Source organism: Ctenopharyngodon idella, chromosome 24 (genome assembly GCF_019924925.1).
Source record: "Ctenopharyngodon idella isolate HZGC_01 chromosome 24, HZGC01, whole genome shotgun sequence".
NCBI lineage: Eukaryota > Metazoa > Chordata > Actinopteri > Cypriniformes > Xenocyprididae > Ctenopharyngodon > Ctenopharyngodon idella.
The window spans coordinates 24142844-24246520 of NC_067243.1; the positions used below are offsets into that span (position 1 = coordinate 24142844).

Sequence of the window (103677 nt, forward strand, 5' to 3'; positions counted from 1 at the left end):
AACCTTTGATATTTTTCTCAGCTGTGTTACAACTGTGATCAGTTTGGATTTTTGTACTAAGAATTTTGATGTACACCTTACCCGCGAGGTCTGTTAACATAGCAAAGTTAACAGTTAGCATAGCAACTGCATGCCTGTAGGTGTCTGTATAAGTAAGTGTAACATTGGCCAGCGCAAGATAAGCTTACAGTTTTTCTCAATCGATTTGACACATTTTTCCAAATGAATGTAGTTGCTCTCAAAACAATTAACACAGCAAACTAAACACACTCTTATGTTGGCAAAACAGTTCAGTATTCACTGCATAATGAAGCACTGCAGTTTTTTCTATTAATGCATTTATCAAAAATAAATACTAACAACAAAACTACAAGTGTGTTCTCTGTTGATTTGATAACAAATTCAGCTGTAGATACACAAATACATAAATTAAAATGTTTTTCTTCTTTAATTGTGTTGACAATGACAAGTTTAGTTGTATAACAATGAGTTTTAGCAAAAAAAAAAAAAAAAATTAAATGAGTAAATGAGTAAATAAATAAATAAATGTACTGTAATCATTGAATCAATGAACTTTATAGATGCCTCTCATTTACATCTGGCCAAAGAATTTGGCAAATCAACATCTCAGCACACATTTCACGAGTCATGCATCATGGGAAAAAAAGCAGTGAATGTTGGATCCCTCCTTGTGCCTCAACTTCTCAACAAGCCTCTTCCATCACTTGAAGAAGACTTATTTGGTTGCAAGGGTTGTGATCATATGCTTTCCATCTCCAAGAGAAGAATATGCTGGAAGGAACATCATCCTGAAATGTGGGTGATGCTCAAACCACTCTTGTACTGGTGCTGAATGGTGAAAGTGGACATTGTCCCAGTTTCGCTCAGTTTGCTCCTGATCACCCTGTGGAAAGTTGATTTAATTGAGGGAGTTTAAACAATTTAGAAGCCTTTCTGTGTTTTGCGGCCCCAAGACAGCGTTGTGTGCCACACCATTAGTGGATTGGAGCACTTGTCGTCCAGGGACATTGACTGTGGCACAATATTTATATTTGGCTGAACTATCTGTCCAGCTTCTCTTAAGGAAAATTTTTATTCAAAAGCCAAAAGACTTTATTAATAGATAATTTGCCATAACCATACTCAAACTAAACATTAACAAGAACTGACAATGAGAACAGAAACACAGGCATATAAATACTAAGAGCAAACAAAGATGATTGGCTAAACACAGGTGTTACAAAGAGGGAACTGATGAGTAACCATATAGTGACAAACTAGAACTTAATGAGTAACCAAGGAGACAAACAAGTGGTGGGAAACTGAGAGCAAAGGAGACAGTAAAACTGATGATTGCAAACTAAAAGTCCAAAACACAATAGAACTGTGACATCTGTTGGTTTAATAACAAATTCAGCTGTAGATACACAAATACATGAATGAAAACATGGTTTTTTAAGTTCTTTAATCGTGTTCTTCAAAGTTCTTTAATGACGAGTTTAGTTGTATAACAATGAGCCCAAAATAATTAAAAAAGTAAATAAATACATAAATGTACTGCAATCATTGAATCAATGAACTTTATAGATCTTGCCTCTCATTTACATCTGGTCAAAGAATTTCATCAACATCACAGCATATTTTCACGGAAGTGTTGCAATCATATAATTTCCATCTCCAAGAGGAGAATGCAGGAAGGAACACCATCCTGAAATATGGATGATGCAACATATGCACTCTTGCAGGGTCTCGAGTTGTGAAACTGGACATTGTCCCACACAACTACACAATTTCGCTCAATTTGCTCCTGATCACCCTGCGGAAAGTGGATTTCATCAAGGGAGTTTTAAAAATTGAGAAGCCTTTCTGTGTTGTGCGGCCCCAAGACAGCATTGTGTGGCACACCACCGGTGGATTGCAGAACTTGTTGTCCAGGGACACTGACTGTGGCACAATGCTTATATTGGGCTGAAGTCTCTCTCCAGCTTCTCTCAAGGAAAGACCATAATTTATGACATGTCAATTAGAGTGGCTCTGATTTAATTGAAACCCCGTCTGTACCCTATCCTTCTACCTCTCCTCCCTCCTCTTATACCTTGCTCTCCCCTTTAATTCCATGTCATGAAGGGGGTGGATTGTGAAATCCACTGCCACTTCAATATATATCTTTTGAGTAATTTATAATCAAGTTAATAATCAATATTTATCCTTCTAAATATTAAATGATTTGAATGACTTCTTCAGCGTATGTTTAAGCATTTATTTTACTTTTCCATCTTGAATCACTAGAGTGTCTGTACATTTTACTGTGAGTGAGAACATGTTATCAGTATATTTTTAGAAAATATCCTGTTCAGCCAACTTCAACCTTGAAGAAGCTATGTATCTGTGTATGTGCGCTAGTATTTTTGTTACAGATCCTGTATTGAAGAGGTGGACAAACTGGCGCCCAGAAACACTTGGAATGGTGCCTAAACCAGGGTCCTGGTGTCATCCAGATAATCGATGGAGATGTGCTTCTGCCTATCAGTCCATGTGTGGACATTTTCTAAGTTTATCTATTTCTTAACTAATCAGAATCATTCAACCTGAAGTAATTACGTTGTTAGTGGACTCTGTTAGAGTATAACTGATGCTGTATTGAATGTGTACGCAGGGCAGCCTATCCGTGTTGGGCCTTGTGAGTGTTGAAGCTGACTTCTGGAGATAAAACTGCAAACTTCAGTAAAATTTTCTTCAATTTATTTTTTAACTCTGACGCCGGGTCTTCATTCATCATATCTGGCCCTTGGGTCTTTAAAATCCCCTGTAAAATTCCCTACACCACTAATACCTGTAACGACTCAGAAGTGTGTTGATCCATTTGCAGATTATTCAACAACAAGGGCAGTACAGGAATCATAAACCAGGTAACAGGCAGAGGGTCGAGGCAGGCGGCAGACAGGATAAACAGGGACAGGCAGAAGGGTCGAGGCAGGCAGCGACAGGGATAAACAATGGCAGATGGTAAAGAGACAGGCAGCAAGAATCACAGTCCAGAATAACAGTCCAATCGATAACAGGCAAACACACAGGAAAAAACGCTCAGAAATGATAACCGTGGCTGATCAAGACTTCACAAAGCGCTGCATGTGTGTGCTTTATAGTGCATGGTAAATGGGAAGATGGCCGTCAGGTGCATGTGCGATCAGTCCCAGGTACGTGGGTGTGTGGGAAATGTAGTCCAAAAGGAAACTAGTACTCGGGAGAGGGCTCCCTCTGGCGGCCTGGGAGATCTGGTGCAGGAGCTTGAATCGTGACAATACCATTGCCTTCCACTCTACCCATCTCTCTTCCCTCTTCTCCTCTTTCTACATCCTCAATTCTTCTAGCTCCATCTCCTCTTCCTATATCTATTCATTTCCCCTCATTTCTTTCTACCTCTTCCACTGTTCCTCTCTATCTCAGTATTACCCTTCCTCTCTCACTCTTACACCTCTTCCTTTTCCCATTCTTCTTTTTTTTGTTGTTTTTCTTTTCCCCTTTTATGGTTTTTGTAATTGAGATAAATGTGTAAACAATTAAGAAATTTGCATTTTTTCCTGATATATTAAAGTTTTGGTTGGCTGTATAAACTACTGTGAAAACATTTGAGAATTTTGTGCAGTGTTTCGAGAAAATGATGCAGGTGATTTGTATTTCCTTCATGATTTGGAATGGGCCAACGTACCTTGGGCTTAACTTTTTGCAGGGGAGCTTGAGACGTAAGTCTCGGGTAGATAACCATACCCACTTGCCAGGACGATACTCAGGACCTGGACGACGATGACGGTCAGCTTGTTCTCTCAGATGGTGCACGGCACGCTGAAGATGGGTATAGGCTCTGTTCCATGTGGCCTTGCTCCGATTCATCCAGTCGTTGACAGCAGGTACATTAGTGGGTTCCCCGGACCAGGGGTTGGAGGTTGGAACCCCAGAATACACTGGAACGGGGTCAGTCCGGTTGCTGGCTTCCGGATCGAGTTCTGAGCATACTCAGCCCACAGTAGGTATCGGGAGCAGTCATTTTGGTGGCGGTTGCAGTGTGAGCGGAGGAAACGGATGAGTTATTGGTTCAGGCGTTCAATCTGGCCGTTGGACTGCGGATGATAGCCGGAGGTGAGGCTGACATTTATGTTAAGTGCTTGACAGAAGTCTGACCAAAGACGTGAAGTAAACTGTGGACCACGGTCGGATACTATATCCTCTGGCAGTCCGTAGATACGGAAGACCCAGTTGCAGAGGAGTTCAGCTGTTTGCATGGCTGTGGGTAATTTGGGCAGAGGAATGAGACGGCAGGCCTTGGAGAAGCGGTCAATGACGGTGAGTATGGTGGTATAGTTGCTGGATGCAGGTAGGTCGGTCACGAAGTCGATGGCAATATGGGAGCAGGGGCGTTGAGGTAGTGGTAAGGGTTGCAGGAGACCAGCAGGTAGTTGATGTGATGGTTTATTCATGTTGCAGGTCGGACATTGCTTAACAAACTGGGTCGAGTCCTTGTTTAATGTGGGCCACAAAACCGATTCTGAAGGAGATGGATGGTAGCTGTTATGCCTGGATGACCGGATGAAGGTAGGTTGTGTACCATCTCCAGTAAACGACCACGGAAGTTCTCGGGGACAAAGACTTTGTCAGGTAGGCAATCGGTCGGGATTTCGTTCTGAGCGTTGGCCTGTTCCAGCTCGGTCATGATATCCCACTGTATGGGTGCAATTACAAGAGAAGCGGGTAAGACAGTTTCAGGGTTTTTTGGTGCGAGCTCACCTTCGTACTGACGGGAGAGAGCATCAGCTTTAACGTTCTTGGAGCCCGGTCGGTAGGTGACAGTGAAGTGGAAGCGGAAGAAGAACAATGACCAATGGGCCTGCAGGGGATTAAGTCTCTTTGTTGTCCGAAGGTATTCGAGGTTCTTGTGATCCGTTAACACCATAAAGGGATGTGTGGCCCCCTCCAACCAATGACGCCATTCCTCGAATGCTGCTTTCATGGCCAGTAATTCTCGGTCTCCGATGTCATAGTTCCGCTCTGCTGCTGTGAGTTTTCTGGAATGGAAAGCACATGGGTAAAGTTTAGGTGGATTACCTTACCTTTGAGAGAGTACTGCACCAAGACCTGTACTGGATGCGTCCACCTCATCTATGAAAGGGAGAGAAGGATCGGGATGATGTAAGATGGGGGCTGTGGTAAAACGGTTCTTGAGTTGGAAGGCCTGGATGGCGGAATGGGTCCAGTTGAGGGAGTTATGTCCTCTCTTCACCATGCTCATGAGAGGGCAGGCTATGGTGCTGAAGTTGCGGATGAAGCGCCGGTAAAAGTTTGAGAAACCCAGGAAGCGCTGCAGCTCTCTGAGGGTAGTGGGTTGTGGCCAATTGAGGATGGCGGACACTTTCTTCTCATCCATGGCTACTCCGTCAGAACTAATTATGTAACCCAGGAATGAGGTAGATGTCTGATGAAATTCACATTTCTCAGCTTTGGCATATAATTGATACTGAATCAATCGTTTGAGGACCATTCTGACCTGTTGTACATGTTCCTCCATGGAGTCCCAGTAGATCAGGATGTTGTCGATGTAGACGATCACGAATCGGTTGAGCATGTCTCTGAAGACGTCATTGATAAATGCCTGGAAGACAGAAGGACTATTGACCAGCCCGAAGGGCATAACGAGATATTCATAGTGTCCAGTGGCTGTTGAGAAGGCAGTTTTCCATTCATTCCCTTCTCTAATACGGATCAAATTATAGGCGGTGCGGAGATCTAACTTCTTGAAATACTTGGCGGAACGTAGCTGTTCTAGTGCTGCTGGGACTAGAGGTAACGGGTATCTGAACATTACAGTGATATTGTTGAGTCCTCGGTAATTGATGCAGGGACGGAGACCGCCATCCTTCTTGCCCACGAAGAAGAAGCCCGCTGAGGCAGGAGAGGTAGAGGGTTGGATGAAACCTTTAGCCAGCTCCTCTTCAATGTATTTCCTCATGGCCTCCGACTCAGGTTGTGACAGAGGAAATATACGACCTTTGGGTGGAGTGGTTCCTGGAACGAGATCAATGGCACGGTCATAAGTACGGCATAAGTACGGTGAGGAGGTAGCTGAGAGGCACACACCTTGCTGAAGGCTATGGTCAGGTCTCTGTATTCGATGGGTAGGTTGAGGTCTGAGGTGGGTTCAGTGGGATCAGCGGTCTGGATCGCTCTGACAGGTAAGGGAGATGAGTGTGACAGGCATTTGGTTTGACAGTGTTCGTTCCAGTGTGTGATTTGACCCTCTCTCCAGCAGATTTGGGGATTATGGGTGCGCAGCCAGGGCAGACCTAGGATGGAGGAAGTGGAAGTGGGAAGGATGTGAAATTGGATGGATTCAGTATGGAACAGTCCGGTTTGCATAGGGAGTTGTTGTGAGATGGCGTTAACACGTCCGGAGCCCAGCGGCCGGCCGTCTATTGCTTCCACTGTGAGAGAAGAGCACTCAATTAACGGAATGTGGTTTTGTTGAGCAAAACTTTGGGACATGAAGTTTCCCGCTGCCCCTGAATCCAATAAAGCAGAAGCGGTTAGGCGTTGATCATTAAACAGAAGTGTAATGGGTACAGACACGCACACGTCAGCTGTAATAAAGGTTAGCATCACTCACCGACCAGGGGTTTCAGGACGGGAACGCACAGGACAGTTGTTTCTCACATGACCGGGGTTTCCACAGTACAAACATAGACGGTGGGTTAGCCTGCAACTTCTCTCCTTAGACAAATTGTAGGAATTAATTTGCATGGGTTCTGAATACTCTGGGTCCACGGGGGGAGAGGAACGAACATTGCGTTTAAGACTGGACTTACGGGAACGCATGAGATTGTCAATTTGGATGGTAAGTTCAATGAATTGATCCAGGCTCCTGCCTTCATCACGGCAGGCGAGCTCCGTCTGTAATTCATGAGACAATCCTCTCCGAAAACACTTTAAGTGTGTCACTCACCCAATTGATTTGTGCTGCAAGCGTGCGGAAGGCCAGAGCGTATTCAGCCGCCGTTCTACGCCCCTGGGTAAGCTCCATTAAGCGATCACCAGCCCTTTTTCCATCACTGGGGTGATCGAAAACCTCTCTAAATCTCTGCAAAAAGTACTCAAACGAGGCAAAAGCTGTCCCATCATCTCTCCAAACAGCGGTAATCCACTCCAAAGCCCTCCCGGTGAACAATGAACAGATGAATGCGATCTTTCCTGCTTCAGTGGTGTACAATGCAGGTTGCTGACTAATGAAGAGGGAGCATTGGAGAATAAAGCCCTTACATTTAGTGGAATCGCCATCGAACCTTTCTGGGAGGGATAGGCGTGGATTCCCTGGCGACGGCGTTCCTGCCGCGTGGGTAATAGCAGCCGCGGCGGGTGTCGGAGGCGCCGCTGGAGCAAGTGAGTGGAGACCATGTAGCGCTTTCACCAGTTCCTCAGTGAGTGACGTGAGGCGATTGAGCTGATGTTGGTGTGCAGCGAGCTGACTGGCTTGTGCTAAAATGGTTGCACACAGGTGAGAGAAAGCTGCTGGATCTTGTGCCGGCGAAGTCTTCTGTAATGAGTCATCACTCGAGTTGGGATCCATAAGCAGGCTTTTATTAGAGAAATGCGTAGTACAACAGGCAGGGTCAAACATGGGCAAACAGGAATGGTGAGGGACAGGCAGAATCGTAGTCAGGGTACAGGCAAGGAATCAGGGCAGGCGGAAAACACTCACAGTTCAGGTAACAATAAACAGTCCAAAAGGCAGGCAGCAGAGAATCGTAATTGAGAGGCAAACAGGATCAGTAACAGGCAGGCAAATAACACAGGAAACCGCTCAGAAATGTACACCATGGCAATAAAAGACTTCGCAATGGTGATGGGGAAATGAGAGTCTTAAATAGTCCGGTAAATGAGCTTCAGCTGGGTGTGGTGATTAGTCCAAGGTACGGGGCTGCTGGGAAATGTAGTGCGTGAGTGTGAGTGCAAGTCAGTACTCGGGAGAGGGTTCCCTCCGATGGCCAGAGGAGGGAATTACGGAGTTCGTCTCCGTGACAATGAGATTGCTAAATGAGATTGATTGACATTAAAAAATGATTACATTTAAAATAAATAAATAAAAAATAATGAAAACATTTTTAAACCACTACAGTTATTTATGAATTAAAATCATTTGGGTCTCTGCAACTTAAAAAACACAGAGACAGTCAGAGTCAGAAGATGAAGGTGTCATGCTAGATGTTTGACCTCAGGAAGTTTTTCCTTGAGGGCAGGGCCATGCCCCGAGTGAGAGAGGAGAAATTCAGCTTGATCAGCTTCTTTTGGTTTATTGATCTGTGCCAGTACTTCTTAAACAGAGAAAAGCATTTCGTTTAGGGAATTTAGTTTGAAACAAAACCACATATACAGCAGTGGAGGTTCTGAGATGTATTATTGTGTGGTAATTGCGCTCTTTCCGTGCTCCCCCAGGTCCTTTCTAACATTTGCAGGTGGTCTACATTTCACTCCCAAAGTGCCAATGTTAGACAGCACAGTTGCAATAGTTGACATTCTTCTGATGTGTGGATGCCAATCCTGCTTGGAAAGCCACAGCCACTGACAGTGCCCACAAAACGAATTTTGTTTTCACTTGATTTAGATCATAGCAAACATTTTATAGGCAAAATGAAATGCAAAGAAGAGAATTTGTGTGTGTGTTTGTGTCTGCCCCTGGAAAAATGGGTCTTGGGAAGGAAACAACAAAAAGAGTCTCATGTGTCTCACCGGGAGGGTGGTTATCAGGTACTGTTGATTGCTGTTAAGGTACGAGGTAAGGGCAATTCATGCAAGTCATTGTATTGTGACAATACCAGAAATATCAGCATCTTAAAGGCTGAATAAGACATTGGTTCTCATTCACTATATATGTATAGCCTATATATATATATATATATATATATGCAAGTCATTGTATTGTATTGTGACAATACCAGAAATATCAGCATCTTAAAGGCTGAATAAGACATTGGTTCTCATTCACTATATATGTATAGCCTATATATATATATATATATATATATATATATATGCATGCATGCATGATTATGTGTATGTGTATGTTTAGACAGTTATGTGTATGTTTAGACATCATTTAGTTACAAAATGTTGTGCACTTTCATGTGAGTATTGGGTTCTGTGGTCACTGCTTGCAAATCAAAATCCCTTTAATGATGCTATTACAGCTAAATGCTTTTGAGTAGCACTGTTTGTTGAAAAACAATTATACAAAGGCATCTGTAAACTATTATAGAAAGTTTATTGATACAAATTTGAATGATTCTGAGAATGTAAAGTTGATGAAAAATGAAAATGATTCAACCCCCAAAAGTCAAATTTTGTGCAGAATCTTTATACAGTTTAGGACAGTTCTTTATAACCTCCAATAAAGGCCTATAAGTGCTTAGAAGCTTCTGTCACCCCTCTACTGCAATCTTGGCCCATTCCTTGCTTAAAAAAGCTTCCAGATCACTGAGAATCTTTGGTTTTCACATTACCACTGATTTCTTCAAATTCCACCAAATATTTTCAGTGAGATTTAAATCTGAAGACTGTACAGGCCACTCAAAAACATTCTACTACTGATCCCTGATCCAAGATTTGGAAGTATACTTTGGGATGGCTGTCCTGCAGAAAAGTCCATTGATCATCAAGCTTCAGTCTCTGCACTGAAGGCATCACCATCTTTGGCTTGATACTTCAAAGAATTCATGATGTCCTTGAAGATTTCTGCTTCCGGCAATAGCAAAGCACCCCCAAGACCGGACCACGTCCATGTTTGACCATGCAGATGATCTTCTGCTCATGAGCTTTGCCTTTTTTGCACCAGACATAATGCTGATCCATGGGTCCAAAAAAGTTTCGCAGAGAGCATCTTTATTTAGGCCAGTCCTTTGGGAATTAGCCGCTGGCTCTTATGTAGATAGTGTTTAAACATGAGGTATAATTCATTTTTGCTATATCAAGCAGGAAATCTTTGGTCTAAATCTATTACTTGTTTCAGAGCAAATCGATTTGGCTAAGGGCAAAGTTAAGTTTCATAACTTTATATGTTTATTTAACTGAAAACCTGTAACAGAGCGCTACCTTTGTACTTTTGACTGAACTTATGTTTGCTTGTGTTTATTTCCTATTGTAGGCTATTATACTTTTATAATTGCTAATATTGTTTATTTAAATATAATTTTATAAATATTATTTTGTAATTATTTATAAACATTATTCAATAAATAATATTTTATTTAAATAACATGCCGTTTGGTATGAAGAGAAAAGGTCCGTTAGTGACTGTCATTTCGACTTCAGTGAAAGTTACATAATTCCGCCATTAGATGGAAGCAAAGACTGCCTTTATGAGTGAGTCAGCAGCAAAGACTTTTATTTAGAAGATTTGGTAATCTTCTTGTACCACTGTCTTACCATTTGTGCTAAGAAATATTATCTTGACAGTTTTCTCCAAAGTGCTTCCATTGTTGTCAGCATGACAGTTTTTTTTTTTCAATTGCTAACAAGCATTGTTTAATACTGAAGCCACATTGCTGCATTACCAAGATGAATCTTGGCCAAACAGTTAATCCTACCTCCAAAATTCACTCAGACCAACAAAACACTTCATATATGTCTCAAAACAAGCTTGTTCCACCAACACTGGCGACAATTCTCATTTAGAAAACATACATGGCATTCATAACACACTGACCTAAAAAACACTAACAACAGGGAGCGTTACATAAATAATGAACTTTGATCTTTAAAATGTGAATGATTTTTCACATAAATCAGTATTTCATTATAGGATAAGAATAAGATATTTTCTTTTTACTGACTGTATTACTGCACAAAGAATGAGAAATGCAGCAATTTTGTTTTTTGCTATATCTTTACATTGCAAAAAAATAAAAAGTTGAAATAAAAAACAAAAACAAATTCCTGAAGCAATAATTACAAAAACAAACATACAAACAAACAAACAATGACATATGTGCCAGGAGTCTTTCTGTGTGGAGTTTGTATGTTCTCTCTGTGTTGGTGTTGGTTTCCTCTGGGTTTACCCCACAATCCAAACACATACAGGACAGGTGAATTGGAGACTGTAAGTTTCTGTCCAGGGTGTTTTCCTGCCTACAACCAGAGACACTGGGAAAGACTCCAGCCTCCCCACGACCCTACATAGGACAAGTGGTTTGGAAAATGTATGGAATAGATGGATGGATAAATGGATGGATGGATGGATGGATGGATGGATGAATGTACAGTACTGTGAGGGTTCTAGTTCTCTCTCTCTGCCACTCTTATTTCCCCACCAATGTGTCTTTCTTGATCCATGTTTCCAAACAAAATCATTATGAAGATTTACTAAAAGATGACTGAAAAAATGTACTACTGTAAGAGAGACTAAAAATAGGACACCTGGGTCGATTTTAAGATTTTATATTTCAATATAATTCCTGCAGAAATGCATCATTACATCATTAATTACATCACACATTATTCTGATATGAATGTGCTTTTATCAGTTTTGAAAGCTGTGTGTTAGCATTCGAAAAATGTGCTGCAAATATATAGTGTTTTGCAGATGGTGAAGTAGGAATGACAAAAGTGTTCATGGACTCATTGAATGCATTTTGTGTGAAAGCAATGAAAAATTATTCAGTTTGGTCCACATAGACTTCTGTTTTGCTGAATGTGTGAAGAGTTTTGAAAATGTGGCTTCAGTATTGAACAATGCTTGTTAGCAGTTGAAAAAAATAAGTCTAAGAATGATTTAGTGGGCTATATAACACTTAATTGTCAAGATATTACTTCTCTTTAAATGTTTTGGTTTACCTGTTGATCAAAAATTGCCTTAAACTTACACCAGAAAAAAAAAGTTTTATTTAGTAACTTTCAAGAGAGTGTACTCATTTTTGCAACACAGCATTTTTAACTCTTTGTTAAGAAAATCTTTTTTTCCTGAATAATTTTGAAATGCTTCTTTGGTAATTGATCAAGCAGACTTGCTGAAACAGTATATCTCTAAAGAACCCTAACATGTCTTCTAAGTAAGGAGTAATTGCTGAATTTGTTAAATTTCAGAGGGGGTGTACTCATTTATGCTGTGTGTGCACTGTATCAAACATGTATTATCACTTCACTTGTGGTGTTTTTTAAAATGTATATGCATTTGTAATAATTTATATTTAATTTGATTTCTTAACTTTGTTCATGGAAATAACATTGTGCCATGGTTTAGTGGAAGATTGTTAGAAAACAAACTCATAAACTAAAATAACATGAAATTTCAATGACAGCCACTAGATGGCTGCAGAGTATTACTCACTGGATCAATTGTTCTTTCCACATGGATATTTATCTCTTCACAAGTTTTCATTTAGATTTGTGTTAAGACATTATAAAATCATAACAATAAAAATGCATCTTTGTCAAAGTTTAGCAATTTTTTTGCACTGAAGAATCTTTTTTTTTTTTTTTTTTGCAATTAGTCACAATATTACAGTCAAACCTGAACATGGTGTTATATGTGGATATGTGTGTGTATGTATTTGTTCTCCATCATGGATGTGTTATGGTGTCACCTCTTCATTTCTGTGCTCTGCATTGTAGCCAACAAAAATATGTAACAGAGCATATTTTTTATAATCTCCCATTCAGTTCTATGGGTGACTTTTGGGGGTGGGATGTTTGTGCTTTGGGTGAGCATTCCCTAGTGTGAATGTGTCATAGTGTTATCACTATCAAATCAAGTTCAGTTTTGGTTGCATGCATTGTGGTGAAAATAACGTTGAAAATAACGTTTTGCCCATTACATTTTCCATTAAATTGACTGTCTCGGACATCTCGGACCTAGCAGTGCAGATTCATTTATAGATTTAAAAACATTGACATAAGCCAGGGGTGTGCAATCCTGCTTCTGGAGGGCCAATGTCCTGCAGCTTAGCTCCAGCCCATTCCAACACAGTTCACTTTCAGAAAAAATTTACAAAAGCTGTCACTGGAGTAGTGCCCTTTCAAAAGGTACATAAAAGAGCTATCCTTAACGATTAGTATTGTTATACCAAAATTGTATATATATTTGTACCTAAATGGTCAAAAAAATTCTGAGAGCGTAGCCTGGATATTTCTAGTAATCCTGAAGACCTTGTTTAGCTGGTTCAGATGTGTTTATAGGGCTGGAGCTATACTTTGCAGAACAGCTTTCTCTTGAGAGATGTGACAGTCCCCAGTTTATTTTGGACCACCTTGCTCCTCTGAATCACAACCTGTAAGTATGATTAATAATTGATGAGTATATTTTCTATCAAAACATGTAGTTTTGTATGTTATGTTGTGTACACCCAGTACAGCTGCAAGGTCTCCGGCTAACTTACGTTGTAGTTCTGCTAATCAGCTGTGGGTCCACTATTGTCTAAAAATATGTCGATTAATGTGTTATACCACAAACTAAGTTGACACTTACCACTGAGAAACATCCTGCTCCAGTCATGCTTGCAATTGAGTTTCTTGTTGATTGACTACTTCAGATGTTTCATCGACGGACACAGGCTCGAATTGATAAGGTAAATCGATGCCATCTTTTCTGTCCATACATTGAATTCAATCTCTTGAGAATGGATAAGCCTCCGGGTCTGTATTTCAGTTATGAAGTGTCTCCAACTAAGCAAGCCAGAGGTTGACAGTGGCAAGGAACCAAACTTCATCATGTAACAGAAATGGAGAAAAAAAAAACAGGCTTAGTCGGGGGCCAGTTCTCCTCTGGCAAATGAAGGATCACGGTGTGATTATGATTCAGGCTGCATCACAAGACAGAAGTCAGATTGTGGATCGGTAACATTCACATATTTCATCCAGTTCCTTCTGCTTGAAGATTGAATTCATTATGCTGGTATGGAGACAAAGCTAGCCATAGGGGTCCGTGCAGAGGACTTCTTGTGGTCTTTGCTGAAGATCTCTGCCAATGGCTGTCGTGTCAACATTTTAGTTTGTTCTATAGTCTCTGCTGACATTCAGGGCTGTGATGAGGTTGTGTCTAAGTGCAGGTCCACCATCTGATCTGGATACGGACTGGATATGACTGACTACAGTAACCTCGGGATAAGGATGAGACAGACTAATATTAGCGTAAATTACATTCTTCTTACAATGTAACAAGTACATCTGGTGTCACGGGAAGTGTTCACAGTTCCGGTTGACCTAATTTATGCAGCTTAACAATCCTTTGACGAATTTGAATTATAGAAATGTGATAATCTGTTGTGTATGCCAGGTTAAAGAGATGTGTTTTAGTCTGGATTTAAACTGACAGAGTGTGTCTGCTTCCCGAACAAGGCTAGTAAAACTGTTCCAGAGTTTGGTGCCCGCAGTCGATTCTGATATTTTAGGTATTATCAGCTGGCCAGAATTTTGAGAACTCAACAGACTATAATGTGCTACGACCTTGCTCAAATACTGGGGAGCTAAACCATTTAGTGCTTTTTTTAAAAAAAGTAATTAGCAAGATTTTAAAATGTATGCAATTTTTATAGGGAGCCAATGCAGTGTTGACAAAACCAGGCTAATATGGTCATATTTCCTGGTTCTAGTAAGAACTCTAGCTGCTGCATTTTGGAGAGCTGGAGTTAATTAAGTGTGCAGGGCAACCAACCAGTAGAGCATTAGACAACTGTGTTAGAAAGTATTCTAGGTTATTATTCGCAGAGGTTTTTGGTTCAATAATTAAAACCTGTTTTTTTCCATAATTAAGTAGTAGGAAATTACCAGTCACCCAATTTTTTAAAATCAACTATGCATTGTTAATTTTGTGAAATGGTATGTTTTGTCAGGTCGTGAAGAAATAGAGCGCCGAGTATCATCAGCGTAATGGTAATAACTAACGCCATGCTTCCTAATGATATCTCCCAAGGGTAGCATGTACAGAGTGAAAAGCAAAGGTCCTAGAAATGAGCCTTGCAGTACTCCATACTGAGCTTGTTATTTATATGACACCACTTCATTTACTGCTACAAACTGACAACGGTCAGATAAGTATGATTTGAACCATGCCAATGCAATTCCACTAAACAAACAAAATGCAGTACTAAGATACAGTAACACAACCTCGATCGAATGATAAGAGCAAATCATTTGTAGCTCCAATCAGAGCAGTCTTGGTACTATGATACGGTCTAAATCCTGACTGGAAATCCTCACAGATACCATTTCTTTCAAAGAAGGAACATAGTTGTGAGGATAATGCCTTTTCTATTATTTTTGACAGAAAAGGGAGATTTAATACTGGTCTGTAATTAAATAGTTCTCTAGGATCAAGTTGTGTTTTTTTTAATGAGAGGTTTAACAGCAGCCAGCATAAAAGTTTTTGGTGTGTATCCTAATGACAATGATGAATTAATAATATTAAGAAGAGGATCTATGACTTCTGGAAGCATCTATTTCAGTAGCTTAGTCAGTAGGGTATACCAGCAAGGTGTAACACACATGTTGTTGATTTTGATGATTTAATAAGTTTAGACAATTCTAGCTCTACTATTGCAACGAACGAATGTAATTGTTCCTCAGTGGGTCTACAGCGTGACGTCTGATGCGATACTGTAGTGAAGGTTACACAGTTATTTACCTTCTAAAAGTATCAATCCTGCAAGTAAAGAAATTCATAAAAGTCATTACTGCTGCGCTGTTTGGAAACGTCTGAAGTTGAAGCTTTATTTCTCGTAAATTTAGCCACTGTATCAAATAAATACCAAGGGTTGTGTTTGTTCTCTTTTAAGAGAGTTGAAAATCAAGCAGATCTAGCAGTTTTTAAGGCCTTTCTGTATGCAGTAACACTGTCCTTCCACGAAATGCGAAATAGCTCTAGTTTTGTTTTCCTCGAGCTGCACTACATTTTTTACAATCAAAACTCCTTGAATTCAGTCTTTTTTTGTGTATTCCAATTTCAAGTGACAAAACCGACAAGATCTTGTACCACTCAGATGAACACTCAATTTTTAAAAAATAAAAGAAAATGAATTTACGGTCAAAATGACCCGAGGAGAGGATAAAGGTGTGCTTTTAGTCTGAAACATATCAAGACATTACACATCTTAATTAAACAAAACTGTTTTATTGCATTCCTAATTTAAATCACACCAGTTAAGTCAAGAGAACAACATACAAATTTTAAGATGTTTTTAACAGTGTCTTTATAAAAATACACATTTTATCTTATGAAGAGACTGAACTGACACACATTATGAAATCGCTGGAGTTAATATGTTTTCCATACATTTTTAGCATGAGACATCAAAAAAACTCAACACAACTACATACCACTAACAAACTTCATTTTCATCTAGATTACTCATACCAAGTACACATCCGAAATGGAATTCTGAGCGGCGGTTAACGGGCCATAAGTCTGTGTCTGCTGCTCTGATCCACCAGTCTGTGATATTCTGCTAGTTTATCTTTCAGATTCTTGTACATCTGTAGACAGAGAAGCCAGAGAACATCAAGAAGCCATACATGCAAAATGTCATCATGCTTTGCTGAGTACTGTATGTAATTAAGAATTCACAAATTTTCAGATTTTCATGAAATTGCGTAGGCTCATCTGCAGTTAAATTTCTATTATCATTTCATGTTAGTTATAAAGACTATGTAATCACAAAACTCCAAGACTCCATTCATTTTGTCTTCCTGATGTAGTTAACTTATTTTAATGCAGGTATGGATTAGATTACAGTCTTTGTTAAACGGGTCAAGCACAGAATTAAATTAGTGCTTCTGTCGCTGTCCAAGTGTTTACCAAACAAGAACCATGCAGGACTTTGCCCTACACTCTTTAATAACTTTATATACAAAAATATTTGCATATATTAAAGTTTTGTGATAAACACACAGTTTCTATACCTATATTCAACAACTTTAAATCAATAGTTTTACATTTCTTCCATCATTTTTGAATCACTTACCAACCATCTCAATAGATAAAACAGAACAATACTACATAGAACATCAGTTTCTAAACTTAAACAAGAAACGAACATCTAAGGCATTATGATAAATTTAAGTGAACAATGTTTCACCTTTTCATTGATCTGACTTTCACTGAGGCTTCTTAAGAGCTGATCAATAGATGTATAAGGCAGCCACACCAGAGATGCTGTAGCTGAGAGCGGCCGCTGTCAGGAAATCAAAAGACAATAATATATACAAACTGTACCGTTTAGAACGTGAGCAGCATGCTTATCATTAGGAACAATTAACCATTTTAAAGTGCCCCTATTATGGATTTTTGAAAATTACCTTTCATGTAGTGTGTAACATAGCTCTAAGTGAATGAAGACATCCTGCAAAGTTTTAAATCAAAGTTTTAAAGTGCACTGTATATAAAGTTATTGTCTCTCAAGAGTCGACTGAGTCAATTAAACGAGTCGTTTGTAAAACGAATCCCAAGCGATTTCGTTGTGACATCACAACGAAACATTAGCATATTGCCCACCCACTTATTGTGCACGCAGATGGCAGGGAAAATTCATTTTTTCAAATTCAACATACAAAACAAACTGTTTTTTTCCTCTGCGTTTTTATTATTACAGTAGAGTGGAGGTCTATCTGTATTGTAATAGGATGTTAAGATGCTAACTAGTTGAAGTATTCTCTCTGTAAACAGTAAACACCCATTGTGATGTCAAACAATGATATAGCCATTTTTTGTTTATCTTAGGTTAGAGGTTTTCAGCTTTGCTTGGCATTCTGATACAGTTCCCACAGGTGCACCTACATAAAGTATAACAATGACTCTGCTATCACATCTTATAAATAATGCAAACTATGGTGACACTTACCATAGAGAAACGACCTACTCAAGTTGTGATTGCGAATCAGTTTCTGGTTAATCGACTACTTCAGACGTTTCATCGTCGGACTCGGGCTCGAATTGATACGGTAAAATCGATGCTATCTTTTTTGTCCATACATTGTATACAATGTCTTGCGAATTGATAGCAGTCATTCAGTTATGGCAATGGCCGCATGGTGCGTGCAGTAGACCAATCACAAAGGATTGGGCCATCTGACCAATCAGAGCAGTGTAGGCTCACGGAAAGGAGGGGTTTAGAGAGACTGATTCTTTGAACTGCTTCTAACGAATCGTTTACAAAACACTGAGAACTGAGGTGAAATTAAATGTATATTATGAGAAAACGAAAGTGTTTTTTGACCTTGCATGCATGTAAACCTGTTGTAGGAGACTCCAAAAACAATATTAGGAACCTTAAAAAAAGGCATAATAGGGGCACTTTAAATATGGTTATGTCCAACCTACTTGTACATACTGCTATTTGGAAAATTGTATTTTTACACTTTAAATACACCCACTAAGTGGAAATGCACTTTTACATCCATTATTTGCAATCTTGTAAAAAGATCCTTAATGTCCACTACAGAGACTATAATGTTTTTGGTGAATAATTTCACCTGTCCAAAATTAATTAATTCTCTATTGTTGCACAGTATGCAGGACTCCATACCTCTATACCAAAATACTGATGTCCCTTTCCAAGCAGAGCATCCACATACTCTAGCACAAGCTCAGCTGCAGACTCCAGGTGATCATAGTTCAGATAGAGACGCAGCAGAGCTGCAGCATCAACTTCCTGAAAGAGAACCACATGTTTAGTACATGTTATTCTAACAAAGAAGAGGGATAGTGTGGAAATCACATCTGTAAACTGCAAAAGGAAAAGCAATGCAGTCCTACGCATTTCCCTATTTTTTTTACTATGCAAACAAACAATAGAGTGAATCTCACAAAACGTTTCAAGACCATGTTATTTTAAGTCCAGTGATCTTAATATATTTTCCATATATCACCATTAACTAATGCGCGCATGGGTGGGTCAAAGAGGCGATGATGAAGTAGGCTTTGATCTATAGCACTTATGTATTCATCTCTATTACAATAGAAACCAAGAAGTCCAAAGCGAGTCCTTTTGGCAGCTTAGTTTCAATAAAAGTTTGTTTTTAGATTACCAAGCAAGTTTTAAGTAGTAAAGTTAAGTTTGAGTTATAACGTTTATAGTACAATGACCTCTTATTTCAAAAGATGAGGGGAAAACTTGATTTTTTGATTCATAACCCCTTTAACAGAAATAGACAAAGACATTAGCTGCGTTTCCATTACCCTTCAAATTGCGCAAATTGAAATTGTGAATTGAAAATATGCCCAATGGAAACGTCAATTTCGCAAAAATGTTTTTTACGCTTGCATGAGGTGGTTTTTCAGGCATTTTGAAAATTTCACAAAACTGCAATGGATTTTTTTCTTCTTCTCACATTTACAGGTCACCTGGCGTACATAAAAGCTGATCATTCTTTATAGATGGCGCAGTATGTTTGGACAGAAGATGAGACCGTTCTTTATTAAACTTATAAAAGACAAAAGAATTATGGGAATAATGGATTCTAAACAACAAAGGAATGCCACAATTTATCAAGACCTTGAAGCAGATATGAGGGAGAAACACCCAGAAACAGCTCATACGTGGCTGCTCCCAAGTATAAGGGGCTTTTCCTTGCCATTAATGCTTAGATAACATGCCTACGTCTCCGATTAAAAATAATGGCTAGTGCAGTGGCTGCGATATGCTTAAACCTACGAACATCCTTTGCCATGATTTTTGGAATGATTTATCACGAGAGGAAAAAATTATGTTTTAGTCACATAACATCAGTTAAAGGGTTAGTTTACCCAAAAATGAAAATTATGTCATTAATTACTCACCCTCATGTCATTCCACACCCGTAAGACCTTAGTTCATCTTCGGAACACATATTAAGATACTTTTGATAAAATCCGATGACTCAGTAAGGCCTGCATCGCCAGCAATAACACTCCCTTTTTCAATGCCCAGAAAGCTACTAAAAACATATTTAAAACAGTTCATGTGACTACCTTCATATTTAACTTTAATATTATAAAGTGACAAGAATACTTTTTGTGCACCAAAAATAACAAAATAGACTTTATTCAACAATATCTAGTGATGGGCGATTTCAAAACACTGCTTAATGAAGCTTTACGAATCATTTGTTTCAAATTAGTGGTTCGGAGCGTGTATCAAACTGCCAAACACTTATGACATAACGAAGCCTCGTTTACTGAAATCATGTGATTTTGGTGCTCTGAACCACTGATTCGAAACAAATGTTTCGTAAAGCTTCGAAGCTTCATGAAGCAGTGTTTTGAAATTGCCCATCACTAAATATTGTGGAATAAATTCTCGTCGCTTTATAATATTAAGATTGAACTACTGTAGTCACATGAACTGTTTTAAATATGTTTTTAGTAGCTTTCTGGGCATTGAAAAAGGGAGTGTTATTGCTGGCGATGCAGGCCTTACTGAGCAATCGGATTTTGTCAAAAATATCTTAATTTGTGTTCCGAAGATGAACAAAGGTCTTACAGGTGTGGAACGACATGAGGGTGAGTAATTAATGACAATTTTCATTTTTGGGTGAACTAACCCTTTAATGGAAACACCATCGTTTTGCAATAGTTTTTTTATTGACATTCAGTAAAATAATTTTGCACAAATCTGTAATGGAATACCGGCTATGGACAATTAATCAACGGTAATAGCCTTTTACTGTCTGTCGGATGTAATGCTGAAAAAACAACAACAACCACCTTGTAGGCATTGATCAGCCAATCAGGCACTGGCACCCCATGTGACAGCAACTTGTTGATGACACAGCGATGATATTGAGCATTCTGTGATGGATATTTTTCCAAATAATGAGCTAGAAGCCGCCAAGCTTCATCTGTTGCACTGTGTGGAGAGAAATTCAGTTTAGGAAGACAATCAATGCAGCAGAGTTCATCGTAATGATCGAGGTCAGAGAGTATTCTGACAAACCTGGACTCTTTAGTAGTAATGACAGTTGGCAGCTGATTGGCTGCAAGCCAGTTCCACACCTCTGTCTGGTCCTGATCACCTTTATATTGCAGTTTGATACACCTACACACAAAAATCTGCACTTTAGAAATCTGGAGAAAAAAAAAAAAAAAAAAAAAAAAAAAAGCCACTTGATTTTAAAATGGGCAGACACAGGATAGATCATTACTTACTTGAATGTCAGTCCCTCAAAGACAGGTGTAAGGGATAAGTTAAAGGTCTGACATAGTGTCAGGGACGTGTCAAAAAGTCCTGTTTGAACAAGCAGAGTGACCATCTCTAAAGAAGACGCACCTCCTGTAAGAGAAATAACACCAGGGTTAGGTAACCTTTTAAAATACAGTAGTTGCCACTCTTGAGGAAAAATGTTCAGTTTGTGTGTTCAAGATAAAAAAATAAAAATAAAAGCAGCAAGTATAGTCATACTATAGTGAAACAATCTGATGGCACATAAAAATAGAAAAAAGCACACTGTGAAAAATTCATAAATGAGGGCATATTCATAAGGGATCTCCATTTGAACAGTATTGATGGTAACCTTTAGCAGTATTGTCTGCTTTGGAAGAAATAATCTCTTATAGGTGAATATTACAACAGTACTCTTAAAATTAATTGGGAAAACTTGCCACCCATTCAAGTGTAAAAACATACCTAGTCAATGAGTCAAAAGTGTTTAATTGATTTGACAGGGTGCCAATAAATAAATCTATAAATAAAACAGCAGAAGCTCATGTTAACCAGTTTCACCTTGTAAGCAGAAATAAACAAAAAACAATGTTCAGTCTCTGAAGTGTCGTTGACAGTCACACAAAACTTTTGCCCTTTCTTGGCTAACTGAAAACATGAAAAGCAGCCAACAGCTGTGTGAAACACGTGATTTGCACTTTTAACCCCTTCTCAACCACCCCCAATTTTGGCAGGGGGGTGCATATATGACATACCCAAAATAAAATAACTGCTGCTCAGTCTGACTGTACACATCTTTAGAAAGCTGACACCTGAGAGTTTAATGTTCAAGAGTTACAGAGTGTTAACATGGAGATATCTAAGCTCAAACATAAAAACAAAAATAAAATAATATATTTTTTAAACATATAAAAATATATGTGGAAGGGATGAGGGCACCTAAAAACATAATGAAGCTAAAGTCATGCTTCAAGTATTATGTTTCATTAAAAGTCGGACGATCTCTAAAACTATGAAATTTAAGAACGATTTTCTAAGACCAAGTCATGTGTGTTTTTATAAAAGGCTAATAAAAAAAAATATATACTGCCCCCCGTAACCTCCTCTGATGTGACAAAGAAAAAAAAGTGCGACCAAATCATGTGCTGGTGCAACCGACTAAGAAAGTTGGCAGCACCAGTCCAACCAGTGGGAAAGTTAGTCTGGAGCCCTGCACAGTCATCCTCTGTTCTGAAAAAGCAATTGCAACTGAAATAGTCACAACATAGAGCCCGGATGTAGTTTGTGTTTATAGTTAGTTAATTGTTTCATAAAATGTGCCAGAAAAACGAAACTGTACAAATTACAGAATGTAAGTTCGACATCAATTCAATTACATAGCCTTTAATAAATATTTCTGAAATAACAATGTAGTAATATGCTGAAAAAGGGACGCACTTTCTCACAACACTAAAACAAACACCACATAAAGATCATGCGTGTAAAATGAAGACGGCATACATGTTAGATAGGAGTGTAAATCTTATAGGTGTAAACCACCATGCAATTACCTGCGATGGCTGCTGAGGAGGGGTCCTGCTGAGCCAACGTTAGACGACTCCGGGCAAGAATGTATTCTTTCTCCAAGTCTTTCAGCTCAAGAATGTCAATCTGTTGACTTACTGTGATCACATGACAAACAACTATAAAACATGCAGCTTTTAAAAAAATAAAATAGAACACTAGATTTTGCTGATAAACTATTAAAATAAAATGAACTGATTATCAGATTAATAGACCTATTTTTAGATCTCTCTTTATATTTAGTTCTCTCAAACCTCATTTCATAATGTGATCCGTAGAGAGTCAAATACACATAACATGGTAACAACTCTCCGTTTGGGCAGGACATGAAAGAAAGTTATAATAAATTGATAGTCTTTTGGACTGATTCATTAAAAGAAATGCAGCCAGCAAACAACACTATAACAAAAAGTATGAGGTTAAACACGTTTCTGTGTCGCTACTTTTAATGCTCTCTCAACCCTGACTGTGAACGCTGCAATTGTATAGTACAGCAACTACTAATAAATTAAACATACCACCTACTATTTTGATCATCAATGATTTTATCAAGTCTGCAATTAATGATTATTTTGATAACATTCTGAATAAAACGCTAAGTAGAGACATGCAGTAAATATGTTTAATAGACAATGGGGTGTTATAAACACATAACTGAGTTTTGAATGACCATTATGACCCCTATTATACATAATTTGATCATATTTAGGTTTTAAAGAGGGGAAAGCAAGAGCATAGTCCACATCATTTTAGAGGGTGGGAGGAATTACCTGGACTGGCAGCAAATTCGCCATCATAGTTCCTCTTTGGTGATGCACCTGGTCGTTCATACTAGCCAAGCCATAACACATTAAAACACATTATAATACAATACATTTTACAATATTATATTAAAGATGTATACACATACAGTACTGTGCAAAAGTCTAGTCACAATGATTCACAATGACTCACAATGTTTTTTTCCCCACACATTTTTAAGGTGGTTATTTTTATCTTTTACTTTACTGTGCCAGTAGAATGTGTCAATTTAGATTTCCTAAATCAAGGAACAGTACCAACTACTACTAAATGCTTGGAACATCTTAAAAACTGTGAACAAATTTATCTAGGAAAATTGGTCCCGTTTAAAGGCACAGGGTGGTTATTCAAATTACTAATTTGATTTAGGTAACTGAAGTTAATTGCTAAAAAGTATTCATGACATTCTTGTTATTATTATTATTATTTTTTAAACATCCTTAATTCAACATTTTTTTTTAAACACATGGCTAAAATTTTTGTTCTGTGTATACACGTTTTGGACACCTGGAACTACAATGATGGTTATTCTGACAGGACACCTTGCTTTGATATTTTGTATCCAATGCAATGAAAATCTGACATTTTTACGTGCGACTCAAGTGTCCAAAAACTACATGTGTACGCACACTATTTATTTTTACTCAAAACAAATAGAAAATAGTCTTACTGAGCTATTCTAAGCACTCCATCCAAAGAATTAGTTTCAGATGCTTACCGCTGCTCCAGATGAAGGCTGCACAATCCACGCATAGTCTGGATGAACGAGACGTAGGCAGTTGAGGGCAGCTAGGTAACAGTTCACCTGTTTCTGGAGACCATGTAGAGTTCGTACCTCACGGCCCAGGCGCATGCCGTACTCAAACATCACTGTACCGGCTTAAACACACAAACATTTTATTGTTAGCTTAATGTCCAATTTCTGGCTGAATCCTTGAAAAATCCATGTACCATCAGTTTTACCTTTCCTATAGTTGTGACGATTGATATGAAAAGCATACAGAAGCTCATAGTAGTTGTGTGTCATGAGGTCGACAGCTCTTGCGCGAGACTCAATAATGCTGACCACCTGAAGAACACAAAGCACAAAAAATACAATAGCTTGCTAAAAATACAAGTAATAATTAAAGTTGAAGTACGTAGTTTCTGCGACACTAGTGGCACCCAGAAGAATTACAACAATACAGCATATTTTGCAAACGTTTCTTTTGCGCTTCCCTCTGGCTCCACCTGCCACAGTAGCTACGCCCCATACTCTTGTTATAGGTTGAGGTGGAAAGAGATTGACAGATCCAAGCAGACCACTCTCAATGTTTAGATGGTGCCTGGGGGTTTACACTTTTGCAGGAGATAAATCCATGAATGGCATACTAATAGAATGATAAACTGGGTTAAGAAAACGTATTTTAACATTAACTTTAAAGATAGGGTTCAACAATAAGAAAGACCAGTGAGGGTGTTTATGGCCAGTTGACCTGGCCATATTCTATGATGAAATATCTGCATTTATTATGACTCGCAACTCAAACTAAAAGTTGATGTGAATTCTCTGGATTTAAATGTGTGTCACAAAGGTAAGGTTATCTGAGCTGGCTATAAATTTTCAAAACTTGAAAATGACGTGATGGTCTTGGAAGCAGAAAATTATAAATCACTCATTTTTTACACAGTATGCATTCGTTTTCCAGTAAAAGTGTGTGAATTTATATACGGTTCGTACAGATTTTGAGAGCGAAATTCAAACACTTTTAAGCAGTGGCAGCCAGTGCTTTTCAAGGGTGGGGAAGCTATTATTTATTAACTATAATAAACAAATTAACACACACACACACACACACATACATATATATATATATATACACACATATATATATAAAAACCTGAATTGAAAAGGAAACAAATTCACAGTCGTACAATAGAAGGTGCAACCTGAATGAACATTTCAGCTGTGCTGCCATTCTGGATATAGCAGTAGAACAGGAAGCAGGAAAAGTTCAACATTCATCTCATAGGAAAAAAAAGAAAAGAAAAAAAGAAACAGATGTGCAGTTTAACTGAAGTCATTTGTATGTTTAAATTTGATCATCTGAGGTCAGCAGAAAAGACTTTGGTAAATTAAGTGAGATTAAATCACTAAAGTATGTTTGTATCATTTAACCCATTTAATCATCGCAGGTTTGAATAAAATTGTGTTTGTATTTCCCTGTGCGTTTTTTATTGATTTTGAGGAATACTGACTCAATTTTTGTGGGAGTAAGACAAGTAAAGAGCATTTTTTTGCAAAATCAGCAGCTGTCTTGTCTAAATATTAGGGATGTGCACTTCGACTAGTTTGACAGTCGTTTAAACAGAAGCTTTGTAACAGACTAGTCTAAAGTAAGAAACCCCCTTAAGACTATATGATCCATTTAAAATGAATCAAACATTCAAACTTGCGTCAGCTATCACACCTACTTGCATGTGCTGAATATGATTACGCATGGCTCCAGTGGAATTATGCCAGTTTGACATGTCACAGCTTCCATAATTTTTTTTTTTTTTTTTTTTAAAAAGTGATTTAATGCAATGAGAATAAGATGTAAATGAATGTAAAAACTGTGGCTTAGGTTTATTTGGTCACATTTACATAAATTTATGCACATCAAAATACTCATGGGGGAAAAAAAAAGTTACATAAATATCAGAATTCAAAGTGTATAGTACGTGTACAGTGCAACAGCGAAGAACTTGTTTACACTGTAGACAAGTCAAGTTGCGATACCAAACAGGACCACATGGAGATGCCCTAAAACCCTAAACCAGCCACCTTGACCTGACTGCATACACCTACTAGAGGTCTGCTACTCGACCTGAGCCCAATGGGTCCCGACGAACTCGTGGATTTCGGGTCAGGTTTGGGTACATGTTTCATGAATATCTTCGGGTTTGTAAATAAGAAAAACTAATATGTGTATATATAAGGTTTGCGTGCAGTCTGATGTGTTGTGGCCGAAAGAGCACACGAGAGCGAGTGCAATAAGGCAAACAATTACTGAGGGAAAATTTATTGCAGTGCAAAATGATGCAGGGAAAGCTGAACTGCAATGAATTTTACCAAATAATGAGTAAAATATTCGTCAGCAGTCACTCATGTTTGCTGGATAACAGGTGAGCCAGGGAATAGCACAAAATCATAAACCTCTAAAATTACTACGAAATAATCTGTGTGAAGAAAACGAGTGTAAAATGAGCACAGTGCAAATCAAATAGCCGCGCTGCCATCTGTCTCAGAAATCATCGCTTTATCAAGAGTAGTCTACTATCAATAAAATACTGCATCATAAACATTTTCTACTATTTGATATTTATATTTAAATGTTTACGATACGATACATGAATAAGTGAAAACTCTATGAATGAAATGAGCACAGCATGTTTGTAAGTCAAGTATTCCTCTCACGTCTCAGAAATCAGCTATTAACTAAAACACTACATCATACACATTTTCTACTATTTGATATGTGTATTTAAATGTTTAAACTATATGAATGAAATGAGATAGCAAGTCAAATAGCCGCATTGCCGTCTCTGTGCATCTCTCTGAATAATACACATTTTCTAACACTTGATGTATCTAATCCTTGTACGATATGATCTTGTAGTTTCAACCAATAAATAGCTCGGAAGTTACGTGCAGTGTAGCCTATATCTTACAAAGCTGTCTTGGCTTATGGTGGCAAGAATAAAGGTAGGCTACATCTCTACAGCGACAGATTTCGGGTTCGGGTCAGGTTCAGTCTTAAACTTTTACAGTACCGGTCGGGTCAAACAATCTCGGGTACGGGCTTCAGTTTAAAGCCTGTGCAGACTTTTAATACCTACTACAGTGCACAGGTGATGGATCCATTCAGAGTTACTAAACACAACAACATACACGACAGATTAAAGGGATAGTTCACCCAAAAATGAAAATTTGATGTTTATCTGCTTACCCCCAGGGCATTCAAGATGTAGGTGACTTTGTTTCTTCAGTAGAACACAAATTATGATTTTTAACTCTAGCCGTTGGCGTCTGTCAGTCGTATAATACATGCCAATGGCAACACAATCTATAAGAGTCAAAAAAACATGCACAAACAAATCCAAATTAAACCCTGCGGTTCGTGACGACACAAAATGATCAGTTTGTGCGAGAAACCAAACAGTATTTATATAATTTTTTACCTCTAAAACACCACTATGTCCAACTGCATTGTGCATCCGGTTGGTGAGGTCTGAACGCGCTCTGACAATGGAAGTGATGTCTCGCACTCATTGAAGTATACACGCGAGACATCACTTCCGTCATCAGAACGTGTTCAGACCTCACTAACCGGATGCGCAACGCAGTTGGACATAGTGGTGTTTTAGAGGTTGTCTTGACTCTTATAGATTGTGTTGCCACTGACATGCATTATACGACTGACAGACGGCAACGGTTGGAGTTAAAAATCATCAATTGTGTTCTACTGAAGAAACAAAGTCACTTACATCTTGGATGCCCTGGGGGTAAGCAGATAAACATCAAATTTTCATTTTTGGGTGAACTATCCCTTTAAAAAAAAAAAAAAAAAATATCCTGGATGTGTGAGGAAACAATTTATATACTGAAATGTGTCTGTGCATAAATACAAGTGTGATCAGTGTGTCGAGAGTGCAGATACACGGTTTGCGCATCAAAACAAAAAACCCACGCATGCTTACTGTACGACTCCTGTACGTCACCACAATCACCTTTACCTTGATTACAAATCTCAACCATCAAAACTTTACTAGCAAGAAGCTGGTTTGCTTTATCCAGCCCAGAAACCTAGTTTGCGTATCATCTGGCCATACAGCAGTGGGATGTTTTGACGTTCTATTCAGAATGTATTTCACACAGCGCATGCGTTAATGTTGACAGCCCTATTTTTTTTTGTGAATTTTATTTCAATGTCTGTTTCAACAACTTGTCTGACAGGGCCAATGCAGTAATAAATAACTAGAAGGCACATGTATGAGTGAGTATTCTGACCTACCTCATCATGTAAATTAACAAATGAAAACTGGATAAGATCCCTGAGTTGAGCACGCTCGCACAGAACCACCACCAGCTGTCGGAGACAGTCCAGCTGCCTGCAGACACACACACAAACACAGAGCTCAAGTATTTTACATGGAACTGTGGATAAGAAAATGAGGTCATTGCATAGTACCTGCTAGGATCAGGGTTTTGTGTCAGGGCCTCGTATGCCTGACTGTTGTGTCCAAGATCCAGATGATGCTTGAATACACGAGTCCACAGAGCAGCCTACAATGCAGGTCAGTTTCTTATTAATATTAAACAGATAGAAATTCTCAAAATTATGTTAGAGATATATCACAATGTATGGGTAACTGACATCATTACAAATTTTAGGTTAAAATGGATAAATCTAAAAGGAAAATGTGTATTTTAAGTATTGTGACTGGTAAGTGCTTCTGTAAGTGCTTCCACTAGTTCATCTTCAAAGGCTCTATATACAGGTGCTGGTCATATAATTAGAATATCATCAAAAAGTTGATTTCACTAATTCCGTTCAAAAAGTGAAACTTGTATATTATATTCATTCATTACACACAGACTGATATATTTCAAATGTTTATTTCTTTTAATTTTGATGATTATAACTGACAACTAAGGAAAATCCCAAATTCAGTATCTCAGAAAATTAGATTATTACTTAAGACCAATACAAATCAGAAATTAGAAATCTTGGCCAACTGAAAAATATGAGCATCTACAGCACTCAATACTTAGTTGGGGCTCCTTTTGCCTGAATTACTGCAGCAATGTGGCGTGGCATGGAGTTGATCAGTCTGTGGCACTGCTCAGGTGTTATAGGAGCCCAGGTTGCTCTGATAGTGGCCTTCAGCTCTTCTGCATTGTTGGGTCTGGCATATCGCATCTTCCTCTTCACAATACCCCATAGATTTTCTATGGGGTTAAGGTCAGGCGAGTTTGCTGGCCAATTAAGAACAGGGATACCATGGTCCTTAAACCAGGTACTGGTAGCTTTAGCACTGTGTGCAGGTGCCAAGTCCTGTTGGAAAATGAAATCTGCATCTCCATAAAGTTGGTCAGCAGCAGGAAGCATGAAGTGCTCTAAAACTTCCTGGTATACGGCTGCGTTGACCTTGGACCTCAGAAAACAGAGTGGACCAACACCAGCAGATGACATGGCACCCCAAACCATCACTGACTGTGGAAACTTTACACTGGACCTCAAGCAACGTGGATTGTGTGCCTCTCCTCTCTTCCTCCAGACTCTGGGACCCTGATTTCCAAAGGAAATGCAAAATTTACTTTCATCAGAGAACATAACTTTGGACCACTCAGCAGCAGTCCAGTCCTTTTTGTCTTTAGCCCAGGCGAGACGTTTCTGACGCTGTCTGTTGTTCAAGAGTGGCTTGACACAAGGAATGCGACAGCTGAAACCCATGTCTTGCATACGTCTGTGCGTAGTGGTTCTTGAAGCACTGACTCCAGCTGCAGTCCACTCTTTGTGAATCTCCCCCACATTTTTGAATGGGTTTTGTTTCACAATCCTCTCCAGGGTGCGGTTATCCCTATTGCTTGTACACTTTTTTTCTACCACATCTTTTCCTTCCCTTCGCCTCTCTATTAATGTGCTTGGACACAGAGCTCTGTGAACAGCCAGCCTCTTTTGCAATGACCTTTTGTGTCTTGCCCTCCTTGTGCAAGGTGTCAGTGGTCGTCCCCATGATTGTGTAGCCTACAGAACTAGACAGAGACCATTTAAAGGCCTTTGCAGGTGTTTTGAGTTAATTAGCTGATTAGAGTGTGGCACCAGGTGTCTTCAATCTTGAACCTTTTCACAATATTCTAATTTTCTGAGATACTGAATTTGGGATTTTCCTTAGTTGTCAGTTATAATCATCAAAATTAAAAGAAATAAACATTTGAAATATATCAGTCTGTGTGTAATGAATGAATATACAAGTTTCACTTTTTGAATGGAATTAGTGAAATAAATCAACTTTTTGATGATATTCTAATTATATGACCAGCACCTGTATTGTGACAAAAGACTTTTGTTTAAATGTACAAATGTTCCTCGTTCTCTTTTGCATCTTATCGCACTTGAATGGTTTAAAAGCATTTGAATGAATGAGAGCATGATTATATTATATTTTATATATATATATATATAAAAAAAAACACTAGCCAAAGGATGCCAGGAAAAAAACAAAACAAATGCTGTGTTAAATATTTTTAAAGCATTAAACAGGAAAAAAAAGAAAAAAGTATTGCAAAAATTAATGTGCTCATTTTGATAGCCCCAATCTAATTTTAGGATTTTTGACCTACATTCTAAGGAGAAAAAGGTAGCTATGCATTTTAGGTTTAATCCAAACAATCCATCAGACAAAAAACAACAAATAAAAAATAAAAAAATAAGACAGGAATACACAATTTAATTTTACATCACTTAAATGAATTAATCGCTCTCAAAACACAATATTGTTACCTGGGTTCTCTCGTCATTGGCAGCTTCAGATATGGCCAGCGTTGCCAAATTAATCACAAGCTCAGGCAAACCAATATCCTCCAATAACCTTAAAACCTAAACAAGTAAACAATTACAATTACATCTCCATTCAGATGCTAAATAATTATTTTAACCTGGTCTATTCATCTAGCAGACACTTTCCTTGTTGTAATAAAGTAATCGTGGGGCAGTTGCAGCCGTCTCCTCATCCGAACCCGTAAGTTTCATTAAAAACTCTTCTTTATCCACCTCAGTGGCTGCTTCCTGGAAACACTGCAATGCCTAAAACCATTAAAAAAAAAAAAAAAAAAAAAAACATATCCAAACATGACAAACAACATCTGCAAATAGGCATCATTTCACAATACTTTTTTGCATCTAGAACAATTTTGTAGACTGTAAGGAGGAACTTCCATTACAACAGCTGCCATGTCTTGAGCATTGGAATGCCTCTATAAAAAAGGCCTTTGGCTCTTTAAAGTGTCATTTTTCCTCCCATTCATGTATTTATCTGTGAAGTGGACTGTTTCTGCCTTGTGTAGTGTCCAGAGTAAATTGCAGGAAAAAATAAGCAATTGTTTTAACAATTTCAGCTTCAGAAGCACAATTTATGCCATCATTGTTGTCTTCTTTCATTCTGGATTCAAAATGTTACTGAAACTTAATTTCAACAAAAAGTTTTGGTCTTTTCCCATTCCAGTTCACAGCAACAGTACTTGAATAAAAATAAACTTAAAGACTTAAATTCAAGCTACACATTTATTCAGTTTATACATTCCCTGGGAATCCAAACCATGAACACAGTGTTATCAAATCATGTTTGGTAGTGAAAGTGACTAGTGACTAGTCTTACAATTATTTAATCCAAATAAACAGATTTCCTTACAGAGGGATCCCAGAGGCTGAAAAAAGAAAACATACCATTGGTCATTCAGGAATTTTCTTACCTTTTGCCCCTCACCACTGGCCAGATAGCAATGACCCAAAACAAAACGGTAGGATCCCACATTCACCTGGCACCAGGACCCAACTAACCGAACATATTCCTGTAGAGAGGCAGGACACAACCACAGTGAAAGTGTTACATCTTTTTTTAAAAAGATAATAAAATGTTATTTTTTTGCAGAGCAACTGCATACCATATTCTGGATGTAGGCTAAACATCCAAATCAAGCTGTGTTCATCAATTTATTTTTCAGTGAATCAAGACTAAACAGCCCCATCTATACAGACACATTTGTTAAATTTAGTGGTACACTAAAATGTTAGTTACATGGGGGAAAAAAAAAAAAAAAAAAATTAATTCAAACTTCAACGATAGAGCACTACACTGTGTATTAGCTGCCAGTATCATATTTAATGCACCCTTAAAAAATGAAATGTCAAAACAATGCCAACAGGAACTGATAAAGAGTGCCCTATGTGAGGTTTGAATACAATGTTTGAATCATTTTACTTTACCAGTCAAACAAGTTCTGGTTGGTAAATTGGTAGAGCCATGGGTAGAGTGTGAAAGACAGACAGCAACAATTTTACGAAAAAAAAAAAAAAAAAAAAAAAAAAAAACTGCCTTACGTACAGCTTGGTACGTACAGGGCACAACACTAAAGATTTTTTCCTGGTGGCCCGGGTGGCCAGCGATTTCATATTTTTACTTGCCCTGCCAAAAATTTCACTAGCCCCGCCACAAAAAAATCTTGTATTTTAATAAGGTTGTTACAACATCAACATTTTAGGTACTAGTGAAATTTCGCAATTATCGGTTCCAATTATTACACCACAACAAAAACTACTAAACAGTCAGTAATGATACAAGTAGGGATGCACCGGGCCCGATACTACGATTGTGTAATCGTACTCATTAAAACCGAATATAAAAATTTTCAGCCAAAAATTTTCGAAAGACCAAATTTCGGTGCATCGCTAATTCATACTCCATTACAATAGGCAATTCACTGTTGTAATTTTATGAAGACCATATACAATCAGGGAAATCAGATAATATGTATTGACTCATACTGGTTTCTCACCTGCAGTTGTGCATATTGGCAGTTTCCCATCAGGCATTCAGGAAAGAGGAAACTGGGATTGCTGGGCCAGCTAGTGCAATGATGCAAGGCAAATACTGAACTCATGAACCAGCATCACCCAGATACTTTACCAAGAAGAACTGACTGAAGATATCAAAGGGTGCAAAAGTAACGTCAAAAGTGCTTAGGCACCAAGTCGATAATAAAATCAGAATCTGACAGGCGACTGCTTAATGCTCACATGCGGATGTGACCGTATGTGTGATCTGAAGGGAACTTGGGGCATGTGGTTGTGTGAGACTCTGTGCTTGTATGATGCAGTTTATTTAAACAGTCAGTTATGTCTTAAGGGAATGTAAACTGTCAGGACAAAACATCTGATCAAAATAGATCTGTGCAAGAAAAACTCACTCACTGCTCTTGTTAATAATCCCTTTTGTGTTTCTTTGCTCTTCTGTATTACTGACATTTTTAGTGATTGTTCTGAAGTATTTTCTGAATTATGTTTTGAAGTTGAATAAATTACTTGACATTTACAACAACTGTTTAAAATTAAATTATAAAGTAAATAATTAAAAATAATTAAAAATTAAGTATAAAATAATTAAACACTAAGTAGATGAAAAGTTTTGTACCTTTGGTATCAAAATTAGTATAGAGAATTTTTAAATTCCACTCTTATTGGTAAAGACTACTGAAATTTTGGTATCAACACTAGTGTCCAGCATACTACACATCAAGAGGATACAGAAACTGGCAGAGTAGTGTCAGGACACTGGAGATCATCTGTGGCCAGTGCAACATGGTCTGATTACCCTCCACATCCTGCTGGGAGAAGATCTGAGACATGATGGCTTTACGGGCCACATTCTGGTAGAACAACTCCACAACAGTTTGAGGATTCAACACTAAAGAGAGAAACAACAGCGAGGAACAGTCAGCATTCTCATCATCGGTCATAACTTGTGTTTTTATATTGTGGCGATTCATTTTACCTGATCTGTTGGAAGTAGAAGTCGTAGAATCGGACAGCTCCAGAACAGACAGATGCTGAAGATCAGCATTTCTAAAGAAAAACATAATTCATGAACTAATGCCATTAAAAAAAAAAAACAAAAAAAAAAAAAAAAAAAAACAGTACTAATTTCATAATCAAAGATGAACTAAAAGAAATTACCATCATTTGTATATATGCAAATAAAAATTAAATATTATTATAAAACATAAAAATATTATTATAAAACATATATACAGAGGCAGGTTGTCAAGATAGTATTGAATTAGAGGTCGACTGATTGATCGGCCGGCCGATTAATCAGGCAGATTTTTGGCATTTTTTAATTAATCGGCCGATTGTGCTGCAAATTAGACTGATTAAAAGGCAGGCGCATCTGCGAGCAGCTAAAAGTTGTTGTGGAACACGTGATGCTGCTTCTTGAGGCAAGCAGATTGCAATCTGCTGGCAATACTTCATTTTTCGTGTTCCGCTGGATCTCGCGCACAGTTAAGTGCGCAAGCCTTTGAAACTATACTCCTTTGGCCGTGAGGGCGGAAAGAAGCACACTATCTAGTGAACTGCTGTTTTCAAGCGCTCAAGTCACTCGTACATGCGCTGTTGTACACAGACCGTATGCGCGGTCTCAAATTGGGCTGCATGCGGACGGGGTGTGCGGACGTCCGCGGACCCTACTGATGATGAAAACCTGGTAACGAGCCCAGTGGCTAAATTATTATAGTAGCCTGCATTGTACAGACGTTATCACGTATAGACGTTAAGCTCCGACGTTATCAATTCTGTTTCTGTACCAGAGACTTTCTCTCCCTCTGAGGCTGTGTGAGACGGAGCAATGCACACTCTGCAGAGGTGCCTTGGTCACACACAACTTCAGCTAATGATGGCAGGGGAAAACAGACCATTTTCGAAAGTGTAATTACATTGTAGCCTACTAGAATTGATGCTGACCATGCTTATCATAAGTGCAACAAGTCGTTTGCATGTGAAAGTAGAAACGCATGCAATTCAGACTTCTGGCTAAAACGTGCACATTAACTTCCATCATTAAATGCGTCTGTGGGTCCGGCATAGCCTCCACGACATCATCGCTCGTGGCCAGTGCACTCTTTAAGCAGTTATGAGCAGCAGGCTGTGTAATATGAGTGAACTCTTATTTTTGTTATTACTTAGATTATGGCCTTTTGCCTCATAGCAGTGTCTGTCAACAAACAAACAAAAACAACATGCTTCAGAACAGTTTTGAGAAGGTGCTTAAAAAGTTGAGCCATGTATTATTACTATGAATTAGGCTACTACTAAGTTTATTGGTAACACTTTACAATAAGGTTTATTAGTTAACTACATTAGTTAACGAACTAATAATGAACTGCACTTATACAGCATTTATTAATCTTTGTTAATGTTAATTTCTACAGTGGCGCATTGCTGCCACATACATAATATTTTTTCCACTCAATTATGTCGTAATAACGAGGTGTCCTTAAAACGACATATTTTCTGTATCAATGGCAGTGCCCATAGAGTAATGAACACAATATTATGGTTTTATTGGCGTATATCCCCATTTGTAAATATGCAGTTTCTACAACCCCAAATCAGAAAAAGTTGGGACAGTATGGAAAACACAAATAAAAAAAGAAAGTAGTGATTTCTAAATTTACTTTGACTTGTATTTCATTGCAGACAATACAACAGCACATTATTTAATGTGTTCCTCATGATTTTTATTGTTTTTTTCTTCAAAAAAACAAAATTCCTATTTTGGTTCTTGCAACACATTTCAAAAAAAGTTGGAACAGTAAAGCATTTACCACTTTGTAATGTTGCCATTCCTTTTCACAACACTTAAGACGTTTAGGGACTGAAGACACCAAGTGATGAAGTGTCTCAGGTGTAATTTTGTCCCATTCTTGCTGCAAACAAGTCTTAAGGTGGGCAACAGTACGGGGTCTTCGTTGTCGCATTTTGCGCTTCAAAATGCGCCACACATTCTCTATTAGAGACAGGTCGGGACTGCAGGCAGGCCAGTCAAGTACCTGTATCCTCTTCCTCTGCAGCCAGGACTTTGTAATGTGTGCAGAATGTGGTTTTGCATTATCTTGTTGAAATATGCATGGACGTCCCTGGAAAAGATGTCTTCTTGAAGGCAGCATATTGTGCTCCAAAATCTCTATGTACTTTTCAGCATTAATGGTGCCATCACAGAAGTGCAAGTTACCTTTGCCAAGGGCACTGACACAACCCCATACCACGACAGACACTGGCTTTTGGACTCGTTGCTGGTAACAGTCTGGATGATCCTTTTCTTCTTTGGTCCGGAGCACACGGCGTCCATTTCTCCACAAAAATACCTGAAATACTGATTCATCTGACCACAGTACACGTTTCCACTGTGTGATGGTCCATCCCAGATGCCTCCGAGCCCAGAGAAGTCGACGGCGCTTCTGGACACTGTTAACATAGGGCTTCCTTTTGGCACAGTACAGTTTTAACTGGCATTTGTGGATGTAACTACATATCGTGGTACTTGACAAAGGTTTGCCAAAGTAGTCCTGAGCCCATGTGATGATATCGCTTATAGATGAATGACGATTCTTGATGCAGTGCCGCCTGAGGGATCGGAGATCACAGTTGTTCAGCTTAGGCTTGCGCCCTTGTCCTTTATGCACTGAAATTCCTCCACATTCCTTGAATCTTTTAATTATGTTATGCACTGCTGAAGGTGAAATAAGCAAATGTCTTCCTATCTTTCTTTGAGGAACATTGTTTTTAAACATTTCAATAATTTTCTCACGTATTTGTTGGCAAACTGGCGGTCCTTGGCCTATCTTTGCTCCTAAAGGACTAGACCTTTCTTGGATGCTGCTTTTGTACCAAATCATAATTACAGTCACCTGTTGACATCACCTGTTTCAAATCACATCATTATTTAACCAATTTACCTGATTACTAGCCCTAAATTGCTCCTGTCCCAACCTTTTTAGGAATGTGTTGCAGGTCTGAATGACAGGAAAGGATGTATATTTACAAATGAAATTAAGCTGACCAGACAAAACATGAAATATTTTGTGTTCACATTGTCTGCAATGAAATACAAGTCAAAGTAAATTTAGAAATCACTACTTTCTTTTTTTTATTTGTGTTTTCCATACTATCCCAACTTTTTCTGATTTGGGGTTGTAATAATAAAGCACAATTTTATCATTCCTTATTTTCTGGAAAATAAGTTGCACCTGATTATGTCGCGTCGGGTCAGACTTAAGTTTTTGAGAGGAAAAAACCCCCAGATAAATCCCGTTGGTGTATCAGTCGTATTTTATTATACATTCAAAAATAATGCAGCTAAAATGAAAATTTTACAAAAATTAGGCCATAAACCTGTATTTAAAGGCTTTTTCCACAACAAATCCTTAAAATGTAACAGTATTCAATACAAAACAAGAAAAATATAAGTATAAAATAAACAAATTATAGTGGCATTCATTAGCTACAAACAATATTTATAAACTAATTTATTTAAAGCGAAGCTGAAACTGAAACTTGGGGTCCTCTCTCATTCGGCACAAAACCAAATATTTCTATTTTCGCACTTTTATTTATTATGTTAACAATGCTTTGTACTTTACTCGTGTCCCAGTATCCACGTAAAACAGCATCCTTCACATGAGCAAAAACGTGTTTTGGATTAACAACACAAATGGTAGAGTGGTAGTCTCATACTTAAGTGCAATAGCCTAAAATTGCATTAATTTTACTGCACAAAAAAAAAAAAAAAAAAAAAAAGTTTAAAATATTACATGTTATGGAAAAAAAAAAATTATATATATATATATATATATTTTAAATCCCTCATTGGGGGCTGAGCACCCCCTAATATTGAAATCGTAATCGACCCTGTTCCAAACACGTTTTTGCGCATGTGAAGGATGCAGTTTTGGGACATGAAAGCATTGTTAGCAACATAATTATTTTAGCGTTCAAGTGCGAATAGAAACAATTAGATTCGTGCCGAATGAGAGAGGAGCCCAATGCCAGTTTCACTTTAAATAAATTTGTTAAGGCTTTTAAATAAATATTGTTTGTAATAAATGCCCCTATAATTTATGTTTATTTTATAGCTACTTATATTTTTCAGTCTTGTTTTGTTGTGGAAATAGCCTAAAATTCATGTTTACAGCTTAATCTTTGTAAATATTTCGTTTTTACCGGTATTTTAGCTACATTATTTCTGAATGAAATAATAAAATGCGACTGATAAACCAATGCGATTTATCTGGGGGGGTTTCTCTCAAAAACCCCAGTCGGGACATTCTAAAATGCTTAATGTGAAAAACGCTTAACGTGGCTTAATGTAGGCCTTATTAAGACAGTGATATTAACAGACCAAACTGAGTAAACATCATACAAATAAACCATATGTACAGAAAAGCAGTTGAGCCCAGAAATTGAACATAGCGCGTTTAATTGTAAGCGTTTTCCTCTCATAGAAAGCGCTTAACATGGCTTAACGTACCAAGACAGGGATATTAAAAGACCAAACTCCGTAAACATCATACCAATTAAACCATATTATGCAGAGCAAAGCAGATGAGCCCAGAATATGAACGCAATTCATTTAATTACACGTTAAGTGTTTTCCTCCCATATAAAACCGTTATAAAGAAAAAGCTTAACGTCGCTTAATGTAGCCTACTAAGTGATATTAAAAGATCAAATTCTGCACAAACCAATTTTTCTGTATAGCATGCTTTATTAGTATAGTGTTTACTATAGCCTACACGTTTTTCTAGACATCGTAATCTTTTGGTAATGTACAAATAAATGTGAATTGAATACTGAATTAATAAACTGATCTAGGCTATATAAATCTAAACTCTATTTTAGATCAGATAAAAGTATATTTCGTACACGTCACGTACAAAATGTCGTTTTAACGAGAAAAAGATGTAGTTTTAACGACATCTCGTTTTTACGAGAAAAGATGTCGTTTTAATGACATATCGTTAGTACGAGAAAAGATGTCGTTTTAACAACATATCTCGTAATTACGACATAATTGAGTGGAAAAAATATGTATGTGGCAGCAATGCGCCACCGTAATTTCAACATTTACTAATATATTATTCAAATCTTGTTAACATTAGTTAATGCACTGTGAACTAACATGAACAAACAATGAACAACTGTATTTTCATTAACATTAACAAAGATTAGTAAATACAGTAACAAATGTATTATTCATGGTTAGTTCATGCTAGTTAATACATTAACTACTGTTTAACTAATGAACCTTATTGTAAAGTGTTACCAGTTTATTTAAAGTCTAGATTCTTGATTACTTGTTTTGCGCATTTAATATTTAACATACACATTCTTTATTTAAAATTATACAAGTGCACTGATTAGAGAGGCTTGTGTTGTGCAATAAATGTTTAATTTAAGCAATTTTCTGTATCACATCTTATTAACTGTTGGATTTTATGAGATGAAAAGGGAAAAAAAAAGAAAATCGGCCAAACATATCGGCAAAAAATAGATAAATAATCGCCATCATATATCGGCCATCGGCTGCCCTGATTTCTAAATATTGGCATCGGCCAGAGAAAATACCATATCGGTCGACCACTAAATTGAATTCCTTGATTCACTGAACCTAACGTTCATCAGTAAAACAAAACAAGTATGTGAAAGCAGAGATATGAAATCTAAGTGGCTACAGTATGTTCAAATTAAAAACAAATAAGGCACCAGGTAAGACTTCCATTAGTGGTAAAAAGACAAAGAACTACTCCAGCAGCTTTTTGCTGATGATACACACATTTTACATTTTAATTTGTTACCATCGGGGAGACGATTCAGGGTCTTGGTGTTTAAGTTAAATCATTACAAAAATTCCTTTGTGCTAACTGCGGTTAAAATTTTAAATAGAGAATTTCAAGATTGTGATATGATGCTGCAAGTTTTCATATTTTGGAATGCTGTTATATTCTAATTTACAGTATGTTATGTAATGTGTTGTGTGGGATGGGAGCTGCGTACTGGCTGTGTCATGATGTCCAAGACAAATTTCCCAGGAGTGGGACAATAAAGTATATTCTATTCTATTCTCCCTTTAACTGGATTTTGAAAAAAGGTACAAGTACTCCTTTGTGGAGGAAGGAAATAAATATAGTAAAACCCAAAGAACAAAACGAAAAACGTATACTGCCAGAACTATAGGTAGGTTAAAAGTGATATAAACATGTTTATATATATTTATATCAGACTTAAGACCAAAATGGTTTTCACTGGTTTTCTTGCAATCACAGGAATTAATGCTGATTCAACCGATCCTTGTATTTACAGCAGCTAACATTTGTCTTACTTTTGCAGTTTTACAGCAAAAAAATAAATAAAATAAAATTGTCTGAGTGGAGGAAAAGAAATTTTAAAAGGCCCATCAGAGCGATGGGAGGGCAGTATTTAAAGTCTTAGTTTTCACTGCAAAAAATGATAAATGTTTCAGCAATTAGGTCATTGTGTGTAATTAGGCAGCCATATACACACATTTGCAATACTAACCATAGCTTAAATATTTGGATCTTTTTTTTAATGGATTGGGACATGTGGCGTGTGGACTCACAATATGTCCAGTGGTACAGATGAGGATAGCGTCAGGCTCATCTGCTTGAGCAGGTGATACGTGCAAAGCAGATTAGAGCATCGAGGAATCAAGTCTTGCTGCAGCTGCAGTAACTGATTACTGGCCCCAAGAAACACCTGCACACACAAACAATTGGCAAAGAGTACAGAGACTAAGGTTGTCAAAAGGTCTGAAAAACAAAATTAGAAACATCATTTTTTTTTCCCTGTTTGAGGAAAAGATTAGTGAACACCAGGGGCCCGTTCTTCGTACGTCGCTAACTCGGTTAGCTAGATTTGATTGATGACAATTTGGCATGATCATGGATTGTTCGGTTCTTTGACGCTCATCCTGAACTTGCTGCCATAAACAGGTCCATAAGCTTAAACCTGCTTGTGAGCAGGCTTATTTCATGTAAACAGGATTAGATTGCATCTTTTTAAGTAGAAATGATACTTAAAGTAGCAGTGGCTGGGACAGATTTTATTTCAAGAGTACTCTACTTATACAGGGACAATAATAAAAGTTGTTTGGCCAACATTAAACAAGGATTTGATCTGCTAAAGCAGCGGTATTCAAATGGCTCCGGCTTGGTTCCATCTAAACCGCGGGACGTAATTGCACACTTTTTATCGTTTCTAGCAGCGTGTCAAAACAAAGCGGCACATGTGCTCAGGGTCGTTTATGGTAATGATTCTTCGGCGCTACATCCTGTAATATTTTTATCTAGAGCCAACACGATTCATTCAAGCCCTTTCCACTCTGTGTACGTTGCTTCTCTCTCTTGCTAAAGACGTAAAGCGCCACATTAAGAGCTGCAGATGAAACCATGTTTGTGGCAAGTTAATGCGTGGCACCTTTAGACCTTGTTTTTTCCATACATTTAGCATTATTAGCATTAGCATTATTCAGCATATTAAAAGCATTTCATAATAAACTGTTATAATTTGGAAAATTATTTAGAGATGGAAAGGGAATACAAAAAAAAAACTTTGAAATTACTAGTTAACTTTGTTTTGTGCTCATGATCAGAGTTTTGAGTATTAGATTATGTACGCAGTTTGTTTTTAGTAGTTTATTACTTTGTGCAAAATATAAAAATGGTCCATACTTTTTTTTAAGAGGTAAACCCTGCACCCCCAGTATGTTTTCTCGGTCCCAAGGCATTCTATGTGTCATACATGTAGGTGTCTAAATGAGGGCTGGGAAGCGATTAAAATTTATCTAATTAATTACATGATGTGGCAATTAATTAATCTAATTAATAGCAAATTAATCATACATTAAATTTGGCTGAGAAGTTATCCCCAAAAGATAATTTGAAGTCATTATAAAGCATCAAATAGACATTACAAAAAGCAGATTCAGAAAGAAATATTTTATTTGATTCAACATAGAATTTATCACACAAACTTTTGGACCATGAGGTTGAGTAAATGATGACTGAATTTGAATTTTGGGGTGAACTATATATATATATATATATATATATATATATATATATATTTTTTTTTTTTTAATCAATAAGGAAATATGAAATTCAAAGTAAACATGGTCAACTGATGTTTTCTGAATAATTTTCTTAGAGAAGTTAATTTACTGAAGGCTACTAAGAAAGCTAGGTTACTAAGTTTATTAAATTAATTCACAATATGTGCACATTATTATTAATGTGGGGGGCGTCGTGCAGGCACAATAGCGCTGTAACTTATTTCGTTTTTGCTTTATTCAAAATATTCACAAACTTGTTAACTATAGCCTATCATGAACTATAGGCTATATAGGCGCTGAGCACCCACGGGAAAATGAGATATTCTGTTAATTTTAACCCAAAAAAAAACCCGACTGCAGCTTTCAGATGCAATGTTCTTTTCATTTTTATAGTTCATTTGAGGCAGTTACTATGGCATTTTTTAACGATGCATATCGAGTTCGCATCAATGTAATGTGCAACACGAATCTCTCCACAAAACTTGCGCGCTCTCATGGCTGTCAGATATTACGTGTACATGCTCGGTTATGGAGTGTGGGCACCAACTGGCAGAAACATAAATCGGTGCCTATTGTCAAATATTTGAATGTGATTTGTCGTTTAAATCATGTCAGTTGATCTATAACACACGATGGGTGCTGCCATTGCAGCCAAAGCACAAAAGCAATTCGAATTTAGCAGTGAACGTTCTGATCTTACTGGTGTTATCGTACACTTCAAAGGGTTCAAATCGATCACCTTTCATATAATGAATTGTATGGACATTCTAACTGCATTCTATAGGCTATATCATGCATTGAGTTATTGCCCTGCATTATTCAACATCAGTCAACTGTATAAAATATCAGATGACATATGTAGGTCTAGGGGCAGGGCAAGAGCGTTAAATGCATTAAATTTTAGATGTTTTGTCAGGCTATTATTTATTTATTTAACATTTAGACTAGGGCTGGGAATTTAACGCGTTAATTAGATTAATTACGGAAAAAAATAATGCATTAAATGCCCAGCCCTAGTTTGAATGTAAAATAAATAAATAAATAATAATAGCATGACAAAACATCTGATTTAACCTTTTTATATTCATATTCAGTTGGGAGAAATGTTTACTTTTTTTGGTAAATGTTGGTAAAAATTCCTTGGCTCTTGGGGCCCATGATTCTAACATTTAATGACTATGGGTGTTTAGGATTTTTTCTTTTACAGTACTACGGCTGCCCCGGTGGAAATGTATAACTGTTCCAAAAAAAGCATTGTCTGGACCTCTGCTAAGAAGGAAATATGGAGACCGGACCTCTTGGAACTTTAACTGAATACCCCTGCTGTAAACCATAACAACAACAATCACCAGGCATTTTTTATAATACATAATGTATGGAAAGGACCTCAATGTATCGTCAGGAGCCATGGGTATTAATTTTGTTTTGCCTGTAAATAGTTTTCTCTCAAAGTGATGGTAGCCACTGACTTGCATTATATGAATCACTAAAGGTTTTAGTTAAAAATCTTCTTTGCTGTTCAAAATAGAGAAAAACATAGTCACCTACTTCTTGGATGGCCTGAGGCTAAGTAAATTAACAGCAAATTTTTAGGTGAACTAGCCCTTTAAAGTCCCCCGTAGTCAATTTTATCCCTTAAAACTCATCTTTGATCACAAAAAAAGACACATTTAAACTTTTTTTTTCCTGTGAAAATTTATTCATGTCTTAAAATAGCTTGAATGTAACTCTACACCCTTGCTTCATATAGTATACACAGATCTATGAATATGCTAAGTAGCCCCACCTCCACTCACTCGCACGAGCTCAGAGATCCACTCAGTCAACTTACTGGTATCACTTTTTACAATGTCGGACACATAACGGAAATAAATTTGATTAGCCTTTTGCTTGACTACGTTATCAAACAGCTAATAATCTATTGCTAATATTACACAATTCATGTTCCTGATTGCCATTTCAGAGTCAGACAGCTGTCTTCTGAAAATCAGTATCCCTAGAAATGCTTTGAACAGCTCAGAACGTCAGTGGAAAAGGAATATTCATCATAACATCGTAATATACATTACATACCTGCTATATTGCTAAATCTTCCCAATTTTTCATATCAAAAGAAAAATATACCGGGATAACCTTCTCGAGACTATCTTGCTTCAAATCGGTCATAGTTAATGATATGCTAAAGCCCGCCGGCATGTTGACATAACTGGTTACAAGGTAGTTTGTGGCATCAGAAACACCAGTGATTTCAAACCACGTTTTTGAAACTGTCTTTAGATTACTGCAGTTTTAAAGACAAAATACTCAGCAATAGTGTTGACTTATGAATTTGCACATGGTTTGTCTTAATGCATACTAAAAAAAAACAAAAAACATATAAGACATAAAAAGACATAAGCAACATTAAAAACATGATTTTCATCACAGGGGGACTTTAAATGTCAAATTCAGGTGTTAATTAACAGCCTTAACTGAGTCACATGTTAAGTGTGTATGTGTACTCACTTTGTCTCCAATTTGTAGGTACAGTTGCTGCAGGATGAGCAGGTCTCTGCAGAGCAGAGTTCGGGTCATGGCGGTCTGGCACACAGCTTGACAGATCAGACTAGCAGCCACACTGCTGCCGTACAGCTGAGAGAGACTAATACGCACTCTCAAAGACTGACCTGCAACAAACATCATATCAGTGCTGATTAGAGAAATAGTTCAGCCTAACATAAAAAAAAAAAATAAAAAAAAAATCAGTCATCCTTTAATCACCCCTTAGTCATTCTAAGCTCATACAACTGTCTTTCTTAATCCATGAAAGACAAAAGAACACACAGATACACAAAATAATATTTCTTCAACTGTTTCCCACACAAAAGCAGATTGTGACCAGGCACCTGATCGCAAACACTAAAGATAAGCGCTAGAACCTATGCTGCATGATTATGACAAAAGTCATAATTGCCAATTACTTCACTTGACACTGTAATTATGAAAATACAGATTTAATTATATTTAAAATATTATAACCATTTATTTATTTTATTAATATAATTAAAATAAAAATACTTTAGTATAGCATTTATTTAAAAAATATTGCTTTATCTATATTTGTTTGGATTGTTGTTTTTCAAAAGAAGTTTTACTTTTTAGTTGTGCAATGATTATTTTCTTTAGTTCTATATACCATTTCCGTACAAACCTATTACATGTTTTCATAAAAATATTATATGTAGTATTTATTAAAACAAATGTATTAATTATTTTCCAATATTTGCCTCCTGAAAGTCATTCCAGTGGCATTTTTATAACCTTAGTAAAGGACATGGCAATTATATTTATTTACACAACAATTGCATAATGTAAATAGTCTACACAGAGTATATAAATTATAAAAATAAAAAACAGGAACTTATTACAGGCTAGGACTGCAATATGACAAAAAGTCATTATTTTGATTACTGTTCTTGATATTGCAATAATGATTATTAAAGTCGATTAATAGAAGGCAAAATTGTAACAGCATATCATTGGCTACAAAGACAAAAACTAAGAACTTTTGAATAGGTTAACTGATTTAAAAAAAAAAAAAAAAATTTTTTTGGTATTATAAAATCAAGACTTTACTTTGGTTATTTTAGTGCCATGAAAAATTTTTGGGAAAAAAAACAAAAAAACAAAACCCAAATGTGAAAATTTCACCCAAAAATTAAAATTCTGTCATCATTTACTCACCCTCATGTTGTTCCAAACCTGCAAGACTCTCGTTCATCTTCGGAATACAACTAAAGATCTTTTTGATGAAATCTGAGCCATTTCTGTCCCTCCATTGACAGCTACGCAACTACCACTTTGAGGCTTCAAAAAATTCATAAAGAGATTGTAAAACTAATCCATATGAATTGAGCAGATTTTCTGAAGAGACTCGATCTCTTTATATGATGAACGGATTGAATTTAGACTTTTATTCACATATAAACATTCATCAACGCACACATCAGTTGTGGTAAACGGAAGCTCAAGCAGGTTTACTTGACACGTGCGAGAACCAATGAGGTCCATTCTCGTGTGTTACGCAGCACGTTTGAACTTCCCCAAGAGGTTTGTTCCTGCGCATTAAGCAGGTCGAGTTAAGCTTTTGTTTATGTTTGCTGAATGTTTATATGTGGATGAAAGCATAAATTCAATTTGTTCATCATATAAAGCGATCAGGGCTTGATATCAACACCCGCCAACCAGATTTCAGCTGTGGTGGGTAAGACAGCCACTCCCACTAGCCACTTTGGCGGGTTGAATATAATTTCAGCCTACAGCCTAATCAAAGGTGCCCAAGCTTGTTGTAGCACAAAATTACAATTCAATTACAATTCATTATCGATGAGCATGCAGTTAGTTAAGGTGGGATAGGCGGAATAGCGCTGAATGACACACAACAGAAGTGTTCTCTCACGTGCGCGCTCTCTCTCTGTCGCGCGCCCAATCAGTTCTCCTTGCGCCTGAATAGTCAAATACACGCACACACAGATGTCAAAATGTTCATTGTGTGGAGTATCCTGTGCGAATACAGTCGGTTATGGCTTAAGTGGACGTAAACAGGTGGGTAAAAACTGGATATGTCAGTATATAATGTCCATGCATTCAGCAGCCCAATTAAATACCTGTCTGTCATTAACGTTAATCAAACCGTTAAATAAATGTATACATGTTAAATAAACCTACAGTATCTGAAAAAAATTGTTTATTTAGTTTACTATTGTATTGGTTATTTGCTATTTTTTTTTTTTTCTTCATGTTTTCCATTTTGTATAGCCTAACAAAAATAACTTTAAAAAATAAAATTTCTCATATTATGGTCATATTGCCCACCCATACATACCAGCTGATATACCATGTAGTTTTGATAAGGGTGGTCAATCTGCATCTGAAAGATTGAAAGGCGCTTTAAATCTAGCTAAATCAAGTAAAATGACTCAAAATCAAGTAATTTTAGCATGCCAAAGTCAACTTTAAATCATATAAAATGTAATTTCCCAATCAGCAAAACTGTGGCCAGTGAAAGTGCTGAGTGGCTAGTAACTTTGGAAAACCACTAGCCACAATGGCTGGTGAATGAAAAAGTTAATGTCAAGCCCTGAAAGCAATCAAGTCTGTTTAGAAAATTTGGACTAAACCGCTTGATTCATATGGATTAGTTTTACAATCTCTTTATGAACTTTTTGAATTGTCAAAGTGGTAGTTGCATAGACAGTCAATGGAGCGATAGAAATCACTCAGATTTCAATAAAAAGATCTTCATTTGTGTTCCGAAGATGAACCAAAGTCTTACGGGTTTGGAGCGAATAGTGTGAATAATGTGAAATGCTGCACTATTGGTGGTGTAGCAATAAGACACATTGACAGTATAAATAGCAACATCCTCTGAATAAAGGAGCTTCAGTGGCCACAAGGGAAAAAAATGTGTCATTGATTGAGAAGTCATTGTGCCTTGCCCATAAATCACCATTAAATGAACAAATTTCAGGTTAATCAGGTTTCTGTCATTTTGTGACTTAATTTAAAGCTGCAGTCCGTAAGATTTGCCTCTTTGTCACCATTTCTGTTTGAAACCTGCAACTGCAGTTTTATGCAGAATTATTATCGTTACGTGTGTTGTGCATCGGCACGACTCAGTGCGGATGAATCTAATGTTAGCTGTCAGTCACCACATCGGTGTGGATACTGTACTTCGGAAACACCGATTCTACGTCTTGGAAGTATGACCAAAATAAGACTTTTCACCGGAAAATGTCATCTGAACAAGTAAGTGACATGTCTGCCACTTTTGTTCTGACCAACTGAGGAAAAAAGCATTACACCTACACACAAAAAAAAAAAAAAAAAAAAAAAAAAAAAAAAAAAAAAAAAATTGCGCTGCCACTGGTGAATAAATCTAACGATCGCTTAGCTTGGATCATACCAAACCATGCAAATTATTATTACTGTTATACTTTGTTTTAAAATTGTTAATGTTAACAACATTAGCATTGCGTGACTATGTGTATTTAGTGTGCATTAGCGTTACCTGTAGATTTCAATTTCTGTAGCCACTCCACAGTCCGACGTCTTTTGCTTTTGAATACGTGTGAATCTCCAGTTGTCACTGATGATTGTCATTTGGACCTTTCTGGATTACAATCCACTATCAAAATGATAAGTTTAATTATTTCAGCTGCTGTGAGAAAAGGCTATAAATGATCCTCACATGATATAGCTACTAGCTGGGACTCCTTCCTTTCTGTTTACAGACGTGACGTAATGACGCAAAGACGAACAGCTGCATGCTCGAATTTCCCACGGAAACCCACCAGTACCGCTCTAATTATAAAACATCATTACAAGCTTACTGTTGTGAATCAAGCTAAGGTAAGGAGTTCTGAACACTGGCTGGTTATGTACTTGCTCAAAAATTGATTTTGGAACATTTTTAACCAAAAAAAAGTTATGGACTGCAGCTTTAATTAAAACTCAATTAATGCAACCAAAGTTTGCGCCGAACCCTTTTCTATCAGATGTACCGCCAGACTCAGTATGTTTCTATAATTGATTTTTCTATATATGATTTTTCTCAATTCCAGTACACCCAGGTAGCCAGTACAGGTTTGCAAGGTTTTTATAGACTACCACTGTTTCTTTTATGGTGCTTTTTTGAAAGGGCCCGGTCACTTTCATTGCCTGGTGAAAAAGTAGCTTGGATATTATGCTATCACTTTTTGTGCCCCATTTAAGAAGTCATACATGTTTGCAATGACACAAAGTCAAGTAAATGACTGAATTAGAAATAAGTCCTTCAATGACAATGTTTTTTTTTTTTTTTGGGCCAAGTATTCCTTTAAACATCACAGTCAACAAGGTCCTTCAAAAAGGTTTATTTAATGGTACCAGTGGGTCTGGTGTCCGTCTCTGCATCAGCCTCCAGGTCCAGTTCTCTGAGCAGCATGTTCATGGCAACAATGGGGTTAAAGATGTCTTGCAGTTTGTTTGTAATATCCTGAATCACATTCACTCTGAAGAGAACATTTCACTTTAGACATCAAACTGATCAATTACTAATGTGACTGCATTAAATCAGTGATTCAATTGATACTGACTCGCTGGCCAAAAGACCGTCCAGTATTTTCTCTGACACTTTCTCTGGAGACAGTAGGTCATCAAGGGCTTTCTCCATCTCATAGGCCATGTCCTCCGGAAGAGACTCGTTCACCAGGCGCAGACACTGAACGAGTTGCAGGACGTCACGGCTCACATCTAAGTCTAATAAAAGACCACCCAGGCATGTGATCAGCTAAAGACAACAAGAAGGAAAACCTGACACCCAATCCGCCCCATCCCACCCCCTGCTTTCAACCGTTACACCACTGAGCTTTTCTTTTGGCAGGTAACCACAGGGAGACCTGAACGCTTCTTTTTGTTCTCAACAGATTTATAAACGATTCTCATTACAAATTTGGGAAGATGGTTGACCTATATTACAGGTGACTCAATCACACATACAGCACTTGCAGAGTAGCATTTACTGTGAATCGAAACTGCTGTGCTTTACTCTGAAAAATGCAGTGCGTCAGACGCTGCATTTTTTAAAAAAATGTAATTTAAATTTTAAATTTAAATGTATATAATTGCATCACAATTGGTGCAATTTGATGATCGTACTAAGCCGTTTCACATTCTCACAACCATGCACTGTCAAAATTCATTAAAAAGTTACCGGGCAACGGCGATTTTTACTCGCATTTTGCGTTTTGAACCTTGGCTAACACGCTAAGGGTGTCCCGCAAATGGCGTCACGTGCTCATGCTGCGCTGTCAGAAGCTATTCGTCCATGAAATGTATTAGAAAACGTAAAATTTTGAAGTTTATTTAGTAATTGTTAAAGGCCATTTCACGATTTTAATCATCATACAGTAAAGATGACTTTATGAAATGATAGTCTCTCAAACACTGCCTCTTACCCTCAGCAATTGGAGTCTCCTCTTCAGAAAACAGGTATTCATCTGAGGACAGATAAAGATGGTCGACAGCAAAGCATGGTAACAGGAAAGACACAAAGCCCTGGAAAAGTAGAGTAAAAAGATTAGCGATCAACTAATATATATTGCAAAAGCCAATATCTGACATTTTTTAATTATCGCCGGCAGCCTGCAGGTTTTTGCTGTTTGACCAGTAAGTGTTAAAAATGGGACTTATTTTGACAGCACTGAGAACCACAGTGGAGCACAGATGCACACAAGCTCATGATGTTAAATTCACTCTCAAGTCCCAAATTTTGAGCTCCCATTTTTTTTTCCTGTTCAGTCTAATAAATCACACAGCAAAAATAGATTTATTGCATTTAAACAAGTATAAATATCTAAAAGACGTAATTGCACATTCCAGCTATAAGAGCTTCTGAATTATACGTTGTATCAGCTCGCATTAAAAATGTGTTAATTCTGCATGTCTCTGGACTTACAATTGTTAAGTGACTGCTCGCAGGAGATTTCTGATGCCACTTGAGGCACGCGAGAGAACAACTTTAATCCTAGCACATTGATGTACTATATACAATTAGTAACTATGTCAAATTAATGCCCTTTAATGCATACTGTATGTGTAACTATAGCATGACCAAAATGTGATTCCCCGCATGCAGACTTACCAGACTACTAAATGCACTGCTGGTTGCAGTGCTTACTTGGATACATTCAATAAAGAAATAATCTAAGATTAGTGGGATTATTAGAAAGTACAGATGTCAATGAAACAATTCCCAAAAACCAAAAACAAAAGTAATATTTCTGCATTATTATATCTGACAGAGCATTTTTAAGTAATTTAAGTATTTGCTGTTTTGCAGTACCAAATTTTTGTAAGCACCAGTCAGGGAGTGCCCTGCACTGGCTGAAGAATCTCATGTAATCCATATTCAAATACAGATTATTGCTTTAAATAAATAAATGATTAGGTTTCATTTGATTTATTAATCTCATAATTTTACAATTCTGATCAATACTCAGCCAGAGTACTGAGTACAGAATAAAAGGAATTGCAACATGACATTAAGCAGGCTTCAGAAAAAAAAGTTGCTGTTGGTTGAGCCAATATTTCTATGTCAGGCTGATCAGACAATCAAACAGAGCTGTGTATTAATGAAGCATTCAAATTAAGTAAAGCATGGGGCGCTATGGAGCGGAATAGAGAGTAGACAAATTAAGAAAAGCATGTGTACTAAAGAAGTAAAAAAGGGACAATTCTGATATCATTTGACCTACACACACAGACACACTTACTTCACTTCAACAAAATTAAGTGAGGCTGAGATCTGGTACCTTCTTGAGGATGCAGACCATGGCTGTGGAAGGGCTCACATGCAGGGCGAGTGGTGTGGACAGAACGTCCTGGTACTGTAGGCAACATGCGTAAAACTTGGACCAGAACTCCACCTGCAGAAGGCGGTAGTCTTCCTGACAGAACTCGTACTCCGTCACACTGGACTGAAGCTGAACACAATGTTTGATTACATTTTTAATGGTAACACAAGAAATGAACACAAAGGGGAAAACAGCACCACCTTACCTCATTTTCCACTGCGACAGTAACCTCTTTCTTAAGCTCCTCCCATGATAAGTCGGAATATCGCTCTGTGCCTCGTTTGTAAATCTAACCGAAAAGAATCAACTCGTCTTAATGAATGCAAGTATAAACATAGCAGTTTTTCTGTTCATATGGCAGAATGGAGGTTTGGATCAGCATGTAAAAGTTGCTGCATTGTTGTGGAGGTGATCAGATGAAAATGACGCTCAGGCACCAACATTTCAGTGTGCTTAGCTCTCTGATGTGTCGTCTGTGGTTAAAAACTGTACAATGTACATTAACTTTTCCTGTAATGCAAACTGCTTAATCAATCATTTACCTCCTGAAAAAGTATTTGGGGACCTTGATTTTTCTGATATTTTCTGGGAAGAATATTTAAAGGAAATGGACTCTGGGAACTTTCATTGAATACCCCCTGCTCTATGACCCATTAAGAGTGAATTAAAGTAAATTGAGATTTTTACCTGTAAAGCTTTAATGATGGCTGAGGCTGTGAAGCGCAGCGGTGAAAAAAGTACATCAAGATAGATTTCCTGTTTAAAAACAACATTGTTTAAAGGAACACAAAAATGGCACAATTTATGACACACCAGTTTCAGCGTTCACATCAAGGGGGAAAAAAAGGTGAGAACATTGCGTGGGGCGGGGTCATACTCTGTATGAAATTTTTGAAAAGACATTTGCTTTACATGCTCATTTGTAGTTACTTTAAGGGATTTTTTTTAAAAAAAATTATTACCTTACATGTCCATTTTTTTCCACAACAACAAAACACATATAGAGAGACAGTTTTTAAAGTAAAGAGTAAAGGAAACACTGTACAGTACTTTCTAAAACAATCAGTTCTTTATTTACCCTTGTAAGTTCAGAAGTCCCCCTCCCATAAAACACTTTCTCATTAGCTATGTTTCCATCCACCTGTTTTTATACACATTTTGGGATATCGCATAAAAAAAAAAAAAAAAATGCTAGATGGAAATGCCCAGATGTGCATAAATTCAAAAAATTCTTAAAAAACTTAAGCGCTCAAATGAGTAGGATAAATATTTATGCGACACAAAAACATGAGCATAAACTACTACTGAAAAGTGAGGAGTTTGCATCTATGTAAATACACTTACCCGTGGGTCTTGGTCTTCACCAATGTGAACTTCCTCCTCTGGTGATGGCTGGACAAACACCTGGTTCCACATGCCTGTTGTGTTACTACATTTTAAAACGTAAGTGGCAAAGTCACACAAAATTCAGCAAATATTTATTGATATATATTGTGTTTTTTTTGTTTTCTAAAAAGACTTAAAATTGAACTACTCTAATCTCTATGAAACAAACCACTTTAATGAAATATTGCATAAAACTTTGCACAGATAACAAGCTTCAGATTTATAAAATCACATACATACACATATACATATATATATATATATATATATATATATATATATATATATATATATATATATATATATATATATATAAATATAAATATATAAATAAAATAGCCTGTACAAAAATCCCCTTATAAAATCACTCAGTGAAAGACTGTCCATACATTCATCACCACCCAGTGTCCTCCCTGATATAACCATATATGACGCTTACAATGCCTAGTTCCACTATGCATAACTTCATCTGCATAGAATTTCCACATATTCCCATCCATGTTATACAACCACTTTAAATTGTAATAGATAAAAATGCCACCCGTAGCAAAATTGCATTAATAAAAAATCATTTTCCTATTCAGGATCCTGTCTTTTTTTTTAAGCATCAGTGAAACTAAATACATTTGCCATGAGAAGCAAAATTATACAATGCTGGGTACACACTAAAAGATTTTTGAAAAATTATAAGATTTTCAAAATGTGAGAGACCACAAACATGAGGACAAAAAAATCCTAGATTTAACCGTTTTGCTCCTATAGTGTGTGGTGTGCCGTGATGTGACAAAGACAGCACACCACACACGAACAGATTTTCAACAAGAGTCCTGACTATGAACACGGGAAATCTCGCAAAATCTCTCGAGACTTTAGAATAAACATGACGGACGAAAGGCAGGAAGAAACTGCGGTGATAGTGATTGGAATGGTTTTGGTATGTTTTACAGGACACGTTGTATAAACACTCGTGCTGTTGCCACAAATCAACAAGCTGATCCTCCATCTCTGCTGTCCAAATCCATTTAACTTATGCTTCCGTCTTCTGACAGCTCGCTTTCTGATTGGATATTGTTTAGTTTCACATCATAATCGCCAGAGAGTGCACGCGTTTGTCCTCTGGGTTCCCCCCACACATCAGGATTTCTGTTCGTAAATATTCAACACGCGATCGGGGCGTTCTTCCGAGCAGATTCAGTCACTATTAACACACCTCACACCACAGGAAAATCTGATAAGATAATCTGTAGAACCATCAAGATAATTGGGACATTAGGATTGTAGGAAGGGGAGAAATCTGCCCAAAATCAGCCCGATTATCTTGTGGTGTATACCAAGCATAAGATGCTACATTTACAGAAAAGTGTATTTTTCTCATTCATTTTTCAAGGCAAAATATTTTTTAATTGTTTTAAAGGGGACCTATTATGCAAAATTCACTTTTACATGGTGTTTGAACATGAATGTGTGTCAGCAGTGTGTGTAAACAACCACCCTATAATGGTGCTCTAACTCCTTTTTTATAATCCCCATAAATCAGAAACAGTGTCTCAAAACAAGCTGTTCTAGTTTTCTCCCTACTGTGTCACCAGTCGTGGACGGGGCTTGCCCTACTGTGATGTCAATCTCTGCCCTATTAGCATAGATCCTGCCCTGAGCAGGGCTCCAGACAAAAAAAAATTCATTAAGGAGCCATTGGCTCCTATAGGTGGCAAAAACAGGCGCCAAATAATTTTTTAAAAAGCCACACAACAATGAACTTAAAATTTTAAATCACTTACTTTTACTCATCCTGTTGTTTATATATGTCCCCTTTACAGTTTCAGCTTTTTCATCTTGTGACTTTTCTGGTAAATTAATGTCACTATTTTCACTTAATACTATTATAGTTTTTGTTAATATTTTGAATCCGATTAGATTTTTATATTTTTTGCTTTCATTTTTTGTTAAGTTTTATTTTATTCTATTTTTTGTTTTTTTTTTGTTGTTTTTAAACATGTCTGTTTAGTTTGTATAGATTTTTATTTTAGTATTAACATTTATTTCAAGCAATAAAAATGTTTTTAATGGTTTTAGTTAACTATAATAACCCTGATGCTAGAAACATCTTTATATTGAATAATATGTGTCAAATAATGTTCTTAGTCCTTCCTTCCTGATGCTACAACGGTTTACTTTGAATCAAATGAAAATAAATATATGGAAATAAATATATAAATATATTACATTTGGTTTGTGTAACCAAATAACAAACAGGGGCAACTGATATATACATACTGCTTGACTTTGATTACTTTGAAATACAGCAGGACTCTTATTTTGAAATGTCTTTTGCTGCTCATTCAAGTTCAGATGAGGATTAAAAAAAAAATTACGTTGCTACAAACGTTGACAACACAATATAATATAAATAATATAAAGTAAACTTTGTGATAATTGATCAGCATTAGTTCATATGCAATCGTTTGATAAATGTGCGCTAATCATTGAATGCGAGCTGCTCTGAAGAACGCGCAACAGCGCCATCTGTTGACATGCAGCGCTCACATTTATTTAATGAAATTAATAATAATCGCATTAGAGAGTATCGTGATTTGTTTTTCCATCCACAAAATATAAGACGCCTTAAAATGATCGTTTATACTCTTGTTATACTGTTTAAGGCACTGAAGACTTTTAATGACCTTAAATTGATCTGATGAGCATGAGCTGAGTGGAATAATGAAAGTGATCAGCATGATTGATGTTCAAAACGGTAAGCACGCGCTGCATTGTGTGTGTATCTGCAGTCTGTAGAGCCGGTTTCCCCTTTTGAATGACGAATATAGACAAATTTATATTAAGAAATATGCAGTTGTCTCCTTTACACAGGAGCAGAACGGTGTGTTCAAATGCAGCTGTTTTGCACTGACGTAGGCGACGCGAGGCCACAACACAGTCGTCTTTTATCAGCTCTAGTTCTTTGGCGTCTGTTTGGTGTGCGAAATCAAATTTTTCCCTACCTGTTCATATTTCGGCACTCTAACTCAGTGAAACACACGCAGCAGCTCATTTAGTTACGTCAACACAGCAAATTATGTGATAGGCTACTGGTCACGGAACAAGAAAATAACATGCAATTTTATAGTCATAACGTGTGAATTTGTATGGTCGCCAATGGCGACTTCGGCAAAAATATCACTCGCAAATTCATATTTTTAGTCGCAAATGACCGTTTTAGGCGCAGTCTGGAGCCCTGCTGAGTAAGCTGCACACAGTCCGCATTGATTATATCCTCGTTAGAGCAACTACTAGGGCCCTATGAAATTTTTATTTTTTTCCAAATTCCGTTTTTTCCGTTTTAATTTTTCTGGATTCCGTTTTTTTTTTTTTTTTCATTTTAATTTTTTGGACTCGATTTTAATGGTTAAATAAATTTTAATAATCAAAAAATGTCTAATTAATTGAATTCTTAAAAACAACAAATTTATTAATTAATTTTTATTTTTTATATTTTTTGTTTTTTCAGAAATTCTGTTGTGTATTTTTCTGGCAATCAAATGAACAGATAACATTAATTTAATTTATCTTTTAATCATGAAATTAAACTTTTTTTTAATCAAACAAAGTGCTGCACAACAGAGCTTTACTGTTAAAATTAAAACATGGAAGAAAAACTGAGATTGTTCCTTAAAAATATAGTTTTAATAATTTATTATTATTTTTAAGTCTATTAGTGTTAGTATTATTATTACATTGAAACGTATCCAAATTCTACAGTACAACAGTAATATGTTCTGTCAAGTCAAATCGAACTTTAATTTTGACGGGTTGCCAAGAGCTTTGAGTTTCTTTGTGTTTATGGTATGAAGATAGATTTTCTCAAATAAAGCGATAAAATGCTGATGAAGTGACTCAGAGTAGCTCTGGAGATGAATTTTGTGCGTTCATGTCCTCATATAGTGAGGCGACAGAGGATGAAAACACCGCCAGCATCACACGTGCTTCAGTGTGTGTGTGTGTGTGTGTTTATGTGAGGTAAATGAAACCGCGCTTCTGCGGCATTAATTTCAGAGACACACAGACATGCAGGATTCATATTTAAATAGTTGTGCAGGACTGTGTTGATTTAGATTTTGATGGGACTTATTTTATGTATATCTACTCTGAGGACTTTAATTTTGAAATGCAGTCACAATTAGCCTCTTAGTTCAGGAAGCAGGAAGTACCAGTTGTACTGCAGAAGTTCAGAAAAATTGTGGTAGCTGTGACATCCCCAAACATCATCTTTCTTTGCATCTGTTAAACGCAATGTCTGTAAGTACACAGTGTTCATTTATTGTGTGATATGTTTAAGAAGGTTATTTTGATTTTTTGATGTACATTTTCTTGGTTTATTTAACCTTACTTTATCATCAATCTGTAATCTTTCAATTTCATACTTAGTAATATTGTCTTTTGTATATTTTTACAGTTTCACAGTTGAATCATAAACTTCATAAACGACTTGATGTCTCCAGTGAAGTTTTTTGAGTCACTGTTTAACTTACTGGATAGTTAGATGCTAGAGAATTCTAACAAGGCCAGTACAGTGAAAAGACATTAATATAACAGACTGAGAAGGACGCTCAAGAATTGTGTGGAATCAAGATTTAGACATTCCAAAGACTCTGTCACATCAATCTGATTTTTCTGCATATCAAGTCCTATATAAGCATGGCAGAAGGTCGGACAGGCTCAGCAGATCTTAAAGGCACAGCCGAAGAGGTGCACTCTGTCAGCGCACATTCCTCAAAAGCATCCAGTCATTCCTCAAGAGCATCCAGTTGTCACTCAAGTGCCAGCATAGCGGTTTTCAAAGCAAGAGCAAAAGCAGAAGCCGCGCAAGCCAGAGCAGCGCACGCTAAAAGAAAAATAGAATTGAAAGTTGAACAGGCGCGTCTTCAAGCAACACTGGAGGCTTTGCAAGAGGAAAAAGAAAAAGATGCTGCTTTAGCAGAAGCTCATGTACTGGAGGAAGCATTGTTAGAAACGGAGCGTAGCGCAGCCAGTAGAGTATCAGTTCCTGTTCCCATCGAGGACAGTCGAAGTCGAACAGCAGATTATGTGAAAACACAATCTAAGGTCAGTAGTGGTACACTGCCATCTAGTGGAGGGAAAGAAATGCAACCAGCAGTTCAAGCTTCTCACATTGTAAGTCCAATTAAAAGTGAGTCAGATTTTAAGGACTTACCAATTGGTTCACAAATTATGGATTTTGGTGCAGACATGTCTCAGAATGTCACCAGAATGCAGTCTCCTTATCACTACCAAATGCAGAGTAGACCTCCTGATAAAGAAGATTCTTTGTCCATTACCTATGACCTCGCAAAGTATCTAGCTCGTACGCAGCTTGTGTCAGCAGGGCTTACTTATTTTGATGACAAGCCCATTAACTACTGGGCATGGAAATCATCTTTCCAAGGTGCTATTTCTGGTCTTGGTCTTTCTCCTACAGAAGAGCTTGATCTCTTAATTAAATACCTGGGTAGAGAATCTTCTGAGCATGCACGGAGACTGAAAGCTGTTCATATCAGAAATCCATCAGCTGCGCTGATAATGACATGGCAGAGACTTGAGGAAATATACGGTTCTCCAGAAGCAATTGAACATGCTCTTTTTGCTAAACTTGAAAACTTTCCCAGAGTGACAAACAAAGACCCACAAAAGCTTCGAGATTTAGGAGATATCCTCTCAGAACTAGAAGCTGCTAAGCTTGAAGGATACTTACCAGGTCTGGCATACTTGGACACTTCTAAGGGAGTGAATCCTATTGTGGAGAAACTTCCATATAATATTCAAGAAAAGTGGATGTCATTTGGATCCAAATATAAGCAAGAATATCATGTTGCTTTTCCACCTTTCTCAGTGTTTGCAAATTTTGTTCGTTCAGAAGCAAAAGCATGTACAGATCCGAGTTTCAGTACATTTCCTCACACAAAATATGAGAAAGGAGAAAGATTTGAGAGACAAAGACAAATGCCAATATCTGTTCACAAGACTCAAGTTAATCCTTCAACTAAAGTAAGATCTGAACAGGAAAAAAGATCAGTTAGCCCGAACAAAAGCTGCCCAATACATGGAAAACCTCATCCATTGAGAAGATGCAGAGAGTTTAGAGAAAAGTCTCTACAAGATAGAATGCAATTCTTGAAAGAGCAGTCTGTGTGTTACCGTTGCTGTTCTTCTACAGACCACCTCGCCAAAAACTGCACCGTAGAAGTTCAGTGCAAAGAGTGTGGTAGTGACCGTCAACCCTCGGCACTTCATCCAGGTCCTGCACCCTGGAAATCTCAGGCATCTACCCCTTCCTCAGACTATGGCGGGGAGAATGACAAATCATCTAGTCATGAGGTTACATCTGAATGCACAGAAGTTTGCAGAGAAGGTCTGAGTGCACGGTCTTGTTCAAAAATTTGTCTAGTTTCTGTCTATCCAGCTGGTCAAAAAGAGAAATCAAAGAGGATGTATGCTATCCTGGATGAGCAAAGCAATCGCTCTTTGGTGAGAAAAGATTTCTTTGACATCTTCAACATCAAAACAAGTCCATTGCCCTACACATTGAAAACATGTGCAGGCCTTCTAGAGACAGCGGGTAGAAGAATTTCTGATTTTGTTGTGGAGTCCATTGATGGAAAGATAAGTCTACCTCTCCCTACTCTTCTAGAATGTAATCAGATTCCAAATAATCGTACAGAGATTCCAACTCCTGGTGTAGCATTCCATCACAGCCACCTGAGACATATTGCACAAGAAATACCACCTCTCGACTGCGATGCTGAGATTCTTCTTTTACTGGGCAGAGACATCCTGCAAGTACACAAAGTACACAAACAAATTAATGGCCCAAATAGCGCCCCCTTTGCTCAAAAACTGGATTTGGGCTGGGTTGTTGTCGGGGATGTGTGTCTCTCAAAGGAGCTCATAGGCCCACTTCAGCTCATACTTTCAAGACTTTCGTCTTAGAAAATGGCCGTCACAGCTTTCTGAGTCCATGCTACAGTCAAATCAAGGTAAAAGAGAAGTTGGATGTTAATCCACAACAGCAGCAGCCTCTGGAATCCACATCTGAGGACTGGTGAAAGCAATGGTGAAAGCATTGGTCATTCAGTTTTCTCTTACACTGTAAATGATCATAAGATGGCTCCATCTGTGGAAGACACTAGGTTTCTCCAGATTATGGACAAAGAGTTTTTTCAGGACAGTGGCAACAGTTGGGTTGCTCCACTACCCTTTCGTGAGCCTAGACAAAGTCTACCCAACAACAAAGACTATGCACTGAAACGTCTTCTTGCGCTGCGACACACTCTGAACAAGCGACCGCAAATGAAAGCACACTTCCTGGATTTTATGGAGAACTTGCTAAAAAAAATGAGCATGCAGAGATTGCACCGTCTCTTCAGCAAGGTCAAGAAGTGTGGTACCTGCCGCTGTTTGGGGTGTATCATCCTAAAAAACCTGACAAAATTAGAGTTGTCTTCGATTCAAGTGCACCATATGAGGGAGTTTCACTGAACAGTGTACTTCTCACAGGCCCTGATTTGAATAACAGCCTGATCGGGGTCCTGATGAGATTCCGTAAAGGGTCTGTGGCTATTACTGCTGACATACAGCATATGTTCCATTGTTTTCTGGTTAGGGAGGACCATAGGAATTATCTTAGGTTCCTGTGGTACAGAAACAATGACCTTGACAGTGAAATCGTGGACCACAGAATGCGTGTGCATGTTTTTGGGAATAGCCCATCACCAGCTGTGGCAATTTATGGTCTAAGGAGAGCGGCCAAAGAACATGAAGAGAGTTTCGACAGTGACACCAGAAAGCTGGTGGAAAAGGAGTTCTATGTTGATGACATGCTGAAATCATGTGCTACACAGGCAGAGGCGATCGACCTTCTCAAGCGTACACAAGAGATGCTTGCAGTGTCTAACCTTAGACTGCACAAGATTATCTCTAACTGTCCAAACGTGATTGAAGCCTTTCCTTTAGAAGATCGTGCTGAGGGCATTAAAGATCTACAACTTTTCTCTAATGGCCTTCCCATCCTACATAGTCTTGGTGTGTCCTGGAATGTTGCAACAGACTCTTTCATGTTTCATGTTTCAGAGGATGACAAGCCTTTCACTCGGAGAGGGGTCCTATCTACCGTAAATGGCTTGTACGACCCTCTTGGATTCCTTGCGCCTGTTACCATACAAGGGAGATTACTGTTGAGAGAACTTACCAAACAAGGTGAGGGCTGGGATTCCCCTTTGCCAGAGGACATGGAGGCTGAATGGAGAAAATGGAAAAATTCCCTTCAAGATTTGAAAGAGCTTCAAATACCACGTGTTTGCACATCCATTCCTCTGACTAATGTCCAGAGTAAAGAACTTTGTGTTTTTGCGGACGCATCAGTTAAAGCCATTGCTGCTGTAGGATACCTGAAGGTGACAGATCAACATGGTCACACGGATGTTAACTTCTTATTTGGAAAATCCAAATTAGCACCACAGCCAGACATTACTGTCCCAAGACTGGAGTTGTGTGCTGCTGTATTAGCAGTGGAGATTGCAGAGATGATTGTAGAGGAGATGGACATGACCTTTGATCACATCTGGTATTATACTGACAGTAAAGTAGTACTAGGCTACTCAACGAATCCATAAATCCAGTTCACCTGCACAATGGCGATATGTTCCCATAGGACTTAACCCAGCAGACCATGGATCCAGATCTGTGCCTGCAGCACTCTTGGGTACCAGTTCATGGCTCACGGGCCCACACTTCTTGCATAATTCTCAGCTTCGATCTGAATCGCGAGAATCATTTGAGCTTGTGGATCCAACCTCAGATTCTGAAATACGCCCACAAGTGTGTTCGAACCTTACTGAAGTTCCAAATTTCACATGGAACTTTGCGAGATTCAGCAGATTCTCTAACTTTAACACTCTTATAAGAGCAATAGCACGTCTGATTCACATTGCCAATTCTTTCTCCAAACGTTCACAAGATGATAGTTGCAGAGGATGGCATATCTGCAGCAAAGGTCCATCTGAAGAAGAGCTGGAGAAAGCAAAAATTTTTGTTTTGAAGGGTGTGCAATACGAGAGTTATCCAACGGAGATTAAGAGCATCACTGCAACTCACAACCTTCCTCGTAAGAGTGTGTTGAGGAAACTATCTCCTGTACTTGACAGCAACGGCTTACTTCGAGTAGGGGGGTCGTATTAAAAGGTCTGATCTGGAAACTTGTGAAGTTATCCCTATTATCGTCCCGGGTACACATCATGTGGCAACAATGATTGTGCGACATTATCATGAGGCTGTGAAACATCAAGGCAGACACTTTACAGAAGGTGCTGTCAGAGCTGCTGGATTTTGGCTAGTAGGAGGTAAGAAGTGCATACGTGGTCTGCTTTTTAAGTGTGTAACATGCAAGAAGCTGCGAGGGAAGACTGAACATCAGCAGATGTCAGATTTGCCAGTGGAACGGTTGACAGTAGCTCCACCCTTCACCTATGTGGGTGTTGATGTCTTCGGACCATGGGAAGTGACTGCCCGTAAGACCAGAGGAGGTCAAGCTAATTCCAAGAGGTGGGCAGTTATGTTTCATGTATGTGCATGAGAGCCATCCACATTGAAGTAATTGAAGCAATGAGCTCTAGTAGTTTCATCAATGCCTTAAGGAGATTTTTTGCGATCAGAGGTCCAGTTAAACAACTACACTCGGATCGTGGCACAAATTTCGTTGGAGCGTCTCGGGAACTCAAAATGGATGAATCTTGTGTCAGTTTAGGGGATGTGCAGAAATATCTGAAAGAACAGCATTGCACCTGGATATTCAATCCACCTCATGCCTCTCATATGGGTGGTCACTGGGAGCGAATGATCGGGATTGCTCGTCGCATTCTTGATTGCATGCTGCTTAATGAGAAATCTTCCCGTCTCACACATGAGGTCTTGACCACGTTCATGGCGGAAGTTACTGCGGTGATGAATTCACGGCCTTTAATCCCTGTGTCCTCCGACCCAGAATTTCCCTTTATTCTCACCCCTGCTACTCTTTTGACACAAAAGACAGTTGGAACACCTCCCCCACCTGGAGACTTTGAGAATAATGAGTTGCTTAAAGAACAATGGAAACAAGTACAAAGGTTAGCTGACATCTTCTGGACAAGATGGAAAAAGGAATACCTTAGTACCTTGCAATCCCGACGAAAGTGGCAAGACAGAAAAACTAATTTGAAAGAAGGGGATATTGTCTTGGTAAAGAACATCCAAGTTAACAGAAATGAGTGGCCAATGGCAATCGTTGTGAAAACGTCACCAAGCAAAGATGGATTGGTAAGGAAAGTGGATGTTAAAGTGACTAAGGATGGCATTCAAAAAATCCTGTCACGTCCCATCTCCGAACTTATCCTCCTACTGTCACCTGATGATAAGTTATAAATTGATTTGGGATTCTTAAAATCCCAGACGGGGAGTGTGCAGGACTGTGTTGATTTAGATTTTGATGGGACTTATTTTATGTATATCTACTCTGAGGACTTTAATTTTGAAAAGCAGTCACAATTAGCCTCTTAGTTCAGGAAGCAGGAAGTACCAGTTGTACTGCAGAAGTTCAGAAAAATTGTGGTAGCTGTGACATCCCCAAACGGTTTAATATTAATATTTAATAAAGCGGTTTAATATTCACAGACACTAGTCTATATCGTGATTTAATTTAAGTGTACTGACCTGCTTTTTATTCATTCATCAAAAATTTGACAAATTCCGTGACATTCCGCGTTATATAGTAAATTCCGTGTTATATAGTAAATTCCGTTTTTATGAATGGATTCCGCGAATCCGTCCGCGTTTTCTGCATCGTGGAAATCATAGGGCCCTAAACTACTGATAAAATGCTGAGCTACGTAAACATTATAACTGTTCTGTTTTTGGATGTAGTAATGAACATAAGAGTCTCCATAAACTCCCAGCCTCTGAGCCACTGAGAACGCAGTGGATTCATTTCATCTATGAAGGGGAATGTGCCCGAGAAATTAGCTATATTCGTATGTTTGTGCAAATAATTTTACACCGGACTGCTTTGCAAACGAGGGTCAGTTCAATGCTGGATTTGGATTGGTTGATTTTAATTTCTGACAGTCATTTTGGCAGCATATTGTATAGCCAAGTATAACTACGGAAATCTTGAGGCAATGGGACTTGTGTTTGAATGTATATCGGGAAGAGAAGCAGTACAGTTTTCTGTTTCAGCAGCAGTATTTGAAAATCGACTCTTTTGCCCTTTGCTTTAACACTGTAAAACTAATTTTTACATCCAGGAGCAATGCAACAGTGGCATCTTTTTTGTCTTCTGATGCCCTGTGTTTTCCATTTTTCACTGTCTCTGACTTTATCTTTTACTATCTGTCCTCCACTATCTGTCTTTAACCGTCTCTATTTTTATCTCACATTTATCGTGTTTGTTATATAATTTTTGATTAGATTGGAAATCCATTTACTAAATAATATTAACTTTACTGACTGCTTCATTTCCACTTTAGTTCATAGATTAAGTAGGCTATTTCAAATGGATAGCTTATACAGACTATTTTAATCGGTTAAAAACTAAACGGTTAAAAAATATTTGAATGAAATTAGTTAAAAATCAAACTCTGCATTACTCACTGCTCAAAACTGATGTACTTCACCACAGTCTGGTTGTCATTATCCAGCCAAACAGCCCAAATATCAGTCGGCGTCAAGACAAAATCCACTAGTGTCTCCTGTTTCACACACACACATTTACTTTTAAGTACACTTCCATCACTAATCATATAAAGGATTCAATGTTTACTGTACTGAACCCTACCTGTGTTGAAAATAGTGTTGAGATATGATCCAGGCTGTAGCGATTGTTCTCATTGGCCACCAGCTGCAGCACACAGAACTGACTGCGTTTGGGCACTGCGAGGTAGATGGCGAGACACAGACCGGTGGATGAGGAGAAGAAGAGTCGGAGCTTATGAGCTTGTGCTGGAGAAGCCTTCACATCCCCACGACCCACGGGCATATACTCCAGCATATCAGTCACCAAAAGACACATCTGATGCTGAGAGACAAACAATTTATACATCAATGTGACTGGCATGAAACTAGCTACTGGAGTCAAATGCACACAAGGTGACACATGCTGTACCTGTTGCTGACATTTAAAGACACAGCAATTACATCTTGATACGTGAATTAAGTTGGGTGCATGGATAACCTGGAGTCAAACTGACCTTAAATGACCACATCCGCAGCTTATGATCTTGACACAGGGCGAATACAAAAGTGTCATCCTCTAGCTGGTGGACAGCTAGACTGATGGCTAGATCAGACGTGCTCTGATCTCCCCTGTGAATGGGATCATATGTTTAAACAGTTTCTGTTCTGTTCTAGGTTGTGTTTGATTTATTTAACATTTAAATTTAATGCAAAAGAAATAATGTACCTAATAGCAGTGGGCATCCAGCCGGCCAACCGCTGCATCATTGAACTCTGCTTTAACTCCAAAATTGACACAGTCCCTTTTTGAAACAGAAAGTGGAATCATTTACTCATGCTCATCCTTCAGAACACAAATGTAAATATTCTTAATATTCTCTATTTTTGTAAAAAGTGAAAAAGTACAAAAAGACTTATGTCCTCCATATGAAGCAAACAGTTTAATCCAAGTCTTCTGAAGAGAAACTTGATCAACACACTTAGAGCTCATCAAATATGGTAAACACAGAAGCAACCATGCGAGAACAAACCTCATTGGTTCTAGCGAGCCAAGCAAGCATGGTTGAGCTTCTAAAACGTATACCATACTTGACGATCGCTATGTATTTACACTGATCAATGTTTATATATAAATAAAAGGCTTAGTTAAAGGGATAGTTCACCCAAAAACTAACATTCTGTTGACGGGTTGAGTCAAAGTCTGTCATCAAAATCTTCTGGTTTAATTCCCTCCCAGAAGCATCTCACATGATTGCGTTCCCAAACACCAGCATCCGAACGCAAGTTACCATTGCGTTTCGTCTGCATGCTCTGAGACACAAGTCATTTATGATGTAGGAAAATTATGATGCAGCAACTTCCATTTTTATTACAGATATTTGCGCCAATTTCCCAGGAAGTGACAATTTTGTTCACTCAAACACATGTGATGGAAACTGTGCTTTATTTGCAACTTTGGGTGGAAACACCGCTATTGATAATTTTTTGGGTGAACTATTCATACAACTTCATTGTGTTGTTTAAAGGAACTATCAGTTTTACTGACATTAACCTTTTGATGAAATTCAATATTCTGTAATTAAAAAAAAAGAAAAAAAGAAAAAAAAAAAAAAGAAGCAAGAACACATTTCTACATGCTACATTTTTATAAGGGCAAAATTTAAGACCTTAACAAACATGAATGCTCTTTACTGAATTTACAAATATTCTATTTTTTACAAATTACGTTCAGAAGACTTATATACCAGATGAGTCTTAAACCCGGGAACACACCAAGCCAACGATCGTCTGTCAGGCAACACCGGACAGTTAAGCGCCGGCCGACGACGTTTTCCCGTTTTTTTTTTTTTTGGCTGTAGTCGGACGCCATCGGGGGTTTTTGGGACGATTCAGCATGTAGAATCAGTGTCGAGAGAGAGAGAGAGAGAGAGAGAGAGAGAGAGAGAGAGAGAGAGAGAGAGAGAGAGAGAGAGAGAGAGAGAGAGAGAGAGAGAGAGAGAGAGAGAGAGAGAACGAACTCTGATTGGCTGTTCAGTTTAGTTAAGTCGAAGCGCAAAAATAATAGCAAAACAGTGAGCAAATAAGTTTACGGTTTGTGACAGTCGGCTGTAGTTCTCTGTGTGTTCACGTGCATTTTTTTTTGCCTTGACGCAGGTGACGCGATGTGACAACACAGTCGACTTTCATCAGTGCTAGTCCTTTGGTGTCGGTTTAGTGTGTCCTACCCTTATGGATAATATGCTACTGTTGTGTCCTTTTTGGAGTTTGAAATTTAACAAAAACAGCTTCATCACAATGTCTTCTATTGTGTTCCAAAGAAGAAAGTCATACAAGTTTGAAACATGACAAGTGTCTACGCCAATCATGCCAGGTGACAGCTCACAGCTCACACGCCATGCTGCAATGGCTTGAGACTGTTTACACTAAACAAATCCATCTGTCCTTTTGGCAGAAGCGAATGCATGTACAGCTGTGGCCAACTGACAGTGACAAATTTTGTGTTTCGCAAAGTTTGCTGCTTCAGTATTTGTAGATTTCCCCCCCCCACATGTTTGTATGGTATATTGTAAAACAATGATAATCATAAGTATTAAAGGCTTTTATTGGCAAAAACATTCAACATCTGCAGAGTCAATATTTACAGTGTTCACCCTTCTTCATGAGCTCTGCAATTCACTCTGGCATCCTGATTGATGAGATCCACTCCTGCCTTATAAGTGCTCAGAGTTGATTACAATTTGTGAACTTCTGCTTGTCCACTCGTCTTTTGAGGACTGACCACAGGTTCTCTCCAGGGAGTTGTCTGGCCATGGATCCAAAATTTCAATGAAATGATCTCAGAGCCACTTCATTATCACTCTTGTCTTGTCACATAGTGTTCCATAATGCTGGAAAATGCATGGATCTTCAACAAATTGCATCTGAATCATTGCTCTTGCAAGATGTTTTGAAACCATTCTTTTTTCATTGCAGTGTTCTTGGGCAGAATTGTTGAGAGGACCCACTCCCTTGGATGAAAAACAACATCACACATTGATGGTCTCAGGATGCTTCAACTGTTGGCTCGACACAGGACTCATGGTAACGTTCAATTTTCGATGTCCCAGACAGTCGGATGGAGGATTCATCAGAGACAATAACTTTGCACCAGTTTTCTGCTCTCCAATCCCTGTACATCCTGCAGAATTTCAGTATGTCCTTGATGGTTTTCTTGGAGAGAAACGGCTTCTTTGCTGTCTTTCTTCACACCAGTTTAAATCTGTTTGCCTCACTGTGTGCATATGCACTTTACTGGTGGTGACACGATTCTGTAGCTACTCCTCAAGAGGAGACAGTCCTGGCACTTGCTTAATTTCCTTGCATGTGAGATCTTGATGCAAAGTGATGATGGCTGGACATCTTTCTTTGGAGGTATTTCATTTAGGAAGTAAATTTTTTGGCCAATTAAGCTTTTTGCAATTATTTAAAATGCATCTGATAATCATAATAATCTAGAAACAATGTGAATCAACACCACAACAACTGAAGCAGCAAACTTTGCGAAACAATTTATGTTACTGCCAATACTTGTAGCCATGGCTGTATTATGTCAGCAATAAAACGGGGCATCCATTTACTGCATCGATTAAAATTAGTTCTATTTGCTTTTGATGTGCCGTGCAGCTCACAGCCGGTGTATATTTTTTACAAGTAATTTACCCCTTATTAGACTCCGATATATAAGGGGCAGATAATGCCCCTTGGCATATCACAATTTGAAACTAAGAAACTAAAACTTTAACAAACATGAATATTTATGACTAAGATATGGAATACTTTTTACAACTTTGCATTTAAAAAAAAAAAAAAAAAAAAAGAAAACTAAGGACTCACAGACTAATCAATGCATACAGGATAAAGCTGAGTTCACACTGCCAGTGATTTTGTTGCTGCATGCCGGTGAAGGGCTGGCGGTGAGGTCGCCAGTGGGCGTTTCCACTACTGGTTGCCTAGTAACATTTATGAATGACATTCACGACTTCACTCCTATTAGTTGTCGCTCCCGAAAGTCATTCTTCATCTGCATAAAGTTAAACATATTTCAACTTTGTCACGTCGCTGGACACGCCTATATCCTGTTGCCAACGGTCACTGTCACTTGTGTCACTAGAAATCGCCAGCTCTCAGCTGAAATTAATGTTAATGAAATTCATGTCGCTTTGTCACTGCATGTCGCTGGAAGTGTGAACGCAGCTTTAGACAGATAAAGATCACTGTATAGATACAAACCATCATGATCATGAGGAGGTAACGTGACTATAATAATGCTGCCTGATGGTGAAGCAAGAGCAAATAGTGCTTCCCCCTGATGACTGATCCAGGCGGCAGATGTGGACGGTGCAGTCGACTGTGTTCCTTGTGCAAACGGGAGCATATAACTGTGGGCTGGTTCATTTAAATTCAGCTTCCCAATGTCCGTGAAGATGGACTGCATCTGGAGTTCAGTAACCAGATCCTATAAGAGAAAAAGTCATACAGATTATAGATCATATCCATAAGTAATATTACATTAAGTGATTCCTTCTATGCAAAAAATTCAAAACTTCAGGACATCAGCACTGAAATGGCATAGTCAAATAGGGCTGCAACTAATAGATATATAGGTAAAATTGAAATAATTGACCATTATGATTTTTAACTTAATTGCAAAACTCTAAATGTATGCAGTTAATTTAATATTTTAAATGTATGTAAAAAGACGGAACATATTTTAAATTAATGTAAACAGAAGGAACATAAATATTCTATCAAATTACATCTGTGCATTAAGCCTTGTAGTGTAAAAGCATACTACAGCCCAAAGGCAATGTTTTGAATCCATATGCCCTATCTTGACGCAATCATGCATTTATCATCAGTGAAAATGTCTCTGCTTTTTATTAAGTCACAGCTAACTCTGGATGCCTCTGTCCATATAAGGGATTTCCTGGAACATCATAAGTTATTACTTCTATTAGGGATGTGCATGAGTACGTGAGAGAGATGATCAATCATGAAAACGATAAATGCCGTGACTTTTAAAAATACATTTCTTTTGTTTCTGAAAAATAAATTTTCGCCCAGACCAAAGAAATAAAGTGAAACTATTTATTTTCATGATCAAAGTGATTCCAGGCATCACTGAACACTTTCAAATCCAGTTAAGTGCAAGATGTACAGTGCCAATCTGCCATATACATAACATTAATGAGAACACAAAGAATTTACAACATTGTTACAATAGTGCTTTAGTTGCCCGTTCAAGCGTTATGTGCATCCACAATAGGAGTTACACACTGAGACAAGCACAGTCAATTTCAAGTGCGCATTTGTGTCATTTTGTGCAGATGTAAGTTGTAAAATTACTTTTATGTTGTATATATCTGATTTATCTCACATAGAATGCTTTTGGTTGAGTTTTTTTTTTAACTTAGAGTTTTTTTTAGCTAGCAAAGTGCTTCAGTTTACTGATGTACATTCACTCATCAGTTTCAGCTCAAATGTAATGCCCAGTAGGACTATATTTTAATTAAAAGTGATTCTCGTCATTGCTTTGAAAACGCGCAGGGATGCCTGGAATCACTTGGTAAAGTAGATGAAAATAGTTAAAGGCCCGCTGAAGTGTCTTGGAACGTGCAGCATTATTCAATGTGTCAACGTAATTTCAACTGAAACATGTAGACAGCGATATATCAAACAGCCCCACCCCTTTTTTTAAATCGCCAATAGCGTTTCGTTTATATCACCGCTCGGCCAGAACCGTTAAACTCAGTAAAATCTCTGTTTCCTTTTAATATCTAACCGTTTATCCTCATCTCCTCTTTATCATTTTAAAATACAGCATTCTATGCAGAATTCAAATGGGTCTGATACCTTTCGTGGTCTGAGCCGACTCGCAGATGTGATCCGCTCTGTGCTCGTGTCCCTGGGGCAGAGCAAGACTGTGCTCGCGCTGCGGCAGGTTCATGTTATACTAACGTGACAACGGACTTCATTCGCATCTATGGAAAGCATATTTACACTGTTTGAATCGTTCCTTATTCTCTATATAGTGCACTATGTGCCATTCACCATGTAGAAACTAGTAAATGTGTGAACAAATGACCGATTTCAGCCGCAGCTTCAGTGTCTGTTGATAGTGTAGGAGGGGGCGGGACTTCAGATTCTAGAGAGCATTTGATTAGACAGAAGATTTTAAGAGAAGCTGAAGTGCGATGTGATGTCATGAAAATCCGTGATCCATTTTAGCGTTTTGAATGCTTTTATCTCCTAAATGCGAATTTTGTCATTGTTTTGGAACACACTAGCTTATTCATAACATTAAGGCTAACATATTCATACTAAAAGCTAAAAAACGTATTTCAGGATTTCAGGAGGACTTTAAGAGCAAGATGTGCAGTGCGAATCTGCCAAAACAAAACATTAATCTCTGCAGCCGAAAACATTATCTTCTTGCTGTTTTTTTTTTTTCACGTCACATTCATAATCATTACGTTTGCGGGTGTCCTGTGGCAAGCTTTATGCGCAAGCTTGAGGCTACGTATTATATATAGGCAATTAAAGGTTCATTATTATGATTTATATGGCTTATTAATATACATGTGAGATTAGTCGACTAAATCGCTTAAGTGAGCGACTACTGTGATGTTATGCCCGATAACAACTTTGGTTCCGGTACTGGTTGCGGACCGGGCAGTTCTAGAGTGTGCACCGTGCCAGTGAGATAAACGCTATGTGTGTGCGCAGTGCGCACTTAATAAATAAACAGAAATCACAGCAAGTCTTTGTCCCGTGGCATTTATAACATAACATAGTGTCAGAAATAGGGACTGGCGAACACTGGAGAGTTTGTGTAAAAACGCAAGCGAGACCAGACCCACGGTGAGCGAGACCTGCACAGAGAGTGGCCGAGGGAAGAGCGCACGCGGGCCGAGTGCAGGAAAGCCAAGTGCAGCAGAGCAGCGAAAAGCAGGTCGAAAGGACATCGCTGACACAAAGTAAGAGAACTCAGAGTGTTTTCCTGTCATGGAGAAGTTAAATCCGCCATCGCCTATGCAGCTCGTCGGTAATCTGGCTGATAACTGGAAACGTTTCAAGCAGAGATTCAACATCTATCTTGGTGCTGCTAGTGGTGCAGGTGGAGATGATGAGAAGTTAAAAGCTTCGATCTTTCTGCATGTCATAGGTGAGGTTGCACTGGACATATATAATAGCTTTCAACTTGACGAGGCAAATTTAACACTGACTGTTCTCATGAAAAAGATTGAATACTACTTTGTGCCAAGCAAGAATGTCACATTTGAGAGATACAAATTTTTCTCTGCTGATCAGAAACAAGGAATGACTTTTGATCAATACCTTGCTGAACTGCACGCACTGAGTAAGACTTGTGACTTTGGAGATTTAAGAGATTCACTAGTGAGAGACAATAGTCTGTGGGATTCCTGATAATGGTCTCAGGGAAAGACTGCTACGTGAACCAGCTCTGACATTAGAGAAAGCTGTCAATATGTGTACAGCTGCTGAAATAACATGTGCACAAGCCAAGGAACTGCATAGAGATGATGCTGCAGTGCATGCTGTAAAAAGAGAGAGTCAGCGCACAAAACAGTCAACAAAACAAAGACAGCAAGAGGGTGAAAACTCAGAAAAGTAAGTGTGGCAGATGTGGAGGGACACACATGCTACGATGTTGTCCTGCTTATGGAAAAACCTGCAATAGCTGTGGGAAAAATAATCATTTTGAAAAGTGTTGCAAAGCTGATGTTGCAAAGAAAAAAGTATATGCAGTTGAAGAACTGCCAGAGGAATTCTTTGTTGATTCTGTTCAGACAGACACAGCAGACAAAGCCGAGTGGATCGTACCACTGGCTGTAAATGAGACAATAATTCCATTCAAATTTGATACAGATGCACAAGTTAACCTGTTGTCAATGGATGACTACAAAGCCCTCAAAGTCAAAAACAAAATTCATTCAACGAAAATGAAAGTAACAGGATGCACAGGTGAGGATGTCCCTGTCAAAGGAAGCTGTCTGGTGACTCTGAAACACAAGGGACAACTGTTAAAGACACAAATGCTGATTGTAGAAAAGAGCGTCAAGCCAATTCTGGGACTGAGTACATGTGAAAAACTTGACCTGGTGAGAAGAGTTTGAAGTGACATCGCAGGTTAAAACAGAGGAAACTTCATTCATGGAGGAGTATAAAGATGTGTTTGAAGGACTGGGATGCTTGCCTGGGGAGCACAAAATAAGCATTGATGATACAGTGACTCCGGTGATACATGCATGCAGAAAAGTCCCATTTGCATTGCGTGAAAAACTCAAAGAGGAACTAGCTCGCATGGAGAAGAAAATTGATGAACCAACAGACTGGGTGAGTTCACTCGTCATTGTGCTTAAGAAAAATGGTGCATTGGGAATGTTTCTTGACCTGCGAGACCTCAAGAGCCATAAAACGTAAACACTTCAAACTGTTAACCAGGGAAGAGATCATGTCTCAATTTTCTGGAGCAAAGTGATTCAGTAAGCTGGATGCGTCGTCCGGTTTTTGGCAAATGAAACTTGATGAGGCAAGTTCAAAATTGTGTACCTTCAATACCCCAGAAGGCCGTTGTCGTTTTCTACGTCTCCCGTATGGCATTCTGTTGGCACCAGAAGTGTACCACAAAACAATCCACATAATCTTTGAGCGCCTACCATATAATTGTGTGGGGTTCCAACCGTCAAGAACACGACGCACGATTGAGGCAAGTTCTAGAGCTCACAAGACAGTCCAATCTGAAATTGAACAGAGAGAAATGCGAGTTCGCAGTCAAGAGTCTAACTTTTGTTGGAGATGTTTTTTCTGAGGAAGGTGTCAGGCCAGACCCAAGAAAAACCTCAGCAATAGTCAATATGGAAAGGCCTCAAAATAAGGAGGAAGTGAGAAGATTCCTTGGAATGGTCACGTACCTCGCCAAATTCATTCCCCAGCTGTCAACGCATTCTGCTCTACTCAGATGTCTCCTCGAACAAAAGAATGAGTGGATGTGTGCTCACGAGCAGGAAATGTGCTTTCAAAATCTGAAGCGCATCATTACAGAGGAGCCAGCACTCAGATATTATGACCCACACAAGAGCACACGAATCTCAGCAGATGCCTCACGATATGGCCTAGGTGCTGTGCTTCTGCAGCAACATGGTGCAAGCTGGCAGCCGGTAGCTTACGCATCGAGAGCCTTGACTGGTGCAGAGTCCAACTATGCACAAATAGAGAAGGAACTTTTGGCTTGCACGTATGCTTGCGAAAGATTCCACCAGTATGTCTATGGACAGTCCTTTGAAGTGGAAACAGATCATAAGCCACTAGTGTCCATAATGTCCAAGGCCTTAAATGACAATGAGAATCCAACGAATGCTTATCAGACTCTAAACATACGATGTCAAAATGATCTACACACCAGGAAAATTCATGTTTGCAGCAGATACACTCTCTCGGGCAGTCGACAAGTATGAAAACCTTAATAGTGAGAAAAGTGCAGACATACAAGAGTATGTTTTACATGATTGTAACCTCTCTTCCCGTGTCCCCAGAGAAAACTGAACAAATAAGAAAAGCAACCGATATGGATGGAACAATGACAACTCAAAAGAGATCATCCTGAAAGGTTGGCCAGAAAAGAAAAGTGACTGTCCAAAGCAAATCCAAGATTACTGGTCATGTAGAGAAGAGCTTTCAGTAGTGCTTTCATAATGGCATCATTTTCAAGGGAAAGTTTGTCATCCCTGCATCAATGCGCAAAGAAATGCTGCAGAAAGTTCACAAAGGACATCTAGGAGAAGAGAAATGCAAGCGTAGGGTCCGTGAGGTAATGTACTGGCCAAGGATAAACCATGACATCAGACAGACTACAGCCTCATGTGAAATATGTCTCACATACAGGTCTAAGCAACAAGCAGAGCCACTCATGCCTCATCCAGTGCCCGATCAACCATATCAAAAGGTTGGAGTAGACCTGTTTGACTGCAATGGTAAGAGCCACATTGTAGTTACCGATTATTTCTCCAACTATCCAGAAGTTGCAACACTACAGGTGACATCTAGTCAAGCTGTCATTGCTTTTCTGAAGACAGTCTTTGCAAGACATGCAAAGACATTTCAGTTCCCTGTGAGGTGTTTTCTGATAATGGCCTGCAATTTTGCAGTAGGGAGTTTGATGCTTTCGCTAAAGAGTGGGGATTTCAACACACTACATCAAGCCCAAACTACCCTAGGTCCAACGGGCTGGCGGAGAGTTCTGTAAAGATTGTGAAGGCTCTCATGAAGAAGAGTCACAACGGAAAGACAGACTTCCATAGGAGTCTAATGATTTACAGGGGTGCTCCGCTTCAAAATGGGTTGTCCCCAGCCCAAATGTTGATGGGTCGATGGATACGACACTAACTTACCCATCCACCAGGATCTGTTGACACCTGCAGAGGCAAACAAAATCAAAGAAGCTAAACAACAACATAAAACAAAAAGAGAACTATGATAAGAAAGCAAAAACCCTGCAGAAACTCAAGCCTGGAGATAGAGTTTGTATCCTGAACCATACAACAGGAACATGGATGCAACAAGGATGTGTTGAAAGAGAATTAGTACCAAGGTCATATGAGATTCAGACCGAGCGTGGTGCAATTCTAAGAAGAGACACAGAGGGGACTTAAGACCACAAGTGACTGTTCAAGAAGCCGAGTCGCAGTCAAATGACAAAGATGTGTCTGACATTTCCACAAGTAAACAATCTGACAACAGTTCTGTGGATCACACTGACTCTGATCTGACAAAGGACATTACTGCTTCACCTAGAAAGTATTGCAGACCAAAACACACTGTTAGACCCCCTGAAAGGTTAATTGAAATTTGTTGAATGGGGTAAAAAAAAAAAAAAAAAAAAAAAAAAAAGGTTCTGTGGTGCATTTGTTGTGATGTTGTTATGAAAATGTTATTTTTGATACAAGTACAAATTCGGAGAAAAGATTTCAAAGGAAAGTTATTTACTTTTAAAGAGAGGAAGAAGTGATGTTATGCCCGATAACAACTTTGGTTTCAGTACTGATTGCGGACCAGGCAGTTCTAGAGAGTGCACCATGCCAGTGAGATAAACGCTATGTGTGCGCGCACTTAATAAATAATAAGAAATCACAGCAAGTCTTTGTCCCGTGGTAGGAACATAACTACTAGTTGACTAGAAAAATCTTTAGTCACGGGCAGCCCTAGTAAATCTTAACTGTACATTGCTATTCTCACTGTGTGTATAGATTGCTATGTCTCACTGTACATTGCTATTCTTGTTATAGAGGAGCCGTTGCTTGCACATTATCTGCACTATTCTAGAGCACCCTCACTAATTTCAGAAGCAACCACAGTTATTTGATTCTCAATTGTCCAACTCACAGTAAAATAAAAAATGTTTTAGTAAACTAAAGCTACTGTTCAGGTAAATGTTAAATTGTCCATCTGTATAATTAAAATGTATAACTCTGCAAATCTATTAAAATAATTGTGATTAAAAGAACTGTAAACAACTAATGAATTGTGATTTTATTGCAACGTTTGTTTTAATGATGCATAAATCTCCATTTTTATAATGAAAAGTAACATACAGAAAATGATGCATGTGCAACAACAATAACGTGCATAGTTGTAATCTACTGTCTTTACATAACTATCATAATATGGTTGTTTCTTTTAATATTGAAGGCTATATGCTTAACATGTAGCTTTGTTTGACACATTTTGTATCTGGGGTTCCTGCTCTGAAAATCGTTGAAGCCCCTGATTTATTCTATGACTGGAAAACTGCACTGCACAATTGCAGATTGTCCAGGACTTGTTAGCTAAGTTAAAAGCTAAGCTAAATCAACCACATTTAGTGGAAGAAAAAAAAAAAAAAAAAAAGTCATCACAATTCTTTCTTCAATTATTCTTGGATGTCATGGCAACTTTACATGGCTGGCAACTGCATTTTATAAAGTAACTGAAATAATAAAATCTAGTTGCATCTCCAGGAAGAAAAAAAAGCATGTTGATTTAGTAGCAGTCAGGAACTGCCTATGAAAGTAAAGATCCTGTCACTTACACTGCGGTACATGCGGGTGGGGTGTGGCAGCACCAGGCGATGGACTGATTGGCTGGTCACGATCAGAATAATGACGTTGTTAAGCGTCTCTTGTATAAAAACTCCTCCAGGCAGCAAAAGGCAGTGTGGGATACGCAAGCGGACAGCATTATTCAGAAGATTAGTGTCCAGAGACTGCTCAACAAACTGAACGGTGTCGCCTGAAGTGGACCTGGAAGACAGGAGACATCCTAATGTGTATATACTGAAGGATAAACAAATTTAATTATTACAACAGTGGAAAAACATAAATTGTATAAAATTGACTGTATAAAATAAATTTGCTTAATTTATAGATCATCTTTTATATTCATAAACCTGCACCAATTCATTTAACAATGTAACACTGTTAGAATAAAGTTACATCAGGGTAGAAAACATTCTATATTATTCTTTACATCAGGGCTGCACAATCAGCTAAATATCAAAAATATTACAGTGATTAATTAAAATTATATATATATATATATATATATATATATATATATATATATATATATATATATATATATATATATATATATATATATATATATCGATTTAATATCGATACTACGGTATTAAATTGCGGTACCGTACCAAAGCCAAAATTGTGGTATCGAGCCTTCCCTACTGTGATGTCACACGGGCAAATACATTTGCATATGACTGCCTTTAGAACAAGACATCATCGCACCATAGGCCCCGCCCACACACATTCAATCGCTTAAAGGGGTCCTATTATGCCCCTATTTACAAGATGTAATACAAGTCTCAGGTGTCCCCAGAATGTGTCTATGAAGTTTAAGCTCAAAATACACCATGGATTATTTATTACAGGATGTTTTGAAAGCCCCTATTTGAGCAAAAACACACTGTTTTTGTGTGTGTCTCTTTAAATGCAAATGAGCTGCTGCTCCCCACCCCCCGTTTGCAAAATGCAAATGAGCTGCTGCTCCCCACCCCCGTTTCAGAAGAGGACGGGGCCTTTATAGCTTGTGATAGTTTGGATACTCCGACAACAACAACCAATTATGTGTGGAGAACCTCACAAAGTGACTAAAATTCTCAAAGATGGATAAATACTGTTTACTGTTGTAAAAAAACATTTTGTCCAACTTCATATTCAGAACATGTAAGTACCGCACGTTATACACTGATCAGGCATAACATTATGACCACCTTCCTAATATTGCGTTGGTCCCTCTTTTGCTGCCAAAACAGCCCTGACCTGTCGAGGCATGGACTCCACTAGACCCCTGAAGGTGTGCTGTGGTATCTGGCACCAAGATGTTAGCAGCAGATCCTTTAAGTCCTGTAAGTTGCAAGGTGGAGCCTCCATGGATCGGACTTGTTTGTTCAGCACATCCTACAGATGCTCGATTGGACTGAGATCTGGGGAAATTGGAGGCCAAGTCAACTCGTTGTTGTGCTCCTCAAACCATTCCTGAACCATTTTTGTTTTGAGGCAGGGCGCATTATCCTGCTGAAAGAGGCCACAGCCACCAGGGAATACCATTACCATGAAAGCGTGTACATGGTCTGCAACAATGCTTAGGTAGGTGGTACGTGTCAAAGTAACATCCACATGGATGGCAGAACCCAAGGTTTCCCAGCAGAACATTGCCCAAAGCATCACACTGCCTCCACCAGTTTGCCTTCTTCCCATAGTGCATCCTGGTGCCATGTGTTCCCCAGGTAAGTGATGCACACGCACCCGGCCAACCACGTGATGTAAAAGAAAACGTGATTCATCAGACCAGGCCACCTTCTTTCATTGCTCCGTGTTCCTTTCATGCTCACGTGCCCACTGTTGGCGATTTCAGCGGTGGACAGGGGTCAGCATGGGCACCCTGACTGGTCTGCGGCTATGCAGCCCCATACACAACAAACAGCGATGCACTGCGTATTCTGACAACTTTCTATCAGAACCAGCATTGCCTTCTTGAGCAATCTGAGCTACAGTAGCTCGTCTGTTGGATCGGACCACATGGGCCAGCCTTCGCTCCCCACGTGCATCAATGAGCCTTGGCTGCCCATGACCCTGTCGCCGGTTCACCACTGTTCCTTGCTTGGACCACTTTTGATAGATACTGACTACTGCAGACCAGGAACACCCTACAGGAGCTGCAGTTTTGGAGATGCTCTGACCCAGTCGTCTAGCATCACAATTTGGTCTTTGTCAAACTCGCTCAAATCCTTAGGCTTGCCCATTTTTCCTGCTTCTAACACATCAACTTTGAGGACAAAATGTTCACTTGCTGCCTAATATATCCAACCCACTAACAGGTGCCGTTATGAAGAGATAATCAGTGTTATTCACTTCACCTATCAGTGGTCATAATGTTATCCCTGATCTGTGTATTTTGTGAATGTATGCAAATCACCTTTGTGAATGTGCTTTTTTAGCACGCTGTACGGTCAATGTGGCTCTAATGTGCTAGTTCATGAATATTACATTATAAATATTATGAATATCACGTTGTCAGCATTCGCTCTAACTGATTTGCTGAAATAGATGGTAATAGAGGAGTGTCAGCCAATGCAGGGCTCCAGACGAACTTTTTTTACTAGGAGCACTGTAGTCCCTTACTGAATATTTTAGGAGCACAAGCAGAAAATTAAGGGGCACACCTTAAATCGACCTGCAGCGCAGTTATTGACATTTATCATTCATGTGTAAATAATAATTCAAAAGCAAAATGATTGAAAATATTTATTAGGGAATGGAAATGGCAGCCACCTACTGGTTACAATGGTAATTTAATGTCTTTTTAATTTTTAAATAAGTGTGAGTTTTCCTACATGTTGAAACTTTTAGTTTTATAAATGGGGGTAATATATGAAGGAAGAACAAATAATGTTTTGGTCATCACATTAAAAATAACATTTAAATATGGTAATATTAGAGTTTTGAAGTGCTGGAAAAAGATGTGTGAAGTACTTCAAAGCATTTTACTATTCCTACCGAAATTCCATGTTAGTGTTACTACATTAAGTCCATGGCGACTTAATGTAGTAACACTATGTATGGTCCAAAGCCCTCTATAACTTGTTCATTCATGGCACAATGTTTCTCCTGGTTTCTACGTCAGCGCTCTTTGATCCTATATCTATGGTTAATAACAGAGAACTCTGCACCGAATTTGAATGCTTTTCACTAGATCTCGCAGCGATGTTATTAATTCTGTGGTGAATTCAAATGCTTTCTTTACTGGATTTCCCAGCACTGTGTAGTAACAGTGTCGCATGATCAAAATCGGTTCGTCAATAGCTCGCGCCTCGAGCTGCACTGACATTGTTCCAAACTGATAAACGGTCCTTGAAGCACAAATGAGTAGCGCAGTTTCGTTCCGCTTTCTGCACTGACATTGGTCCAAACTGATAAATGGTCCGTGAAGCACAAATGAGTAGCTCAGTTTCGTTCTGCTTTCATTATGTTTGCCATTTGATGTTGGGCAACGTTATGGTGGCCGCGGCAGCGTGACTGCTAACAAATTTTGATCACACCGACAGGGAAAATGGTTGCAAAATGTGACCATTTAGTTGCAGTCTGGAGCCCTGTTTGGAGAAACTATAATATATACAAACACATTAAGTTACAACTGTATTAAAAGGGAGGCTGAAAAGAGTTACATAAACCTCAACAGCATTCAAATGAGTGATAAGCTCTCACCAGTGGATGAATCGGTTGCTGGTGACTGAGAGGAGTTTACCACTGTCCTCATATGAGAATCCACCAGCACTGTCTGCATACTTCACACCGCCAGCGTTAATTCCAACACCTGTTGGACACAACAAAACATACTTCAATGAGTAACACACTTGAGTGAATTTATATTTCTCATGATTTTAAAAACACTTATGCATACATTTGTCTGCAGGCACAATTTATATTTCTAAAATGTGTCTCATGAAGTTGGTTTACAGAACACAAAGATATGTAATCTACATTTTGCTTCTACGTGCATGTTATTTTATAGTATTGATGAGTTCACTATATATTTTTGGGAAAAATCATAATGTAGAGTAGTTGTAGTCAAACATTTGACTAGCGGTATACTGTGAAAAATGCAAAGTCAGAAATTAAAGAGTGTTCAGTGTATAAGCGCCAAAAGTAACATAAATCCTCTTCAAAATGTGTTTACACACATACACACACTTACACATATATATATATATATATATATATGTAAGTGTGTGTATGTGTGTAAGTGCAAGTGTGTGTATGTGTGTAATTAAGTTCCTTTATTTATGTATTTGTGTGTGTGTGTGTATATATATATATATATATATATATATATATATATATATATATATATATATATATATATATATAATATATATATACACACACACACACAAATACATAAATAAAGGAACTTAATTACTACATTACTGAAACTTAAATTATATATATATAACATTTCCTGATATCTAACAATTTAGTGCGGCTTTGGAACAAACACGTTGTGACTTTTTGTGACGTAACAACACCCTTTAAAAAAACTGTAATTTCGGACACTGACAGCAAATATCATAGCGTCAGACAAAAAAAAACAAAAAAAAAAAAACATATTTAATAGATATGCGGCATTTATATGAGCGTTATACAGTATGACCCACAACGCCAATTCTGAGTCTGCCATCGCGTCACACACGAGCTGCTAACACTAAAGTCACAATTTAATCGCTCAGCCTATTTTAACGCACATCCGACTGAAAACGCCGTGTCTAAAACAGTTTAACATTAAAATGAGTTACCCAGATTCAGTGTAATCTGTCTGAATCGTGAAACAGTCTCTCTTTCAAATCCGCAGATCTCTATGTAACTCCTTTCCAGAACACCCGCCATCTTCACGCGCTGCACATTGGGACTGAGCTCCGCGCTTCCGCCTTTCAAAAACTTAAAGGGCCAGTAAACTACAGCATCTCTGCAAATCCTAACGTTAAAGTCGCTATTAAATCAAAATTGACAATTATTTATGATGGAATATTGCAGTATTTATTAAAAAAGATGTACCTTTTTTTATTCATGCAGCTGCAGAACCGCAGTTTCAGACCAGCAGTGGCAGACCCGCAGCCACAGAACAGTCGCTATTTTTTATTAAATATGAGCTGTTTTCATATGGATTTTGATCGGATCGTTATCTACAATACTTACTAACAATACTTTTAAATAAAGCCACTTTTCTGTTCATACATGCATAAGATCATGATGTACAATGATGAGCAATATTAACATAGCCTATTGATCATGTAAAAAGTTAATTGATACAAACACAAAGTGTTTCCAATCTGACTGTATGTGATCATATTATTTTCTTCATGTTGTTACAAATAATAGCCTACTTAAAGAGATATTTATAAGATCATTAACCAATATTTTTTTATCATATGCAGAATTATCTGACATTAATGATAAACTAAATCCTATGAAAATCATCTACTTCATGCATTGTGTATATATATATATATATATATATATATAACATATATATATATATATATAACAATGTGGATAACATTGAACAAATATATTTTCGTCAGGTTAGATACTGATTGTTAAGCACTAGAACCGGCTGGCTCGCACATCCGCCATGCTTGTAGTTTTTTTTAGGCATCCTTTTTTTTTTGTTTTTTTTTAGGCTGCTCACTGGCGCTGCCGAGCCATGGGTGGAGTGTGAACCGGTTGCACCGCCCTCAGGACAGCTTGCCTCCACCCATCATATTCAGAGAGGTGGAGCTGGACTAGTAATTGAAAGACGTTTTTTTTTTTTTTTTATAAACATACCATCATAAACTCCAGTACATCATTCAAAATGTCTACTTTTGTGTTCCACAGAATAAAGTCAATCATACAGGGTGTAAAGAAAATATTTTCTTTTTTTGTGTGTTAAACTATTTAGCCTCAGCCTGACTAACTTTCACTCAGACAATAAGCAAAATATATGCATCATTCTAAAAAAGCTGTTTACACTATTTGCTTATAGAACAATTCAAAAAGCATTGAGCATTTTGGCAGATGTACTTACCACTAAATGGCAGCAAATGCAGAGCATGATAAAAAATGGATTGAACCTGAAATTTTCCATTATGCTCTATTTTTGCAGGAGATTTAAAACTTTGTTTCTTTACTGTGGCAATGTTTCTTTAGTAAAAATAATACTGCTAAATTATGAAGTATGCTGTCTGTTCCTGAAACAGAAAAGTTCATACACTGATGGCTTCAAGACTAGATCACTGTAATACATTACTGGCTGGCTTGGTTTACAATGCAGCAGTGTCCAAAAAAACTAATCATATTAGCCCAATTTTATCATCACTATGCTCACTACCTTTAAGATTACACATCAAGTTACAAATACTGATGATTAAAAAAACCAAAAAAAACCAAAAAAAACCCCCAAAAATACTAGTCTAGCTCAACCGCGATCATGCTACAATCTATCACACTCGTTAAGTTTGAAAAACTCGGGACTGTAGATAGTACCTAGAATATCAAAATCCACAAAAGTAAGAAGAGTATGAACTCCTCTAGCCGAGTCAGTTTCTTCTAAAGGTACCTTTTTTTTCAAAATCAGAAAAACCATTTAGAATGTGGTCAATGTAAAATTTGATGAAATTTCACTTCTTTTGATTAACAGAATCTCTGATATCGTATGTGATATTTTCTATTTTTCATGGATAACTGTTATAAGGATCTCCATCTGATCACACTAGAGACACATCAGAACACAAGACAGAAATGTAATATAGCAAAACAGTAACCAGATAATATCTAGATACGAAAGTCATGTTTATGGCAGGTGTAAGGAGGGCCACAGTGCATGTAGTGTACATCTTCAAAACTAAAAACCTCAATCAAACAAAATAGACTTTTATTGTGCCAAGTATTGAAATCTACTATATGAAGCCAAAAATTCAAAAATGTAGTGTGTGAAGTTATCTTTAGATACAGATTTTAAAACAACTTAGTCACTTGATAAAGGGTAAATAAAGAAAAAAAACAAACAAACATATGATCAGTAATACTGATTTGTACCGTATGGAATGGACCTTTGGAATGTTGTCCAACCTTGTTATTAACATAATAAAACAAAAATAAACAGGCACTGAAAAACGAGTGTAAGAAAAGTAGTAGTATATTACCATAGGAATAAAATGAAGGTATATGGCGAGCTCCTCTGTTAATTTTCTCAAGCCAACATGAGACAGAGTGACACTCTTTCAACTACATGAAATCTCTACAAGTATTACAAACAATACAACATTTGTGATATTATGTCCACCTGCCTTTGGAATAAATTTGGAAAGTTTTAGAAACATAGAGGAGTGTCTTCAGGCGGTACCAGGGGCAGGTCACATGGGCAGATCAACACTGTTATGGCGCGTTTTCCTGGAGGTACCATCGTAACGGGGCAGTGCTTTCTGCAGGCTTGACATGGCAGCTGTGCGCTCCACGTCAATGACTGCATAGAGCTCTGTCCTGCGGGTGGGCGTCTGGGGCAGAGGTGAAGTGGGCGTCTTTGGGGTCTGAGGGTTGCTAGAGTTCTCTGTCTCCGTCTCCACCTCAATGTAATTCAGTTTGTGGGACTCAAAACAGGGGCGGCGGAAATCAAAGTTAAAGAAGGTGGGTGCAGAGCGGTCCCGCCAGCGGGCCGACTCTACCTTGTTAGCGCTGAGGGGGGCGGTCACATTCTCTGTGTTGATGTAGTAGTGAGTGGGGTCAGGGCTGTACTGCCGGTGGTTGTGGAAACCATTGATGGGCTGTGACTGAAGCTCTACAACCTCTTCCCCGTCCTCATCTTCGGAGCCGCCCTTTGGGTGTTCCCGCAAAGGAGGTAAAGCAGGGAGGTTCTCGTAATCCAGCAAAGCCGTTCTTCGCTGGGCTGAGTTGTTGACGTTGGCCTCAGGAGTGAGAGGTGGCGGCCGAGTCCGACGGCGAGAGAGAGCCGAGGCCGAACCATTAAAGTTCTCTGGAATGACTGAGACCTCAGGAGAGATTTCAGTCACATCTGTGCTGCTTGTGTTTTTAGGGTGTGAAATAACACTCCCATTTGAGTTCTGGGCAGAGCTACTCACCCCTCCCTCTGCCCCAGCACACTGCTGTCCTGACAAATTTGCCTCTCTCTGCCTCTGTCTCTGCACAGGAGTTGGGCCCAACACAAACCGAACACCTTCAGGCTCCAGCTGCACTCGAGGACCAGGATCAGGGGCCTCTTGAGGGATGGATTCCTCTCCATCAGGTAAAGCGACATTCAGCACTGCAGGAACATCTAGAACACTTGGGCTGTGCTGCTCCAGCAGACCAGTGGTGTTCACATAGGTGTGCCCCTGAGGAGACGTAACACAAGACATGCTTTAGTGACTATCGCATCTTTAGTGCCATGACATTTTTAATAACGATAACCAACAGCTTGTTTTGGTCGTTAACCAATAATTTCACTTCTTTTGTTTTAACTCCTTCCAAACTGATGTGGCAGTTTAATTCATTAAAAACTCTCCACCATATAGGTGTAACTTATAGAATTATAGAATCCCGTATTCATAAAAAAATCTTAGTGCAAAGTGTTGCTCCTAGTGACAAAATTCTAAGGAAATTTTTAGAAATGACATTAGAAATGTGGACATTTCCTCTTAAAATAAAAGAAAAGATCCTAGTAAAGAAAAAAGTAAAAGAGGGTCTTAAGGTCCAAAATTTTTAGGAGTATGGATGAGGGCTTTTAAGAGGCTTAAGAGGTTTTTTTTTTTAGCAGCAGAGAAAATATACAAAATATGAAGAGGGAGAAGAAATGTGTTGCACACAATGCATGACAGTGAGCTACTAAGACACTAGACATTAGATCGTGCAGGGATCATGTTTGTGGCCGATCTTATTAGAGACACGCTAACATCAACAGAAATGGAAGTAATCACTACATTAACTACATTAACATATTTGGCAAGTGGAAAAATGCAACTATGCATCAGTTGTAACTTGTTTTAATTGACAGCTTCAGTGATTATAATGGCAGAGATCTTTGCTCGTTTTCTGTACATTATATTTATTTTCATGATACTAAGTTTATGGATTGACAACATTGGCTAGCAACATTGTTTCAATGTCTGTGAAACCGGGCCTATGTCTACACTAGACATAACTGTTGATGCATCGCAACATGTTTTGTTAATTATTGAATTTTTCCAGTAATTGATGAAAAATAATCTGCTCCCTCTGAAAATTTCATTTTCACCTACCCTTACAGCCTCTTCCGCAGCTAAGAGAGGATGTGTGGACTCCTCGCCCAGTGAGGGAAGGCATGTGCTCCCGACAGATGGATGCCGACTAGAGGGGTGAGAGGATGCATCCCCCAATGAGGGATACCGTAAGCTGCCATTTGGTAAGGTGGGGAGAATGTTGCCAGGAGCTACAGTAAAACAAACAAACAAACAAATACATAAAGGTAAACTATACTAAATCAAGCAGTCTTTAAAAGTCTGTTTTATGTTTAAATCATTATATAGCAATATCTTGGATATTGCAATTACCATAGTGTTACATTGTTTTGCCAAATTAACTGTATATTGGTCTTTGTATATGAATTTACTTACAAATAAACACTGCATTTGACATAAGTAAACAGATCATATTTGCAGTTCAGTTCATTGACTTCCACTGGAACCACTGACAGTCATCAGTAAACTTTTATACACATACGTAACGCTAAAGTCTCGAAATACATCTGCAACATTCAGCATTAACTAAAACAACAACAAAAAAGAAACTGAAAAAAAAAAAAATAACTAACTAAAATAAAGGTTTATTAGACATCACTAACACTACAGATGGTTCTGATAAAGAAAAAGAGACAGGCTGTGAGGAAAAAGCAGCACTCAGCTACCTCAACAGACATTAGAAACAATTTAGGAGGTCTGACAGCTGAGCAACTCACACCTATGAGTTTCATAAAGAGAGTTCCATGGTAAGAGTGAACAGGCTTATTCATGAGTTAGGGTTATACTGTGATTATAATTATAATGTGATATATAGTGTAATGGTAAATACATTTTGAAGTAGGGCTGCCCCCTAGTCCAATAAACATTGATTGACGAGACACTTATTAGTTGGGGACACTTAATATTCAGCAATACTGATGTTATCGAACGAGAAGTCAACTAAGCTGGATGATGACATCACAGTTTTTTTTGTAGAGCTGCTTTATAGCTGAATTGAACTAATTTCATAATTGATGTAATTTACAGTTATTGAACTGAAATTAATCAACACTGAACTAATTTTAATTGAATAATGACTGTTTACTATAATGACTGTTTACTATAATGACTGTTTAAAATACAGTTTACTATAATGACTGTTAACCAAAAATGTGCATTATTATTAGGCGCATCTTTAAGTGTTTGTGTGGAGTGTGCAAGCTAAATTAGTATTGTGCTTTATTGTATAATGTGCCATTTAACATGCTCATCCACTATACTATGGAGATGACAAGTCAGCGTTAAATTCGAATGCTCAATTTAAAAAAAAAAATCCACGATTGCAATTTACCTATGTCGATTAACTGGCAAAATACGGAAGTGGCGCATTCCACAGATGAGAATCCATGAACATTATTAGACCACTTTCTGAGGCTGTACGATATACAGGGTTCCCACTCTTTCATGAACACCAGATTCAAGGACTTTCAAGGACTTTTTAAAGCACCGTTTATTTTATATCAAGCACCTATCAAATTCACATCACATATGGAGCGTCATGAAAGACCTCTTACAGTACTTAACATTTTAATCCTCCTATTGCATTTGCATCCATTTTTAACCCAGAAGAGGTACAGAATCATTTGTACATTAATTTTGGAAATATATTAAAACCGTTTGCAGCTTTCTTATCCCTAATGTTAACAATTATTCCATACTAGTTTTGGTTTTCATTTTTTATGAATCATTACTTGAGTAAAAACATTATAATACAGAGAGAATATTATAAAAATACATTTTGCAATTGAGTGAATAAACAAAAAAAAAAAAAGGATTATAGGGATCGTAATTGTGGCTTAAAGTCAGAATATATACAATATATTATAGATAATATAGTAATTATTTTTCCTACTATTTTAGTCAATGGGGGGCGAGATCTGTTTGGTTACTGACATTCTTCCAAATATCTTTCTTTGTGTTCAGCAGAACAATGAAATTCAAACAGGTTTGTAACTACTTGAGGGTGAGTAAATGATGACAGAATTTTCATTTTTGGGTGAACTATCCCTTTAACTCACAATTGTGAATTTAGGGTAGAGTGGGGGAAAATGCCCCCTTGGGGGAAAACTAACTCTACATAGTATGCGTAATATTATTATTAATAAGTAGAGTTGGGCGATATGGCAAAAATATCACGATTCATGATTAGATCACAAATCTTTTTCATGTTGGTTTTACTATTGTACTGTCAAACTAATTTCCCTATATATTAAAAACGTAGCCTTACAAGGGTAACAAAATATAAAAGAAAAAAGAATGACAGACTTTCAGACAAAGTGGATGAAGAAAAATACTAATTTAGTATTTTTAGTATTAGTTTCTTGTTAAAGCTACTGTATTAAAAAAAAAAAAAAAAAAGGAAATTCTGTCATTATTTACTGTAGAAGTTGTACTAGCAAATGTTTGGTTACCCACGTTCTTCAAAATATGTTCTTTTGTGTTCAGCACAAGACAGAAATTAATACAGGTTTGGAACAACTTTAGAGTGAGTAAATAAAGACAGAAGTTTCATTTTTGGTTGAACTATCCCTTTAAAGACAAGTCGCAGCATGTGTTGTCTGTCCCTTTAAGGCTCATGCGCGCATCTAATATATTGACACGCATTCGATTTTCTCTCAACTGTTTACTTTAACTTTACACTTAACCGATGGTGTAAACCTTGTGTGTATTGACAGTATTAGCAGAATAAGATGCGAATGATAACTTTGTCTAGCAAATGCAGCGTTTGACAGGCTTTTTGGGTGTGCGCGCTTCGGGTGTATTGCTCAGAAAAGCACGTGTCAGACCAGCACGCAGATAAAATGTTTAACCGGCAAGGCTTTAAAACGCATGCAAATAATACACTTTTGTGATTGTGAATAACTGCAGTGTTCCGTGAGTCTACCGCTGTTTTAACGTGATGTGAATGTATGTCGCTTTGTACTACACAGTATGTTGAGACAGAGGACTGCAACTGACAGAAAGCACTATAGAACGATACAACAATATTTCTTCAAAAGCAGATCGTGGAGACCTTTTAATCATCCACGATCAAAATCGCACATCCCTATAAGAATGTTAATTTCGGACACAGCAAGTGTCACAGATCAAATGTCCAAACCCCACCTAATAACAAGCAAGGGGAAGTACCGCAATGGAAAACACTCGGTAACTGATTGTAAAATAATATTCCAAAACAAATATACTAGGACTAAGAGGAGCATGTTATAATTTTCACAAAATTTATTTCAAATTTAATTCAAGCACTTTCAAGGACCAATATTTGTTTTCAAGTACTTTCCAGGCCTTGAATTCATCTGTCTGAAATCCAAGTACTTTCAAGCGCGACAATTTATGCATGTGCGCAGGTTATGTGCTTCTTCCAGCTTCTCAGAGCGGCTCCATTCACAGTAAATTCTGCTCCACATGAACTCAGTCACTGCATGTGCTGTTGGTTCTCAGAAACTGAGTGGGAACCCTGTAAATTATTAAAATGTTCAGAGAGTCTCCTTTCTTTTTTTTCTTTTTTTTCCTGACACATTCATAATCATAACTTTTGCTGGTGTGCTGCAGCAAGTTTGTGCACTTGAGTGTTTAATTTTTATTTTAATGGCTCATTATTATGGTTTAGTATTTCTCTGTAATGTAAAACAATTTTAGCAATGTTACATATAATATTCTTTCCCAGCACTGAAACTCAAACCAATGCCACCCCCAGTATATATTTAAGTAATTAAATTAACATCATAAACTTGTGACTAGTCAACAAATGGTTTAAATGAATGACTACTAGTCGACTTGAAAGATCTTTGGGCGGTGTCAGGGCTGTTTTAAGGTTTCCTTTAGGCGTAGGGTTTTGGGTTGGTAATAAATCACTAAACAGAAAAACTAAACCAAAACTCACAATGGAAAGTGAAGGAAAAATCAAACTAAATTGGAATGATAGATTAATTTAAACTGGAATTACAAACTAAATTCTATAAAAACCATGACTGTGACATTTTCTTAAGAATTTGGGTGGAAAATAAGCTTATTTGTCATTACCATAATGCAAAGGTTTTCAAACAGTTCCTTGGAACCTTCCAGCACTGTACATGCATTACAATATTTTTGTATTAATGCAAATAAGCATGAATTAAACAATACTTTTAAGTAAAATATACTTATTCTTTATATTCTTCTTTATATTTTTGGAGTGGGAGGTATGATCTACAGTATGACCTACAGATGTTCTTTGGAAGTTTGATGAGATTCATCCAATACGTTATAGAAAAGGTCAGCTCCTAAAAGAATTATTGCTACTTTTCAAGATCTTGCCAATATTGTGAAAAGATTTTTCTGTATTTAGTAGAACTGTAGATTGTTAAAAGATTGAGATCTTGATTAATTATTTCTTACAATAATTCAAATTATCACAGAAATAATGGTATAAAGGTTTATAGCTCGGATATAAACACTGATGTCTATGGTAGTTATAAAAATATAGTAAACCACCTTTCGAAAGTAACATAATGCTTCAAATAAAGATTGTATCAATTACATCGTTATGCCAGCAGGTGGCGTGTATTATAAATTATTAATTCAAACCGATTTTAAAATAAAATGTAAATTAAAAAATGAATTCAATTTAACTAAATATTTTTTAAAACAGAGTGCAGCACGTTAGTAAATTACATGTTATTTTGTGTAGTTGTCTATTCAGAATCGTGATCTCTATTTAAAACAAAAAAATCGTGCAACTCTAGAATTTAGTTTAACACCCAAACCCAAGTCTGAAGAACCAAACACGTTTTGAGTACTTTATAGAACTTTGGTTAGGTGGTGAAGCTATACACAGTCACATGTTTCTGTTCAGAGCTCTAAATAAATGTTAATGAATGAATGAAGTGCAGACATACTGGTTGGTGTGTGTGGTGTGAGAGGAAAGTCTGGTTCAGCTTGTGTGAGGGTGGGCTCAAACACCGGCTCCTCTACTACGCTGATGCTGTTATTATGCATGATGTCCTGCAGCATGTTGAAGATCTCTTCAGCACGTGAACACTTGAAGGCAAATATCCCTGCAGACCGTGAACACATGGTTAAAAACACTTGCTATGCTGCTGTAACAGCTGACCAAAAAAGTCCAAAAGTGGACACTATCTGTTGCTAATAGTGACATATAAGAGTAATAAAACAATATTCTAATACATACACCTTATTATGGACAAACAAACACACCACACAAACACACAGTGCTTCCCACACATAGACTTAACCTGGGCTGGCCACCCAGGTATATTAACGGCCGCTTAAATATATTTGGTGACACATTTTTGCTTTTATTATTTTTATCCTTTTATACTTATAGGGGCCGTTTACATGTCACATCTAAAAATGCATGCAAAACGCCAGCTGTGCCATTTTCTTTTTTAAAAAGCGCTTGAGAGCTTGCACTCCCATGGTGTTTGTCGTTGCTAAGCAATCACGAGCCACGTTTTCCATGAAGATGAAGAAGTTTCAGCAAAGGATAAATGGATTTATCCATTTAGCTAGTAGCTCTACTATTAGATATACAGTATTTGGAGATGAGAAATAAAAAAACCTGCCCTGTACAGCTAAGATCAGCTGTTCGTTCATCTTGGCTAAACTTTTGATGTTGTTACGGAAAGGGCGAAGCTGGTCGGTTGGGCATTCTGCAGCATTCTGAAAAGTAGAGATTTTTTCATCTTGCTGCTTTGTAAAAACGAGCGTGTTACGACGTTTGAGAGCGCGTCTACATATAAAATAAACTTGAGCGTGCAAAAGAAGTCTCGGACCCTAACTATTGGAAAATATCCCCTTGCTCTACGCGTTTCGTACCTGCTCATTCTGTGTGCGAGAGAACCGTTTAGTCCCACTGACAATCCTACATGCGCTGCAGAGACCCACAGAGTGTATATACGCGGTGTATATTTCACAAAGACCAGGTATGTGTGTGTGTGTGCGCGTATGTTTGTGTGATCATTTTCGTTCCACATTTAATTTATAAGAGCAGTTGGCAAAATCCAGAAAATGAATGGATCTCTATGAGCCTCTGCTGGATATATATGGTCATTACACTTTTTTTTTCTAAAACTGTGATTTTTCTCTAACCAACTGATGGAGGAATTCTGCCCCAACACCTAGATCAATATCCAGAAACAACTTATAATTAATTTTGATCATCATCAAGTGTTTTTTTTTTTTTTTTTTTTATAAAAATGTAATATTTCATATGCATTTTAATTTTGCGGTAAATAGGTAAAAAAGTACTTTATCCCCCAAAACACAGCATAATCTGTATCAAAATGAATTTCAATAAATAAAAATATTGTTAAAAGTCACACATTATCTGTTGTTTGTCAAATGTAGGGGACCATTTTTGTGCTGTGGGTAATAGGAGGATATTCCACCTGGCTACCACCGCAAGTATATTTCGGAACTTGTGGGAAGAACTGAAACATGTAGCATTATTCATTACTTATCAGGAAAGCCAACATTTGCTAATCCTGCAAGAGGCTGCAGTGTTGAATCTAAATGTTGGGAGCACATCAAGCCGGACTTACCTGATCAAACATGCAAACGCTCTCGAGCTCATCCTTTTGAAAGCATGGGTTCAAATGTTAACAGTCGTATATTAATTACTGTGCAAAGAGCTGGTGAGCAAGACCTAATTTGGGATGCCTTCAAATTGCTGAAATGTCTGTATTTTCAAGTCTCACAATATGCATTTCTTATAAACTTGTAATTACATTTAAGTATGATGTATGGTATGGAAGATTTTAGCCTTACCTTGACCTGTTTGGCAACGACGGCCACTTTCAAATGAGAAGAGATTTGAATCGTAGCCATAGCGACGCAGGCACAGGTAAGGCCACTTGACAGCATCACATTTCCGTGTACGTAGGACCAGCTCATCCTCCGTCAGCTCCATGATTCCTGCTCCCAGCTCATTCCCGTCATCATCCACATTCACCACCTGAATACATCGAACCAAACCGAACTCAACACAAACCAAATGGACTCAACAAACAAAGCCAACCCACCACAAACAAGATCATCACAATGTAATGCATGCATGGTGAAAAATACCGACCTTAAATTTACTCTGGTGATTGTCAGGGATTGATTCTTTATCTGGACAGCTAAAACAGCTTCCCATGGCTTCTTCAGACCATTTGATACCTAAAGCACAACACAAAATTCAGCAGTGTACAACCGGCCTGAAGCACAAATTAAATTTTGACAGTAAAAGTGAAAACTGTGGATTGTTAATTGATAACAAAAATAAAAGAGTTTACTGTGCAAAAGATGCAGCGGAACACGGAAAATGAAGTATACCTGGGTGGAATGGCAATCTGCTTGCTCAAGAGGTAGCGTCATGTGTTCCATAACAACGCTTAGCTACTCACAGATGCGCCTGCCTATTAATCGGCCTAATTTGCAGCACAATCGTCCGATGCAGATTAATTAAAAAATGCCAAAAACGGCCCGATAAATCGGCCGGCCAATTAATTAGGCCAACCTCTAATTAGGCTGCTGTCACTTTAAGACTGAATGCATGGATCCAATTTATTGTTACACATGCATTTCTTTCTTAACTGTTTGCATTCACTTAAGGCATAACCGACTGTGTTTAAACGAATGCTCACCAAGACAGGCATATTTTGTGTGTATTTGACCGTTTAAGTGAAATAAACTCCGCTCTGCGTCGTGCCTTAGCTGTTCTAAATTCACTGTAAACCACGGTTTCACAGGGCTTATTGCTTTTATAAAGCGGTTATTTCCCATACCTGGCAAGGTTTGACAGACACAAAAATATAATGCTATTGCTGAAAAATTTTATTCTTCCGCCAAGCAATTTAGTTCTTCAGAAATGGAATGGTTGCCAAACAACACCACAGATGCTGCAACACACAGGCGCAGTGGCACAGTAATACTAATCTAATGCGGTCAGAAGTGTATGTTTGTAGAGTAATCTACAATGGCTTCGAACACAGCTCAACCAATCATAATCATGGACCAAAACTATCTATTTTATAATAACTCAATTTGGTACTTGCGAGCTGTTAGAGAGGCGGCTCTGAATGTGTGAGCAAAGGCACAGAAAACAGCGTGATAGCGCTGAATATCTCATGATGTTTGTGAAATTACAGTCTCAGAAAGTTTTCAAAATACTGATTTGATCTGATAATCTGTGTGGACAGCCTACATGCTTTAGTGAAAAGTTATTTTATGAATTATATATTATGAAGCATGACGCCTTTAAAAAGTGAAATGACAGTTCTTACCCAGATCCAGCCACCAGGGTTCCTGGTTCATTCCCCAGCCCAAAGCAAACAGTCATTCTCTAAATGTAGAAAGGGTTTACAGATGTGACAGCTGAGTCTGAAGCAATTCTATAATGTTGAAAAAATAGATAAAATAAGAAACATTTCATATGTAAAGCGATCTTTACTGTATAAGTGCCAGTTTACACTGCCACAGCAAACTCCATCAAACACAGTTGTTAGGTTTTGTTGGGTCAGTGTGTTCACTCTGCTGGTGTTTGTTGGGTCAGTATGTTCACTCTGTTGGTGTTTGTTGGGTCAGAGTGACAGTGATAATTATGTTTTCCAACAATCTCAATCCAACTGCTTCCAACTATCAACATAAGAATGTTGGAAATTGTTGTGTGAAACTGCTTTTAAAATGTATCCAAAAACACGAACTGATAAAACACAAAGACACACACACAGGTTTGTTTTTGTGAATTGTGGGGATTCCATAGGCGTAATGGTTTTTATACTGTACAAACCGTATTTTTTATCCCCCTACACCTACCCACAGGAAATCACAGGAAATTTTTACTTTCTCAAAAAAAAAAAAAAAACTACTACATCTATTTAGCATTTCCATAGTAAGAGACATTTTAAAAGAAATAAATGAGTCTTCAGAGTTCAAGTTTGGCTGTACATGCTTACAAAACATCCTTACAAAACATTTTAAAGTCACTTTGGCCACATATACACTGTAAAGTTTCAGGCGTAACAACCACAATTGAATACAAGAGTGAATCCTCTAAATTATCATTCCGTGTGTGTATGGAACAGGACTCACTCCTGAAATTGTGATGATTGACACCGTGGTAACTGGGGATGTGCTCGAAGCCTAAATTCGAATTTGGAAAGGCACGGAAAATGAGTAACGTATTCTACAGAACCTCTAAAAGGACATGGTTAGGCTTGCTGCGGTAGCGGGTTACATTACAGTACATCAGACTTCACTTATCACATGAAGATTGTAAGGAGAGATGACTGAGGATTTGTCTGAGATGTTGGAGGATTTGGTGCACAACAGAACCTGAGCGTCATTGACAAATATCTTATCTTGTAGAGTTGTCAAAAGTACAGACTTCGGTACCTAGTCGGTACTGAAATTTTAAAAATGTGACGCTTTGAGCGCTGTTGAGTGGATTCGTAAACAACTCCGGCCATTGTGTTGAAGCGCTCATTGGATATGTCTGTGATTGGCTTCAATGATCAACGTTGTAAAAACGTAGTAAAAAGTCATCAATGATGCTTTTCACCGAGCGCTTACACAGATACACATGGGAGCATTTGAAAGCTTTCAAGCACTCCCACTTTTAAAACACTTTCAAATTCAAACACTTCCGTGTGCTTTCAAATGCTGCCGTGCGTTGATCATTGTAGCCAATCACAGACATATCTGATGAGCGCTTCAACACAATGGCCAATCAGAGGTGTTTACGAATCCGCTCAACAGCACTCAAAGCGTCACATTTTTTACATTTCAGTACCGATAGGTACCAAAGTCTGTACTTTTAACAACTCTAAAAATCTTGTAAAATGTGCAGTCAGTACCGCTGGTTCATATATGCTTGAAAGGCCACATAACAGAGCACTTTTGCACTTATTACAATAGTTTTTTGGCTTGTTTGGGTTTGGCTCATAAAGTGATCAATTTTATGGAGTTATTATAAATAAATAAAAATTATATACTTTTTAACCACAAATGGTCATCTTGCACTAGCTCTGCGATGTGCTAGGCACTGTGTAATCACGTTGGAAAGGTCATGCGTGATGTAGGCGGAAGTACCAAGCAAGTCTTTACAAAGCGAACGTACAAAGACTAAGTCAAACAGCATTTACAAAAAAAGGTAAAACAATGATGTCGGATGATTTTGAAGTTTTTCACCCTACCACGGTACTTCCGCCTACATTACACGTGACCTTTCTAATGTAATTACATAAGGTGTGGCGCATCGCAGAACTAGTGAAAGACGAGCATTTGTGGTTAAAAAGTATATACTTTTTTTTTTTTTTTTTTTAGAAAATGACCGATTGTTTCTCTAGTCCCTTATTCCTCGTCTGGGATCATGTAGAGCCCTCTGAAGCTGCATTGAAACTGCAATTTGGACCTTCAACCCGGTGGTAGGCATTGGAAGTCCACTATATGGAGAAAAATCCAGGAATGTTTTCCTCAAAAACTGTAATTTCTTTTCGACTGAAAAAAGAAAGACATAAGCATCTTGGGTGACATGGGGGTGAGTAAATTATCAGAAAATTTTAATTCTCAAGTGAACTAATCCTTTAGAACTCATTAAAAAATATAGATCTTTTGACAGCCTTGGATCTTTATGAGGAAAAACATGGCATTCTAATTTAGATTGCAGTCTTGTTTTCACAAATGCTCATTTAACCTTCACAATTACAATGCTGCAAAACATTTTAGAGTAAACAGACTCATAACCAATGCTATTCATTTATTCATTTAGATAGATTAACTTAGATTACTATTAAAAATGAATAGTATGAACTGGAATGTACTTTCATCTTAACAATGCAACACTACACTGTACCGTAAAAATAAAATGACATCACCTGTTTAATCGGTTTATAGCTTAAAACAGTTTTATATATCGTATGATTTTCAAAAAATATTTAAAACCCATTACTCAAGATCTGTATTCATGTTATTTTTATATGGTTTTTGAAAAACTTACCATTTTTTAAAGAGAGGTTTTAATATTTTAACAATCAAGTAAAAAATAACCTTAAACCTTATTATTTTCCTTAAACGTTACACACACATAAGTGCACACATCTTAATCTTAACCATTATTTACAAACAAAAGTTTTTAAATATGAATTAAGTTACAATGCATCTTTATATAATTAATGAATAATATAATATAATATAATATAATAATATTAATGAAATATGTTGGTGGAGTCACAGCACGTGAACTAACCTTGCCTGAGGTTAGTTCATTATCTGATATTTTATTGACCCTGACACACAGGCATGAGTGTCCACAGGGGTTTTCTATCTATGACATTTTCCCGTTTGTTTGTTGGTCGCACCACACCACTTTTATTAGGCGGACTGAGGTTTTATATATAAACTTTATATAAAATATATACAGATATAATATAACAAATATAAGGAGTAAATGTATATACTCCATATATTAATAAGCAGTGAAGCAGCATACTGTTTACTTTAGCAGGGATAGTTTTAATGCAGGATCCAATTCAAATGTGTACATTTAAATTCATAACGAAATATCTAACGTTAGAGCTAAACATTTATAAAATGACAAGACGCAAAGTGAAAAAAGAACAAAATAAACCCAAATTATTGTTACTCGATCAAATCATAATAAACCAAATAAAGATTTTACTGGCACATTTTTGTTGTGTATTTCACAAATCTATTTAATGCATGAATTCAACAGGATTAACGTAACCCAGCTAACATATGCATCTGATAAGATTAGCTAGATAAACATATTCTATTAAATAGATGGAGAAAATACTTACGATAAGCTTGTGGTCAGTCAGGATGGGTACTTTTCATCGCTTAATATTCCACATATTATCACAGGTTCATATGTTAACTTTATGAAGAGTAAGAATCATTAGCCAAACTAGCACAAGTCCGCCCGAGCGCCAAAATAATCTCCCCTCTTTTACTCAATTACCACACGTTAACTATATAAAGCAGGTTTAACGGCCCGCCGTAGCGTATGATGATGTAAAGTTAAAGTTCACATTAAAGAGTAAATTCAGAATTAAGGTAATTTGCTGGTTAATTTTGTTGCTATCTGGGGCCGCTGCAAACTAGTGTGTGCTAGCATTAGCATTTAGCTAGGAGACACTGCGCATGCGCGAGTGTAAGTCATTTTACGTGGGATACATTTGGGCGAGTGTTGGAGGCTCAGCGCAGAATGGGTGGTCTGAAGTGGCCTAAAACTACAGTTTACAGTACGTAATAAAATTCTTCAGAGAAATCACCGACATCAGGTCTCCAATACACAGTGCTGCACATTATTGTACGTTTCTTGAACGACAGACAGTTCTGGCCTTGTGGACTCACTAAACTCAATTAAAACATTTTATTAATCTCCACTAGTCGATTTTAAACTAATTTAAATAGGCTATGTCCAACAGTGGATAAACTGTACATAAATCACAAGGAATTCTGTCATGGTAAAAATATCAAATTTTGATATGGCAGTCTTTGTAGCATTTTCTGTGTCCTAAATGCGCACAATTATGTAATATTTTGTTTTTGCAAAATTTGATAAAATTACAGCTACTGGAAATTATGCACAATAAAAATATTCTGTACATATATTTACCTAGATATTTCTTTATTTTCTTAAAACAACACACAATTCTCTTCAATAACACAATTGTCTTCATGGTAAACAAGTAGGCTTACAGTTTAGGCCTAAGGTTATTGGGGGAAATTGTTTGTTGTCATGTACACTACAACTAAGAGATGGTAACAATTTATGTTAAGTATGATAAAATATTAAACACTAAAAACTTAAATATAAAACATTTAAAATGCTAATATTTTATATGCTAATATTTAACCTTTTAATGATTCTTGGGATCAGTCCGACCCCATTTGAATTTTTCTTAATTAAAAAACATGATTCCTTTCATCTTATATATATATATATATATATATATATATATATATATAAAATAGGTACAATCACAAAAGCTGTTATAGAAGCAGTTCCCATTCAGTCAGTCACGTTCGACGTTCGACGTCGTCGATACTGACGTAATGGGGTCTCGCTTGGGAGCCTAATCACCTCTAAGGGATACAAAACAAGCCAATGGGAATTGGCCAGTGAGATTTACATGCCGGACCACACCCCCGGCATCCGGGTATAAATAGGACCTATAGGATAAATAGGATAAATAGGATAAATAGAATACTTTTGCTTCGGAGCCGATTGGTTCGGATCTCCCTTTCACCTCTGAAGAGTGAATTTCTACTTTGAGAGCAAAAACAGCAATTTTAATTGCTTGGACTGGTTCCAACAACAGCAATTTTAATTGCTTTTATTGTTTTTGTTCCGGTGGCTGCAGCTCGGATCTCTCTGGCTGGTGGGAAGGCACGCTCAGCGGTGGGTGTGACAGCGTGCTGCCACAGGACGGTGCAGCACTCATCCCTGTGTGCTTCAGCTGGTGGAGATTTCTGAAAGAGCAAGCACGGGCAATCAGCGTCTTTTTCAAGATGTCTTTTTGTCCGTGTGTTTCTGGATGCGGTCGTTTCCTGACCTCCTCTGACGGCCACGATTGCTGTCTCACATGTCTGGGTAAACAGCATACTGAGTCAGCGCTCGTGGATGGCACATGCCCTCATTGCGAGGGCATGTCCATGTTGGCGTTGAGATTGCGACTCTCCTTCTTTAACACGGAGGCACGAGTCCTCTCTGCTGCTACCCAGCCACCCGCGGCTGTAAAAGATCTGATTAGCACTCTGGGAGATCTGAGGGTTACAGTGGGAGCTTCTTCGTCGGGCCCGCCCCCATGAACCTCCCACTCCTCCGCAACGCCATGTGCCGTCGAGTTGCCGGGGGACCCTCTACGGAGGTTCCCCGTATCACTTTCGGCGCTCCGGAGGAGGATCAGATGTCAATCGCTGCATCGGGGAGTGGGCTATTAGACTCTGAGGATGAGGAGGCCGAGCTTCCGCCCTCCGGGGTGGTCGTTCAGGCGGAATCGGATTCAGAGTTGACGGCCATGCTTGCCCGGGCCGCCGCAGGCATCGGGCTCGAGTGGAACCCTCCACCGTGTCCCGAGCGCTCGCGGTTGGATGATTGGTTTCTGGGTGCGGGGCGTGGTTCTCAGCCACGTCCCGCCCCAGTGCCTTTCTTCCCGGAGGTGCATGAGGAGGTTCAAAAGACATGGAAGGCACCTTTTACTGCCCGAAACCGCTCTTCTGCCTCCTCCACTACCCTCGATGGTGGGGCCGCCAAGGGTTACGTGGACATTCCACAGGTGGAACATGCGATTGCGGTGCACTTGTGCCCGTAGTCTGCGGCCACCTGGCGACGCCGACAAAGTCCGCTTTCTCGACGCCCCATTTCCCAGACTGGCCTCTTCGGCCACACTGTCGAGGACTTCGCTCAGCAGTTCTCGGCAGTGCAAAAACAGACGGAGGCCATTAAACACATCTTGCCCCAGCGTGATGTTGCCACCATCCCGCCTGCGGGCTGGCCCCCAGTCTGCTCCTTGCCGAGGGCGACCCCCTGCGGCTGCACAGGCTCCCGGGAGATCGGAATCTTCCCATCCTCCCCGAGCTACCCGCAGGAAGGCGACGCCACCCACCCAGGCCGCTAAGCCCTCTAAGAAGAAGTCTAAGAAGCGGTCCTGAGACGGATGGCCCAGAGACGGAGGGGACTGCTCTGTCCCAGGAGATGGTGAAGGCACCGCTCCGGGTGGAGAATCCTGTGTTTCCTTTTATTTCTGTACCCACTTTTTCAATAAAAGAGCAGTTTCCAAAATTTCTGGGCCATACAGGGTCTGTGCTGACAGTGGGCAACGCACCGCTTCCTCACTCTCAGCCACACCCTCTTTTGCCACGGGCAGGGCTTTGGCGCTCCGGGGACGCACAGCCTCCCCACGCCACCCTGCCCCGTCCCTTACGGGACACTTGGAGCCACGTAAGTGCACCCCGCTCACAGCCTCTACTTTGGGACGCACTGCCTCCCGAGTTGGGCCACAGCGCTCTACGCTGCCCCCCCCGTGGGTACTTCTGCTGTCCGGATGGTTCCACTCGTACGGTGCTTGGGGGCGTGGTTACGCCTTCCCAACCTGTCCCGTTGGCTCATTCGGACAGTCAGACTCGGCTACGCGATTCAGTTCGGCAGGCGTCCCCCCAGGTTCAGCGGCGTCCTGTTCACCTCGGTGACAGGTCCAAACGCCCCTGTCCTGCGTGCGGAGATTGCGGGCCTTTTGGCAAAGGACGCAATAGAGCCTGTCCCTCCAGCCGAGATGAAGTCAGGGATTTACAGCCCATACTTCATAGTACCCAAGAAAGGCAGGGGGTTACAGCCAATCTTGGATTTGCGTGTCTTGAACCGAGCCCTTTACAAGCTCCCGTTCAAGATGCTCATGCTGAAACGCATTCTCATGTGCGTTTGCGCCCAGGATTGGTTCGCAGCGATCAACCTGAAGGACGCGTACTTTCATGTCTCGATCCTCCCTCGACACAGACCGTTTCTACGCTTTGCGTTCGAGGGTTGAGCATATCAGTACAAGGTCCTACCCTTCGGGCTGTCCCTGTCACCTCCTTCAAGAGGGTTGGGGACCTGCAAGCATTTTCGGTCAGTGATTCGTGCCTGGAATTCGGGCCGGACTACTCTCACGTTATCCTGAGACCCCGGCTTGGATATGTGCCCAAAGTTCCCACCACTCCCTTCCGGGACCAGGTGGTGAACTTGCAAGCACTGCCCCCAGAGGAGGCAGACCCAGCCCTAGCGTTGCTGTGTCCCGTTCGTGCTCTGCGCGTTTACGTGGACCGCACGCAGAGCTTCAGAAGCTCGGGGCAGCTCTTTGTCTGTTTTGGAGGTCAGCAAAAGGGAAAGGCTGTCTCCAAACAGAGGTTGGCCCACTGGATAGTGGATGGCATCGCCTTGGTGTACCAGTCCCAAGGCAAGCCGTGCCCCCTCGGGTTGTGAGCTTACTCCACTCGGGGTGTTGCTTTCTCCTGGGCGTTGGCGCACGGCGCCTCTGTGGCAGACATCTGCAGAGCTGCAGTCTGGGCGACACCGAACACATTCACGAGATATTACAATCTCAGAGTGGAACCGGTGTCCACCCGTGTGCTGTCTACACGTAGGTAGCCACGGGTGTTTGCTTGCTGTGCCATTTTTCCTCGGATGAGGGAATGCGAGCACTTTTCCCGCTCCTCAGTTCAGTTCCCCGCATGGTGAACCCTGTGGAGTTCCTCCTGCATCTTGCGGCAGCCAGATGCGGCGGAGGCGTCCGGCGCCAGGTCCAGTACTCGTATGTATGCCCGGTTGGTCTGCCCTTGTACTGGGCTAGATGCCCATATGATGTGATTCCCCGCGGGTAATCCCATATGTGTTTGTCCACGGTACGTGTCTTTCCCTGGGCGGCTCCGCTCTGCCCTGTCTCTGAGCGCTAGAGTTCCTATGTCAGAGGTCTTCCATATGCGTTACTGCCCCTCGGATCAGTCCATATGTGTTTTCCACACATTACCTCCCTTCGGGCAGGGTGTGGTCTCCGTAGCTTTCCCCTCCTCGGGGAACGCTTTCCTGGTGTTTTGGTCATGGCTGAAAAACATGGGAATCGAGTCCCGAAGCACTCTTCCCCGGGGGTAAGGAACAGCAGCTTCGACCATCCTCCTGTGTAATGCCCTGTCCTCTCCATCCCATTGGTATGGAAGACACCTCGGGCTTACTCTGGACGCTGGAAAGTTACGAGTCTGTGCTAGCACCTGCATTTGGGCACGCCACAGCTTGCCAGCATCTGCTTCCCTAACACTCGTAACGTGGCTCAGTTGCTATGGCATTTTCCATTGGACCCCATTACATCAGTATCGACGTAACGTCGAACGTGACTGACTGAATGGGAACGTCTAGGTTACTGTTGTAACCTCCGTTACCTGAAGGATGGAACGGAGACGTAGCCCTGAGTCACCGCTGAGCGGCCAGGTACCTATCTCGGCTCCTCAGCAAAATATGAATGGAAGTGAGTACGCCGGTCCTATTTATACCTGGATGCCGGGGGTGTGGTCCGGCATGTAAATCTCACTGGCCAATTCCCATTGGCTTGTTTTGTATCCCTCGGAGGTGACTGGGCTCCCAAGTGAGACCCCATTACGTCAGTATCAACGTAACGTCTCCGTTCCCTCCTTCAGGGAACGGGGGTTACAACAGTAACCTAGACGTTAGCCACATCCAGAAAAATGTATGGATCTCTATGGGCCTCTGCTGGATATATAGGGTCATTACACTTTTTTTTTCTACAACTGTAATTTCTACAGGTCTTTCTCTAATTCTGCCCCAGCGCCTAGATCAATAACCAGAAACAACTCATATTTAATTTTTATCTACATTAAAGTGTTTTTTATATATATGTAAAAATGTAATATTTATAAGCAAAATGGTGCAGTAAATACACAGCAAAACATCCAGTGTTAAATTAACACTTCCAGTGTCACCCGGTGTTTATGTAATCCGGTGTGGATTATATAAATACTGGCAATGTTAATT

General features: G+C 38.5%; 2 protein-coding genes across 4 annotated transcripts; both read right to left on the bottom strand.

The window, feature by feature from the left end:
- Positions 1-16121: 16121 nt before the first annotated feature.
- nup160 (nucleoporin 160) lies at positions 16122-81818 on the bottom strand. The gene is made up of 35 exons (XM_051883889.1): positions 81657-81818; positions 80569-80677; positions 76875-77085; positions 69017-69242; positions 65475-65550; positions 65263-65377; positions 64851-65090; positions 64667-64764; positions 52955-53039; positions 52298-52366; positions 51816-51899; positions 51569-51739; positions 50213-50312; positions 49352-49514; positions 49143-49267; positions 44742-44902; positions 40746-40882; positions 34104-34174; positions 33857-34016; positions 33109-33178; positions 32026-32124; positions 31240-31360; positions 31058-31152; positions 28742-28836; positions 28565-28661; positions 24492-24597; positions 24247-24407; positions 23498-23558; positions 22715-22825; positions 21152-21275; positions 20940-21041; positions 20711-20852; positions 18552-18677; positions 17106-17201; positions 16122-16503 (listed from the first exon to the last, which is right to left on the bottom strand). Exons 1-35 carry the CDS (start codon positions 81745-81747, stop codon positions 16420-16422), a joined length of 4182 nt encoding a protein of 1393 aa, XP_051739849.1. The 5' UTR covers positions 81748-81818; the 3' UTR covers positions 16122-16419.
- A 1938-nt stretch (positions 81819-83756) lies between these two features.
- frs2b (fibroblast growth factor receptor substrate 2b) lies at positions 83757-98297 on the bottom strand. Of its 3 annotated transcripts, XM_051884220.1 has the most exons (8): positions 97952-98297; positions 96467-96632; positions 94418-94525; positions 93223-93311; positions 92919-93105; positions 91028-91186; positions 86133-86302; positions 83757-85229 (listed from the first exon to the last, which is right to left on the bottom strand). In XM_051884220.1, exons 3-8 carry the CDS (start codon positions 94446-94448, stop codon positions 84255-84257), a joined length of 1611 nt encoding a protein of 536 aa, XP_051740180.1. In that variant the 5' UTR covers positions 94449-94525; positions 96467-96632; positions 97952-98297; the 3' UTR covers positions 83757-84254. The 3 variants fall into 3 exon arrangements, with proteins under 3 accessions (XP_051740180.1, XP_051740181.1, XP_051740179.1); XM_051884221.1 differs by lacking the exon at positions 96467-96632 and having other exon boundaries at positions 94418-94476; XM_051884219.1 differs by lacking the exon at positions 96467-96632.
- Between the last annotated feature and the right edge of the window lie 5380 nt (positions 98298-103677).

Excerpts from the sequence above, each read along its gene's own strand:
- frs2b (XM_051884221.1), bottom strand. The coding sequence starts at position 94,448 with ATGAACCAGGAACCCTGGTGGCTGGATCTGG. Across the intron at positions 93,312-94,417 it reads ACCCTGGTGGCTGGATCTGG|GTATCAAATGGTCTGAAGAA; the intron begins GTAAGAACTGTC and ends GTTGTGCTTTAG. Across the intron at positions 85,230-86,132 it reads CTGCGGAAGAGGCTGTAAGG|GGGCACACCTATGTGAACAC; the intron begins GTAGGTGAAAAT and ends ACGTCTCCTCAG.
- nup160 (XM_051883889.1), bottom strand. The coding sequence starts at position 81,747 with ATGGCGGGTGTTCTGGAAAGGAGTTACATAGAGATCTGCGGATTTGAA. Across the intron at positions 28,662-28,741 it reads CAAAACCCTGATCCTAGCAG|GCAGCTGGACTGTCTCCGAC; the intron begins GTACTATGCAAT and ends GTGTGTCTGCAG. Across the intron at positions 16,504-17,105 it reads AAAGTCAGATCAATGAAAAG|ATGTACAAGAATCTGAAAGA; the intron begins GTGAAACATTGT and ends CTCTGTCTACAG.